At 46.6% G+C, this 143,790-nt stretch overlaps 6 protein-coding genes and 5 pseudogenes across 8 annotated transcripts; 2 read left to right on the top strand and 9 right to left on the bottom strand.

Moving 5' to 3' along the window:
* Positions 1-39,297: 39,297 nt before the first annotated feature.
* Positions 39,298-43,846, bottom strand: LOC125515320 (rab GTPase-activating protein 22-like). Of its 2 annotated transcripts, XM_048680772.1 has the most exons (11): positions 43,436-43,846; positions 42,980-43,075; positions 42,336-42,439; positions 41,670-41,866; positions 41,429-41,551; positions 41,179-41,267; positions 40,558-40,663; positions 40,317-40,414; positions 39,853-40,092; positions 39,661-39,744; positions 39,298-39,581 (listed from the first exon to the last, which is right to left on the bottom strand). In XM_048680772.1, the coding sequence occupies exons 1-11, from the start codon at positions 43,547-43,549 to the stop codon at positions 39,567-39,569; spliced, it is 1,266 nt and encodes a 421-aa protein (XP_048536729.1). In that variant the 5' UTR covers positions 43,550-43,846; the 3' UTR covers positions 39,298-39,566. The 2 variants fall into 2 exon arrangements, with proteins under 2 accessions (XP_048536729.1, XP_048536730.1); XM_048680773.1 differs by lacking the exons at positions 42,980-43,075; positions 43,436-43,846 and having other exon boundaries at positions 41,670-41,861.
* An 857-nt stretch (positions 43,847-44,703) lies between these two features.
* On the bottom strand, positions 44,704-49,369 carry LOC125515319 (diphthine--ammonia ligase). The gene is made up of 12 exons (XM_048680770.1): positions 49,174-49,369; positions 49,025-49,096; positions 48,843-48,922; positions 48,519-48,744; positions 48,381-48,413; positions 48,191-48,273; positions 47,438-47,510; positions 46,909-47,242; positions 46,420-46,751; positions 45,937-46,256; positions 45,457-45,820; positions 44,704-45,371 (listed from the first exon to the last, which is right to left on the bottom strand). The coding sequence occupies exons 1-12, from the start codon at positions 49,249-49,251 to the stop codon at positions 45,159-45,161; spliced, it is 2,208 nt and encodes a 735-aa protein (XP_048536727.1). The 5' UTR covers positions 49,252-49,369; the 3' UTR covers positions 44,704-45,158.
* Positions 49,370-49,908: 539 nt separating this feature from the next.
* LOC125515318 (casein kinase 1-like protein 10) lies at positions 49,909-54,071 on the bottom strand. 2 transcript variants are annotated; one of them, XM_048680769.1, is made up of 14 exons: positions 53,553-54,068; positions 53,407-53,447; positions 53,126-53,195; positions 52,865-53,013; positions 52,676-52,771; positions 52,067-52,137; positions 51,888-51,949; positions 51,745-51,808; positions 51,542-51,626; positions 51,332-51,458; positions 51,181-51,254; positions 51,039-51,099; positions 50,849-50,949; positions 49,909-50,733 (listed from the first exon to the last, which is right to left on the bottom strand). In XM_048680769.1, the coding sequence occupies exons 1-14, from the start codon at positions 53,626-53,628 to the stop codon at positions 50,389-50,391; spliced, it is 1,422 nt and encodes a 473-aa protein (XP_048536726.1). In that variant the 5' UTR covers positions 53,629-54,068; the 3' UTR covers positions 49,909-50,388. The 2 variants fall into 2 exon arrangements, with proteins under 2 accessions (XP_048536726.1, XP_048536725.1); XM_048680768.1 differs by having other exon boundaries at positions 52,676-53,013; positions 53,553-54,071.
* Positions 54,072-60,888: 6,817 nt separating this feature from the next.
* Positions 60,889-64,789, bottom strand: LOC125515317 (ABC transporter I family member 19-like). Its single transcript, XM_048680767.1, has 6 exons — positions 64,521-64,789; positions 63,362-63,522; positions 62,914-62,965; positions 62,437-62,573; positions 61,497-61,583; positions 60,889-61,418 (listed from the first exon to the last, which is right to left on the bottom strand). The coding sequence occupies exons 1-6, from the start codon at positions 64,669-64,671 to the stop codon at positions 61,131-61,133; spliced, it is 876 nt and encodes a 291-aa protein (XP_048536724.1). The 5' UTR covers positions 64,672-64,789; the 3' UTR covers positions 60,889-61,130.
* A 160-nt stretch (positions 64,790-64,949) lies between these two features.
* On the top strand, positions 64,950-68,248 carry LOC125515315 (gem-associated protein 2-like). The gene is made up of 4 exons (XM_048680766.1): positions 64,950-65,251; positions 65,382-65,583; positions 66,780-66,957; positions 67,610-68,248. Exons 1-4 carry the CDS (start codon positions 65,029-65,031, stop codon positions 68,000-68,002), a joined length of 996 nt encoding a protein of 331 aa, XP_048536723.1. The 5' UTR covers positions 64,950-65,028; the 3' UTR covers positions 68,003-68,248.
* Positions 68,249-76,758: 8,510 nt separating this feature from the next.
* LOC125512943 lies at positions 76,759-79,381 on the top strand (annotated as a pseudogene).
* Positions 79,382-99,930: 20,549 nt separating this feature from the next.
* Positions 99,931-102,662, bottom strand: LOC125512941 (annotated as a pseudogene).
* Positions 102,663-117,935: 15,273 nt separating this feature from the next.
* LOC125512940 lies at positions 117,936-120,659 on the bottom strand (annotated as a pseudogene).
* A 7,763-nt stretch (positions 120,660-128,422) lies between these two features.
* On the bottom strand, positions 128,423-129,472 carry LOC125512939 (annotated as a pseudogene).
* Positions 129,473-136,033: 6,561 nt separating this feature from the next.
* Positions 136,034-137,535, bottom strand: LOC125517005 (wall-associated receptor kinase 3-like). Its single transcript, XM_048682243.1, has 2 exons — positions 137,447-137,535; positions 136,034-137,183 (listed from the first exon to the last, which is right to left on the bottom strand). Exons 1-2 carry the CDS (start codon positions 137,533-137,535, stop codon positions 136,034-136,036), a joined length of 1,239 nt encoding a protein of 412 aa, XP_048538200.1.
* On the bottom strand, positions 137,094-140,220 carry LOC125512938 (annotated as a pseudogene).
* Positions 140,221-143,790: the final 3,570 nt, after the last annotated feature.

Raw genomic sequence — 143,790 nt, 5'->3', positions numbered from 1 at the left:
AAAGACATTCCTGAAGTATTTGCAATGCTGAAATCAGCAGAGGTAGAAGTCAAAAAGGAACATCAAGTGTTGATGGTGAATAAAACCACTAAATAAAACCACTAAGTTGAAGAAAGGCAAGGGTAAGAAGAACTTCAAGAAGGATGGCAAGGGAGTTGCCGCGCCCGGTAAGCAAGCTGCCGGGAAGAAGCCAAAGAATGGACCCAAGCCCGAGACTGAGTGTTTTTATTGCAAGGGAAGTGGTCACTGGAAGCGGAACTGCCCCAAATACTTAGCGGACAAGAAGGCCGGCATCACGAAAGGTATATGTGATATACATGTAATTGATGTGTACCTTACCAGTACTCGTAGTAGCTCCTGGGTATTTGATACCGGTGCGGTTGCTCACATTTGTAACTCAAAGCAGGAGCTGTGGAATAAACGGAGACTGGCGAAGGACGAGGTGACGATGCGCGTCAGGAATGGTTCCAAGGTCGATGTGATCGTCGCCGGCACGCTACCTCTACATTTACCTACGGGGTTAGTTTTAAACCTCAATAATTGTTATTTAGTGCCAGCTTTGAGCATGAACATTGTATCAGGATCTCGGTTAATACGAGATGGCTACTCATTTAAATCCGAGAATAATGGTTGTTCTATTTATATGAGAGATATGTTTTATGGTCATGCTCCGATGGTGAATGGTTTATTCTTAATGAATCTCGAGCGTAATGCTACACATATTCATAGTGTGAATACCAAAAGATGTAAGGTTGATAATGATAGTCCCACATACTTGTGGCACTGCCGCCTTGGTCACATAGGTGTCAAACGCATGAAGAAGCTCCATGCAAATGGACTTTTAGAGTCTCTTGATTATGAATCATTTGACACGTGCGAACCATGCCTCATGGGTAAGATGACCAAGACTCCGTTCTCAGGAACAATGGAGCGAGCAACCAACTTATTGGAAATCATACATACTGATGTGTGCGGTCCAATGAGTGTTGAGGCTCGCGGTGGCTATCGTTATGTTCTCACCCTCACTGATGACTTGAGTAGATATGGGTATGTCTACTTAATGAAACACAAGTCTGAGACCTTTGAAAAGTTCAAGGAATTTCAGAGTGAGGTTGAGAATCAACGTGACAGGAAAATCAAGTTCTTGCGATCATATCGTGGGGGAGAATACTTGAGTCACGAATTTGGCACACACTTAAGAAAATGTGGAATAGTTTCACAACTCACGCCGCCTGGAACACCTCAGCGTAATGGTGTGTCCGAACGTCGTAATCGCACTCTATTAGATATGGTGTGATCTATGATGTCTCTTACCGATTTACCGCTATCATTTTGGGGCTATGCTTTAGAGACTGCCGCATTCACTTTAAATAGGGCTCCGTCGAAATCCGTTGAGACGACTCCGTATGAATTATGGTTTGGGAAGAAACCTAAGCTGTCGTTTCTAAAAGTTTGGGGATGCGATGCTTATGTCAAGAAACTTCAACCTGAAAAGCTCGAACCCAAGTCGGAAAAATGCGTCTTCATAGGATACCCTAAGGAAACCATTGGGTATACCTTCTACCTCAGATCCGAAGGCAAGATCTTCGTTGCCAAGAATGGATCCTTTCTAGAGAAGGAGTTTCTCTCGAAAGAAGTAAGTGGGTGGAAAGTAGAGCTTGATGAAGTACTGCCTCTTGAAGCAGAGAGTAGCGCAGCTCAGGAAAATGTTCCTGTGGTGCCTGCACCGCTTAGAGAGGAAGTTAATGATGATGATCAAGATACTTTGGATCAAGCTCCTACTAAACTTCGTAGGTCCACAAGGACACGTTCCGCACCAGAGTGGTACGGCAACCCTGTCTTGGAAATCATGTTGTTAGACAACGGTGAACCTTCGAACTATGAAGAAGCGATGGCAGGCCCAGATTCTGACAAATGGCTAGAAGCCATGAAATCCGAGATAGAATCCATGTATGAAAACAAAGTATGGACTTTGACTGACTTGCCCGAAGATCGGCGAGCCATAGAAAATAAATGGATCTTTAAGAAGAAGACAGACGCGGATGGTAATGTGACCATCTATAAGGCTCGACTTGTCGCTAAGGGTTATCGACAAGTTCAAGGGGTTGACTACGATGAGACTTTCTCACCCGTAGCGAAGCTGAAGTCCGTCCGAATCATGTTAGCAATTGCCGCATTCTATGATTATGAGATATGGCAAATGGACGTTAAAACGGCATTCCTTAACGGCTTTCTTAAGGAAGAATTGTATATGATGCAGCCGGAAGGTTTTGTCGATCCTAAGAATGCTAACAAGGTGTGCAAGCTCCAACGCTCAATCTATGGGCTGGTGCAAGCATCTCGGAGTTGGAACATTCGCTTTGATGAGATGATCAAAGCGTTTGGGTTTATGCAGACTTATGGAGAAGCCTGCGTTTATAAGAAAGTGAGTGGGAGCTCTGTAGCATTTCTCATATTATATGTGGATGACATACTGTTGATGGGAAATGATATAGAATTCTTGGAAAGCATAAAGGCCTATTTAAACAAGTGTTTTTCAATGAAGGACCTTGGAGAAGCTTCTTATATATTAGGCATCAAGATCTATAGAGATAGATCGAGACGCCTCATCGGTCTTTCACAAAGTACGTACCTTGACAAGATATTGAAGAAGTTCAATATGGATCAGTCCAAGAAGGGGTTCTTGCCTATATTGCAAGGTGTGTGATTGAGCACGGCTCAATGCCCGACCACGGCAAAAGATATAGAAGAGATGAGTGTCATCCCCTATGCCTCAGCCATAGGGTCTATTATGTATGCCATGCTGTGTACCAGACCTGATGTAAACCTTGCCGTAAGTTTGGTAGGTAGGTACCAAAGTAATCCCGGCAAGGAACACTGGACAGCGGTCAAAAACATCCTGAAGTACCTGAAAAGGACCAAGGATATGTTTCTCGTTTATGGAGGTGGCAAAGAGCTCGTCGTAAAGGGTTACGTTGACGCTAGCTTCGACACAGATCTAGATGACTCTAATTCACAAACCGGATACGTGTATATTTTGAATGGTGGGGCAGTAAGCTGGTGCAGTTGCAAGCAAAGCGTCGTGGTGGGATCTACATGTGAAGCAGAATACATGGCAGCCTCGGAGGCAGCACAAGAAGCAATCTGGGTGAAGGAGTTCATCACCGACCTAGGAGTCATACCCAATGCGTCGGGGCCGAGGACTCTCTTCTATGACAACACTGGAGCTATTGCCCTTGCCAAGGAGCCCAGGTTTCACAGGAAGACCAGGCATATCAAGCGTCGATTCAACTCCATTCGTGAAAGTGTTCAAACTGGAGACATAGAAATTTGTAAAGTACATACGGACCTGAATGTAGCAGATCCGTTGACTAAACCTCTCCCTAGAGCAAAACATGATCAACACCAGAATTCCATGGGTGTTCGATTCATCACAATGTAACTAGATGATTGACTCTAGTGCAAGTGGGAGACTGTTGGAAATATGCCCTAGAGGCAATAATAAAATGATTATTATATTTCCTTGTTCATGATAATTGTCTATTATTCATGCTATAATTGTATTATCCGGAAATCGTAATACATGTGTGAATACATAGACCACAATGTGTCCCTAGTGAGCCTCTAGTTGACTAGCTCATTGATCAACAGATAGTCATGGTTTCCTGGCTATGGACATGGGGATGTCATTGATAACGGGATCACATCATTAGGAGAATGATGTGATGGACAAGACCCAATCCTAAGCTTAGCTCAAAGATCGTGTAGTTCGTTTGATGTAGCTTTTCTGAATGTCAAGTATCATTTCCTTAGACCATGAGATTGTGCAACTCCCGGATACCGTAGGAGTGCCTTGGGTGTGCCAAACATCACAACGTAACTGGGTGACTATAAACGTACATTACAGGTATCTCCGAAAGTGTCTGTTGGGTTGGCACGAATCAAGACTGGGATTTGTCACTCCGTATGACGGAGAGGTATCTCTGGGCCCACTCGGTAATGCATCATCATAATGAGCTCAATGTGACCAAGGGGTTGGTCACGGGATCATGCATTACGGTACGAGTAAAGTGACTTGCCGGTAATGAGATTGAACAAGGTATTGGGATACCGATGATCGAGTCTCGGGCAAGTAACGTACCGATTGACAAAGGGAATTGAATACGGGATTGATTAAGTCCTCGACATCGTGGTTCATCCGATGAGATCATCGAGGAGCATGTGGGAGCCAACATGGGTATCCAGATCCCGCTGTTGGTTATTGACCGGAGAGGCGTCTCGGTCATGTCTGCGTGTCTCCCGAACCCGTAGGGTCTACACACTTAAGGTTCGGTGACGCTAGGGTTGTAGAGATATTAGTATGCAGTAACCTGAAAGTTGTTCGGAGTCCCGGATGAGATCCCGGACGTCACGAGGAGTTCCGGAATGGTCCGAAGGTAAAGATTTATATATAGGAAGTCCAGTTTCGGCCAGCAGGAAGGTTTCGGGGGTTACCGGTATTGTACCGGGACCACCGGAAGGGTCCCGGGGGTCCACCGGATGGGGCCACCTATCCCGGAGGGCCCCATGGGCTGAAGTGGCATGGGAACCAGCCCCTGATGGGCTGGTGCGCCCCACCCAAGGGCCCAAGGCGCCTAGGGTTAGAAACCCTAGGGGGCCGTTGCCCCCCGAGGGGGCATGCGCCCCCCTGGTTGGAAACCCTAAGGGGGGCGTTGCCCTCAGGGCCCCCCCCCTTTAGATGGGATCTCCAAGGGGGCATGCCCCCCCCCTAGCCCCTATATATAGTGGAAGGGAGGGAGGGCAGCCGCACCTTGCTCTTGGCGCCTCCCTCTCCCTCCGTAACACCTCTCCTCCCCGCTTGTGCTTGGCGAAGCCCTGCCGGGATCCTGCTGCATCCACCACCACGTTGTCATGCTGCTGGATGTTCATCAACCTCTCCTTTCCCCTTGCTGGATCAAGAAGGAGGAGACGTCTTCCCAACCGTACGTGTGTTGAACGCGGAGGTGTTGTCCGTTCGGCACTTGGTCATCGGTGATTTGGATCACGGCGAGTACGACTCCATCATCCCCGTTCACTTGAACGCTTCCGCTCGCGATCTACAAGGGTATGTAGATGCACTCCTCTCTCCCTCGTTGCTAGATGACTCCATAGATTGATCTTGGTGATGCGTAGAAAATTTTAAAATTCTGCTACGTTCCCCAACACTAGTGAACCTCACAAATCTGAATTTAGAGATTTTCTTGCTAGTATAACTGTGGGGGAATCTAGAGATATAGCACAAGCTACCATAGGGAGCATTCATTTTCTTGCTATACATTATTTTGCTCTCTTCATAGGTAGATGCATTAATGGTAAAGATGAAGCACGTCACATGTGTGTTCCTGACCTCAGTATTCTTAGGAGTGTTGTGTTAGGAGATAAATCTTATAATTTGGGAGCCATTGTTGCACGTAGGTTGCATCTTAATAGATTTAATGGAGATTTCCTTGGTGGAATTTATGCAACTCGCATAGCTAATTTTCTTGGTATAACCATATGTGAGGATGATATTGAGTTGCCTCCTCTTATTTGGATTATGAGGCTATGGTTCGTCATCAGTTTGTTGAGAGGAACGATCAGTTCCTCCAGTACCGACTAATCTTTGACAGACGACGCACCTATCACGTTGCTCTCCCTGCTTGTAATTTCTTTGATTTTCAGGAAAAGGGGAGATGTTTTATAACCAGAGAGGAGGCGGAAGAGTATAAGAGGAGGGCTGAGATAGCTCGCCTCCAAGCTGCAACCCACGATGCAATGACTGCAGCATCTCAGTACGATCCCAACTACAACTTTGGATATCCGCCAGGCCATCCGTGGCATTAGACCAACTTAGGCCCAAAGCCTAAGCTTGGGGGAGTACGTATTTCTCACCGACAATACATTCATGTTCACACACTCATTGCTAGTTGTCCGTGCTCATACTTTTTCATTGTATCATCCATACTAGTTTATTTCCTTTTTATGCTTTCTTCTTGTGTGTTTGATAATCCTTAAGAAAAACCAAAAAAATTAGTTGTAGCTTTTAGCTAGCTTTAATTCCTATGCCTGTAGTAGTAATTAAAAAGAAAACCCAAAAAGATTTCATGTTCTTCTTTTTGCTTGTTGGGAGCTTTCCCGTGTAAATAGTTTTATTTCTTTTCTTTTCTTTGGGGGTCGATAGGAGAATACCATGATTAAATTGTTAAAGTGGCTCTTATATGCATTATTGTTGATCTGACAAAAGAGCCCATATTGCCTTGTCTTCTCCTATTTATTGAATGCTCGCAGATTCCAACTTAGTCCAATGCACGCGCACTATTATTATTCACATCATTCGGTCGTGCAAGTGAAAGGCAATTATAACAATATATGATGGACTGATTGAGATGGGAGAAGCTGGTATGAACTCAACCTCTCTTATTTTTGTAAATATGATTAGTTCATCGTTCCTGATTCAGCCTATTATGAATAAACATGTTTGCAATGACAATTAGAGATTATAGTTGCTTATGCCATGCTTAATTAGCTAGGAGCTTATAATGGTTTACCTTGCGTGCCAACATGCTATTAAAATGGTTGTGATGTGGTATGATAGGGTGGTATCCTCCTCTGAATGATTTAAGTGACTTTACTTGGCACATGTTCACGCATGTAGTTGAAACAAAATCAACATAGCCTTCACGATATTTATGTTCATGGTGGATTATATCCTACTCATGCTTGCATTCGGTGTTTATTAATTTTAATGCATGTTCATGACTATTGTTGCTCTCTAGCTGATAGCTTCCCAGTCTTTTTCTAGCCTTCACCTGTACTAAGCGAGAATACTGCTTGTGCATCCAATCCCATAAACCCCAAAGTTATTCCATATGAGTCCACCATACCTACCTATATACGGTATCTACCTGCCATTCCAAGTAAATTTGTATGTGCCAAACTCTAAACCTTCAAATAAACATTATGTTTTGTATGCTCGAATAGCTCATGTATCAACTAGGGATGTCCGTATCTTCGATGTTAGGCGGGTTATTCTCAAGAGGAGTGGACTCCGCTGCTCACTCACGAGAAAATGGCTGGTCACCGGATGCCCAGTCCCATGCTTCATGCAAATCAAATCAAAATAATTGCAAACAAAACTCCCCCTGGGACTCTTGTTAGTTGGAGGCACTCGTTGTTTCGAGCAAGCCATGGATTGATGCGTGTTGGTGGAGGGGGAGTATAAAATTTACCATTCTGTTTGGGAACCGCCTATAATGTGTGTAGCATGGAAGATATCACCATCTCTTGGTTGTTATGTTGACAATGAAAGTATACCTCTCAAAATATTATGCACCTCTATTTCAAAACCGAGCTCTGGCACCTCTACAAATCCCTGCTTCCCTCTGCAAAGGGCCTATCTATTTACTTTTATGTTGAGTCATCACCCTCTTATTAAAAAGCACTAGTTGGAGAGCACCACTGTCATTTGCATTCATTACTGTTAGTTTACATTGAGTATGACTTGAATGGATCTCTTTTACCATGAATTACAATGTCTAGTCAGTCCTTTGATCTTTAAAGGTGCTCTGCATTTATGTTTTGCGGTCTCAGAAAGGGCTAGCGAGATACCATCTTGTTATATCATATTATGATTGTTTTGAGAAAGTGTTGTCATCCGAGATTTATTATTATTGCTCGCTAGTTGATTATGCCATTGATATGAGTAAACATGAGACCTAAGAGTTATTGTGAATATGGTTAGTTCATAATATTTGCTGAAAACTTGAATGCTGGCTTTACATATTTACAACAACAAGAGCAAACAGAGTTTGTAAAAGTTTTTCTTTATCACTTTTAGTTTATCAACTGAATTGCTTGAGGACAAGCAAAGGTTTAAGCTTGGGGGAGTTGATACGTCTCCGCCATATCTACTTTTCCAAACACTTTTGCCCTTGTTTTGGACTCTAACTTGCATGATTTGGATGGAACTAACCCGGACTGACGTTGTTTTTAGCAGAATTGCCATGGTTTTATTTATGTGCAGAAACAAAAGTTCTCAGAATGACCTGAAACTTCACGGAGATTATTTTTGGAAATAATAAAAAATACTGGCAAAAGATCAAGACCAGGGGGCCCACACCATAGCCACGAGGGTGGGGCGCCCGCCCGCCCCCTGGGCGCGCCCTCCTACCTCGTGGTCCCCCTGGAGCTCCTCCGACCTCAACTCCAACTCTATATATTCATGTTCAGAGAGAAAAAAAATCAAGGAGAAAGATTCATCGTGTTTTACGATATGGAGCCGCCGCCAAGCCCTAAACTCTCTCGGGAGAGCTGATCTGGAGTCCGTTCGGGGCTTCAGAGAGGAGAATCTGTCGCCATCATCATCATCAACCATCCTCCATCACCAATTTCATGATGCTCACCTCCGTGCGTGAGTAATTCCATCATAGGCTTGCTGGACGGTGATGAGTTGGATGAGATTTATCATGTAATCGAGTTAGTTTTGTTAGGGTTTGATCCCTAGTATCCACTATGTTCTGAGATTGATGTTGCTATGACTTTGCTATGCTTAATGCTTGTCACTAGGGACCGAGTGCCATGATTTCAGATCTGAACCTATTATGTTTTCATCAATATATTTGAGTTCTTGATCCTATCTTGCAAGTGTATAGTCACCTACTATGTGTTATGATCCAGCACGGGACCACTTCCGGTGATGACCGTAGTTTGAGGAGTTCATGTATTCACTATGTGTTAATGCTTTGGTCCGGTACTCTATTAAAAGGAGGCCTTAATATCCCTTAGTTTCCGCTAGGACCCCGCTGCCACGGGAGGGTAGGACAAAAGATGCCATGCAAGTTCTTTTCCACAAGCACGTATGACTATATTCGGAATACATGCCTACTACATTGATGAATTGGAGCTAGTTCTGTGTCACCCTAGGTTATGACTGTTACATGATGAACCACATTCGGCATAATTCTCCATCACTGATGCATTGCCTACGAGCTTTCCATATATTGTTCTTCGCTTATTTAATTTTCTGTTGCTATTGTTATCATCACTACAAAATACCAAAAACATTACTTTTGCTACCGTTACTTTTGCTATCGTTACCACTGCTATCATATTACTTTGCTACTAAACACTTCGCTGCAGATATTAAGTTTCCAGGTGTGGTTTAATTGACAACTCAGCTGCTAATACTTGAGAATATTCTTTGGCTCCCCTTGTGTCGAATCAATAAATTTGGGTTGAGTACTCTACCCTCGAAAACTATTGCGATCCCCTATACTTGTGGGTTATCAGTTACCTGGCTCATGTGCTTATGCCCTACGTTCCCGTTAGTTCGGCTAGGGCATAAAGGGAGCACCTCTGTGATTGTTACTGCTGGGTCATCCGGATGTGTAGCTCAGACTGGGTGAAACCGAAAGCTAGCATTCTTAAGGGAATATTCGGTCGGTGAATTAAAGGTGTTTTTTTGCATTCTCCCCATTTGCGAACCCCTAGAAGATATATACATACTGCGATTTTTCAATCACAGTTCGTACATGCGCTCTAACTCATGCACACCCAGGGAAAGGAACCCTTAACGGAACTATTCTATCTGGAAGATGTTTCTTACATAATGTAATATAACATAACTAGCCGGATACAACTTGTCTATTCAAGCAACTATGACCCCTACGCCTGGTTTCCACGCATACCCCGGTCTATTCGGCTGCACGAGTATTCGGAAACACTCCGTGCCTTCGGGTCCAGAGGGCAAAGCGAAAAGGTCTGCCATGACAATCGTTTTACAATTCAGCTAGACGGAAAAATACACAGTCATTTTAACTCAAAAATTTCCTCCTCTATACCCTCCAGCAGGCTATCTAACTTACAATCCTGCTGGGAATATTTGGCAGCTACTGCTACTTGGTCATACACCAAATTAACGGGAACTTCCTTCCCGTCTGACCCTAGAGGTCTGACCTGAGCCATATTATTCAGGTCAAGATTGGTGTACCGTGTCTTCACCATGGCCCAGGCTTCTCGAGCCCCTTCCCGGCAGGCCGATATTTTCCACAATCGAAAGCGCTGTCGCGCCCCCTTGAATAGCTCTAGGAGCTCCTCCATCTTTCCTGGAGGGGAGACAGCTAGCCACAAAGCTTTGGCAACGCTTCGCATCGCCTGCCGAGCTTGCTCATGAATACGCGACAACTCTTGTAGCAGATCGCCTGAGAATTCGGACATCTCATCTTCGGGATGGCCGGTCAGCATACCTACAGATATAACTCTGTCAGTTCCTGATATCTCCAAACTATTATAAAGTAAAGTCGGCCACATACTGAACATGCCGCCGCGCAGCCTTTTATTCTCCTTCACAGAGTCAGCCAGTTGGGCCCCTACATCTTTCAGATCCTCGCCCAATCGGGTATTTGGATCCTGGTGCTTGTTCTTCTCCAGTATGACTTTTGTGAGCAAACGCTCGCCTGCGGCTAGCAGCTTCTTGGCTTCTCATTCTCCGTCTTGGGCAGCTTTCAGTTGTTCTTCTAGTTGACCTAGTGATCCTGATAAGAGGTGAGCAATCGTGTTTAACATTATTGGTATACCATTCTGTTTTCTCGATGGAGGGGAACATTACCAGGAGACACCTTCTTGGATTTCTCTAGTTCGGCACGGGCAGCAGATAGCTGCGTCTGGCACTTTTCTAGCTCTTGGGCTAACAGTTCGTTCTTCTCCGTAAGAACCTGGTTATACAACGATACTTAAATCAGTTGTACCAACTGCTTTAAGTCTCGGGGGCTACTGGCATATGGTTATCATAGTCAGACAAAGTAAACTTACCCGCACATCTTTTAAATGTTGCCTTGTGGCTCTGTTAAGCCCATCTCGAGCAGCTCGGATGTATGCATCAGCCGAGCTGAAGGCGTTAAATGCTTCTTCTGAAAAGCTGGGGTCTTGTAAAAGGGCCCTGCGGTGTCGATGATTCATGGCGCTCTCCACTTTCGAGTTAGTGATGGATACATCCTCCGAATCCTCGGCTGAGGGACAGTCTGGCGTTACCCCCACATCAACCCCCGTCTTTACGGCAGGATCTGGATCCTGGCTGTGGGAAGTATGACCAGCCGGACCCCCGGATATAGTCCGGCACACTTTTTTCCTGATACAGGATAAACATAAAGGTCACAATTGGATGTGACTACCAAGGTGCATATTTGCAAATCCATACCTCTTTGATGAAGGCTCGGGCGTATCTTTGTTTGCCTTCCTCTTTGAAGGATTGCACGGCATGGGGCCACTCTCTTCGAAGATGCCCCTAGGGTAGCATGACGCGCCGAGCACCTCCCCTTTTGAGCACAGGACAGTGCGGTGGGTGAGGCAGTATGAGAAAACTTTTTCGGATGAAATATCTCTGGACTACTTACGTGTGAAGCGGGGAGAAGACCAGGATAATCGGCGATGATGGCCACTTCTGTGCCATCATAGCTCGTTTGGTAAAACACCCTATTCGTGAGCACCACGAATATATTCGGATCCTCTTCGAATCCAGGGTCGAGGTCCCGATTGTGGCCCTCGGGCTGCGGGGCAGGGCTGTAAAGCCCCTCGGAAATCTTTCGCCAGTGCTTTTGTAAATGGATGGGTTAGTGTTCGTTGAACATAGCTCAGGGAGTAGAATGAGTAGAGCAGAGGAGTTGGGAACTTACCCAGCTAGGAGGACTATACATGGAATATCCTTCCCTGTGCTTGATGCGCAGGAACTCCTCTTCCTCCCCTTTGAACAGTTCGGCCAATATTTTGGCCAGGGCGGCAGGGGTGTCTGGACCCTTCCTGCCGCAGCGGGAGGCGTCATCTTCCCCATTATAGTGCCACATGGGAAGTCCTCTGTATTGGAGTGGCTGGACCCCCCGCACTATGGAGGTCGCCATTACTTCAACCATCGTGTATCCGGACTAGGCAAGCGTCCTTATCTTGCTCAAGAGTTGGCGAACCTCTGCACTATCTTCCTCCTCGAGGCTCCGAGGGCGCCACCTGTGATGTTTCTTCAAGGGGACACTTGTGAACTCAGGAAGATCCCTCCGGGCTGGGTCTGGGAGTACGATGTCCTCGATGTAGAACCACTCGGAAGTCCACTCTTCAGATACCTTCTTCGGCGCGCCGGATAGGTATCCGGTCTCGGCAATGCACCATATTTCGGCTTCGTCCACTTCAAATATCGATCCCTCATGGTTACACGGGACAAGGCAGAATAACTTTCTCCACAGTTCAAAATGGGCCTCACAACCCAGGAATAGTTCGCATAAAGCGACATAACCCGCAATGTGCAGGATGGAGGCTGGAGTAAAGTTATGCAGCTGGAGGCCATAATATTCCAGAAGTCCTCGAAGGAATGGATTAATTGGAAATACTATGCCCCTTAGCAGATAGGGGACGAAACACACTCGTTCCCCCGGATATGGATTGGGGAAATCCTCTGCTTGGGTTTTGCCATCAAGAGAGGCCAACCCTACTCGAACAGGGACCAGATCCGCAGGGGGGAGAAACCCCTGCATTTGCAGCTTCACCAGCTGACCATGGGATACGGAGCACCTCTCCCACTCGCCTCTCTCTGGGCCGCAGGGACGGGAGGAGGAGCTGGGAACGCTAGACATGTTCTTTCCTGGCAACCTTTGGGGATTTTCTCTGCGAGATAGTTGAATGGATCTAGGATCCAGTCTCATTAAATAGACGTTGTCCCTCGCACGGCCGGGGCGTTATGTGCAAAAACGCCCTGACCTCTCGCATCCGCTCGACACGTGGAAGATGAAGTTGTTGATACACAGAAGCCGAAGGGTACAGACATTGAATGGAAGGCCAAATACACTACTTGGAGGTCATTGGTGGAGGAACCCGCCTTGCAATGCCGAAGACAATCTATGCACCGAACACCTCGCCATTGAAGACTGGTTCGGGGCCTACTGAGGGAGTCCTGGACTAAGGGGTCCTCGGGCGTCCGACTTGTTAACTATGGGCCGGACTGATGGGCTGTGATGATACGAAGACCCAAGACTGCACTCGTGTCCGGATGGGACTTGATACGTCTCCAACGTATCTATAATTTTTGATTGCTCCATGCTATATTATCTACTGTTTTGGACATTATTGGGCTTTATTATCCACTTTTATATTATTTTTGGGACTAACCTATTAACCAGAGGCCCAGCCCAGAATTGCTGTTTTTTGCCTGTTTTAGGGTTTTGAAGAAAAGGAATACCAAACGGAGTCCAAACGGAATGAAACCTTCGGGAACGTGATTTTCTCAACAAACAAGACCCGGGAGACTTGGACCCTACGTCAAGACACAAAAGAGGAGGCCACGAGGTAGGGGGCGCGCCTACCCCCCCCCCTCCCCAGGCACGCCCTCCACCCTCGTGGGCCCCTTGTTGCTCCATCGACGTACTCCTTCCTCCTATATATACCTACATACCCCCAAATGATCAGATACGGAGCCAAAAACCTAATTTCACCGTCGCAACTTTCTGTATCCACGAGATCCCATCTTGGGGCCTGTTCCGGAGCTCCGCCGGAGGGGGAATCGATCACGGAGGGCTTCTACATCAACACCATAGCCTCTCCGATGAAGTGTGAGTAGTTTACCTCAGACCTACGGGTCCATAGTTATTAGCTAGATGGCTTCTTCTCTCTTTTTGGATCTCAATACAATGTTCTCCCCCTCTCTTGTGGAGAACTATTCGATGTAATCTTCTTTTTGCGGTGTGTTTGTTGAGACCGATGAATTGTGGGTTTATGATCAAGTCTATCTATGAATAATATTTGAATATTCTCTGAATTCTTTTATGTATGATTGGTTATCTTTGCAAGTCTCTTCGAATTATCAGTTTGGTTTGGCCTACTAGATTTATCTTTCTTGCAATGGGAGAAGTGCTTAGCTTTGGGTTCAATCTTGCGGTGTCCTTTCCCAGTGACAGTAGGGGCAGCAAGGCACGTATTGTATTGTTTCCATCGAGGATAACAAGATGGGGTTTTCATCATATTGCATGAGTCTATCTCTCTACATCATGTCATCTTGCTTAAGGCGTTACTCTGTTTTTAACTTAATACTCTAGATGCATGCTGGATAGCGGTCGATGAGTGGAGTAATAGTAGTAGATGCAGGCAGGAGTCGGTCTACTTGTCTAGGACGTGATGCCTATATACATGATAATACCTAGATATTCTCATAACTATGCTCAATTCTGTTAATTGCTCAACAGTAATTTGTTCACCCATCGTAGAACAATTATGCTCTCGAGAGAAGCCACTAGTGAAACATATGGCCCCCGGGTCTATCTTTATCATATTGATCTCCTACTACTTAGTTATTTCCTTTGCTTTTTACTTTGCCTTTATTTTACTTTGCATCTTTATCACAAAAATACCAAAAATATTATCTTATCATATCTATCAGATCTCACTCTCGTAAGTGGCCGTGTAGGGATTGACAACCCCTATTCGCGTTGGTTGCGAGGATTTATTTGTTTTGTGCAGGTACGAGGGACTCGCGCGTAGCCTCCTACTGGATTGATACCTTGGTTCTCAAAAACTGAGGGAAATACTTACGCTACTTTGCTGCATCATCCCTTCCTCTTCGGGGAAAACCAACGCAGTGCTCAAGAGGTAGCAAGAAGGATTTCTGGCGCCGTTGCCGGGGAGGTCTACGCAAAAGTCAACATACCAAATACCCATCACATACCCTTATCTCCCGCATTACATTATTTGCCATTTGCCTCTCGTTTTCCTCTCCCCCACTTCACCATTGCCGTTTTATTCGCCCTCTCTCTCTATCCTCCCTCTCTTTCTCTATTTGCCTTTTTTTGCCCGCTTGCTTTTTGTTTGCTTGTGTGTTAGTTGCTTGCTTGTCACGATGGCTCAAGATAATACTAAATTGTGTGACTTCACCAATACCAACAACAATGATTTTACTAGCACTCCGATTGCTCCTCTTACCGATGCTGAATCTTGTGAAATTAATACTGCTTTACTGAATCTTGTCATGAAAGATCCGTTTTCCGGCCTTCCTAGTGAAGATGCCGCTACCCATCTGAATAGCTTCGTTGATTTGTGTGATGTGCAAAAGAAGAAAGATGTGGATAATGATATTTGTTAAATTGAAGCTATTTCCTTTTTCTCTTAGAGATCGTGCTAAAGCTTGGTTTTCGTCTTTGCCTTAAAATAGTATTGATTCATGGAATAAGTGCAAATATGCTTTTATCTCTAAGTATTTTCCTCCTGCTAAGATCATCTCTCTTAGAAACGATATTATGAATTTTAAGCAACTTGATCATGAACATGTTGCACAAGCTTCGGAGAGAATGAAACTAATGATACGTAATTGCCCTACTCATGGTTTGAATTTATGGATGATTATACAAAAAAATTATGTCGGATTGAATTTTGCTTCTAGAAATCTTTTAGATTCGGCCGCGGGAGGCACTTTTATGGAAATCACTTTAGGAGAAGCTACTAAACTCCTAGATAATATTATGGTTAATTATTCTCAATGGCATACTGAAAGATCTACTAATAAAAAGGTGCATGCGATAGAAGAAATTAATGTTTTGAGTGGAAAGATGGATGAACTTATGAAATTATTTGCTAATAAGAGTGTTTCTTTTGATCCTAATGATATTCCCTTGTCTACTTTGATTGAGAATAATAATGAATCTATGGATGTTAATTTTGTTGGTAGGAACAATTTTGGTAACAACGCGTATAGAGGAAATTTCAACCCTAGGCCTTATCCTAGTAATCCCTCTAATAATTATGGTAATTCCTAAAACAATTATTATGGAAATTATAATAAAATGCCCTCTGATTTTGAATCTAATATTAAAGAATTTATTACTTTGCAAAAGAATTTCAATGCTTTGATTGAAGAAAAATTGCTTAAGATTGATGATTTGGCTAGGAACGTTGATAGAATTACTCTTGATGTTGATTCTTTGAAACTTAGATCTATTCCACCTAATCATGATATCAATGAGTCTCTCAAAGCCATGAGAATTTCCATTGATGAGTGCAAAGAAAGACCCACTAGGATGCGTGCTAAGAAAGATGCCTTTATAAGAGCGTGTTCTTCAAGTTCCTATGAAAATAAAGATGAAGATCTAAAAGTTATTGATGTGTCCCCTATTAAATCTTTGTTTTGCAATATGAATCTTGATAATGATGGGACTGAATATGATCCACCTTTACCTAGAAGGCGTTCCAAGAATTCGGAATTTTTTGATCTTGATGCTAAAATTGATAAAAGTGGGATCGAAGAAATTAAAACCCTAGATGTTGCTAAACCCATTATTATGGATTTCAAGGAATTTAAATATGAAAATTTCTCTTTGATTGATTGTATTTCCTTGTTACAATCCGTGCTAAATTCTCCTCATGCTTACAGTCAAAATAAAGCGTTTACTAAACATATCGTTGATGCCTTGATGCAACCTTATGAAGAAAAACTTAAATTGGAAGTTTCTATCCCTAGGAAGCTTTATGATGAGTAGGAACCAACTATTAAAATTAAAATTAAAGATCATGAATACTATGCTTTATGTGATTTGGGTGCTAGTGTTTCCACGATTCCAAAGACTTTGTGTGATTTGTTAGGTTTCCGTGATTTTGATGATTGCTCTTTAAACTTGCACCTTGCGGATTCCACTATTAAGAAACCTATGGGAAGAATTAATGATGTTCTTATTGTTGCAAATAGGAATTATGTACCCGTAGATTTTATTGTTCTTGACATAGATTGCAATCCTTCATGTCCTATTATTCTGGTAGACCTTTCCTTAGAACGATTGGTGCAATTATAGATATGAAGGAAGGAAATATTAGATTCCAATTTCCATTAAGGAAAGGAATGTAACACTTTCCTATAAATTAAATTAAATTAAATTATGAATCTATTATGAGATCCACTTATGGATTGCCTACCAAAGATGGCAATACCTAGATCTATCCTTGCTTGTTATGCCTAGCTAGGGGAGTTAAACAATAGCGCTTGTTGGGAGGCAACCCAATTTTATTTCTATTCCTTTATTTTTGCTCATGTTTAGTAATAAATAATTTATCTAGCCTCTGTTTTGGTTGTGTTTTTGTTTTTAATTAGTGTTTGTGCCAAGTAGAACCGTTGGGAAGACTTGGGGAAAGTCTTGTTACACTTGCTGTAAAAACAGAAAGTATAGCGCTCACGAGAACTGCTGTAGTTTTTATTTGGAAAGTGATATTTAGTTAATTATTTTTGAAGATGATTAATAGATAAATTCCTCACGTCCAGAAATTTATTTTAGAATTTTTAGGGTTCCAGATCTTGCTCTAGCTACATATTACTACAGACTGTTCTGTTTTTGACAGATTCTGTTTTTCGTGTGTTGTTTGCTTATTTTGATGAATCTATGGCTAGTAAAATAGTTTATAAACCATAGAGAAGTTGGAATACAGTAGGTATAACACCAATATAAATAAATAATGAGTTCATTACAGTACCTTGAAGTGGTCTTTTGTTTTCTTTCGCTAACGGAGCTCACGAGATTTTCTACTTTAAGTTTTGTGTTGTGAAGTTTTCAAGTTTTGGGTAAAGATTTGATGGATTATGGAACAAGGAGTGGCAAGAGCCTAAGCTTGGGGATGCCCATGGCACCCCCAAGATAATCTAAGGACACCTAAAATCCAAAGATTGGGGATGCCCCAGAAGGCATCCCCTCTTTCGTCTACTTCTATCGGTAACTTTACTTGGAGCTATATTTTTATTCGCCACATGATATGTGTTTGGCTTGGAGCGTCTTGTATGATTTGAGTCTTTATTTGTTAGTTTACCACAATAATCCTTTCTGTACACACCTTTTGAGAGAGCCATACATGATTTGGAATTTGTTAGAATACTCTATGTGCTTTGCTTATATCTTTTGAGTTATATAGTTTTGCTCTAGTGCTTCACTTATATCTTTTAGAGCACGGTGGTGGATTTGTTTTATAGAAACTATTGATCTCTCATGATTCATTTAGATTATTTTGAGAGTCTTAAATAGCATGGTAATTTGCTTAAAATCCTAATATGCATGGTATACAAGATTAATAATAAAACTTTCTTATGAGTGTGTTGAATACTATGAGAAGTTTGATGCTTGATAATTGTTTTGAGATATAAAGATGGTGATATTAAAGTTGTGCTAGTAGAGTAATTGTGAATTTGAAGAATACTTGTGTTAAAGTTTGTGATTCCCGTAGCATGCACGTATGGTGAACCGTTATGTGATGAAGTCAGAGCATGATTTATTTTTTGATTGTCTTCCTTATGAGTGGCGGTCGGGGATGAGCGATGGTCTTTTCCTACCAATCTATCCCCCTAGGAGCATGCGCGTAATACTTTGCTTTGATAACTTGTAGATTTTTGCAATAAGTATATGAGTTCTTTATGACTAATGTTGAGTCCATGGATTATACGCACTCTCACCCTTCCACCTTTGCTAGCCTCTCTAATACCGCGCACCTTTCGCCGGTATTATACACCCACCATATACCTTCCTCAAAACAGCCACCATACCTACCTATTATGGCATTTCCATAGCCATTCCGAGATATATTGCCATGCAACTTTCCACTGTTCCGTTTATTATGACACACTCCATCATTGTCATATTGCTTAGCATGATCATGTAGTTGACATAGTATTTGTGGCAAAGCCACCATTCATAATTCTTTCATACATGTCACTCATGAGTCATTGCATATCTCGGTACACCGCCGGAGGCATTCATATAGAGTCATATTTTGTTCTAAGTATCGAGTTGTAATTGTTGAGTTGTAAGAAAAATGAAAGTGTGATGATCATAATTATTAGAGCATTGTCCCAATGAGGAAAGGATGATGGAGACTATGATTCCCCCACAAGTCGGGATGAGACTCCGGACGAAAAATAAAAAAAGAAAGAAAAGAGGCCATAAAAAATAGGAAAGGCCCAAAAAAATATGAGAGAAAAAGAGAGAAGGGACAATGTTACTATCCTTTTACCACACTTGTGCTTCAAAGTAGCACCATGATCTTCATAGTAGAGAGTCTCTCATGTTATCACTTTCATATACTAGTGGGAATTTTTCATTATAGAACTTGGCTTGTATATTCCGATGGGCTTCCTCAAATCGCCCTAGGTCTTCATGAGCAAGCAAGTTGGATGCACACCCACTTAGTTTCTTTTTGAGCTTTCATATACTTATAGCTCTAGTGCATCCGTTGCATGGCAATCCCTACTCACTCACATTGATATCTATTGATGGGCATCTCCATAGCTCGTTGATACGCCTAGTTGATGTGAGACTATCTTCCCCTTTTTGTCTTCTCCACAACCACCGTTCTATTCCACCTATAGTGCTATGTCCATGGCTCACGCTCATGTATTGCATGAAAATTGAAAAAGTTTTGAGAATGTCAAAAGTATGAAACAATTGCTTGGCTTGTCATCGGGGTTGTGCATGATTTAAATATTTTATGTGGTGAAGATGGAGCATAGCCAGACTATATGATTTTGTAGGGATAACTTTCTTTGGCCATGTTATTTTGAGAAGACATAATTGCTTTATTAGTATGCTTGAAGTATTATTATTTTTATGTCAATATTAAACTTTTGTCTTGAATCTTTTGGATCTGAATATTCATACCACAATTAAGAAGAATTACATTAAAATTATGCCAAGTAGCACTCCGCATCAAAAATTTTGTTTTTATCATTTACCTACTCGAGGACGAGCAGGAATTAAGCTTGGGGATGCTTGATACGTCTCCAACGTATCTATAATAGGGGACGAAACACACTCGTTCCCCCGGATGGATTGGGGAAATCCTCTGCCTAGGTTTTGCCGTCAAGAGAGGCCAACCCTACTCGAACAGGGACCAGATCCGCAGGGGGGAGAAACCCCTATGTTTGCAGCTTCACCAGCTAACCATGGGATACGGAGCACCTCTCCCACTCGCCTCTCTCTGGGCCGCAGGGACGGGAGGAGGAGCTGGGAACGCTAGACATGTTCTTTCCTGGCAACCTTTGGGGATTTTCTCTGCGAGATAGTTGAATGGATCTAGGATCCAATCTCGCTAAATAGACGTTGTCCCTCGCGCGGCCGGGGCGTTATGTGCAAAAACGCCCTGACCTCTCGCATCCGCTCGACACGTGGAAGCTGAAGTTGTTGATACACAGAAGCCGAAGGGTACAGACATTGAATGGAAGGCCAAATACACTACTTGGAGGTCATTGGTGGAGGAACCCGCCTTGCAATGCCGAAGACAATCTATGCACCGAACACCTCGCCATTGAAGACTGGTTCGGGGGCTACTGAGGGAGTCCTGGACTAAAGGGTCCTCAGGCGTCCGACTTGTTAACTATGGGCCGGACTGATGGGCTGTGGAGATACGAAGACCCAAGACTACACCCGTGTTCGGATGGGACTTGATACGTCTCCAACGTATCTATAATTTTTGATTGCTCCATGCTATATTATCTACTGTTTTGGACATTATTGGGCTTTATTGTCCACTTTTATATTATTTTTGGGACTAACCTATTAACCGGAGGCCCAGCCCAGAATTGTTGGATTTTTTTGCCTGTTTTAGGGTTTCGAAGAAAAGGAATACCAAACGGAATGAAACCTTCGGGAACGTGATTTTCTCAACAAACAAGACCCGGGAGACTTGGACCCTACGTCAAGACACAAAAGAGGAGGCCACGGGGTAGGGGGGCGTGCCTACCCCCCCCCCAGGTGCGCCCTCCACCCTCATGGGCCCCCTGTTGCTCCACCGATGTACTCCTTCCTCCTATTTATACCTACGTACCCCCAAATGATCAGATACGGAGCCAAAAACCTAATTCCACCGCCGCAACTTTCTGTATCCACGAGATCCCATCTTGGGGCCTGTTCCAGAGCTCCGCCGGAGGGGGCATCGATCACGGAGGGCTTCTACATCAACACCATAGCCTCTCCGATGAAGTGTGAATAGCTTACCTCAGACCTACGGGTCCATAGTTATTAGCTAGATGGCTTCTTCTCTCTTTTTGGATCTCAATACAATGTTCTCCCCCTCTCTTATGGAGAACTGTTCGATGTAATCTTCTTTTTGCGGTGTGTTTGTTGAGACCGATGAATTGTGGGTTTATGATCAAGTCTATCTATGAATAATATTTGAATCTTCTCTGAATTCTTTTGTGTATGATTGGTTATATTTGCAAGTCTCTTCGAATTATCAGTTTGGTTTGGCCTACTAGATTGATCTTTCTTGCAATGGGAGAAGTGCTTAGCTTTGGATTCAATCTTGTGGTGTCCTTTCCCAGTGACAGTAGGGGCAGCAAGGCACGTATTGTATTGTTGCCATCGAGGATAACAAGATGGGGTTTTCATCATATTGCATGAGTCTATCCCTCTACATCATGTCATCTTGCTTAAGGCGTTACTATGTTTTTAACTTAATACTCTAGATGCATGCTGGATAGCGGTCGATGAGTGGAGTAATAGTAGTAGATGCAGGTAGGAGTTGGTCTACTTGTCTAGGACGTGATGCCTATATACATGATCATACCTAGATATTCTCATAACTATGCTCAATTCTGTTAATTGCTCAACAGTAATTTGTTCACCCATCGTAGAATAATTATGCTCTCGAGAGAAGCCACTAGTGAAACATATGGCCCCCGGGTCTATCTTTATCATATTGATCTCCTACTACTTAGTTATTTCCTTTGCTTTTTACTTTGCCTTTATTTTACTTTGCATCTTTATCACAAAAATACCAAAAATATTATCTTATCATATCTATCAGATCTCACTCTCGTAAGTGGCCGTGTAGGGATTGACAACCCCTATTCGCGTTGGTTGCGAGGATTTATTTGTTTTGTGCAGGTACGAGGGACTCGCGCGTAGCCTCCTACTGGATTGATACCTTGGTTCTCAAAAACTGAGGGAAATACTTACGCTACTTTGCTGCATCATCCCTTCCTCTTCGGGGAAAACCAACGCAGTGCTCAAGAGGTAGCAGGACTCTCCTTGGCGTGGAAGGCAATCTTGGCGACCAAATATGTTGATTCCTTTCTTTGTAACTGACCTTGTGTAACCCTAGATCCTCCCGGTGTCTATATAAACCCACTACTAGGGAAAACCCTAGTAGTAGCGCGGGTTTTGGGGCTATTAGCAGCGCGGGCAGCCGCGCTACCAATAAGGCGCTACAGCTAACGGTTAGTAGTAGCGTGGTCTGTACGCGCGCTACTACTCTGGACTGTATCAGCAGCGCGTTTTCGGAATGCGCTACTATTAATTAGCTATAGCGATTTCCTTGCCCCGCGCTACTGCTATATCTTTCATCATTTCCCCCCGGCTTCCTACACCGTTTCAGCTTCAATAAACAGCAATTTCCAGATACTAGGTACTACTAGATATCAATTTCATAAAGCATTATAGGTACTAAAACCACGACGAGTAATTTGGAACCGAGGGAGTACTAGATAATAATTTCATATATACTCAACATGCATCCTGAAGCAGTACAAGGTGATATCGACGACGATCATCATATGTAGTTCTAGATAATATCGACGACGATCATCATATGTAGTTCTACATGATATCGACGACGATCATCATATGTAGTTCTAGATGATATAGCCACACACACATGTAGTTCTAGATGATATCGACGACGATCATCATCCTCAAGTCTGGGCGGTGGGTGTTCCTGATAGTAATTAGGATGGCTTGTCCAACATGAAGATTCTTGCCAACGAGGAATCTCTTCCACCCAACCGAGTTTAAGTGTGTGCGACCGTCTGTGTCCATGCGGTAAGGCGTAGTCCAGCTGAGCCTTCTTCATCAGGCTCGATACCACAACTCACAGATAGGTTCTTTGGCAATTTCTGAATAAGAAAAACATATCAATTAATAAATAGCCTCGCACATACTCTTGCAAATATATTTCTATTAAGTCTAGATTTCTACACTATCAAAAGACACAGTACTACGCATTTGTACTAACTAATCATGAATTCTACTAATAAGTATATATGGATTATCTACACTATTAATAGTTCATTGGATTCTACACTAATAAGAGCATGTGATCAGACTCTACACTAAAGCATATCATCGACTAGATTCCACAAAGCATATCATTGGACTCTACACTAAGCATATCATCGGATTCACTAAGCATATCATCGAATAATTTGCATTTGTAAGTATAACAATAAAGCATATATATATCATCAAATTACTACAGGCAGTACGTATAACATACCATTTCATGCCGATCGACCATGGTACTTGTCTGGCGGGTCACGAATGGCACCCCGACAAAGTCATCACATGGCGGAATTATGTCCCATAGGTTGCACACCTCCTCCTCGCTCAGCCTTATTCTTTGAGCTATGATGGCTTCATGAAGTGGGTTCTCATCATCTTCATCGAGTGGGTCCTCATTATCTTCATCATCTTCGTCATCTTCATCATCTTTGTCATCTTCCACCAGGTTGAGATAAATGACAACCAGCTTGGGTCTTTCTGCTCTGAAGGAGAAGCTGATCAACTCACCACCAGTAAGACGCATGTGGGCAAGGAAACGGGCCCATCCATCTCCTCCAATCTGCGACATATTGCATCCTTTCTCGACCTCCATAGTGTATGCCCCCCCAGGAGCCTTAAATGTCACAGTGTCTCCTGTCAGCTTGTTGAATTTCAACCTCACATTGCATAGGACGATCTGTGTAAAAAAAGCAAAATGACACAATGCAGTAATGCCAACACTAAAAATAAAATAGTTGTTACATTTCATCTAATTTCTACCACCGCATGACGAAAACTCGGCTGGAAGTAGATGCCGAACAGCTTGCTAGTTGCAAGGCTGCTGGTGCACCTTGACTTGCACAGTCGACATAGTGGTGGTGGTGGTGGCGCCATTTTCCTAAAGCAATATGAGCAAAGGATTAACGATTCACTTCACAGGAAAGAAAAACAGTAGCATGTGATATTTTTGGTTCTTCTGCGAGAAGCAATTTTATGGACAAAGCATTTCGGTGGCACCTATTGCCGAAAAACTTTTCACAAATATCTACCAAATAAGGGTACCAACTACCAAGACATTTCATCTCATCTGGCCCCTATTGCCTAAGATAATTGATTAAAAACAAGTGGCAAATTTAACTAAATTGGCACCTACATTTTGCCAAAAAATAACTTATTACAAAAAACAAAAGCATCTACCTATCCATGTACAGAAAAATAACAATAAAATGGTGCATACTAAATCAACTAAATCAACTAGCCTACTAAATCCACTAGCATACTAAATCAACTAAATCAAAATGTTCTAAATCAACTAGCCTACTAAATCAACTAAATCAACTAGCCTACTAAATCAACTAAATCAAGATGTTCTAAATCAAGTAAATCAACTACATACTAAATCAACTAAATTAAAATGTTCTAAATCAACTAAATCAACTAGCCTACTAAATCAAAATGTAGCAGGGAGGAGGGGTTGTGGATGGAGGAGGGAGGAGGGAGAAGGAGGGGCGACTCGAGGAGGGAGAAGAGAGTAGGACGGAGGAGGAAGACGGAGCAAGGAGGGGCCAGCCGGCAGCGAGTGGAGGGAGGACGGAGAAGGTAGGCGGAGCGAGGAGGGGCTGGCCAGCGGCAGCTAGAGGGAGGACGGAGGAGGAGGCTGGTACCGAGTCCAGCGAGGAGGAGGAGGTGGCGACGGCGCAGATTGAAGGAGGGGCGACGGGGGAGGACTGGCGTGGGGGTTGAGGGGGAGATCGAGTGAGTGTGAGTGTGAGTGGATCGGATAGGTTGGAGAGTGGGGGAGATGGAATGGCTTAGCAGTAGCGCGCTATAGCAAAAGGCGCTACTGCTAAACGACCTAGCAGTAGCGCCTTTCACAAAGAGCGCGCTACTGCTATGTGTCAGCATGTAAAAATAGACATCAAAAATACATTGATCATCAATGATCTTTTTGTGTACAATCTGATTTGTCAATATGAGTCCTCACCAGTTTAGGAACTGCTGAAGACTCATATTGCGGCCACAAATTTTACACATAGAGTTCAATGAAGACCAAGTGGTTGTGAAAGTTTGAGAAGTAACATATTTAAGGTGGTACAAACTCTCTTCACGAAGCGAGGTGGGACTAAATTTTTTAGTAAACTTAGCAGTAGCGGTTATTGTGTAAATGCGCTACTACTATGGTCCCTAGCAGTAGCGCTCTTCATACAAGTGCGCTGCTGGTAGAACTAGCCTCGCGGCGGCGTCGTGGCAATTATAGCAGTAGCGCGTCTTAGAGTGGGCGCGCTACTGATACATTCATTTCAGCAGCGAGGTTTGAGCGCGAGCGCTACTGCTAGTTAGCAGCAGAGCCTTATTTTAAAGCGCGCTGCTGGTAAGATTCTGTGTATAGGCTTTTCCCTAGTAGTGACCGGAGGACTTAGTCCAGAGGGGGAGATATATTCATTACCATAGCCATACAAGCTAGACCTCTAGGGTTTAGCCATCACGATCTCGAGGTAGATCAACTCTTGTAATACTCATATTCATCAATATCAATCAAGCAGGACGTAGGGTATTACCTCCATAGAGAGGGCCCGAACCTGGGTAAACATCGTGTCCCCTGTCTCCTGCTACCATCGACCTTAGACGCACAGTTCGGGACCCCCTACCCGAGATCCGCCAGTTTTGACACCGACAACAGGTGCGCGGGAGCATATCCAACCTATGGCCCAGCGTGAAAACGCCTGATGACCCGTCATGAGCCAAGGTGATTTTAAACACCTTATATGTAATCCGACAATCAATACTTGGCTACAGAAGACAGATTCATTGAACCAGTTTTCAAGATCGATGACCAAAGACAAAGAGCAACTCGGATGAACCGAGGAGCATCCAGACTTGAAGACCGGTTCAGGGGCTACTGATGGTGTTCCAACCAGGGGTCCTTCACCACATCGTCTCCCACCTGGTGGGCCGGGCCTAGGACCCTCATGTCTGTTTGAGAGTGGGCCACTTTTGGGGCCTATGACGTATAAACAGAAGGCTCCCGAAGACTTTTCATGTACTCCAAGATGTTGGATTCGTTGATGACTCGATTTCCTCCTCCGTAACCCATTAGGATGTTTTAACCCTAACCCCCCCCCACCATCATGTATCTATATAAGCCGAGGGGTATGGCTTGTAGAAAACAACAAAATAATCTCAACGTAGATCATATGTACTTTGTACTCCAAACCAAAGCAATACATGCAAGTAGGACGTAGGGTGTTATCTCCTCAAAGAGCCCAAAATTGGGTAAACATCGGGTCGTTGTTACCATCTACTACTTGTGAGCTGTGTTGGGATTTCCCAGAAGAGGAGGGGAGATGCAGTACAGTAGAGATAAGTATTTCCATCAGTGATAACCAAGCAGGTTATCGAACCAATAGGAGAACCACGCAAATTCCCGTCTTCAACACCTGCACACATAAAAGCAAATACTTGCACCCAATGCGGGCAAGAGGATTGTCAATCCCCTTGAACTCGTTACTTGCTAGGATCAAATCTTGTATAGGTAGATGGATAAATTGAAAAGTAAAATAAAAGTAAATAAATTGCAGCAAAGTATTTTTAGTTTTTGTAATATGATTAAAGTAGACCCGGGGGCAAACGGATGTCAAAACTGTATTCCTTAATGGATATCTTAAAGAAGAGTTGTATATGATGCAACGAGAAGGTTTTGTCGATCCAAAAGGTGCTAACAAAGTGTGCAAGCTCCAGCGATCCATTTATGGACTGGTGCAAGCCTCTCAGAGTTGGAATATACACTTTGATAGTGTGATCAAAGCATATGGTTTTATACAGACTTTTGGAGAAGCCTGTATTTACAAGAAAGTGAGTGGAAGCTCTGTAGCATTTCTGATATTATATGTGGATGATATATTGTTGATTGGAAATGATACTGAATTTCTGAATAGCGTAAAGGGATACTTGAATAAGAATTTTTCAATGAAAGACCTCGGTGAAGCTACTTATATATTGGGCATCAAGATCTATAGAGATAGATCAAGATGCTTAATTGGACTTTCACAAAGCACATACCTTGGTAAAGTTTTGAAGAAGTTCAAAATGGATCAAGCAAAGAAAGGGTTCTTGCCTTTGTTACAAGGTGTGAAGTTGAGCCAGACTCAATGCCCGACCACTGCAGAAGATAGAGAGAAAATGAAAGTCATTCCCTATGCTTGAGCCATAGGTTCTATCATGTATGCAATGTTGTGTACCAGACCTGATGTGTGCCTTGCTATCAGTTTAGCGGGGAGGTACCAAAGTAATCCAGGAGTGGATCACTGGACAGCGGTCAAGAATATCCTAAAATACCTGAAAATGACTAAGGATATGTTTCTCATTTATGGAGGTGACAAAGAGCTCGTCATAAACGGTTACGTCGATGCAAGCTTTGACACTGATCCGGATGACTCTAAGTCACAAACCGGATACGTGTTTTTATTGAATGGTGGAGCTGTCAATTGGTGCAGTTCCAAGCAGAGCGTCATGGCGGGATCTACGTGTGAAGCGGAGTACATAGCTGCTTCGGAAGCAGCAAATGAAGGAGTCTGGATGAAGGAGTTCATATCCGATCTAGGTGTCATACCTAGTGCATCGGGTCTAATGAAAATCTCTTGTGACAATACTGGTGCAATTGCCTTGGCAAAGGAATCCAGATTTCACAAGAGAACCAAGCACATCAAGAGACACTTCAATTCCATCCGCGATCAAGTCAAGGAGGGAGACATAGAAATTTGCAAGATGCATACGGATCTGAATGTTGCAGACCCGTTGACTAAGTCTCTCTCACGAGCAAAACATGATCAGCACCAAGACTCCATGGGTGTTAGAATCATTACAATGTAATCTAGATTATGGACTCTAGTGCAAGTGGGAGACTGAAGGAAATATGCCCTAGAGGCAATAATAAAGTTGTTATTTACATTTTCCTTATATCATGATAAATGTTTATTATTCATGCTAGAATTGTATTAACCGGAAACTTAGTACATGTGTGAATACATAGACAAACAGAGTGTCACTAGTATGCCTCTACTTGAATAGCTCGTTAATCAAAGATGGTTAGTTTACTAGCCATAGACATGAGTTTTCATTTTATGAACGGGATCACATCATTAGAGAATGATGTGATTGACTTGACCCATCCATTAGCTTAGCACTATGATCGTTTAGTTTATTGCTATTGCTTTCTCCATGACTTATACATGTTCCTATGACTATGAGATTATGCAACTCCCGAATACCGGAGGAACACTTAGTGTGCTATCAAACGTCACAACATAACTGGGTGACTATAAAGATGCTCTACAGGTGTCTCCGATGGTGTTTATTGAGTTGGCATAGATCGAGATTAGGATTTGTCACTCCGATTGTCGGAGAGGTATCTCTGGGCCCTCTCGGTAATGCACATCACTATAAGCCTTGCAAGCAATGTGACTAATGAGTTAGTTGCGGGATGTTGCATTACGAAACGAGTAAAGGGACTTGCCGGTAATGAGATTGAACTAGGTATTGAGATACCGACGATCAAATCTCGGGCAAGTAACATACCGATGACAAAGGGAACAACGTATGTTGTTATGCGGTTTGACCGATAAAGATCCTCGTAGAATATGGAGGAACCAATATGAGCATCCAGGTTCCACTATTGGTTATTTACCGGAAGTGAGTCTCGGTCATGTCTACATAGTTCTCGAACCCGTAGGGTCCGCACGCTTAACGTTCGATGACGATCGGTATTATGAGTTTATGTGTTTTGATGTACCGAAGGTAGTTCGGAGTCCCGAATGTGACCACGGACATGACGAGGAGTCTCGAAATGGTCGAGACATAAAGATCGATATATTGGAAGGCTATGTTTGGACATCGGAATGGTTCCGGGTGAGTTCGGGCATTTACCGGGGTATCGAGGGGTTACCGGAACCCCCCCCCCCCCGGAGTCAATGGGCCTTATTGGGCCTTAGTGGGAGAGAGGAGGAGGCGGCCAGGTGGAGGGAGCCCCCCCCCCCAAGCCCAATACGAATTGGGTGCCCCCCCCCTTTCCTTCCCTCTCTCTCCCTCTTCCTTCTTCTCCTACTCCTACTAGGAAGGGGGAAACCTACTCCTATTGGGAGTAGGACTCCCCCCTTGGGCGCGCCCTATGAGGGCCGGCCCTCCCCTCCTCCACTCCATTATATACGGGGGAGGGGGCAGCCCATAGACACACAAGTTGATTGTTTAGCGTGTGCGGTGCCCCCCCCCCTTCCACAGAATTCCACCTCGGTCATATTGTTGTAGTGCTTAGGCGAAGCTCTGCGTCGTAACTTCATCATCACTGTCATCACGCCATCGTGCTGATGAAACTCTCCCTCGGCCTCAACTGGATCAAGAGTACGAGGGACGTCACCGAGCTGGACGTGTGCAGATGCGGAGGTGTCGTGCATTCGGTACTTGATCGGTTGGATCGTGAAGACGTTCGACTACATCAACCGCGTTTCATAACGCTTCCGCTTTCGGTCTACGAGGGTACGTAGACATACTCTACCCCTCTCGTTGCTATGCATCTCCTAGATGGATCTTGCGTGTGCGTAGGAATTTTTTTGAAATTACTGCGTTCCCCAACATACAGATGTGAAGGTTTCGGTGTGATCGAGTTTGACATTTAGGGTTTTGACATATTAGAATGTGGAAAAGTGACTGAGGGTCTTGGAGCAATATCTTCAAGCACTTTGAGCAATTGAGTCGTGATCAAAACCTTATCCCATTTTAATAGTATTGCCTTTGTTACGGACTCAATGTGATCTTGGATAACTCAAACAAAAATGAAGAGTCTTCAAGTTTTTGCCAATGTGCTTCCTTAGCATTTTGAGAGGTCCACATCCACATATCTTTCCCATGCCAACATTGAACTTTCCTGGAATCTATCTTTGAGTAGGCATTAGTTCAGTGACATATATTAATTACAAAAACCACCTAGGGATTAGTTGGACTTTCACTCTTGTTCATCTTTCGATGCTTCATGCTCTGAGCTCAGAACGATTCTGCCGGAATTTCAAGACAACCGAGTGCTATTTGCATACATGGTCTGACCATCCCCATCTTACACCTCACAACCCGTTTGTACTCATGTGGACATGACGCACTCCGGAATACTACGCGCTATATATGGTTGCAACACTGGGAACACTGAATACGGTGGAGTACAGGAGAAGGGGGATGCCAACATGTGTTATGCACTAGGCACACACATTGTTTTTTTATTGCGACAAGGAACGACGACACGTGTACACATGTTTTACGCGTAGCAAATCGTGTGTGAAAGCTCAAATATCACACGCGACCTTTTTTTCTAATCGTGTGAACTATATCGGACATGATACAAGTTGATGCAATGTATACAATGTTGCTAATTATAACCTGCGTGCTCGGAATAGCACACGGTGCTAGTATTCCAAATGTGTGCGATGAATTAGGTAATCGTAGACATTTGGATTTGGAGTACAGTGTGTTATCATCCGGACACGCTCATTTCCAGCGAATCGTGTGTGATGGATTCAACATCACACACATTATTATTGAATTTTGTGCATAATATCGCACTTAGCTTACTTTTTTGGGTTACGCGTGATGGACCGTTGATCAGACGTTTAATTTTTTGGACACAAGGTTTGATTTGTACTATGTTTGATGATGTCGTCACACATGCTTGTTGTTTTGTGCTATTGGGGGCTTAAATAGCCTCGTTGTGTAGTAATGCATGTTGAACATTATGCAAATATGTGCTGAACATTTGTAAAATGCACACTAAACATTTTTAAACACAAGTTAAACCTTTTTTTCAAAAAATTCATGAACATTTTTTTAACATGAAAATATTTGTCAAGTGTTAGAAATTAGAGCATTTTAAAAAAATGGCATGAATATGTATTTTGTGTTATGTCCATCTATCTGAAATTGCGAGAACAAGTTTATTTCATTTCATAATTTTTCTAGAAATTTCATGAATATATGTTTAAATTAACAAATCTTTTTTAAATGACATTAATAAAAAAATTGAAGTGTACAAATATTTTTTTACAAAATTATGTGAATATTTTTTACATTTTCATGAAAAAAATTGTTAAAATATGTGAATAATTTTACAAAAGATGAACATTTTCATGGTGTGATTTCTTAAAATTGTGTAAAGAATTTTTTACATTGCATGAATTGTTTTGTAATGTGTGCTGATTTTTTTTAAATCATAGTAAATTAATTCTTAAACACAAATATTTCGAAAATAAACAAAAGTGAAAAAGAAAAAGAAAAAAGAACGAACCGTCGTACATATTGACGACTGAAAATGAAATAAAAATGTACGTATGGATATTTTTATAGATATACAAAACATGCACATATGCTCATAAACTATATGCATATAATCGCCTCTATGAATGCACGCACATACATTCTATCCTGGTGAACACTTTCAAAAGACCGAGCCTACTGGCGCCTTACTATTGACGGAAACGTTACCCCCACTGAGTGATAGCCTGTTTTTAAGAGATATCAAAGCGTTAAACCTTGGGTTTGATTCCTGATGGGCTGGAAGTATATCACTGTCTTCTTAACCATCCAAACACTTCTCATATAAACAACGACCTTATGAAGCGAATAACACTAGACACACATGCTTGTGTAAATTAATCGTAGATGTGAGGTTGTCAGAATCGCGATTTGAATCGGATCGGAGCTTAGATGGTAGGATCGCAAATTGTAAAATCTTCACTATCATGATTGTACAAACGTAGATTCTGAGATCCAGAATCATAGAATCAAAGGGATAAGTTTGGATCGTAAAGTCGTAGACTCGTATAACAAAATCACGATTCTGACAACAATATATGAGACGGTGCCGCACACATACATTTGTCGGGCCGGCCCATATGTCGTGCGTTGTAGGCGAGCGCGAAATGCACCTGGCGATAAGCGAGTTATAGACACGCCCACATATAGGTGAACTGTCATATATTTCCATCTCAGATAAGTAAGGATAATAATAACACACGCTAAGCACACGTTACTGATGGCCCATTTCCACATCTACACACACACACATTACACCACCATAAATCATCTTCTAAAAGCAGTTGGTTCCAAACACCGGCCCGAAACAAACAACGCAGCATTATAAAGAAAAGAAAAAACAAGCAAAAAAGGCCCATATCTCTCTCGAGGCCTCGCGGCATGCCCTGTGCTCTTTCTTCCAGAGGCCCAACGAAAACCAAGTTCAAATTGAAAAAAGAAAAAAAAAAACTTCTCCCCGTATGTACCAGCGAGCAGCGCGCGGCGCGGCGAGGCGAGGCGGCGCGCTTCACCCTTCCTCCGCCTCCACGGCGGACGACTCCGACGCGGCTCCCCCTGATCCCGGCTTGGACCGGCTCCCCGACCCCGAGCCGCCCCCGGACGTCTTGGGCTTCCTCCGTCGTGGCTTCGCCGCCGCCGCCTCCCCTTCTCCGCCCTCCGCCGAGGCCTCCGCCTTCGCCGTCTGCCGCCCTTCCCGCTTCCCCTCACCGCTCTGCGACCCCTTCCCTCTCGTCCGCCGAGGCTTCGCCTCCGGCTGCTCCGCCTTGCCCGCCCCTCCTCCTCCTCCTCCTCCTCCTCCTCCCCCGGGTTGCTCCGCCCCCGCGCCCTTGTGGCTATGAAGTGGGTGGTGGGTGGGGAGCACAATTCTCCATCGTCAGCCCCTAGTTCAAGACGGATATAGTTCGGCTGAGAGTCCTCTACCAAGGACAGGCTTTTTAATGAGTTTAGCACATCGCCCAAAGGCGAGTGCTGGAATATGTCTGCAGCGCTGAATTTGAAGATCGATAGACGATCAAGCTCGGCGTACGCGGGCTCGCGCGGTTCGGAACCTACGACCGGAGACGAGTCCGACGTTTCGGTGGCATAGGCATCGTGTGAGACCAAGTCCATGTGCGGTTCCAACACCGGGGAATCTGCGGCCTCCGAGGTGGGGTTCATCCTCCCATCTTTGGATGGCGTGGCTTGCTCCGGCTCTAGGGCCAGAGCGGTTACAGGAGCGATCTCCTGGATGCGGCCCAATGACAGATTTTGGTCATGATCATCGGGGTGACCGGGAGCGGTCGCCGCGGTATCGAATCCGGCGAAGATCAAGTCTCCACGGACGTCCGCGACGTAGTTCAAGCTCCCGAATCTGACCTGATGGCCAGGGGCGTAGCTTTCGATCTGCTCCAGATGGCCAGGCGAGTTGGCCCGTAGTGTGAAGCCGCCGAATACGAAGATCTGCCCAGGGAGGAAAGTTTCTCCGCAGACAGCGTCATTATTGATGATTGAAGGGGCCATCAAACCTTTCAGCGACAGCACAGAGGAACTCTCAATGAAAGCACCAATGTCGGTGTCCAAACCGGTGGATCTCGGGTAGGGGGTCCCGAACTGTGCGTCTAAGGTTGATGGTAAGGGACATGATGTTTACCCAGGTTCGGGCTCTCTCTATGGAGGTAATATCCTACTTCCTGCTTGATTGATATTGATGAATATGAGTATTACAAGAGTTGATCTACCACGAGATCGTAATGGCTAAACCCTAGAAGTCTAGCATGTATGACTAAGGTATTGAGTATCTCCTATCCGGACTAAGTCCTCCGGTTTATATAGACACCGGAAGGATCTAGGGTTACACAAGGTCGGTTACAAAGAAGGGAATTTACATATTCCGTCGCCAAGCTTGCCTTCCATGCCAAGGAGAGTCCCATCCGGACACGGGTGTAGTCTTCGGTCTTCGTATCTTCACAGCCCATCAGGCCGGCCCACAGATAACAGCCCGGACGCCCGAGGACCCCTTAGTCCAGGACTCCCTCATCCACATCCACATATCTTTGCCATGCCAACGTTGAACTTTCATGGAATCTATCTTTGAGTAGGCATTAGTTCAATTACATATATTAATTACAAAAACCACCTAGGGTTTAGTTGGACTTCCACTCTTGTTCATCTTTCGATGCTTCATGTTCTGAGCTCAGAACGATTCTGCCGGAATTTCAAGACAACCGAGTGCTATTTGCATACATGGTCTGACCATCCCCATCTTACACCTCACAACCCGTTTGTACTCATGTGGACATGACGCACTCCGGAATACTACGCGCTATATATGGTTGCAACACTGGGAACACTGAATACGGTGGAGTACAGGAGAAGGGGGATGCCAACATGTGTTATGCACTAGGCACACACATTGTTTTTTTATTGCGACAAGGAACGACGACACGTGTACACATGTTTTACGCGTAGCAAATCGTGTGTGAAAGCTCAAATATCACACGCGACCTTTTTTCTAATCGTGTGAACTATATCGGACATGATACAAGTTGATGCAATGTATACAATGTTGCTAATTATAACCTGCCTGCTCGGAATAGCACACTGTGCTAGTATTCCAAATGTGTGCGATGAATTAGGTAATCGTAGACATTTGGATTTGGAGTACAGTGTGTTATCATCCGGACACGCTCATTTCCAGCGAATCATGTGTGATGGATTCAACATCACACACATTATTATTGAATTTTGTGCATAATATCGCACTTAGTTTACTTTTTTGGGTTATGCGTGATGGACCGTTGATCACACGTTTATTTTTTTGGACACAAGGTTTGATTTGTACTATGTTTGATAATGTCATCACACATGCTTGTCGTCCTGTGCTATTGGGGGCTTAAATAGCCTCGTTGTGTAGTAATGCATGTTGAACATTTATGCGAATATGTGCTGCACATTTGTAAAATGCACACTAAACATTTTTAAACACATGTTAAACCTTTTTTTCCAAAAAAGTCATGAACATTTTTTTAAACATGAAAATATTTGTCAAGTGTTAGAAATTAGAGCATTTTAAAAAAATGGCATGAATATGTATTTTATGTTATGTCCATTTTTCTAAAATTGCAAGAACAAGTTTATTTTATTTCATAATTTTTCTATAAATTTCATGAATATATGTTTAAATTCAGAAATATTTTTTAAATGACATTAATAAAAAAATGAAGTGTACGAATATTTTTTACAAAATTATGTGAATAATTTTTTACATTTTCATGAAAAATTTGTTAAAATATGTGAATAATTTTACACAAGATGAACATTTTCATGGTGTGATTTCTTAAAATTGTGTAAAGAATTTTTTACATTGCATGAATTGTTTTGTAATGTGTTGTGTGATTTTTTTTAAATCATAGTAAATTAATTCTTAAACACAAATATTTCGAAAATTTCGAAAATAAACAAAAGTGAAAACGAAAAAGAAAAAAGAATGAACCGACGTACATATTGACGACTGAAAATGAAATAAAAACATACGTTTGCATAATTTTTGTAGATATACAGAGCAGGCACATATGCTCATAAACTATATGCATATAATCGCCTCTATGAATGCACGCACATACATTCTATCATGATGAGCACTTCCAAAAAACTGAGCCTACTAGCGCCTTACTATTGACAGAAACGTTACCCCCACTGAGTGATAGCCTGCCTTTATGAGATATCAAAGCGTCAAGCCTAGGGTTTGATTCCTGATGGGCTGGAAGTATATCACTGCCTTCTTAACCATCCAAACACTTCTCATATAAACAACGACCTTATGAAGCGAACAACACTAGACACACATGCTTGTGTAAATTAAGCGTAGATGTGAGGTTGTCAGAATTGCGATTTGAATCGGATCGGAACTTAGATGGTAGGATCGCAAATTGTAGAATCTTCACTATCATGATCGTACAAACGTAGATTCTGAGAACCAGAATCATAGAATCAGAGGGATAAATTTGGATCGTAAAGTCGTAGACTCGTATAACAGAATCGCGATTCTGACAACAATGTGTGAGACGCTGCCGCACACGTACATTTGCCGGGCCGGCCCATTTGTCGTGTGTTGTACGTGAGCGCGAAATGCACCTCGCAGTAAGGGAGTTATAGACACGCTAAGCACACGTTAAGCTCTGATCCTACCATCTAAGCTCCGATCCAATTAGTAATATATCTCCATCTCAGATTAGTAATAAAGGATAATAACACACGCTAAGCACACGTTACAGATGGCCCATTTCCACATCTACACACACACATTACACCACCATAAATCATCTTCTAAAAGCAGTCGGTTCCAAACACCGGCCCGAAACAAACAACGCAGCGTTATAAAGAAAAGAAAAAACAAGCAAAAAAGGCCCATATCTCTCTCGAGGCCTCGCGGCATGCCCTGTGCTCTTTCTTCCAGAGGCCCAACGAAAACCAAGTTCAAATTGAAAAAAGAAAAAAAAAAACTTCTCCCCGTATGTACCAGCGAGCAGCGCGCGGCGCGGCGAGGCGAGGCGGCGCGCTTCACCCTTCCTCCGCCTCCACGGCGGACGACTCCGACGCGGCTCCCCCTGATCCCGGCTTGGACCGGCTCCCCGACCCCGAGCCGCCCCCGGACGTCTTGGGCTTCCTCCGTCGTGGCTTCGCCGCCGCCGCCTCCCCTTCTCCGCCCTCCGCCGAGGCCTCCGCCTTCGCCGTCCGCCGCCCTTCCCGCTTCCCCTCGCCGCTCCCCGACCCCTTCCCTCTCGTCCGCCGAGGCTTCGCCTCCGGCTGCTCCGCCTTGCCCACCCCTCCTCCTCCTCCTCCTCCTCCTCCGGGCTGCTCCGCCCCCGCCACCGCGCCCTCTGGCCCGCCGCTCCCCGACGCTCCCTGCTGCGACTTGAACTCGTTCATCTGCAACCAAATCGGCCGGCCGGAACCGTGCGTCACGATGGAGAATTGGAGATTCACGTTGGAAATGGAAATGGCGCCCGCGCGCGCGCTTACCCAGGCGGGGTTGGCGACGGAGTTGTTGTCCCAGCCGATGTGCGCGACGTGCTTCACGTCCGTCGGGGCGCCGATCTGGATCTCCGGCTCCTTGGGGTCTGCAACTACCCGCACGCACACAACAACAGACTTTACAACACCATCCTACTGCATTTTGTTTCACAATTTTTTTTAACTTGGCAGCTTTTCATCTTCTGGTTGAATTCTATGCATGTTCATGATGCTTGATGTGAATATTGTTTTGGTGGTTAATTCATTGTGGCTGGTTAGAATTTAGGGGATTTGACTGTAGAATTGTGGCTGGTTTAGTGGGTGCTTGGCGCGTACCGAATATTTGCGAGATGTATCGGAGGCCCTTGAGAAGGCCCTTCATCTTAACTGGTTCCACAGGCGGCTGACCGCCCGCGGCACCCTGTGAGGAATCCACCACTTAAGTCTTTTGCGCCTTCCACCTCTTGATCTAAGCCTTCATAAGAAATATAATTATTAAGGCGTTAACAGATGAAAGTTTATTGTGCAAATCAAAAGGAAGAATCAACGATCCCACATTTACTTTGTTTGTAGATGAATAAACCCAATGTCATCATCCAGAGGTTTGTTTGTGCAAACAATGAAATGTGATGCGATCCTTTAAACTAGAGACTGAACTTTCAGCTCCCGGGTGCAGGGGCACCCTCAAGAACATCAAAAGTTTGATCATATTTGCTCCCCCAAAATTTCAGATTTTTTCGATTTTTTTTCATATTGTTTTGAAGTTACTGTTCATGAGGGTGCCCCTGCACCAGGGAGCTGTCACACCTTTTCCTTTAAACTACCAAACAAAAATGAATAAATGACTTCTGAAAACAGCCCATCTGAAAGTTTTCTTCAGAATATATTGTTTGTAGATGAATAGACCCAATGTCATCATCCAGAGGTTTGTAGGTGCAAACAATGAAATGTGATGCGATCCTTTAAACTACCAAACAAAAATGAATAGAAATAACTTCTGAAAACAGCCCATCTGAAAGTTTTCTTCAGAATATAGTGTTGTTAATTGGCGCTGCCATGCATCAGGGGCTCATGGATTTGCTATCAGTTTTGGGTGAGATTATCTCTACATTCCATATAGGATCGAACCCGATAATGTGTAGAGCACAAAAGATGAATTACCAGAATGAACAGATTGAAACAATTTGTCCATTCTTTTGATATTGTGTTTCAATCTGTCTGCCACGCACAAGTAGATTCAGACAAAATAACCACCATCCAATGAAATCAAGCCCACATACCTTAGGAACCAATATTAATGGAGCAACCAAGGCCAATCAACAGAATTTCAGCTTCTTGGTGACATCTCCACCGTGGTCACGACAATTGTCTTGCTCTCCTATTCTAGCATGATCTGGCGCAAATTGGCGAAAAATTTCAATCCTCTCCCAAGCTCCAAGAGAAGCAAGAAGACTAGATTCTCTTCCTAGTTGGGGGAAATGGAAGGGCTGCAAGTTTGTTGCCTTAATCTATTAATAGCCCACTATTTTTGGGTCTAGGTTTCCCTTGGTTGCTGTTCGTTTCAACACGTACCAGATTGAGAGGCCCTGGTTCTGTTTAACTAGTCTGGAGCGCAAATGGTGGGAACGGCCAGCTCAGAAAAAATAGGAGACATTTAGGTAGGAAGTCTGGCAGGCTCTTAGTTTACAGCCTCTTGTTTTGATTTTAACCATCTGTAATTGTATCACACATCCTTACCTCTGTTTAAGCGAAGGTAATTAATAAAATCTGTGCTGGAAGTTTGACCTAATTCAGCAAAGTAATGTCAGACATATATTATTTGAAATAGGCACACGCTTCAGCCTTTCCACATATATAGAAAAACGCAAATAGAAACAACTATACATATATTTGCCGTGAACGTTTTATATATACTTGTATGTAATACGTACAATGTTCACAGGATTTTTCATTTCCCTGTGTTTTTCTTCTTTGAGATCATAACTTCATGTGTTCTCCGTCAAAAAGAAATCAGGTGTTGGCCTGAATCAGATTTCTATTTTAGTCAAATAGTTGGCCATTTGACTAATTAATTTCTGCTTTAGCCTGATTATTTGCAAAGGACAGGCCTGGCGCAATGGTGAGTGGTGAAGTACTCCCCACTTGTGCCAAGAAGTCCTGGGTTCGACGTGGCCTCTCTGCGTTGCAATGTGCAAGGGTAAGGCTTGCCTCGTAGTATAATCTTTCCCCAGTGGGGGCTTCTAGCACCGGGTCTGTCTTTTGTGCTAATTATGTGCCATTTTATTTGTTGATTCCTACTCCTCTCCAACCACTGGATGCTAAAGAACCAAAACAAATTTAACTCCAGGAATATAGTTCTGAAAGGAAAATCTTTACATATCTCGATGTATGCAACAACAGTTGAGACTTGAAGTGTTTGAAGTATATTTATGAGGACTAGCAAACTTTGCTAACAAATAATCCTACTGGTATTTAACTCTACAAGAAATGCAACCTTTATTCCTGAACAATCCCACTGGTATTCATTTCCCTTTTGTGCAAGTACCAAATTACATAGTGGGTCAAAAAATTACAGAACATACACATCAAAAATGGAAAATTTTCTGCCATACAACTGTTTCTCCAGTAAAAAAAAAGGACCAATCGAATCTTGTTGCTAAGGATGCTTTCCTGTACATGTCGCTATGATGCTTTTACCTGCAGTTCAGGAAAGTACAGATTATTTTATTTGCATCTCCTTACCGTATAATGGTATAGGTATCGACAGGAAACTCACTGTGGTTAGGTACTTCTCCTGAATCGTCAATGCCCCTCTACATGCCTTTCTTGCATCCAGGCTTCCAGTGATTTCATTCAAAATCTGTTCTCAGGGGACAGGAACATAAAAAACATAACTTTCGGTTCTGATCAACATTGTGTGTGTGTGCGCGTGTGTGCGTGGGGGGAGAGAGAGAGGGAGAGAGAGGACCTTGACGACATCATCGAGACCTTTTGCCTCCCCCAGTAACCGCTTGTTTCTAGCCTCTATGACGCTAGCTACAACAAAGACCGATAGAGGGATCTGATCGTCTTGCTTGGCTGCCTGCAATTTTTTCCTTTCAAACTTTCCACACTGTTTTAGGGTATTTTCATCTTTTGCATTTGGTGGTCCAGTGTTACTCTCCAACATTGAAAAAAACCCTGGATTGTACTCCATAGACCACATGAGCTGCAACATTTTGAAGATCAATAAAATATAGTTTCAATTGTGGCCAGAACGCCTTCCATTAAGAAACCAATACCCCATGTAGTACAAATTGGAATTAGATTAAAAACTAAATGTCAATGATCATTATGTTTGATGACACTCCAGATTGAGTTGTCAAGAAAATTAATCTAGTGCACAGGCAACTAGCACACTACAGGTTAGTTAGCATTATCAAGAAATCTTACCTCCCAAAGGTACATCGTGTCTATAAAAGAGAACTCTCTACGAAAAATAACCATCAGCATCCGAAAGGCAAATAAGTATTCACCTCCATCAAGATTTTCTGCATACATTTTTTTATTAGGAAATACAAAAATTGGAGCTCGTTGTTAAATAATTGATGAAGCAAAGGCATTCGTTTCTTGAACAGTCTAATAAAGAAAATAAAATAAAATAAAGAACATTTAGCTCCAAAAAAAACTCTACCTAAATGCTCATGTAGCTTTGGGTCAACAGCTTTCATTATGGTTGACAAGGTGGTCAGCTGAGATCGAACTCCAATTGAGGTAGAAGTACTCTTGAAATTTTCACGCTGCATATTTTGAAGGTAAAATATTAAAGCTTTAAGCATATGCAGAAACATGAATGAAGTCAGATACCACATGCAGGCATGCAGCAGAAGAGCCTATTACTTCAGAGAAGTACAAAAGCGCAGGCCAGAACTTCAGAGTTTTTTTGCGTCTTCTTTCGATACCAGCATCAAGTAGTTACATTTATCCGCGTTGTCCCTTTAAGGTTTGGGAAATCAACAGATGCTTGTGCAAAGCAAAACTGGCTAGCTAAAATTCAGAGTTCAGACTGAGTAGGTCTCAAATTATACAAGCATATATTATCTTACAATAATTGTATGCATTGTCTTTTAACTTTAAATTGTATGCATTGTCTCTTATAGCCTTTTAGTTTTATAATGTTATCTGTAGAAACATAATCTAAAATCTCGCGCTGCCACTATGATGCAAGTTAGCAGAAAGCAATGCAGTTCCTAAACAATTGAAAATGTAAACGATCCAAATGTTTCATTGGTGATAGAAGGATAGGGGTGCTTACCACTCTGCGCATCAGCCGTTCAAAGCACCAAAAAGCATCTGCTTCATGTTCCAAAATTATTGATATTGGTGAACAAAGATCACTCATTCCTGCTCATGCATAAAGGATTTAACAAGCATACACAACATAGCATTTAGGAAACTGTCATTGTTAAGAATTTCCCTTTTTACTAATACTTGATCCACATTTGTTTAAGAAATAATTGATCTGCACCCACACAAAGAAGATATGCGTTGCTTAAACAACTCACCCTGACAGTAACCAATGTCAGTGTCCACCCATGCGTACACTGTAAGAATGTCCCACAGCCGTGCCAAATTCTCCTGGCTCTCGTAATACACTAATGTCCGGTCAGTTCGGTTAACATCAAGACCTGCAATTGATCAGTGGAAGAATCAGAAAACTTAAAAACTTGAAGACAACATACGGAAACTGCTATTTTTTTTTTACATGTGACGGATGCTGAAAACAGAGGCAGTACTGCTGCTTACCAATTTGGTGCAGAAGAAGTTTCCATTGAATGACTTCTTTTGTGAGCGGACCATTATTGGTTTGCTGTTCTCCAGTTGAGTTAGGATCCTCGATAGGCTGGCCATCTTCTGTTATGACAGGCATAGTGATTACCCTTCCACTACCAACAGTCGTGTCCATTTCTCGGCACTTTGTTTTCAGTTTCTCATATTCTAACCTATGAAAATATTCAAATCAGTATAATCCTCATCCCATTCATATGTCGCCTTTATAACTTTCTGAAAAGCATGGTGAACATCCTGAAGCAAAAAAATAGCATTGCTATGTGCAGCATAACATGTGACAGAACTACATTAGTCCAGTTTTTCAGCAAATTGAAATGAAACCTCTAGATACAATGGCTTGAATGTGTATCCCCTTTTTGTGGACTGCTTCAGCTCTTCTAGAGAACCCAATATCTCTAAACTATTTATTTGAGCAATTTAAACTCTCAATTACTCATAAGTATGAATGTATGATACTATGTGTTTGAAGTAGCCATTATTGCAAAAATAAGGATCAAGAAAAGGAAGGTGGCTGGTGAGAATCTTTGCAAGATGATAAAAACTATGTATTGCTTCTAATGACATTAAAATGGAATGAAATGAACAGACAAAAGTAAGATGCAGATGAGATTAAAAAAAAACCTTCTCTGTTGTCGCAATTGATTCCTCTGTTCGGTAGTGCTTTTAGGGTCGTAACAACCGAGCAAATACTCCCAAACTTCTCCTTTGATGTTTGGGTGGACGCCCTGTTGGCATAACCAAAATAAAGACAAGGTCCTGGTTCAGTTAAACTGAGGAGTCACAATATGTGCTTAGATGCGGTATATATGCCCCAAGGGATACTAACAACTGACAAGAAAATGCATGGTTGTTAAGAAGAAAAATTGCAAGGCTGAAAGGGTAGAAAAACAGTACAGTGTGAAAGGTCTGTGCTAACAAACATGATTCAGAGTCCTCCCACTGAATCTTGTATCAGTTGAAGAAACAAAACAAACTGATGGAGCCAAAATAACAAAACATGCCCTGTGCAAATTCCTATAAGTTCATTTCTCGCGAATAAGTATTGACTGTATGTAGCAGTGTGCAGACCCTTTTTCAAAGAGCAATACAAGCTGTCAACTAGTCCTGAATGCGAGTTTGACTGCGGGTGTTGTTACACATGAACATGATACATAACATTTACCCTGTCCTGCCCGGGGTGTGACATCGATACAATATGCGACTGAGCTCATCGCGCTGCTTGTGATGAATCTGGATAAAGAAAGATGTATATATATGTAGCTCACCCCACGCTGCACTCTCATGATCATTCCAGCGGCGTCGAGGCAGCCCTCCTCGTTGAACAGCAGCTTCCATCTCCTCGGACTCAGCGTGCGGCGAGGCTGCCAGAGGACAAAAAACAACAACAACAGCACAATCAGTCAATAAACCAATGCGCTCGACGATCAATACAATATACAATACAATACAGTCATTGATCTCTGCATGCAATCAGCTTCTGAGCAAAGGAGAAAAAAAAAAGAGGCTAGCTCTGCATCAAAAGCGGCAGCCTATGAGACTCTGAATTTGCACATGGATACAGGGGATCCATATATAAGCGGCAGAGAGCCTCATGCTTGTGTTCTGCTCTGATTCTACCTATCTGAACATAGGCATCCAGACGGGGATGATAATTCGTAATGCAGAGAAGAGATGATATATGCAGAGGAAAAAGGCAGAGGGGGGATCGCGTGCGTGCTTGCCATGGGCTTGAAGCGGGACTTGGGGGCGTCGGTGCAGTCGGGGCGGGTGGGGTAGATGGTCTCCGGATCGATGAGCATGTCCGGGTCGTTGTAGCAGCACGCCAAGAACATCATCTTGCCTGATCTCCCTTAACAATCGACCAGATCGGAGACAGACAGACAGACAGACAGACAGATCGACCGGGACGCCGGCGACCGGCGGGCGGGGCCGAGGATCGATCGATCGCCTGCGGCTGGCCGGGGCGGGGCGGGACGGCGGATGAAGATCGCCGGGCGGATAAGGATCGAGATGCTCCTCGATCGGTCGATCTGTGTGACGAGAGGGAGAGAGGTCAGAGGTGGTGTAACGGCTAAATTTGGCCGGGTCGGGAGTGGGGAGAGAGAGAGGAAGGAGGAGCGAGCGAGAGCGAGGGGAGACAAGAAGCACGGCACACAGCTGCTGGGTGCCTTTTTTCTTTTTCTTTATTAATATTATTATCATTATTACAACGTCAAGCACAGCTGCTTTTTAATTATTATTTTTAATTAATCAAGCTGATTTTTAATTATTATTTTTAATTAATCAAGGCGTGTCGACAAGTTTCCAGCTGGAATTGGTCAAGTCCAGTCTATAGAAATTCTTGTACTCCCTCTGTTCACTTTTATAAGGCCTTAAAGACATTTCAGACAATGTGCAAAATAGCCTATTTTTCAGTTGTCTGAAATGACTTATAAAAATGAACGGAGGGAGTAGTATTTATTTCTTCTTTGAGGGGAAATTGATTACTAACACAATTTATTCTTGCTATATACTTCCTTCATCCGTTCCTAAATATTTGTCTTTCTAGAGATTTCAACAAGTGACTAGTACATACGAAGTGAAATGAGTGAATCTACACTCTAAAATATGTCTATACACATCCGTATGTGATAGTCCATTTGAAATCTCTAAAAAGACAAATACAGAGTATTTAGGAACAGAGGGAGTATTTATATTATTCTTATACTCAATAACTGTTCTTGCGCATTCGTCGCATTCTGTATCGGCTGGTTGATGATTTGTTTTTTGCGGCTAGGATCGTTGTTGACCATCTTCATAAACTATAGGCTTCGATCGCTATCTGAAGATTTCCTTTCCGTTGGCTGGGCCTAATTATATAATTTTTTGGGCAGAGGATACATTACTTGTTACTTGTTATATTTATTATGATGATATCAAAAGGTTTGCCTTCTCCCTTTCAAAATAAAATAAAATAAGAGGTTTGCCTTGGAATGGTAGGCGCTCCAGATTTTGCAACAATTTTCCTTTTAAAAATATATCTTGGGAATATAATAAGCCGTGCGTGCTTGGTTGACACGACGAACACCCATGCCACTAACTGAGCCAGCCAACCAATGTCGTTACAAAGCTACAGCCACAGGCCAACCAGATACGATGTACTTTGTGGTAGTATAGTAGGGAGTACCATATTGATATAATCATCATCAATAATAAAAACCCAAAAATCACTTCACGGAGAGAAAGCTGCCGCCAACAGCAAGGCACCTGATTATCTGCTGTCCAGCTTGCTGCAGCGCCGGCTCCCTTGGCAGAGAATCCCATCCTACTACTGCTTGCCTCCAATGTTTCAACGGAAGATGCAACCACCTGGCACCAAGCTGCATGTGCAGACAGTGCACTACAGGCCAGGTTCTTGACTTAAGCTTTGGAAGCGAACAAGTTCAGGCCAAGGTTCTTCTTGGCTTAAGCCTTGGAAGCTAGTAGCTCGCACGTAATAACATCATCCATCGACGCGGAGCGGCCGGACCCCGAGACCGGGATGAGGTTGAAGACGGGCGCCCCGGCGGTTCTCAATGAACCATCGGCTCCTCCGAGCTCGGTGAAGGCCTCAGAGAATGCACGGGACATCGCGTCCGCTGCCGCCGCGTGCTTCACCAAATAGTAGAACCTCAGCATCTGCAGGTATAAATGAATTCAGTAATGCTGATTAGGAGGCGGGACCGGTGCGGTCATGAAAAGGAACGACAGGACAGGGACTTACCGTTACGTCGTCCCAGGTGAAGCCAGTGTCTGTCAGGGTCTTTGCGAGCTGGAAAGCACAAAACCTAGCTATGGCTTTCAAATGCTCCTTTGAGGGGTGTAGTTGTTCGGTGCTGGAACAGATCTTTGATGCGATGTCATTCGTGACTGAAACCAAAGCAGAGCAAATCTTCCCAGCAACCGCGTTGATCAGGCAGCATGAGTCATGCAAGCCAGAGTATTGTGCGCTCCACTCACTCGGGACTTTGCTTGATGATGGCTTTGACCCTCCGGCCTCCAGCTCTTTGGTAATATCTCCATCATCGTCATCGCCGTCGTAGTCATCAGTGGGGACATACAACGTTGGTTTTATCTCCACACATGCTCTGAAAGAATGGAACAAATATTTCTTATAAAGTTCAGCATGGCATCACCAAATATGTTTATCCAGATGACACGGGTTTTCTTGCTGATAAAAAAGATAGAAGAAAAATATGCTTACCCTTTTGGAAGATCCGGTGCTAGTACATATAGAATAGTAGGATATGATCCACTTCTTGCGGAATCCAGATGAGCAATATATGAATTCTGCAGCTTTTGTTCAACTGCTTCCTTCTCAGTGGATGTCAGGTGGGCAGAGCAGTACACCAGAAAGTGTATTGCTGAAGAGAAGATAGAGCTCTTGAAGGCATTAGCCACAGCTTCACTATTTCGCAGTGCTAGTTCCAGTTGAGCTGTTGCGCCACCAGGACAGAGCTTCATTGTAGGGGGGTCAAGCCCGAGCTGACCGGCCATATAGAGAATCTCTCCATAAAGTGTTGCCTGAAAGACATTAGAAAGAAATTTCATGTCCCAGAGTCATCATATGCGAACACTCAGTGCTAACTGAATATACCGGCAACTAGTCTGCGCTCTGCAGGCAGCAACTAGTCTGCAGACAGCTTTTAGTATGAATTCATGGCATTATCATGGAGTGTTCTTTTACCTGGCTATAAGGTCCAATGCAACTAGGAGCCCAGCATGAGATGCTTTGTACGTGCAGAACTCTTTTGACCAGATCATTTGCAACTAGAACCTCCACATATGCATGGCCCAAACCAGCCTGAACAAGTGGTAATTCAATTGTACTGCGCGAAGGAACACCAAGGTGACATTTCTTTTCTGTGATGAAGCTGACATAAACTTCATTGGCCAATCCAAATTCCTTCATGCTTGAAATGTAGAGGTGAACATATACAACATTTGCCCAACCTAACCCTCCGTCCTTGAGCCAATTCTCGATTCTGCTCAAAACTTTGACTAGATCTGCCTTCATGCCTATTGACGTAATGGAATTGTAAGTGAGTGTCCAACAAAGCAAGATGAAATAGAACATAAGGTACCCCACAAAAAAAGAGAACATAAGGTACTCCTACCAGGCAGAGAATTATGAATAGTTCAATAACATGGAAATAAGTAGCACAGGGGTATCCACCTTGGGAAGCACTAGAGGGTTCTTCTATCCAACAACCAATGGAAAACAAAGTCTTCCCTGTCTTTGAAATGCATACATTTGTATCTGGGTAAGCATCAGAGGTTGGTGTTGGATTCAAGGTCTGTTTGTTTTCCGCATCAGTGTGTGCAATAGCTAAATTTACTTCATACAAGCAACTAGAATTCTCTTCAGCAATGGCGCCATCCCCAATGCTGCTAGATGAACCTGGCTTGGGCTCAACATGAAATGCCAGCGGATGAAGAATTCCAACTGAAGCAATGGAATCAGCAGAGTGGAGTATCACTTCAAAATCATCAAGGACAATCCTTGCATTCTGCAAACGTAGGCATATTATAGTACAGAAAACTCAACAGTTATTGGTTGCTGGTAGAAAAAACATTACTATGCTCAACAGCCATCTGATGACATGTTAGAATAGACAGTGCCAACACGGCATGGAACATGGTGATGGTTACAGTCTACCTAACATTCTAAAACAAGTGGCATTTAGTCAGCTCTTCAAACTTACACGAAATAGAGGGCAGTCAAGAGTTAGTGTTTCGTACTCTCCACCTTCACCACAGACATTGATTCCAAAACTCCTAATAGGATAAACAAAGAAGATAAATTACAAGATGAAAATATATGCAAGCAAAAGACCAGCATTTACACAGAGATCAATGAGAATAAGACACGCAGAGAGGGACAAACTGTGGCACATTTTTTTCATTACAGAAGACTCCCATTTCTATTCCTGAGAAACAAAACAGATTTTGCTTCCAGGAACCAACAGGACATTAGTAGCCAGCTCACCAACAATCAGTAAATGCACACCAAATATAAGACCTAATGGTAGAAGTACTGTTCACAGTCAATCCATCATACAACCAAGAGCAACACAAACTGAGTTTTACTCACTTCGTTCACAAATATAAGATGTTCTATCTTTTTTGTGAACCAGATGTCTATAGACACGTTTTAGTGTGTTTGTTCACTCATTTCAGTCTGTATGTAGTCCATATTCAAATAGCCAAAACATCTTATATTTGTAACGGAGGGAGTACTAGCCAGCTACTTTTCGAGAACAATAAGACGCAAAAACTAGCATTCCTCTCCAAACACTGCAATTGCCGTGTATATATAGAAACCAGACCCACTAATTAATATCCCTACACATGAAGTTAATGCCTTCACTCATTCAAACGCAAACCTTTCATAAGGGACAAGAGGCCACTATTTCCAAAGAGCAAAAGGTCTAGACAGAAGGGAGTTAGAAACATACTCATTCATTTGGAGCAGATGGCCCTTAAGTTCAGCCAGTTCTTTACCCAAGTGGGCAGAAGGTTTCAGCCCCATTGCAGCAACCTATAAATCCCAACGGACCAACCACTTATATTCCAAAGAGATAAAGTGCAATGACGCAAGTAAATTAGAGAAAATCTACAAAACATAAACATGAGTACACTGTATACCTTGACAGTTATAGCCACAATGCCCCTTCTTATCTGCAGGGATTAAGACCAAAACAAAAGCTGACAACATTAGCGTGCAGTTTCTGCCAAGCCAGACAATCTGCCAAAGATAAAAGACAAACTGAAGTTCAATTTTACCATTTCTTCAAGAAGCAGAGTCTGATCCTGCCTCCACATGTAGGCGAGCGAGACCAGGCCCAGCCTCGAGCAGACGCTCTCGACCCGGAGCCTCTGGTAATCGGAGGCGATGGCGCCCGAAGACACGGCGCCAATGGACGGAATTCGCCGCTTCACCTCGCTCAGCAGGGCAAACATGTCCTCCACCTCGTCTCCCGCGGTAACGCTGTATTTAAGAGCATGATCCCTGCACACAACAATAGCCGGAATTCATCGGTGAAAAGAGCAGGCACAGCCTATAACATTCGGAGGGGAACAAAAGCTGAGGACAGACAGATATATTGCCTTGTGGATCCGCTGATGCGGCGGCGGAACAGGGGCAGCCCCATGCATTTGGCGTAGCAGACCACGATCTGGTGCCCGACCTAGATCCCCAAACGCCACAGCCACACAGCAATCAGCAAATAAATTACACGGCGCATAGCGGAAGAAAAATGTGGCGTGGGAGCGGGGAGGGCGGGCCGTACGGTCTGGTACATGTAGCTGTCGAGCTCGTCGACGGCGTCGTCGAGCGGGATGAGGTTGGCCAGGGCGACGACCTGCGGGCAGATTAGCGGCGAGGTTTAGCAAGGACGGAAACGCCGACGAGATTACTGGACGGGGGGTCGGGGTCTGCCTTGTGGCCGTAGTCGAGGCACCGCATCATGGAGAAGCAGCTGTCCTTGCCGCCGCTCACCAGCGCCACCACCTCCATCTCCGGCTCCGGCTCCGGCCGCCTCCCCGCTCGCTCCCTAGGCGGCTAGGCTAGGGTTAGTCAGAGAGTCGTCACTCCGTCAATCCTCCTCGAGCGCTGGAGGTCGGGCGTGATTTTTACTTCGTTTTGGGGGTAAAGTGAAAACGACGGGGATGGCTGACACGCCGGTCCCACCTGCCAGTGACTGGCGTGGAAACAGGAACCGTGTTACTTTACTTCCGTGGACTTTCTTGCGAACAAGGAATCAACTTTTAAAATGTAATTTTCATGTCAAAGTTTTTAGAACGTTCTCCCTCCGTTCCCCCTCCGTTCCAAATTACTTATCGCAGGTATGAATATATCTAAATGTATTTTAGTTCTAGATACATTCATTTTTTGCGACGAGTAATTTGAAACGGAGGGAGTATTTAGCTGTATAAATATTTTTGAACGATGCAAGTGTTTTTATTTAATGGTAAAAAATCATTATTCTTCTGTTCTAACGGCCAAAAAAATCATTTCTGTTTTACTGGTAACAGCGGCAGGAATTGAGCATTTTTTATGAAATTTACATAATTTCTCTTCCAAAAATGGCCATTTCTTGTACAATCACAGTTTTTTAAAAATCTTATACAATCACAATCCATATACGTCACGATGCTGCAATGCAAGAATATCTATAATCAAGGAGACTGGAATTTTCATACTGGAAGTTACTTTCATCAACTTTCTGTTGCTGAACAAGCAGATCCAGAGGTAGCAACAAACGGGAAGAGAAAATACAACAAAGTCTCAGAAAAAAGTTTGCCAAGTCCCAGCGGGAAGGTAATAAAGAAACATAAATATGTTGAATCTTGACCACCTCTAAATTAATCACCACGAAGCTAGGACTTGGCCCTAACGCGCACACGCCGACGACGAAGACGACAACAACAACCAACAGCAGCAGCAGCAGCAGCAAATTATTGCTATCTATCAAACAATGATGGTGGTGGTGATACTACCAACAGGCTGGAGCACCATGGAATTATGGGATGCTCCAGGCGGACTGTTGACGAATAGGGTGGTGGTATCCTGTCATTTACAGAGTCGCAAACAGCGTCGTTTCCTTGTTCCATCGTTCGTTCTCGGGTTCGGGTTCCCTTGCCCCCCTTCCTGTTATTTCCTCTTGCCGGTGCCGAGGGACAGGAGCTCGAGGCTGCGGTGGAGGGGCTCGTCGCGCGACCCTCTTGCGACCGCTGCCCGTGAGAGGGATGTGGCCCTCGACTCGCTCACTCCAGGATTGACTCTCTGGGTGCTGGACGGGCGGCTGCCGCCGTTATTGCTGCTGGAGAACAACCTGCTCGTTCGGCTGTACTGCTGCTCGCTCGGTTCCATGGATGAGCCTGGCCTGCTGCTTGATGCAACTGCTCTCCTGGACGCACTGCCTGTACGAGAGGATGTACGGGGTCTCTCCGTGGTCCTCTCCACAGTCCTTTCGCCGGACCGGTCTGTGCTATGCATCTGCAGAAATGAGACATTCATGGTTGTCAAGTTCATGGCACACATAGAAGGTCCACTACATGCGGCGAAGCAAAGTTTATATCTCTTCTATTCTGGAACAGGGAGTTGGACTTACAATCTCCTTTAATGACATCGATACAGTTTCCCGTGGTCGGGTTGCGTGGTTGTCACTCTGATTCAGAGAAGCACTGGGATTCCTCCGAGCAGATGCTTCGCCTGTGACACAAGATGCTTCTAGGCTGTCATGATTGCATGGTTTGTATCATAGTTTCATTACAACAATTTTCATGAGCACAAGAACAAACCTGGGGCCTTCTCTATCTTCTCGATAGAAGGTCCAGCAGCTCCACTGACTCTTTCACTTGGCTGAACCAAGAATTGTGAACAAAGTTAACAATCTTCATGACAGGACAGTGTACCCAATTATTACAACCAAAGACTACATACCCTCATCCTTGGATTCGAGCCTATCTGGGGATATTTCAAAATGGTCCAGTCAAACACATAATCGAATTGGTATCCTGCAGAAATAATGCAGTTAGAAATGGGTACAGGCAGAAATTCATGAGAACAAGGTAAAGTTAGTCCAAATACACACCTTCCCGGATGAAGAGATCACGGAATAGTCTCTTTAGGTAAGAATAATCTGGCTTGTCTTCAAACCGCAATGATCGACAGTAGTGGAAGTAAGAAATGAATTCTGAAGGGTAAGACTTGCAGAGTACCTGGCACAAATCATAATATGCAAGTGTCAGTTTACTGAGGTTACTAAAAAAAGGGATGCATTAAGTTCCCAAACATGAATTACCTCCACTGGAGTAAGCATCTTCTTCTCACTAATTTTGTCATATTTCTGCTTCTTAGTGCCCGCTTTCAGCCCCTGCCATGGCAGACTGTTGAATGTAGAAAGATGGATGAAGTTAGCATTATTTAGAGAAACGTAAAGACATCATTGGTGCAAAACGTTGGAAGAAAACAACATGTATGGAATGATAGATATGACACACTAACCTGCCTCTGAGGAAGTACATAAGTACATAACCAAGTGATTCTAAATCATCTCTCCTGCTTTGCTCTGCATCAGAAGGGACTTATGTTAGACAAAACTTAAATTAGCTACTCATTTCATCATTCAGAAAGCACAGCAAACTCACCAACGCCAAGGTGAGTATTGACACTAGCATAGCGTGCAGTTCCAGTGAGATTCTTGTTCTCCCTGCACATTGAAGTGAACATGGCATCATAATCAATACAAGGAAAGTACATTTAGTTGTTGACAATGCCCCTGTAACATCATTTATATTTTGCAGCAGTACAAGTAGTTTAAGCTAACCTGTAGGGGATGTGCTTATGAGTCTGAAGGTCTCTGAATTTCTTTGCAAGTCCATAATCTATTATATATACCTGGCATGAATGTCAACAATATACAAAATTAGTTGGATTCAGAGATAAAACATGAGCTTTATCAAAAAACCTTGCTAGCTTATGGCCTTAGTTAGTTGCATAACCGATTGCCTATACCAATGGACATTCTCTGTAACTAACAATCTGACAGCCTGTATCAATGGACCATCTATGTCATCCACTCTTGGTCATTAACCATGTCCTTGTTACCTCAGAAGCAGCAACATCATTACAAGCATGTTAACACAACCAATGATAGCAATTAACTACTTCATCAGATATTGGACTACTGGGGCAGTAATTTAGCATTCAAACCATGTTTCTCTACTACAGCATCATTGTTGGACCTTCTTCAAGAATGCAAACCGCAAACCCAACACTCCACAATTAATAACATCAACACACTACACAATAAGCTATGTGGTTAACTGGCAGAATGCATAAACAATATTTTGCTTTTAAACAAGATGGTAGTCTGGAGTATCTGGAGTACAAGAGTCTAATTAAATTAGCAGAGTGCGGATATATAAGTGCAAACCTGATTGGCTTTCCTTCCGAGGCCCATAAGGAAATTATCAGGTTTTATGTCACGATGAAGAAATCCCTTTTGATGCATGTACTCAACTCGATTAATCTGGAATGTTTGGCGAAAGGGAATGCGGTTAACACCAGAAATCTGTATAAAACTGAAAACTGGGATATAACAATGAACCGGAGGTGTTCTCACCATCTGATCAGCGAGCATGAGCACGGTCTTGAGCGAGAACTTTCTACTGCAGTAGTTGAAGAGGTCCTCGAGGCTGGGTCCGAGAAGATCAATCACCATCACATTATACTCTCCCTCCACACCAAACCACTTGAGGTGCGGAATGCCAGCTTTTAAGTTAAGCGAGAACAAATAAACATCTCAGCTCAATTTCGCCACCACCAACCAATCCAACTACATTGATAGACATGATCAAAGAAAGGTCAATGACCATAGACTTACTTCCTCCTTGGAGAAGCATGTAGAGCTTGGACTCGTAATGGAGCTGCGGGTGCTTGGTCTTGACATTTTCCTGAAGAAGGACCACAAAGCAGCGTCTCAGCAACCCCAGCGGCTAAAATATTTTCCACTAGCTAAACTGAATAGGTACAGCAACACAAGCATTTCACTAGAGCGTGCATCTTATGATCATCTTTTAGCACAAGCAGCAAACAATATGACTCTTCTCAACCTGAATCAACTTAACCAAAACTCTTAGGACATAGTAGGACGGAACCCAGTACCAGTTTGACGGCGACCTCCTCTCCGGTCTGCACATTCACAGCTGCAAGCAAGACGAGCGGCAAAGTCAGCACCTTGCTTCACATCCCAGAAGCAGAAGCAAGGAGGATAAAAGAAGAGGAATATTGGAGAGGGGCGGCGAGCTGACCGAGGAAGAGCTCCCCGAAGGATCCGCTCCCGATCTTCTTGCCGAGCTTGAACTTGCCGCCGACGATGTGATCCATCTCCGGTTACCGCTGCCTGCCTCCCGACGAATCAACGACCTTCTCTCCCCCCTCTCGTAACCCCGCGAGATCCAAACCCGCCGCGGCGGCGCCCGGGAGCGAATCGAGCCGGGATTTCGTCCGACAGCCCAGATCCAGACACGCCGCCGAGAAATCCGGGCGCCGACCGAGCAGATATGTACAGAACGGGAAGCAAGAATCGAATAAACGAAACAAATCGAAGCGAGCGGGGCGGCGGGTTGGGTATGCGCGCGGGGGGCGAGGAGATCCGGGCGCAAAAAGGGCTTCTCCGGACGAGGCAGCAAGCAGCCTAGGTTCCTCCGGCCGGCGGTGGAAGGAGGGGCGGGGCGGCGGACGGAGGGTAGGGGGGTGGGGGTGGGGGAGAGAGCAAGGCGAAGGCGAAGACGGCGACCAGCGAGGGAGGGTGTGGGGGAAAGGTGGAGGCGTGGGATGGGGGATGGATGGGTGGATGATTAGTAAATAGAGGGGCGGACCGGTTACACGCACAAAACTCACCGACTGATTGCGATTACTGGTAAGTAGTAGTACGTACTACTAACCAACGGCCAGCCAGCCAGACACAGCCCGTTTCTGGTTTCCTTCCGTTGCTAGCCACTGACTGCAGAAAAAATCATTCTTTTTGGGAGCAAATAAAATCCTTTTATTTCTAGGTAATATACTGTTTTTGTTTGAATTGAATTGAATGGGTTTAGTTATCTCTAGGTATTAGGCCGGTGATTTTGTCCGGATAAGTCAAAGTGTTTTGCTTGATGCTAGTACTCCCTACGTTTTTATTTAGTTCGCATATTAGCTTCGGTCAAAGTCAAGCTTTACAAACTTTGACCAAGTTCATATACAAAAATATTAAGATATACAATAACAAATCAACAACATTAGAGTTATTATTAAATATACTTTCACATCGTATAGATTTATTATGATAAATGTCTATATTGTTTTTTATAAACTTGGTCAAATTTTACTAAGTTTAACTTCAATCAACTCTAATATGCAGAATAAATAAAATCGGAGGGAGTACCTGCTGTGAAAGCGGTCAGTCGGGCGGAATCCTTTTTCGTTCCGGTGCCCACCACCAGCAGCACGACGACCACCACGGCAGCAGCACTCATGTCACTCCGACACGGCCTTTTTACCGGCTCCCGACCGGCCTTTTCGTTTCGCCCCAGCATGAAGAAATCAACGCCTTTCCACCACGTGACCCGAACGGTTGTTGTTGTTGTTAGCATCACAAACACAAACACGCGGTTTCGCGTCTAAAAGCGTGGTCAGCGTGCCTTGTTAGCACAAGAAGCATTAAGCTGCTTTTGCGCGATGCGTGTCCCCCTCTTCTTGCCGGAAAAAAAAGGTTATCCAGATAATTGGTTCAAATGCATACTTCATCCGTTTAAAATTACTTGTCGCAGAAATGGATATATCTAGACGTATTCTAGTTCTAGATACATTCATTTTCGAGACAAATAATTCCGAACGGAGAAAGTAGTTAGCATATATCTTTTTGTTTAATAAGGTTAGTTATCATATACTAGTAGTATGTACAAATCTAAGACAAGAATTTTGGGAGGGAGGAAGTATATTGTTAGCAGGCTAAAATGGTGTGGATGGTGATAATTAAAGGGGCGGATCATTTGATTTGGCTAATAAAGATAGGGCATTAATTAAAGAAAAATTAAGCGGCACGTAGCTAGGGCGCAGCTGCTGCTGCGGCGGTGGGGCAGGAGTATCTTTCTTTCTTTCCTTCCTACCGGATAGAACGGCGTCTCGTGGTGGGCCCGCCAGGTTAGGTACCGCCCGACACGTTCTGCGCTCACCGCGCCACCCTACATCCAACGGAAAAATCCCACGGCCAGATGCACTGTACGGAGGGGCGCACGGCCAGCCGGCGACGACGTGATGATCCGGGGAGCTTCCGGGAACGGACGGACGGCCCGGCCTGGGATGGGAGGGGCGGTGGCCGGCCGTTGACGTCGCGTGGCGTGGCCGGGTCCGGCCGCGGCGCATCGCACGGCGACGCAACGCGGCGGTAACTTCGTCGTGCACGCCGATCGATTAATCAAGTCTTCTTCTCCTTGACGAGATCCAGGGATCAATTCGCCCATGTTTTGCTCGTGAGAGGTCTGGACCTCGTTCCCACCACGCATGTTCTCCTCGTGCTGGGTTTTTTTCTCTCTTTTCCTTTTTTTGGAGCAAATCGTGGCGAGTTTATTACTGCATATTTGCATGGATTGCGACGGGATCGATTCATCGACGCGAGAGAGCATTGTGGTGTACGCTACTCGCTCGTCGTAGTACGATCGGCCGGCGTGTACGTTGTTCTCTTGCCTTCCTCGATGATCTGGATGTACATTGGGTTTGGACTTGACATTTTGTGATGTGATATGCTAAAGAACCGCGTACTCATCTTGCTGAGCTTGTTTTTGGCTTTTTAATTAGGCGTCTACGATTTGCACTCGCGTTGCGTACAGGCTGAATATATTCTCCCCCCTAGCAAATTGTGCGGTGCGGATGCGAGAGAAAATGTCCTATCTTTCTCCCAAAGAATTAGGGCTCAAGCTAGACAGCGAAGCATTATGAAAAAGTCTTCTGAAAAAACAAAAAATCATTATGATAACTGAAAATCATCCACATTCTTCCTCTCGCGCATGTCGTCGGCACGCCGGAAAATGGCACCATCGAAATATGGCGGTAATATTCCACGAAAGACACCAAACTCCGTCAACAATCGCCAGCGGAGTGGATCTGGAAGGGTCCGTGACATAGAGGAGAAGGCGGTGATAGGTTCAACGGTGAGCCCTTTAGCCCTTGTCTCTGTCAACCCATGGACTAGAGGAACACAGTCACCCTTGACCTGAGAACCAAAGCTCACTTCAACAATGTTGCTACAACCTCGGCGGCCTTTCTTTTGAAACATCAAGGGGGGGGGGGGGGGGGGGGGGGGAGGGGGTTGGAGCACACACGTTCGTTGTAGTCACCACTGTTACCAAAGCCACAGTGTCCACCGACAAAACCCTAACAACTAAGGGCATCTATAGCAGGTCCGCCTTACCGCCGGCCGCCATAGGGGATATGGAAGCTGCGGTGGTTGTGCGCGAATACATATTTGTCGTAACGTGGCCTTCATTTTCTGTTCCTTCATGTGCGTCCCACTTGTGATTCGGACATCAGTTCAATTTCATTCCTCGGCATGGAAGGTTTTTGGTACCAAATTTCATCACTGGTTTACCCTAGGATTTACAAAATGGATTCAAAGAAACAACCAGGAGATGAACAACCTTAAAGAGACTCACGTTGATTCCTTGAACTACGGGCTCTTCTTTCTCTTGGAAGTAACCTCGTAGGCGGGGGAAGGCTTCAGCTGCGCCGACTTTCTATGGCCATGCATTCGGTGAATGCAGGTGTGTCTCGGATGCGGGGCAAGGCCACATCCTTGAAGACCGGTGTGAGCACGGCTTCCATTTCCGTGGGGGCGACCATCGAGATGCGGTGGAAGTACTTGAGAGCGGCTGACGGCTGATTCAGCCTCCAAGAATTCCCACGCGCTCTTCCATTAATTCTCTCTTGGTGTGGTCCTCTTCGGTCTTGACAACAACAGGTTTGCATGGAGGGTGCGGCCGCACCGACATGATAGATTGGGGTGATTGTGCAGGCGACGGGGATGGGGAATAGATGACAGAAGGCGGTCCGGCGATGGGGATGAGGGGAGAGGGTGTGTGGTGACACCTACGAAAGGGTGTGTGTGTTGAGACGGGGAGGGGATTTGACGCATGTAGGTGGGAAACAAATGCGGAACGCGACGATGGCCATTAATTGATGCTCTTCACGGCGGACAAACGACTATGACATAGACGTCGGACGGACGCATGGCCAGCCTGCGCCGCCCGCGTCTGGCCGGTGACGACGCCGATCTCAGAGCTTCCAGGGAACGGATGGACGGACGGCCCGGCCTGGGACTGGGAGGGCGGTGGCCGGCTGTTGACGTCGCGTGGCGTGGCCGAGCACCGTGCGCGCGGCGACGGAACGCGGCGGTAACTTTGTCGTGCACGCCGATTGATTAATTATTAACCCTAGTCTTCTTGCCTCCTTCTTGGTCTTCTTGACGAGACCCCGGGCTCAATTCGCCCATGTTTTGCTCGTGAGGGTTTGGCAACTTGGCATCCACGGCCGGATCCTCGTTCCCGTCACGCATGTTCTCGTGTTGGGTTTTGACGGAGATGCCGTGGCGATTTTGTTACTGCTACTTGCATGGACTGCGACGGGATCGACGACGCGGGAGAGCGTTGTAGTGCACGCTAGCGACGCAAAGAGGAGCATACGTTTTTGTTCTCTTGGCTTCCTCGACGGCCTGAATGTACATCCGGTTTGGGCTTACATTTTGTGATGTGTCAAAAGAACCGCGTATCGGTCTTGCCGAGTATTTTTGGCAGCCTACGTCGCTTTTTAGGCGTGCACGGTTTGCACTTGCGTTGCGTACACAGGCTGAATATATTCTCCCCCGAGCAATTTGTGTGGTGCGGATGCGAGAGAACAAGAGAGGAGAAAAAGTAAAATGTCATATCTTTCTTCGGAAGGGTTGGTGCTCAAATTAGATAATGCTCATTATAAGTACGTCGTGGGAGAAAATAAAAATACAGTATCATCCTTGAAAAATCATCCGCCTTCTTCCTCTCGGACACACATGTTATCACGCATCAGAAACAGGAAAGTAACATCGATGCAAGTAGCCGATAAATCATCAAACTCTGTCGAGAAGCACCGACGACGTGGATCCTCAGGCGATGATGGGTTTAACGGTGCACCCTTTGGCCCTTGTTGTCTCTGTCACCTCGTGGAGTAGAGGAAGATGGCCACCCTTGCCCTGAGGACCGAAGCTCGCTTCATTCCAACGTAGTCGCGCCGCAACCTCGGCAACCTTGTCTGGAGGCTAAAAACGTGCACCGAGATCCACGATCCAGGTATGCACACACGAGCTTTCCAGATCTGCCGTTGTTGAGGGGGGAAGGAAGCCGTCCCATCAAAGGGGAGGATTTGGAGCACGCTTGTTCGTCGTAGCCACCACTGTTGTCGAAGCCATACCGTCCGCTGACCGAAGCCCTGACGACTAACACCGAAACATACATCAAGCAACAAAGATTGATGTGAGGTCGTGAAGAGGAGGAAGACCTCCATGGAGCCGCATAGAACTGCAATTGATTGATGCAACAGAGCATTGTAGTGTACAATAAGCGAGTAACGACCAATCACACATTAATAGGTAAAGTAATAAAGTAAAGTAAAGAGAGAAACATTGTTCTTTTGGCTTCCTCGATCGGTACATCGAGTTTGGACTTGACGCTGTGTGACATGTCATGTCAACTTATTTTTGGAAGTCTACAGCATTTGTACTTGCGTAGCATAGAAGCACTATAAATAAAGAGAAAAGTACTGAATATGTTCTCAACTCCATCAATATGTGTCCCCGCAAAAGAAAAAGGTCTAGCAATTCGTGGGGTGGAGATGTGAGGGAGAATCCCAGAAAAGAGAAAAGAAAATGTTCCATCAATAATGAATATCATAAAGGAAAAACGTCCTCCATGGCTCATGCGATTGCTATGTTTTCATAATAGTGCATATGAGATCATCGGGAAGGTTCTCCATGCATGTTTGCACTACTACTAACTAGCTCAGAATATTGTAAAAATGTTGATTGATTAGTACTCCCTCCGTTTCAAAATATAAGGTGTGCTAGTTTTTCAAGAAGACTTCTTCCGGTCCAAAATATGTCAGACTATCGGTAAGGTTTGAAAATATATCTTGATTGATTAGTACTCCTTCCGTTCCGAAATATATGAGATTACCGGGAAGGTTCCCCATGCATGTTTCTACTACTACTAACTACTAGGTAAGAACATTACTAAGTTTGACCAAGTTTATAACGAATATGTCAACAACTATGATACTAAATAAATGAAATATGAAAATATATTTCATGAAGAATGTAATGATGATTTTGTATTGTAGACATTCATATATTTCTCAATAAACTTTTTTTTCTGCAGATAATAATTCTTAATAAACTTGGTCAAAGTTAGAGAGGCTTGACTTAAAAAAAAAACTAGTACAACTTATATTTTGGACCGGAGGGAGTAATAAATTAACCATAAAACAGTCTTATATTTAGTTGCTGAGGTACCATAGATACACCCACCATGGAATGCGAGGTGGTATCATTATCATTGTTAGATACAAATACAAAAGGGTCGAAAGCAAGCAAAAAACCATCGAGTGCCCGTACTGTAAAGGTACTCCCTCCGTCCACGTTGTTGCAAGCTAGTTTGATGTGGGACGGAGGGGGGTACTTATAAAGCTCGATTGAGAGTTACACCGTCTGCATTGCATTGCATTGCGCTGTGGATGCAACCAATGAGACTGAAAATGTTATCTTAAGGTAAGAAGATGTGTGTGACAGAAACGATTTTCCTAGCGCTGGCCGGTGCGCAAGTTGGAACCATCCGCGAGCCGTTGGTTCCGAGAGAACACAAAAGATAATCCCGTCGCCGATTAGTAAACCCCGTCAGTTAACCGGCGAACCCCCGTGATTAGTGAGGTCAATGTCAGCCAGGAACCCAGGACGGCGATATAATCATGGCGACAGACGGAGACCGTCCCTGCACACTGACTGGCTCCCCATGTGGAGCACGTCACGGTCGGATTAAGTTAGAGGGATTAGACTAAGGAGGACGAGGCTGGGTTAGTTAGAAAGGATCAAGGGTGGTGTGCAAATGTGGCAAGCGGACAGCGACCGGGGAACGCACGGAGCCGCACCAACCGGATGAGATGAGACGCGTCTCCGCAACTGGCGCCTGGAACTCCACGCGTTGAAGCGGAGCACATGTCGTACAACAGGCAATCAAGGAGTATCAGAGCCAGCCATTAGCACGTTTGCTCAGAGTAACATCGGAGTAATTGCTTTGATCACGCAGGATTTTCATGTTCGTAGACGGAGGTAAGTAAAAGCTTTGCTCCATCGCGTTGACTAGGAAGAGCGGTTGCCCGGTTAATTAACTGAAAACCGGACGAAAATCGTCGTGGTGACACCGCATGGCATGATGATGATATGAATGCGCTGTAAGTAGATTTAACAATGTTGATACAGTTAAGTGGCTGGATGAGGTTGAGGAGACAGGTGCACTCTGCTTTCTGGTGATAAATGGGGCAGCAAATTTGTCAGCATACACGGAGACTTCCTCACAGAAAGACAGGGACTGACTGAATGAATGAATTCATGTAGCACTGTATAATCTGTATTTAGATGAGAGTCTTCAGAACGCGGTACAGTACAAAATGAGTGTAATGGCCTCATGGGGATAGGATAATTAAGCTCGACTTGTTTGTTTTTTAGACAGATACATTGCCGTATACAGGGATGGATGAGGAACAGAAAGAAGAAAGATACAGACTCCAGAGTTGTATGACACCGGAATGGGTGTAGAGGTTTTACACGATCATCATCGGTAGTAGGCCATGTGGCGCGACGCTCGGAAAGGGGAGGCGTCGAACGGGGAGGAGCGCCTGGGCTGGCTCTCGACGCGCGCGGGCTCTTTCTTTGGGAGCTTGGTCTCGGACTTCAGCCATGACTCCACGACCGTCAGAAGGTTCTTGGCCGTCTTCAGCTCTTCGATGTCCGAGTATTTCGCCGACTTTTTCAGCTCGCCCTCTTGGATGTACGCGATGTCGGTGGCCCATGTCTCCAGCCCGTCAAATATGTGGGTGGCGTAGACAATCGTGGCTTCTCTCTGAGAAGAAACTTCCGTGTTATGCAATCAGAAAAGTGTGGGCTGGGAAAAAAGCTAGAATGAACTGAAAACCGTTACCTGCTCGCACTCTTCCTTGAAGAAGTCGAGGAGATCCATCCTGGTCACGACATCGAGATCCACGGTGATCTCATCGAGTAAGAGTACCTGTATTGGCATCAGAGATGTTTTAATAAAACAAACTTCGGAATATTGTGTTTTCAAGTGAGACCCATTGTAAAGTAGAGTAGTAGACTACAAGAATCTCATTTCAAAGGAATGGACCAGGTTTTGGTAAAACATCTTCGGAATATTGTGTTTTCAAGTGAGACCCATTGTAAAGTAGAGTAGTAGACTACAAGAATCTCATTTCAAAGGAATGGACCAGGTTTTGGTGACCCTCTGAATAAACTGGCTATATAAACCTTTCTTTGTCAATCTGCGAATTAGCTAAAAGACAGACGTTTCCCATCTGCACATTGACTCGTCACCTAGCTATATATGTGCATGGATCACAACTGACTGAAGTCACTCAACAACAAACTCGTTCTAACTCAATCACACTTGGTGACTGAATATACACTATCAATCAAGAGTCCTTCCAATGAAGTTTCTATTATTCTTCACAACTGATGGGCAATGAAGTGAGTGAAGTTGTTTCTTGGCTCGCTGAGGAGCGAAGACATAAATAGTGGCAGTTCCAGGGTTAATTGTGAGGGTAATATGACAGATACAAGGGTAGTTTAGTGGTCAAATGATCACTGATCATGTGGCTGTGGTTTTCTTTGCACTAGATTACACCCAAACAACCCTTTTGCCTTTGGCAGTTTGGCTATTGCATAGTAAACTCACTTTTCTGTCCTAGCAAAAGAATACACCGAGAAAGGCTCAGAGCCTCAGGATAATCAAAGAAACAAGTATCTGATCAAGAAGCACCCAACTTGGTACAAGAACACAGTATGAGACGCAGTCAAGAGTATATATCAGAATAATCGACACAAAACTAGGAATAGAGCATCACCTTGTATGGATGAAGAAGGCCCATGCAAATTTGTACCCTGCGACGCTGTCCGTCTGAAACTTTATGCATGCGCCATTGCAGATCAATATCTAGTAGATCAATCAGCTTCTCTCGCCTAACAGGATCAACTCCATCAACTGCTCATGTTTCAGGGTGGAGGAAGAAAGGTGTATTTACATGTACTGTCAATAACATCAATTACCTATTTGCAGTAATAATAATAGTAACATGGATTTCAGTGGATTTTAACTGAGATGATTAAACGAAACTCGATAAAGCTAAACCACAAATGTGGAAGTAAAATGATTTAAATAAACATATCATGACAGCAGGAAATTAACTACAAGAAATGCTTGAAGCATCAATGGATACAAGTTAATTCAAGGAATAAACAGTATGTGCACACATTATTGCTTCCATGTTCCATCCATATAAAACAAATAATGGGATATGATGAGCATGCTGCATGTAGAATACCTCCAAATATCATGTGCTCAGCAGAGAAATCGCCCTGTAGTGGAACATCACCCTGAGAAAATTACTTGCATGTAAGATACAAAGCCATTGCTCTGACAAATAAAGCACGCATAAAAAGTGCTGTCGACAAACTGGTCATACATCAATTATTAATTAATGAAGTAGGGAAAGAGGAATTCTAACAACTTTTTTATGGAAAAAGGTTCGCTGCAGCTACAATATTCAGTCAAGCACCTAGAATATCTATAGATACTGAAACAACATGGACAAAGGCCACTATATTAGTTCAGCCGGCATTAAGTAATTAAAAATAGCTCCCATGAGATTTTCTGGAGAAAGCCATTTGAGAAGTAAGAAAATGCTCAGTTAGGCAAACATCAATAATGAAGATAGCAAGCAAGAGCTAAATTTCTAGTTCTTATAACAAGTAAAAAAAGAGGGAACTTACAACTGAACTGACATTCCGACTCCACGAACCACCCAAGTAGGAAAGGTCACCACTGCACACGAACTGTGTGTCATGAAAAGCAGAACCATTAAGAACACGGACAACATCCTTTCCTCCAACCATATGTTTTCCTGCAAGAATCTTCAAGAGAGTGGTCTTGCCTGCAGTTTGAAATAAACAGGTACATAAATTTGTGTAGAAGACATTACTCATCCAAGATAAGAACAAAACATACATCAGCAAGTCAGCAACAATGCATTGTACACGTGTTTGCAGATTAATTCAGAATGGACAAAGAATTTCCTTCTGTTATGGCAGCACCCCTTTTGGAATTTGGCATAGCGATCTACTGGTGCCACACGGTTATCATGAAAAATTCCAGAGACGGTAATCTCCAATAAAAAAATGTGTCACACATGACATTTACAGTACAAGCTGCCTAAAACCCATGCTAAAGCTGAACGAAGGGCATCCCTTGGACAAGAAATCCCACAGCTCTACCACCTTCAATCTGTATGAGAAAGAAAGACAGGAGATGCCCAAACCTTGACGGACGCGATGCTCAATATCACGACAAAAGAACCGCAAACGAAAATTCAATAGGCCATACCATACAAAAAGTATCGGCCAGCATTTCATCCATTCCAGTGCAGTGCCCTTTTCGATCACCCCCCCTAGTATATAATTAGCTAAACTGTGCTCACAGTTGTGTTCATACTATTGAGCCAGTTCCATCTCAAGCACAAATGCACGACACAACCGCAGCCCCGCCTGAAGAATCCCAACATTTTAACTACAGCACCATTCCCCTCAAAACAGAGGCCATTTAAACGGACAGAGCACACGAAAACCCTCACCAGGCCACCACACAGCAATCCTGACTTCTTGAGGCAACAACCAAATTACAGACCAATCACTACATTCTAGCCCAGTCCTAGCAAACGCAGAAAGAACAACATCTAGCACGTTAACGGAGCCTCACGCAGTCACATCAATCAATCCCCTGAAGTCTGAACATTCGTGCCTAAATCATCCGGCAGCTAGGCAAGCCACAAGGTGCCCAGCAGAAGGACCCCTCCGAACCATACAATCACCGGACAGGAGCAGCATCAAAGTAGATTTCGCGGCTCGTGGTGAGCGGTGGGGGTGAGGTGCTTACCGGATCCGTTGGCGCCGACGAGGAGGCAGCGCGAGCCGGGGGCGACGCGGAGGTTGAAGCGCGCGAAGAGCGGCGCCTCCCCGTCGTAGCCGAACTGCAGGGTGCTCACCTCGATGCCGCTCCTCCTCCACCCTTCCTCTCCTCCGGCCATCTCCCCTCCCCTCGCCTCGCCGCCGGTCGGTGATCTCTCCCCTTCCTCTCCGCTCCGTCCAGGCTTCAGAGTTCAGAGGAGTTGGTGCGAACGTCTGCGGCTCTGTGCCGGCCGCGTCACCCCTTCGCTATTTTATACAGCCCACGAGTCGAATCCACCGGGCCTCCTCCGAGCCAGGCCCAGATCTGAGCCCAGGAAGAAGAGAGAGGGGCCGAGGCTCGCCCGCTCCAGGGCCAACCAATTAGGCCCACGAATGACACCGCTTTAGTTTCTCTCCAAGTACGAGCCGTGAGGTTTGGGGTGGGGAAAAAAAACTCGAACCCTTCCGGTGCTCCATTGCCGCCGCCATTGGAGACGATGAGGTACACGAGGCACGAGCTGGAGGCGCTCAGCGGCGCGCCGTCGCGGGAGGCGCAGGCGCTGCGGTGGGCCGAGGCGTACGCGGCCCTCGCCGCAGCGGGCTTCTCCGGGGACTACGACGGGCTCCTCGCCTCTGAAGAGCCGCTGTCCAGGAGGGGGAAGAAGATCTCCGGGGGCGGCGGCAGGAAGAGGCCCGAGGCGCCGGCGCATCAGTTCTCCGGTATTGAATCCCCTCTTGATTTCGCGCTTGCGAACCTAGCCGCGGGGCTCGGACCCGTTTTTTAGGTTTACAGAGTATACTGCTGTACTTGTTTAGGTAGTGATTGTTCCTTTTGCTTGTGATTTTGTAGAGGTGGATGCCTGGAGGAACGGGGGTTCGGGGGTTCATCAGGCGACCGGGGAGCCCTTTGATCGCGGTGAGGATGTGGAGTATGAAGATGACAGTGATGATGAGTATGATGGCATTCTGAAGCCTGCCTTTGCGGTTGATGGGGAGCCTGATTTCGAGTCCGGCGAGCCGCTCGATGGTTTCGAGTATCTCCGGCGTGTCAGGTATGCTTTTTTCGTTGTCCTGGTTGATTGGTTGGATCTAGCTAGGAGGTCCTTGGAAGGGCGTGTGCACATTTCATGCTGTCATTATGTGGTGAATGTTTACCTTGAGTGAGTAGCTGACAGCTGTTAGGAGCATATAATTGCCTGATTGTCACCCTGGATTACTGGTAAATGTAGGTGCCGGTGCCAGCTTCCTTAATGTGTTTTCATGTTTTTGTCTCGTTATTTTGGTGCTCACTGAATGGCTTTCTTTAATTTCTATTTTCAGAGAAACACCATTATCATCACTCTGTTAGGAATCCTGTTAGATGAAATTTACTTGCTGTGTTCTAGATCTCATGAAGGTGGAAGTAGAAATCTATGTAACCCAAGTTTAAAAAAATATCTACAATCCTGATTGGCTTTTGCCTGAAACTAGTGAACATTACAGTTGTAATATGTTCTTTTTTTCTGACTTCTTTGTTTATTTGCCACCAATATTATTTCTTGTTGCTATCGACGGAATGTTACGAGCTCATCTTGCTGAAGCTTGAGCGGGAACAACTAAGGCTTAGCAAAGTAGAAGGATGGATTATGCATTATATCTCTGGATTTTTTTCCTCTTCATTGAGTTCATAGACACATTAACCAACGTTAAATATATCTGATATGCAGGTTCTTCGACCTCCACTTAGATGTTAGTGTGTATTAATGCCATGGTTTTGCATATGTTCTATGGGTTGATATAGTACTATGCAACACAAACCTGAGAGGTTTGAAATACAAACTTTATATTAGTTACTAGAACAATATTTCAGAGCTTAGTTTTGGCACTTGGGCAATAGAATAGCAAATGGGAAATAATCTGCAGTTCCCCTTCTCTTCTTGTTCCCCCAGATCACAAAATTTGGTACATTTTCACTCTCAACTATCTCGCTTATGCTGTGATTCTTATTGAGTTGTCATTTCATCAAATTTGCGTTTGTTCTTGCAACACATCTGGTCTGCTGACCCAGTTCTATAGTGCATAATCATCTATCTGTATAACTCAAAAGCATTCATATGAGCCTAAACGTAATAGAAACTGCATCCTCTGCCGAATAAAGAAATTAGATGCAAGGGTGTCGTTGATTTCATCTTGCAAAATGTTTGTCTGTCATCCTTTTGATGCAAAATTATTATTGTTTTAGTGATTATTCTTCTGATTATGTTTACAGGTGGGAAGCTAACCAGATTCCTAAAGTGAAGGTGGCCAAGATAGATCTGAGAGCAGCTATAAAGGAGCAAACACCTTATATGCCAGAAATTCCTGACATACCGAAGTGTTCACCTGATTTGTGTGCATCAAAGGAATGGGAGGACTCGTTTATTACATATTTTTCAGAGACAAGGCTGGTAAGCTATGTTTCCATTTAAATGCATCACCATGCCTAACCACATAAAAGCTTTGTTCTCCTTTTCATAATTATTGTCTTGAAGGTAACACTATGTCTCTCTTGGGCCTTGGCTGCTATTTGAAGTAAAATTAAAATTTTATCTACCTAGTTATTTCGTTGCATTCACAATTCTGAATATTTGATTAGGTCAAGCCCTAAGATCTTAATGACACATGTGCAGAATATATCAGATATCGATGGGCACCCGATGCTATAACTAGTTAACTACCAGTAAACTTTTAGGGGTCTTTTATCATGGTAGAGAACAATCCTTAACAGCGATGTTTTAGCATGTAGTGTTACTAGTGTCATTTGCAATAACTAATTGATAAACCTGATGGTGGGGTTGAGAGTAAAATCACGGTTGCCTGTAAAAATTCCTAAATTCAGAAACCTGTCATGCCTTGCAAATTAAATATGGAGAAACATGATGTACAACTACCTTGCTGCTTCACCTTTTGCAATGACAAAAAGGTGTTGACTGTCTTTCTGATGACTTGAACTTGAAGTCGGTACAATTAGAGTAACTTGGTGTGATTATCTCTTTTGTTGTTAGCCGCCTTCTGACAGTCACGTCTGCTATGGTGATGTATGAATACTCTTGTCTGCAGGCATTCTTGGAACTTGACAGCTCGGATGAACCATCTGTATCAGGAGCGGTGAAGAACTCCTGTAAACCTGGCATCAGCTTCGAGCCGCAGATTGACCCGACGCTGACGATGATTCGCAAGATGGACGCAGTTTCAAGAGCTGCTACACTGCGCAACTACATTGATATGATCCAGAGCTTTGATACACTCTCAAGGAATGACTGCCTTTGGCTGTTTGCGCTATGCGTCGCTGTCGAGCCGCCCTTGGACGCCGAGACATGCGCGTCGCTGAGGTCAATGCTGCGCAAGTGCTCAACCATCCTCGCCGCCAAGTCAGAGATGGACGATGAAGTCGTGATGCTGAACATACTCGTGGCTATCTCAGGTTTGTACTTCGGGCAGCATGAGAAGTAGGTATAGGGCTTGCATAGTTAGATCAGTTGTAAGCAGCACTTCCTCTTTTGTGGGGCAATCCATCTGGTGAAAACGTCCAACTGGTGCAAATGTTTAAACTTCCAGCCGCCACAAATGCCTTGATTACTTCACAACTGAACGCCCAGTTCCATATTGCGCTCTATGGGCGTTATTGAATGGCTGGATTTTGAAGAGTAAAATGCATGGCAGGTGATTGGAATTATTATGACAGTCCAGTTTAGTCCACTAAAGGCATCTCCAAGGGTACTCCTCAAATTTCAGCCCTCCTATACGTGAAAACTAGAAAGAAATGCATGGGTTAAACATATAATAAATAGTTCAAATTTAAAATTACATAGTTTGTAGTTAAATAGTGTTCGGAGCACGTAGTTTAAACATATAAATATTCAAACAACGTCACAAATCTATTACTAGTTTCCACTAGTAAGCGTGCACGTGAAATTTCATGTGTCTAGATAAAACATCCTTTTATTTTGCGGGGAGTATAGATAGAATATCCAATTGTAAAAGTCAAAAATATTACGAACGAATGTGTATTTGAGGTTTCAGAAAAGCTATAATTAATAAAATTTATACTCCCTGTGTAAACTAATATAAGAGCATTTAGATCACTAAAGTAGTAATCTAAACGCTCTTATATTAGTTTACGGAGGAAGTACTTTGTAATGTACTTAAGCATTTGTGTACATAGTTAAGGAATTTAACTTCAGGACTCCATTCTCATTGTTTTGAGTTGTCGTTGGTCATTCTACAGACTTATGAACGCCAATGAGTTACATATACATATGTTCACACCTTTTCCCCTCTCTCTAAATCCACTGATGAAACAGTGTAACCAAAAACACATTATTCGTTTCTACTATTAAGTAAATGCATCTAAAAGCGTATATATGCCAGCGGGGTAAAATGAACATTATCATAACCTTAATACTATCACAAGTAAACATGAGTGCAAAAATAATATAAGGTTAGCACTGTTCAAATATTAGGCAAGGAAACAAAATTATGATAGTAAAGGCGACTCTTTTGCTTAAGAAATACGATGGAAGCAAACCGCAAGGACATCAGTGGTGGAATGTCCATGAGCGCCCTACCTGAGTATGACTACTTTCTGCGTTTCCATTTATAGATGAGTTCGTTATGTCCTTAAACAGGGAACGATCCCCCGGCACGCATTGGGTACAACATGGATAACTCAAAAAATATGATAGAAAGTTCAGAATTTCAAAACAGCTAATCGGAAGTATAGCACAAATAGTATAACAACAGAAGGGATCCAAGAATCAAAAATTGCAAAGGGTTAAATACAAATGGACAATAGAAAAATAAAGTGTTAATTGAAAGTATAACACTTTCAACAGTTAGTAAAAGCTCAGAATAGAAGTAACCAGCTGAGCTAAACAAAGGGTTAAATACAGTTTTTTTTATAGTTTTGATTAATAAAACCATGTGGCAAAAAACTGAAAAAATTAATAATGAAACAACAATATCCGATCTCACTTCAAAAATGCTTGGAACTATAATTTTTCCTGATTTGTAAGGGCAATTAAAAAAATTACATTTTACACGACAATATTCAAATAACTTAAGCCCATTTTCACACTGAAATCACACATTCAACAGTTAGTAAAGCTTAGAATAGAAGTATCCAGCTGAGCTAAACAAAGGGTTAAATGCAGTTTTTTAATAGTTTTGATTAACAAACCATGTGGCAAAAAACTGAAAAAATAACGAAACGACAATAGCTGATCTCGCTTCAAAATGCTTGGAACTATAATTTTTCCTGATTTGTAAGGGCAATTAAAAAAAGTACATTTTATATGACAATATTCAAATAACTTAGGCCCATTTTTCACACTAAAATCACACATTCAACAGTTAGTAAAGCTTAAAATAGAAGTAACCAGCTGAGCTAAACAAAGGGTTAAATACATTTTTTTAATAGTTTTGATGAACAAAACCATGTGGCCAAAAACTGAAAAAAGAACAAAACGACAATAGCCGATCTCACTTCAAAATGCTTGGAGCTATATTTTTGCCTGATTTGTAAGGGCAATTAAAAAAGTACATTTTATATGACAATATTCAAATAACTTAAGCCCATTTTTCACACTAAAATCACGCACCTAATATTATACATCAATTTTCAGTTACTCTAATCTAGAAGGCTGGTTCCAAACTGATCCTAGAAGCAAATAAAAGAAAAAGTCATCATCGAAACAAACATATGAAATATGATTTAAACTTCATTATGCACTCACTATCTTTCACTCCAAGGATGCTGAGAGTCATACAAAATATGGTTATGGTTTATGTATATCAGCAAGACTACAAAAGACACCTCACTTGAACGAATCACGTTACTGCCATACTGATTTTATCCAGATTCTAAAACCATGTGGAAGTATAAATGGATCTTCAATTGCTATATTTTAAACTGACCAGAATTTCAAAAGGAGGTGAGTATTTCCATATTTAAACTGATAACTGAAGCTAGGAAGCAGGGTAAATTACCGGTGGTCCAAAGGGGAGGAGGACGGGAGCGAGGTGCTTATTGTGGTAATGGGCGACGGCTGCTGGTTCGACTTCGTCAAAGTGTAGGCAATCTGGAGTCGGAAGAGACTAAACATTCAGCATTGGAGAAACTGCAACCTGTGAATATTGCAAGCACTCCCATATGACAACTTGAGTTCATTCAGAATTTCAGTTATACATAAATCACCAGGCACAGTGAGACATAACAGTGATATGTTCAGGGCTGCGTCGAACAAAAATGAAGTGCAGATAAAGGATTCCAAGGCCGTGTGTGACCCCCAAATGTTATTTGCCAGGCCCAGTATGCATTTTTATAATATAAGCTAATCATGGTTATAACCAATGATAGTGATGGGTAATTAGAGTGTCAAACATGTTTAATGCTATGAGACGATCTGAACCATCAGATCAACATGTTTTGATGGTTGAGATGATTTGATTCTCCGTCCTTTCGTGCTTTTGTAGTAGAGAAAAAAAGAATAGTAGATAGATGTAGATGATGTATCCTCAAACAACATTATAGGAACGGGCCGAATACGTTGGGCCAGCAGTGAGAAGCGGCTTGGCAGGTGGGAAAAAAATACCTCTCCTACGCCAATGACACGATGGACTGATATGGTACTTACAAGGATCTGATGACTTTTTGCATGATAATACGTGTCTCACTAATAAAATAAAGATTCAGTTACAAGCCACATAAACATCGACATTATAGGACTGAAAAGACAGGATAATCTTATGCACAAAAAAAACCCAACGCCTGTCCCTCTCCACTAAGGAAAAGGAGATAGATCACCTCTTCACCTGAGCTCGACGCGGCTCCATCGCTGATCAGCGGCTTTACGAACATCCAAAGTAGTTTGCCTGAAGCAAAACCATTGTCGTTGAAAAAAATCAGACCGGGGCAACGTGTCCCCGGACACGCCATCGAACTCCAGAACTGACACCTCCGCATGACTACGACATCGGAGAAGGAAACCAGAACTGTCAGCCTTGAACCACAAACCCAACACAAGATACACCATCTTCCAGCTGTCACTTACGTAGACAACCGTCTGCGTGTACTCCTGAATGACGTCGAAGGATCTGATGACTGACGAGCTTTATCGTTGTGGAGAGGCGTAGGCAGCTCGGTTTTACTTTTGTAATTAATTAATTATTCATATCTTGGAAACATATTTAATTTTCGTACATATGAATATTTTGCTTTCCAAGACATAAATATTATGTGAACACTCTTTTGATAGTTTTGAACATTTGTTTCATTAAAACATATCAGATTGGAACACAAATAATTTTATGTGTGACACGAGATATAAGATATTTTGTGATTCCATGAAATATTTTTGACTTGCATCATGAAAATTTTATTTATAGTAATCATGAAAGGATATCTGGAGCCATATGAACAAAATTTTGAACCAAACAAAATACTTTTAGTTATTTATTAAAATGTTAGTAGTATACCATTTAATAAATTTGATCAGTACATATATTTGAGTCAGCCTACTGGGCTAGCCCAATACTGTTGTTTTTCTTGTGATTTAAATCCGGTTTTCACTGTTTTGCATCGGTTTTCTTCTATTTTTCTATTTTTCTCTTTCTTCTTTTTTCACAGGATTCCTTCTGTCTTCTTTTGTTTTTCTTCTTTTTTTGAACACATGTCTAATTTTTTCATACATAGTGTACATTTTTTAATACATCGGAATATTTATTTATACACATTTATGATAAACATTTTTTTTCAAATATATGATTTCATGTCTACTTTTTTTCATTAAAGTGATGGACTTGCACGGACATGATGAGATTGCCAGCTACTTTGTTTCAGTATAACGAAAGTGTGAATGTATGAGCATCATTATTCAAAAATATGCACTAGAATGTGTATCTGCTAGTTTTGGAGGTCAAGCTACAATAATCAGTGGGATCAAATCAAGCATTTTCCATAAGTAATCACACTGCTAGATAAGTCTCACAAACTGCTACGCAAGTCCGAAAGATAATTAATTATGCGGGTATGGCCTTAGCTAGATAAGCCTCACACACTGCTAGGCAGGTCCGCGAAAGATAATAATTAAACACATAAATTATCACACTGCTAGCTACAATCGTAACTCTAAGAGCAAATAATTACACAGATAACTCGTCACACTGCTATCGATGTACCTGCGCCAGGTCAATATGTCGTGTAACCTAGTCCTTCAGATGGCTCACCAGGCAGTACTTGAGCGGGTGCTCCGGGCCGATGGTGGCGTTGTGGTCCTCGGTGTTGAACAACAGTGGGGTGGCGAATCTAGCACCGGGGGTCTGCGGCCTGAGCTGCTGCTGGGTGTCGAACACGTGGTCCGCGCACGGGGTTTGTGCCCCGCAGTCCTTCTGCTTGGCCTCGGCGCTCCTCGGAGTCTCCAGATCAGGCTGCTGCCCGATGGGGATGACGCGGTCGGCGCGCGGGATCTGCTCCCCGCCGTCCTCCTGCTCAGCCTTGGCACTACTCGGAGTCTCCAGAACGGGCTGCTGCTCGCCGTGGATACTGCGGTCTGCACTCCGCCATCCTCCTGCTCGGCCTCTGCGCTCCTCGAAGTCTCTAGAATGGGTTGCTGGACATATCAATTTTCCAACACAGACTGGGTTACTCAAACTCTTCTGATCCAACACTTCTGATCAATCCAACATAGACTGCAACACAGACTGATCAATTTTCAATTCAGACTTGCCATGGCAGGGAGAAAAGGGGAGAGGAAGCGAGAGCAAGAGAACCAGGGAGAAAGAGAGACACGATGGGGTGACCTGGCTGCTCGCCGACGAGGTCAATTGTGAGATGAAGAAGTGGATTGGACACGAGACCCAAACATGCAAGGATGAATTGCTTGCCAGCTGTCAGTTGAAGAAGATGAATGGACATTTGATTTTACCTGACGTGATGATGCAACGGGTACCTGCTAAGCATTGCAAACCGGTACATTACATCAGGTTTCAAGAAGGATATTTTTTTGGTTTGTTTGTACAACACTGTCTGTGCAAATCGCTAGTTTGTTCAGTTAGTACCAACTATTTTTTATTTGTACTAAACTTTTGTATTTCTACATGACATTTTATGTCACATATATATACATATATGTATATGTGTGTGTGTGTGTGTTTATCATTCACTTATGATTCACTATACTATCTACTAATACTTTTCCTATTATCAGTAGAAGAATTAACCATGTAAGTGTGTTCTGACATATTAAGATACCTTATCATTTTTATATGTTTCTCATGTTCACCATTATAAGTACATTTTTTGTGATAAATTACAACTATAATTTATCACAAAACTATTTTACTTTTCTTATTTAGTTTGATATAGAAGATTGCACTATGTTTTACCATAAATATAAGAAAATCACATTCCTTTACAAATTAATATACAACACTTAATGAACTACAACATGTTTATGTTGATTGTATGCGCAACATTCTTAACTCTTGGGAGTGTTTGTGTTTGAAAACAAAGGAGTAACAAATAGGTTGATAGAGTGCTCTAGAGTACAAAACTGTCAAGTGAGATGCTATTAAATATTTTTTTAGAGTGTGCAAGGTGTCAAAATGTGGTTTGTCCTCGAATGTCCCAAGTGCTTGTTTCTTGGTTCTTTCATAGTCAACTCCGTTGTTCCTCTTCACAAGGATATAAAAAATACCGAATGGCATGTGAATACAAATTTAATGTATTTTATTTGTTCTTGGCATTCTTAATTTATTGATTTCTAACCAAGTTGGCAAGATTGGCTAAACTTTTCTAGAGAAAAATCTAACATGATTAACAATAACAATAAACACTTAATCTGCACCCCCAATCATCCGTGAGTCTTAAAAAACATAGAGTTAGGCCTACGCATGAAGGGCCTCTTTCATCCATGGGTATTAAAAACATAGAATTAGGTAAAGCATGAGAATATGGTAGAATTGTATATGCAAAACTAAGGATTATGAAAACACAAGAATTGGATGTTGGATTTGTAAGAATAGGAAAACACACATGCATCCTAATACACATAGTCAAATTAAGGACAAAACATATGCAAAATAAGAAAAGGTTAACATTATGCTATAGGTGGTCTTTGCTTTGTTCTTTGTGTATAGAGAAAGAAAGGTAATTTGAATTCTTTGTTGTGTTTGAATATGAGCCGTCACGTACGGATCAATGAGTCTGGCATTTGCTCTCCAACTAATTGATTGTAGGACAAGGGTTATCTCCTAAAGAATTTTGCTGGTTTGACATATTATCTGATAAGAAAACAATCTCTTTCACATAAAACAAAACAATAATTGTTGTACTACGTGTTGCAAAGAAATCACCTGGTATATATAAAGGCATCTTCAACACTGACCCCGAAATCGGACACCGCATCCGTCCGCGGACTGGTCTGGATCAGTCCGCGGATGGTGATGCGAGAGCCGGCCATCCAACAGTGTCTGCATACATTTAAAACTGGATATCAACAAACTGGACGAATTACATGCAAACCAGATGATTTTCATCTGAACCGGATCATATTCATTATATTTCGACATATTTCATTAAAAAAGCAACCGAACCTAAACCTAGTCTAAATCTACGGCAACATCCGTCGTCCAAGTCCTTATTGTTCCCCTCCGATGTTGGCCGTGTTCATGTCTGGCAGAGATGAGACCCGTGAAGTGAAGTTGCGATCGTCGGCGAGGAATAGTAGGGCACAGACCAGCCCACTTTGGACTTGAGGTCCCGCCACCTTCCATGCACTACTCCTCCTCGTCGGAGTCTGCGACCTGTCCGTCGCTGATGGGCGTGAGGTCGACGATGGACATGGATGGGGCGGCACACTCGTCGTGCCACCAACGCCAATGAAGCGTCATTGGTGGCGCCGCCTCCGTGCCCGGTTGCCAAGAGACCGCATTGCGAGCGGCCTGAGCGCGCGCGGACTCATAGAGCATGTGCTACTTGGTGACGAAGTTGGGATTCTCCGTCGCCACGGCTTCCTTGCTCACACGCTCGCCGTAGATTTGGCCCTCTGCCAGCCGGTGCTTCTTGAGGAGGGAGTGGTTGTACCGCTCCTCCTCCTGCGCCAACCAGGCGCAGGAGGAGGAGGCGTTGGCTGATGGTGTCTTGGATTGAAGGGTGCACACCACGTTGGCCTGGCATTCATGGGCCGGGCCGAGGACCCGTCCACAATTGAATAATGAACCCCACATGCTGTGGCGCACGTTCAAGGGTTTAGGAGATTATAACTCACTAATACGATCACGAGGTAGATCATCCTGTACTTTGTACGCCATCCACAATCGATATTATACGAGCAAGACATAGGGTTTTACCTCTTCGAGAGGGCCCGAACCTGGATAAAACTGTGTCCCTTTACTTCCAATTAATCATCGTGCCAAGATCACTAGCTCAGGGCCCCCTTCCGAGATCCGTCGGTTTTAGCACTGACGCCGGCTTCTCCTCCACCATGACATCATCGAAGCGCGCCTGAAGGGGACACAGTCACCGTCCTAAGTGTCGACCCATCAGCTATCAGAGATTTAGTTGATGACGGCGAAACGGAGAAGATAACAGAAACGCAAGACTTCAAATCCACTCACAATCCCCCGCTTTGCTTTTGCCATGACTCAGGAATGGTGTTAAAAGTACAATTGAGTTCGGTTAGAGATAAGGAGAAATAAAGATAGAATTGGTTTACATCATACAATACGTGCCTTGTAGTCCAAGTCTCTCCCACAATTGTATTCTATATACACCCTTACGAAGCTCAGATCGGTACATGACAGAAATATTCAGGGTTTCTCTATTTCTCACCTAAGGAACATTGTGGGTTATTACAGTAACTTGCATTGTTCATTGGTCATTTCGTCATTTTTCCCATTGTTTAGCAAACACGCCTAAGAAAAAAGTACGTTGAACTGTGACAATCTGTGTCAAGCTGAACGCTAGTAAGCAGATGAGTTGACACGGTCACATGGCTAATTGGCAATAGGCAATTGAATATTGATCCTCTTGACTACTTTCTGCGAGAACGCCATGCAAGACCAGCCAAGTCAAGCCTGCCTGATGCTCATCGGCTCATCGCATTCACATCCACCATCGGTCCATCTCCATCATCCAGCGAACTCACGTCACCGCATATGTATATGTTCTTGGTGGAGCAGAGCAACCAACAGAGGAGAACATGTCAAGGATGGCGACCACCACCATACTACTGCTGCTCATCGTGCTGCCTCCGCTGGTGGCGGCAGCGGCGGCGGCTCAGCGCGTGGCGCTGCCGGGGTGCCGCGACAGGTGCGGCAACATCACCGTCCCCTACCCCTTCGGCATCGGCGCGGGTTGCTACCGCGACGACGGCCAGCAGGGCTTCCAGCTCGAGTGCGACGACTCCGGCCCCGGCAGCTCCCCGCCACGCCTCGCCGTGTTCGGTTACAACCACCGCCTGGGGGCCCTCTCGCTCGCGGCCGGCGAGGCCCGCGCCTACCTCAACGCGACGAGGGAGTGCTACAACTCCACCGGCGGGCTCCTTGACCGGAAAGGCACGTTCATGTCCCTTGGAACTAGCCCTTACCTCTTCTCGTCCACCAAGAACCGCCTGGTGGCGCTCGGCTGCCCCAACCTCGGCTTCTTCGTCGACGCCGCCGGCTACTACGTCAGCGGCTGCATGTCCGTATGCCGGCCGTCGCGGTACGCCCTGCCGGGCCCCTGCACCGGCGTCGGGTGCTGCCAGAGCGCGATACCGCCCGGGATCAGCTTCTTCGAGCCGCACCAGCGCAACTTCCCGCCGCAGCAGGACGACAACTCCGCCTTCATCAGCAACGCCACGTCGTGCCACTACGTGTTCCTCGTCGAGGCGGACTGGTTCAGCTACAGCGACCGCGTCTTCCTCAACCGCACGGACGACTTCGACGTGCCCGTCGTGCTCGACTGGGCCGTCCGGAACGTCGACAACTGCAGCGCCGCCAGGCGCAACGCCACCGACTTCGCCTGCCGGAGCGCGCGCAGCGAGTGCTTCGACGCCGTCAACGGCCCCGGGTACCGGTGCAACTGCTCCAGCGGCTACGACGGCAACCCGTACCTCGACGGTGGAGTTAATACTGAATTTCAGTTGTGCTCTGTTACAACATTTGTGATTTGTCTGATCAAATCTTGAAATCGCTTTGCAAACTGAAGACATCGACGAGTGCAAACTGAAAGATGAATACCCCTGCTACGGGATCTGCACAAACACGCAGGGGAGCTACACTTGCCAATGCCCTTCCGGGACAAGTGGAGATGCCACCGCAAAAAATGGCTGCCGGCCAAAGGACAAGTTCACCTTAGCTCTGAAGGTCGTTACAGGTAACACATTCCACTTATCTTGTTGGTTCGTCCTACAATTTCTTTTACGGGATCCTATTTACAGATGATGTTCTTCCCGGGAATCTAAACCAATAATCAAGTATCCAATGTGTCATATCCAGGAGTCAGTGTGGGGGTGTTCTTGTCAGTGTTCATGTGCTTCTGGCTCTACTTAGGGCTGCAGAAGAGAAAGCTCATCAAGGTAAAGCAGAGCTTCTTCGAGCACAACGAAGGCGTCATCCTACAGCAGCAGATGCGTGGCACTGCTGGGGGGGGGGGGGCGGTAGCGGGTTCAAAATATTCTCAGAAGAGGAGCTCAAGAAGGCGACAAACAACTTTGCCGCTGACCAGATCCTCGGTCGCGGCGGCCACGGCATTGTCTACAGAGGTGTTCTGGAGGACAAGACCATAGTGGCCATCAAGAAGTCCAAGATGATGGAGGCGACAGAGACCAAGGAGTTCGCGAGGGAGATGCTCATCCTGTCCCAAATCAACCACCGGAACGTCGTCAAGCTGCACGGCTGCTGCCTCGAGGTGGAGGTGCCGATGCTGGTCTACGAGTACGTCTCCAACGGCACTCTCTACCATTACATCCATGGCCGCGAGGGCCACGACACCAACAAGGCACTCGACACCCGCCTACGGATAGCGGCGGAGTCGGCCGAGGCGCTGTCGTACATGCACTCATCATCCTCGCCACCAATCCTCCACGGCGATGTCAAGACAGCCAACATCCTGCTCGACGGTAGCCTCACGGCCAAAGTCTCCGACTTCGGGGCATCGAAGCTAGCACCAAGTGACGAGGTTGAGATTGCGACACTGGTACAAGGCACCTGCAGGTACTTGGACCCGGAGTACCTCATGACATGCCAGCTGACGGACAAGAGTGATGTGTACAGCTTTGGCGTCGTTCTGCTCGAGCTCTTGACAGGGAAGAAGGTGCTCTGCTTCGACGGGCCAGAGGAGGACAGGAGCCTTGTGTCCCGATTCACTACGGCCGTGAAAGCCGGCCAGCACGGCGAGCTCCTTGACGGTCGGGTGAGAGTAGAGATGGGCCCCGAGGCGTTGGAAGAAGTTAGGCACCTCGTGATGCGGTGTGTGAGCATAATCAAGGAGGAGCGTCTGTCGATGAAGGAAGTTGCAGAGAAGTTGGAAGCTCTGAGAAGGTATCAGCGGAACCCATGGGGTCAGGCGGGTGCTGACCCGGAGGAGGGGCAAAGCTTGCTTGGCAGAGACATAGAGCAACAACGTGATGTGAATTATATATTCAAACCGCAAGACGGGCTCAATCTTGAAGAGGGCAGTACATACACTTTTAGCTTGTAGTTTTTTTTTTCTGTGAGGGTTTTTAGTTTGTAGATTGTTCGAATGTTTGCTGGACTCCTTTTAAAGTCGACACAAATGTGTAAAGTCTTTTGTGTCTAACAACAGAAATGTACATTAATTCCATCTGAAAGGAATGCTCATTAACAAAAGAGAACGGAGAATGCTCATTAACAAAAGAGAAATGCAACTAAAAAATAAGAGAGAAATGTACCATGCTAAAAAGGTGTAGGGGACATGCTCCTCAGAAGTACCATACGACAGACTCTTAATGATGAAAACAAATCTTAATTCCGATGTTTGATTTGTAAGTTATGGCTTTTTAAAAATTCTAAAATCTGAATTAAATGCGTCCACTCCTGTTCACGTGGGTACTTTTGCAGTCACTTTTACTCTTTTTTTCCTGTTCAAGTGGCACTTTTCTTAATATGGATTCGGCAGGGCAAACTATTTTCAAATATGCCCGGCTACTTGGGACGTCTAGTGAGTAAATGGCCACTTGCTAGAGGCGTACGGGAAAAAGTTTCTCGTGGAAAAAGAAACGGTCATCTCACCTTTTGTTTTGGTCGAAAATCCCTTACTTAGGGACGATTCTCCCCAGACTCTCCAGTAACCCTTCACTAATTGCCAATGAATTATGGCCGATGCTAGACGTAAGCCAGCTGATAGCTTGTAGCTATAAACCGCCTTGATAACCGTTCGATCGTGCATATCATAGTCGTTCGCTTGGTGTCTTGCGGATCGCAAATCCCCTCCACGTACACCTTCCCCCGTAGGCACCACCACGCAACACCCAAGGTTGCGCTCCAGGCACACCTAGCAGCACGGCGGCGCACCGGTGATGCCCTCCGCGGCCCTGCCTTGTAGCATGCACCCGACGACACCTCGCAGCACCGCCAACGCTGTTTCATTCTAGCCCAGCAACAGCTACATCACAGCACGGGGAGCCACCGAGTGCTGCTCCATGGCATCACCAAGCTTGCCAAAAGCTTCAACGCATCATCGACGACGACCTGGCGAAGCTCTATTGCAACTCCGGTGGCGCTCCATTGCAACTCCGGTGGCACTCCATTGCAGCCCCATCATGGCTTCAACGACTCCAACGGTGCTCTAGTGCAGCCCCAGCAGTGCTCCGTTGCAGACCCATCACGGCTTCAATGTCTCCGATGGTGCTCCATCGCAGCCCCACGACGCTTCGTTGCAGCTCTATCACGGCTTCAACGACTCTGGCGGTGGCTCCATTGCAGCCCAGGGTCGGATCCTTCGGTAGAAGCGCTCGCCATTGAACGGCGGCGAGATATGCGAGCAACGCTGTGCTCACCATGGGGAGCGACGTTGCGTTGCAGCATCTCCAGTCGTCGCGCGAGGGTAGCGTCGTGGTCTCCACCACGAGCAATGTTGTGTTGCAGCATTTTCCACCCGCGAGATCTGCGGTTTGCAGTGTCGCTTGTGCTGCACTGCAGCTCGGCCGCCATGGCCAGATCCACGGGGACGCAGCCCCTGGCTTTGCAGTGCCGGTGGACGAGATGAGAAGAAGCACCGGTGCCGCGGGGATGAGAAGCAACGGTGGCCCCGGCTTTGCAGTGCCGGTGACTAGGATGAGAAAAGCAGCGCCGGTGGCCGTAAGTCTTGCTGCAACGCGGAGGAGCGGCCTTGCGTGACGGTGGAGCAGCACGCAGCAGAGCGAGGCGCGAGGCCATGAGCGACGGGCGGAGCAAGGAAAGTAGAGGAGCTGAGATGCGTAGCGAGGAAGCAGAGGAGCTGGGATGAGAAAAGGATGGGTGGTGGAGCGGCGCTCATTTTTGGATAAGGCTAGGTGGTGGACGCTCGGCCGGGGCACGTGACAAGCGGTGAGGGCGGCTTACGTGCACGCAAAATTAGTTGATGGGAGAGAAGAGATTTCCATGAATTATCGTTGCGCCTCCCTCTTTAACCAACATTGCCATCTCATCTTACAAATTAACTCTACAGGATTAGTCCGTAGTGGTAGCAAAACTCTGTTTTGGTACTCATGTTGTACAACACTTTAGTCGAAGACTTTGAAAAAGTGAAAAGATCTCGAAACATATTTTCATCTCACTTCATAAACAAAGCACAAAATATTGAAACCAGAGTCCACAAGGAATAATGGCACCCACGCTCCTGCGACTCGCCGCTCCGGCGCCCACAGCCACCGCCACCGTCGTCCTCCGCCCGCTACCCTCCGCTTCTCCGTCCGCTGGTGGCTCGGGTGGCTCGCTGCTGCTGCCACCGGGGTTCGATTCGCCCCCGCCGCGCCTGGGTTGGGCTGGATCCGGTCCAGATCTGGGCTTGCCTGCTCGGCCAGCCGCGCCTGCCGCCTCCGTGTCCTTCGTGCCTGAGACGCCGCCTGCGTTCTGGTGCCAGGCCGCTGATGCGGCGCGGGGTGCGGCCTAGCTGGTGGCCTCCCGCCGCGCGGTGGCTGAGGCATTCACTCCGCCCGCGAATCCGGGCTGGGTGCCTTCAAGTCTCTCGCCGACCCGTGCTGAGGTTGGGCGGTGCGCCCCCTCTCCGCCGGGTCACTTGGCCGCGGACTGGCAGGTGGTCAGGCCACCATTTTGGTGGCGCTCCTCACCGGCCACCCCTCCCCTGCGTTCAAGGCGCCCGACGATTCGGTCGCAAGATGCATTCAATCGCCAGCGACCTCCGCCGCGTGCATTCAAGAGAAGGGGTGATTTACTCTGCTTCAACTGCCGGGGCACCGGCCACTTCGCCTGGGAGTGCAGAGACCCGGTGCGCTGCAATTACTGCGACCGGCAGGGCCACTTTGCTCGCGGGTGCTCGTTCCGGCTCCAGCAGCAGCCTCTTCGTCATAATCCCTCTGTCCGCTCCCCTCTGTCGGCCCCTGCGCCCGTCGTCCCCCCGCTTCCAGCTTCTGCGCCCACCAATCTGGCCGTCGTGTTGGAAATATGCCCTAGAGGCAATAATAAAATGGTTATTATTATATTTCTTTGTTCATGATAATTGTCTATTGTTCATGCTATAATTGTGTTATCCGAAAATCGTAATACATGTGTGAATACATAGACCACAACACGTCCCTAGTGAGCCTCTAGTTGACTAGCTCGTTGATCAAAAGATAGTCATGGTTTCCTGACTATGGACATTGGACGTCAATGATAACGGGATCACATCATTAGGAGAATGATGTGATGGACAAGACCCAATCCTAAGCTTAGCTCAAAGATCGTGTAGTTCGTTTGTTGTAGCTTTTCTAAATGTCAAGTATCATTTCCTTAGACCATGAGATTGTGCAACTCCCGGATACCGTAGGAGTGCCTTGGGTGTGCCAAACATCACAACGGAACTGGGTGACTATAAAGGTACATTACAGGTATCTCCGAAAGTGTCTTTTGGGTTGGCACGAATCGAGACTGGGATTTGTCACTCCGTATGACGGAGAGGATCTCCGGGCCCACTCGGTAATGCATCATCATAATGAGCTCAATGTGATCAAGTGGTTGATCACGGGATCATGCATTACGGTACGAGTAAAGTGACTTGTCGGTAACGAGACTGAACAAGGTATTGGGATACCGACGATCGAGTCTCGGGCAAGTAACGTACCGATTGACAAAGGGAATTGTATATGGATTGATTGAATCCTCGACATCGTGGTTCATCCGATGAGATCATCGTAGAGCATGTGGGAGCCAACATGGGTATCCAGATCCCGCTGTTGGTTATTGACCGGAGAGGCTTCTCGGTCATGTCTGCATGTCTCCCGAACCCGTAGGGTCTACACACTTAAGGTTCGGTGACGCTAGGGTTGTAGAGATATTAGCACACGGTAACCCGAAAGTTGTTCGGAGTCCCGGATGAGATCCCGGACGTCACGTGGAGTTCCGGAATGGTCCGGAGGTAAAGATTTATATATAGGAAGTCCAGTTTCGGCCATCGGGAAGGTTTCGGGGTCACCGGTATTATACCGGGACCACCGGAAGGGTCCCGGGGGTCCACCGGGTGGGGCCACCTATCCCGGAGGGGCCCATGGGCTGAGGTGGGAGGGAAACCAGCCCCTAGTGGGCTGGTGCGCCCCCCTTGGGCCTCCCCCTGCGCCTAGGGTTAGAAACCCTAGGGGTGGGGGCGCCACCCTTGCCTTGGGGGGCAAGGCACCCCCTTGGCCGCCGCCCCCCTAGGCACCCTATATATAGTGCGGGGAGGGAGGGCATCCGCACCAAAGCCCCTGGCCTCTCCCTCTCCCTCCCGTGACACTCCTCCGTCTCCCTGCGCTTGGCGAAGCCCTGCCGAGATCACCGTTGCTTCCACCACCACGCCGTCGTGCTGCTGGATCTTCATCAACCTCTCCTTCCCCCTTGCTGGATCAAGAAGGAGGAGACGTCTCCCAACCGTACGTGTGTTGAACGCGGAGGTGCCGTCCGTTCGGTACTAGGTCATCGGTGATTTGAATCACGTTGAGTACGACTCCATCAACCCCGTTCTCTTGAATGCTTCCGCTCGTGATCTACAAGGGTATGTAGATGCACTCCTCTCTCCCTCGTTTCTAGATGACTCCATAGATTGATCTTGGTGATGCGTAGAAAATTTTAAAATTCTGCTACGTTCCCCAACAGTGGCATCATGAGTTAGGTCTATGCGTAGTTACTATGCACGAGTAGAACACAAAGTAGTTGTGGGCGTCGATATTTTCAATTTGCTTGCCGTTACTAGTCTTATCTTGATTCGGCGGCATCGTGGGATGAAGCGGCCCGGACCAACCTTACACGTACACTTACGTGAGACCGGTTCCACTGACTGACATGCACTAGTTGGATAAGGTGGCTGGCGGGTGTCTGTCTCTCCCACTTTAGTCGGATCGGATTCGATGAACAGGGTCCTTATGAAGGGTAAATAGAAATTGGCAATTCACGTTGTGGTTTTGGCGTAGGTAAGAAACGTTCTTGCTAGAAACCTATAGCAGCCACGTAAAAACTTGCAACAACAATTAGAGGACATCTAACTTGTTTTGCAGCAAGTGTTTTGTGATGTGATATGGCCAAAGGTTGTGATGAATGATGAATGATATATGTGATGTATGAGATTGATCATGTTCTTGTAATAGGAATCACGACTTGCATGTCGATGAGTACGACAACCGGCAGGAGCCATAGGAGTTGTCTTTATTTATTTATGACCCGCGTGTCAACATAAACGTCATGTAATTACTTTACTTTATTGCTAAAGAGTTAGCCATAGTAGTAGAAGTAATAGATGACGAGACAACTTCAAGAAGACACGATGATGGAGATCATGGTGTCATGCCGGTGACAACGATGATCATGGAGCCCGAAGATGGAGATCAAAGGAGCAAATGATATTGGCCATATCATGTCACTATTTGATTGCATATGATGTTTATCATGTTTTACATCTTATTTGCTTAGAACGATGGTAGCTTAAATAAGATGATCCCTCGTAATAATTTCAAGAAAGTGTTCCCCCTAAATGTGCACCGTTGCGAAGGTTCGTTGTTTCGAAGCACCACGTGATGATCGGGTGTGATAGATTCTAACGTTCGAATACAACGGGTGTAAGACAGATTTACACACGCAATACACTTAGGTTGACTTGACGAGCCTAGCATGTACAGACATGGCCTCGGAACACGGAAGACCGAAAGGTCGAGCATGAGTCGTATAGAAGATACGATCAACATGAAGATGTTCACCGATGTTGACTAGTCCGTCTCACGTGATGATCGGACACGGCCTAGTTAACTCGGATCATGTTATACTTAGATGACTGGTTCTTCAGCTGTAAGATGGAGGAAAATAGTTCTGTCAATGAGCACATACTCAAAATGTCTGGGTTGCATAACCGCTTGACTCATCTGGGAGTTAATCTCTCAGATGACGCGGTCATTGACAGAATCCTTCAGTCGCTTCCACCGAGCTATAAGAGCTGTGTGATGAACTTCAATATGCAGGGGATGGAAAAGACCATTCCTGAAGTATTTGCAATGCTGAAATCAGCAGAGGTAGAAGTCAAAAAGGAACATCAAGTGTTGATGGTGAATAAAACCACTAAGTTCAAGAAAGGCAAGGGTAGGAAGAACTTCAAGAAGGACGGCAAGGGAGTTGCCGCGCCCGGTAAGCAAGCTGCCGGGAAGAAGCCAAAGAATGGACCCAAGCCCGAGACTGAGTGTTTTTATTGCAAGGGAAGTGGTCACTGGAAGCGGAACTGCCCCAAATACTTAGCGGACAAGAAGGCCGGCAACACGAAAGGTATATGTGATATACATGTAATTGATGTGTACCTTACCAGTACTCGTAGTGGCTCCTGGGTATTTGATACCGGTGCGGTTGCTCACATTTGTAACTCAAAGCAGGAGCTGCGGAATAAACGGAGACTGACGAAGGACGAGGTTACGATGCGCGTCGGGAATGGTTCCAAGGTCGATGTGATCGCCGTCGGCACGCTACCTCTACATTTACCTACAGGATTAGTTTTAAACCTCAATAATTGTTATTTAGTGCCAGCTTTGAGCATGAACATTGTATCAGGATCTCGTTTAATTCGAGATGGCTACTCATTTAAATCCGAGAATAATTTTTGTTCTATTTATATGAGAGATATGTTTTATGGTCATGCTCCGATGGTGAATGGTTTATTCTTAATGAATCTTAAGCGTAATGCTACACATATTCATAGTGTGAATACCAAAAGATGTAAGGTTGATAATGATAGTCCCACATACTTGTGGCACTGCCGCCTTGGTCACATAGGTGTCAAACGCATGAAGAAGCTCCATGCAGATGGACTTTTAGAGTCTCTTGATTACGAATCATTTGACACATGCGAACCATGCCTCATGGGTAAAATGACCAAGACTCCGTTCTCAGGAACAATGGAGCGAGCAACCAACTTATTGGAAATCATACATACTGATGTGTGCGGTCCAATGAGTGTTGAGGCTCACGGTGGCTATCGTTATGTTCTCACCCTCACTGATGACTTGAGTAGATATGGGTATGTCTACTTAATGAAACACAAGTCTGAGACCTTTGAAAAGTTCAAGGAATTTCAGAGTGAGGTTGAGAATCAACGTGACAGAAAAATCAAGTTCTTGCGATCAGATCGTGGGGGAGAATACTTGAGTCACGAATTTGGCACACACTTAAGAAAATGTGGAATAGTTTCACAACTCACGCCGCCTGGAACACCTCAGCGTAATGGTGTGTCCGAACGTCGTAATCGCACTCTATTAGATATGTGCGATCTATGATGTCTCTTACCGATTTACCGCAATCATTTTGGGGCTATGCTTTAGAGACTGTCGCATTCACTTTAAATAGGGCTCCATCGAAATCCGTTGAGACGACACCGTATGAATTATGGTTTGGGAAGAAACCTAAGCTGTCGTTTCTAAAAGTTTGGGGATGCGATGCTTATGTCAAGAAACTTCAACCTGAAAAGCTCGAACCCAAATCAGAAAAATGCGTCTTCATAGGATACCCTAAAGAAACTGTTGGGTATACCTTCTACCTCAGATCCGAAGGCAAGATCTTCGTTGCCAAGAATGGGTCCTTTCTAGAGAAAGAGTTTCTCTCGAAAGAAATAAGTGGGAGGAAGGTAGAACTTGATGAAGTATTACCTCTTGAACCGGCAAGTGGCGCAGCTCAAGAAAATGTTCCTGAGGTGCCTGCACCGACTAGAGAGGAAGTTGATGATGATGATCATGAAACTTCAGATCAAGTTGCTACTGAACTTCGTAGGTCCACAAGGACACGTTCCGCACCAGAGTGGTACGGCAACCCTGTCTTGGAAATCATGTTGTTAGACAACGGTGAACCTTCGAACTATGAAGAAGCGATGGCGCGCCCGGATTCCGACAAATGGCTGGAAGCCATGAAATCCGAGATAGGATCCATGTATGAAAACAAAGTATGGACTTTGACTGACTTGCCCGTTGATCGGCGAGCCATAGAAAATAAATGGATCTTTAAGAAGAAGACAGATGCGGATGGTAATGTGACCATCTATAAAGCTCGGCTTGTCGCTAAGGGTTATCGACAAGTTCAAAGGGTTGACTACGATGAGACTTTCTCACCCGTAGCGAAGCTGAAGTCCGTCCGAATCATGTTAGCAATTGCCGCATTCTATGATTATGAGATATGGCAAATGGACGTCAAAATGGCATTCCTTAATGGTTTCCTTAAGGAAGAATTGTATATGATTCAGCCGGAAGGTTTTGTCGATCCTAAGAATGCTGACAAGGTGTGCAAGCTCCAACGCTCGATTTATGGGCTGGTGCAAGCATCTCGGAGTTGGAACATTCGTTTTGATGAGATGATCAAAGCGTTTGGGTTTATGCAGACTTATGGAGAAGCCTGCATTTACAAGAAAGTGAGTGGGAGCTCTGTAGCATTTCTCATATTGTATGTGGACGACATACTATTGATGGGAAATGATATAGAATTCTTGGAAAGCATAAAGGCCTACTTGAACAAGAGTTTTTCAATGAAGGACCTTGGAGAAGCTGCTTATATATTAGGCATCAAGATCTATAGAGATAGATCGAGACGCCTCATTGGTCTTTCACAGAGTACGTACCTTGACAAGATATTGAAGAAGTTCAAAATGGATCAGTTAAAGAAGGGGTTCTTGCCTATATTGCAAGGTACGAGATTGAGCATGGCTCAATGCCCGACCACGGCAAAAGATAGAGAAAAGATGAGTGTCGTCCCCTATGCCTCGGCCATAGGGTCTATCATGTATGCTATGCTATGTACCAGACCTGATGTAAACCTTGCCGTAAGTTTGGTAGGAAGGTACCAAAGTAATCCTGGCATGGAACACTGGACAGCGGTCAAGAATATCCTGAAGTACCTGAAAAGGACTAAGGAAATGTTTCTCGTTTATGGAGGTGACGAAGAGCTCGTCGTAAAGGGTTACATCGATGCTAGCTTCGACACAGATCTGGATGACTCTAAGTCACAAACCGGATACGTGTATATTTTGAATGGTGGGGCAGTAAGCTGGTGCAGTTGCAAGCAAAGCGTTGTGGCGGGATCTACATGTGAAGCGGAGTACATGGCAGCCTCGGAGGCAGCACAAGAAGCAGTCTGGGTGAAGGAGTTCATTACCGACGTAGGAGTCATACCCAATGCGTCGGGCCCGATGACTCTCTTCTGTGATAACACTGGAGCTATTGCCCTTGCCAAGGAGCCCAGGTTTCACAGGAAGACCAGGCATATCAAGCGTCGCTTCAACTCCATTCGTGAAAGTGTTCAAAATGGAGACATAGAGATTTGTAAAGTACATACGGACCTGAATGTAGCAGATCCGTTGACTAAACCTCTCCCTAGAGCAAAACATGATCAACACCAGAACTGCATGGGTGTGCGATTCATCACAATGTAACTAGAATATTGACTCTAGTGCAAGTGGGAGACTGTTGGAAATATGCCCTAGAGGCAATAATAAAATGGTTATTATTATATTTCTTTGTTCATGATAATTGTCTATTGTTCATGCTATAATTGTGTTATCCGGAAATCGTAATACATGTGTGAATACATAGACCACAACACGTCCCTAGTGAGCCTCTAGTTGACTAGCTCGTTGATCAAAAGATAGTCATGGTTTCCTGACTATGGACATTGGATGTCAATGATAACGGGATCACATCATTAGGAGAATGATGTGATGGACAAGACCCAATCCTAAGCTTAGCTCAAAGATCGTGTAGTTCGTTTGTTGTAGCTTTTCTAAATGTCAAGTATCATTTCCTTAGACCATGAGATTGTGCAACTCCCGGATACCGTAGGAGTGCCTTGGGTGTGCCAAACATCACAACGTAACTGGGTGACTATAAAGGTACATTACAGGTATCTCCGAAAGTGTCTTTTGGGTTGGCACGAATCGAGACTGGGATTTGTCACTCCGTATGACGGAGAGGTATCTCTGGGCCCACTCGGTAATGCATCATCATAATGAGCTCAATGTGATCAAGTGGTTGATCACGGGATCATGCATTACGGTACGAGTAAAGTGACTTGCCGGTAACGAGACTGAACAAGGTATTGGGATACGACGATCGAGTCTCGGGCAAGTAACGTACCGATTGACAAAGGGAATTGTATACGGATTGATTGAATCCTCAACATCGTGGTTCATCCGATGAGATCATCGTGGAGCATGTGGGAGCCAACATGGGTATCCAGATCCCGCTGTTGGTTATTGACCGGAGAGGCTTCTCGGTCATGTCTGCATGTCTCCCGAACCCGTAGGGTCTACACACTTAAGGTTCGGTGACGCTAGGGTTGTAGAGATATTAGCACACGGTAACCCGAAAGTTTTTCAGAGTCCCGGATGAGATCCCGGACGTCACGTGGAGTTCCGGAATGGTCCGGAGGTAAAGATTTATATATAGGAAGTCCATTTTCGGCCATCGGGAAGGTTTCGGGGTCACCGGTATTGTACCGGGACCACCGGAAGGGTCCCGGGTGTCCACCGGGTGGGGCCACCTATCCCGGAGGGCCCCATGGGCTGAAGTGGGAGGGAAACCAGCCCCTAGTGGGCTGGTGCGCCCCCCCTTGGGCCTCCCCCTGCGCCTAGGGTTAGAAACCCTAGGGGTGGGGGCGCCACCCTTGCCTTGGGGGGCAAGGCACCCCCTTGGCCGCCGCCCCCCCTAGGAGATTGGATCTCCTAGGGCCGCCCACCCCCTAGGCACCCTATATATAGTGGGGGGGGGAGGGAGGGCAGCCGCACCAAATCCCCTGGCCTCTCCCTCTCCCTCCTGTGACACTACTCCGTCTCCCTGCGCTTGGCGAAGCCCTGCCGAGATCACCGTTGCTTCCACCACCACGCCGTCGTGCTGCTGGATCTTCATCAACCTCTCCTTCCCCCTTGCTGGATCAATAAGGAGGAGATGTCTCCCAACCGTACGTGTGTTGAACGCGGAGGTGCCGTCCGTTCGGTACTAGGTCATCGGTGATTTGAATCACGTCGAGTATGACTCCATCAACCCCGTTCTCTTGAACGCTTCCGCTCGTGATCTACAAGGGTATGTAGATGCACTCCTCTCTCCCTCGTTGCTAGATGACTCCATAGATTGATCTTGGTGATGCGTAGAAAATTTTAAAATTCTGCTACGTTCCCCAACACGTCGTCCTCCCGCCAGGCCCCCGCCGCTCCCGGCCAACCACGGCGCCATGCCATGCCTGGGGGACGCGGCCTCTCATCCGAGCGAGGGGCACGTGGTGCTCCTCTCCACCCCGGCAATGGAGCTGCGGGCGGCCCTTCTCGCCTCCAACGCGGCCCCGATCTAGCTGGGGGGGGGGGAACCGGCCGCAGGTCAACGCGGAGGAGATTGCGCGCGTCATCGAGGCAGAGACCAACATCGCCAGGGGCTACTTCAACGTCGTCCCGTTCTTCCCGGAGGACTTCCTGGTCACCTTCCGGCACCCCCACCACCGCGACGAGCTCACCACCAGGGGCCGCTTCCCGCACCGCAACCTCGACATCCATGCCACCAAGTGGCGTGCCAACGCCCACTCCAAAGTCGCCAAGATGCACTACCACGTCCATCTCTGCTTGGAGAATGTCCCCCTGCACGCTTGGGGAGAGGAGGAGATCGCCAAGATCCTGGGCGAGAACACCATCCTGCACTACTTCGACATTGCTACTTTGCAGAAGGAGGATGCCTCGATGATGAGCCTGTGGGCCTGGACTACCAATTCATCGGCCATCCCCAAGGTGATGTGGTCCACCATCGTCGACAGGCCTGGCCAGCAGCCTATCGGCAGCGCCACCCCTACTAGGCCGGGGCTGCAGGGGCTGGAGGACAGGGTGCTGATCCACCTTGAGCTGATCGAGGACTTCAGCCCGGACGCCGCCGGCAACATCCCGAGGAACGCCTAGCGCCACCCGCTCGACTGGACCAAGGGCGTCATCGACGGCGAGCGGCAGACGAGGGAGAGCCACAGCTCCCCTGCTGCCCGAGGGCGGGGCCAGTGGCGTGATGATGATCATGAGGACCACGACGACCACCGCGGCAGACAGGGTGACCGCGACCTGTCCTGGGCGGGCAGGATCTTTCGGAGCAGATCCCGGGCGGATGGCAACAGGCGTGAAGACAGAGGGCGGCGCGATAAGCAGCGCCGCCGTGATGATCGCCGTGGAGATCGGCGCGATGAGCGTGACGGGAGGCGCAGGCAAAGCGGGTCGGAGCCGTCGCCGACGCTCCTGTCCGGCTCGGGTGCTGCCAGCAACACCTTGGTGCGGGCGACTGAGGGCATGCCGATCGTGGATGCTGCGGTGCCTTCGCCTGTGCGTGGACGTTCCCGCGTTCGTCACCCCTCGCCACGCTCCGAACGGAACCGCTCCAACGACAACCTGACGCCACAGGCTTCTCCACCGCTATCCCCTACGTCGGTGTTGCCGTCCTCGTCAAGTTCAAGGCGCGCTGATGCCCGCTCTGCTGCGAGGGACGCGGCAGTGGCGGTCAGGGTGGAGGGGGCTAGTACGCTGGTGGCCGGTTTGTGCTCTCCTCTGCGGTTGTCTCTCCTAGCACCATCGTTGCCGCGCGCTGCTGGGTTCTCACCATCGCCAACCCCACCAATCTTCCCTGGCTGGACCCCTCCTAGAACCCCGCTCGCTGGCGGGGTGGCTGCAGTGGCCGCGCCAATGGAGGCCCTTTTCCGGGAGCGGGAACGGGCTCTACTTCCAACCCCTCAGTCCTCCCTGGTCAAGGCACCAACAAGGAGACGCAAAACGCTGGCCGGGGTTGCTATCACGTCCCAGGGTGGGGGATTCTCGCTTCGTCGTACCAGTGCCCGCGTTTAGGCGCGCAAGGTGGGCTTCGCCACCTCCATGGCAAAGGAAGCGCAGGGGCTTGTCTGCCGCACTATTGGCATCATCCGCAACAGCGAAGACATCACCGCCCGGGCTCTCGACCAATTTGAGCGTCAGTTCAAGGAGCAGCTGCCCGACAACGTCATGACTGCTCTCCATGGCCTGTTCAAGATCGATGACACGCATGCTGCTGCGGTGGAGGAGGCCCTCATTGGTCATGGGGGCGCAGCAGCGCTGGACCATGAGGAGGAGGTGCAATCCAGCACCTAGGTTGTGTTCGTTTGTTGTGCTGTCAGGGTCTCTAGTTTATCATGTTAGGACAACCAATTAACTTTCTTAGTTGGAATGTAAGGGGATTAAACTGCCCAAACCGACGGGCCACTGTTCACGAGACTATCGCTGCAACTTCGTGTCATTTGGCTTGCTTACAGGAGACCAAACTTGATGTGTTGGACCAGTTTACGGCTTCCTTCCTGGGAGGGGCCAGGCTCAAAAGCTTTGCCCACCGGCCGGCACTGGTCACTAGGGGCGGCATCCTACTGCTTTGGGATGACGGCGTTGTGGCTGTGTCTGATATTGTGCTCTCGGTGTACTGCCTATCCGCCACAGTCCTCATCCGCGAGTCTGGGGTCTCCTTCAAGATCACGGCAGTCCATGGCCCTACTGCTTCCTCTTGCAAAAACGCCTTCTTCGCGGAGCTCCTGGATCAAAAGCCACCTCCAGGGACCAAATGGCTTGCTCTGGGCGACTTCAACCAAATACAACGCGCGCGCGACAAGAATAAGCGGAACATCAACCACGGCCGCATCAACCGGTTCAGTAACACCCTCCACGCGTGCGATCTCAGCGAGATACACCTGCAAAATCATCGTTTCACTTGGAGCAACGAGCGAGACAACCCCACCCTTTGCAAGCTCGATTCATTTTTCTGCAACGCGGATTGGGATCTTGCCTTTGGCACCCACTGTTGGAAATATGCCCTAGAGGCAATAATAAATTGGTTATTATTATATTTCCTTGTTCATGATAATCGTTTATTATCCATGCTAGAATTGTATTGATAGGAAACTCAGATACATGTGTGGATACATAGACAACACCATGTCCCTAGTAAGCCTCTAGTTGACTAGCTCGTTGATCAATAGATGGTTACGGTTTCCTGACCATGGACATTGGATGTCGTTGATAACGGGATCACATAATTAGGAGAATGATGTGATGGACAAGACCCAATCCTAAGCCTAGCACAAGATCATGTAGTTCGTATGCTAAAGCTTTTCTAATGTCAAGTATCATTTCCTTAGACCATGAGATTGTGCAACTCCCTGATACCGTAGGAGTGCTTTGGGTGTGCCAAACGTCACAACGTAACTAGGTGGCTATAAAGGTACACTACAGGTATCTCCGAAAGTGTCTGTTGGGTTGGCACGAATCGAGACTGGGATTTGTCACTCCGTGTAAACGGAGAGGTATCTCTGGGCCCACTCGGTAGGACATCATCATAATGTGCACAATGTGATCAAGGAGTTGATCACGGGATGATGTGTTACGGAATGAGTAAAGAGACTTGCTGGTAACGAGATTGAACAAGGTATCGGGATACCGACGATCGAATCTCGGGCAAGTATCGTACTGCTAGACAAAGGGAATTGTATACGGGATTGATTAAGTCCTTGACATCGTGGTTCATCCGATGAGATCATCGTGGAGCATGTGGGAGCCAACATGGGTATCCAGATCCCGCTGTTGGTTATTGACCGGAGAGGTGTCTCGGTCATGTCTGCATGTTTCCCGAACCCGTAGGGTCTACACACTTAAGGTTCGACGATGCTAGGGTTATAGGGAAAGTATGTACGCGGTTACCGAATGTTGTTTGGAGTCCCGGATGAGATCCCGGACGTCACGAGGAGTTCCGGAATGGTCCGGAGGTAAAGATTGATATATAGGAAGTATGGTTTTGGCCACCGGAAGTGTTCCGGGCATCACCGGTAGTGTACCGGGACCACCGGAGGGGTCCGGGGGTCCACCAGGTGGGACCACCAGCCCCGAAGGCCTACATGGGCCAATAGTGGGAAGGGACCAGCCCCTATGTGGGCTGGGGCGCCTCCCACCAAGGCCCAAGGTGTCATCAAGAGAAGAGGGGGCAAACCCTAGGCGCAAATGGGCCCTAAGGCCCACCCTAGGTGCGCCCCCTCTCTCTCCCCCTTGGCCGCCTCCCAGATGGGATCTGGGGGCTGCCGCCACCCCTAGGGAGGGAACCCTAGGTGGGGGCGCAGCCCCTCCCCTTCCCCTATATATACTTGAGGTTTGGGGCTGCCCAACACATGTGATTTGCTCTCCCTGTTGGCGCAGCCCTACCCCTCTCCCTCCTTGTCTCTCGTAGTGCTTGGCGAAGCCCTGCTGGAGTCCCGCGCTCCTCCACCACCACGCCGTCGTGCTGCTGCTGGATGGAGTCTTCCCCAACCTCTCCTTCTCCCCTTGCTGGATCAAGGCGTAGGAGACGTCATCGGGCTGTACGTGTGTTGAACACGGAGGTGCCGTCCGTTCGGCACTAGGATCATCGGTGATTTAGATCACGACGAGTACGACTCCATCAACCCCGTTCACTTGAACGCTTCCGCTTAGCGATCTACAAGGGTATGTAGATGCACTCTCCTTCCCTTGTTGCTAGATTACTCCATAGATTGATCTTGGTGATGCGTAAATTTTTTTGAATTTCTGTTACGTTCCCCAACACCCATGTGCTGCATGCTCTTTCCACTTCGCTGTCGGACCACTGCCCTCTCCTTCTCGCGGATGATAGTGGACCAAGGAGACCGCGTTGCTTCAAGTTTGAGAATTTTTGGATGTCCATGCCGGGCTTCCAGGAAGTGGTGGACAAGGCTTGCAGCGAGGTGTGCCCTCATGTGGAGCCGTACCTGCGACTCTTCTACAAGATGAAAAAAGTTAGTGTCAGGCTAGCGGAGTGGAGTCGAAATCTTTTCTCAAAGGCGAAGCTTCACTTGCATGCGGCCCTCTTGGTGATACTCCGCCTTGACGTCGCCCAAGAAGACCGGGAGCTCTCGCCTGGGGAGAAACACTTGAGGGCAAAGCTAAAGAGAAGGGTGGTCAGTCTTGCGGTCCTTGAGCGGGCGAGGAGACAACAATGCTCTAGGATCTCAAACTTAAAGGAGGGAGACGCCAACACCAAGTTTTTCCATCGAAGGGTGAATGCACGCCGGAGAAAGAACCACATCCATAGAATTAAGCATAACGGTGGCTGGGTCACTGGGCATGAGCAGAAGGAGGCCTTGATGCACGAGCATTTCACCAGCGTGATGGGGCGTGGGACTTCCTATCCCGTGGACTTCAACTGGGACGCTCTCGACTTTGGTAATCATGACCTCTCCGACCTCGACAGCCCCATATCTGAGGAGGAAGTGAGAGCTGCCATCAATGAGATGCCCAATGACAAAGCGCCCGGCCCAGACGGTTTCACTGGAATTTTTTTCAAGAAATGTTGGCTCACTATCAAAACTGACATCATGCAAGCCATCCACTCCTTCAACAATTTGCATTCGACAAACCTGCACTGGCTCAACGCTGCGAACATCGTGCTTCTCCCCAAAAAAGATGGGGCGGAGGAGATAGCTGACTACAGACCTATAAGTCTCATCCATGCCATCCCCAAGATCATCGCGAAGGTCCTTGCTCTACGGCTTGGCCCTCACATGCACGTCCTCATCTCCAGCGCGCAGAGTACCTTCATCAAGAGAAGATGCATCCATGACAACTTTATGTATGTGAGGGGCCTTGCCCGCCGCCTCCATAAAAACAGAACTCCAGCACTGCTATTCAAGCTCGACATCCGCAAGGCGTTTGACTCTGTCAAGTGGGAGTACATTATTGACCTCCTGCAGCGGAGGGACTTTCCTCCGCGCTTTAGGGAGTGGATCACGGCCTTGCTCCGTTCATCTTCCTCGCGAATCCTCCTCAACGGGGTCCCAGGACCTATTATCAGGCATGGCCGCGGCTTTCGGCAGGGAGATCCGATCTCTCCCCTGCTCTTTGTCATTGCCATCGACCCTTTGCAGCAAATGATCGACCTCGCGACCCGTCGTGGACTTTTACACAAGCTTCGAGGGCGTCGTGCCATTCTTCGCACTTCCCTATATGCCGACGACGCGACGGTCTTCATGGCTCCTATTAAGGAGGATATCGACAACTTCGCTCAGATCCTAAACTACTTTGGCAAGGTCACGGGCCTCTGCACAAACTTCCAGAAAAGCTCGGTCATCCCAATTCGATGTAGAGACATCAACCTCGACCACATCCTAGCAGCCTTGCCGGCCTCCCGCGCAGCTTTCCCCATCAAGTACTTGGGGCTACCTTTATCGGTTCGGCAGCTGAGGCGAGGCGAGTTCCAATTCCTTGAGGACAAAGTGGCGGCCAGGCTGGTGCCGTGGGACACGGAGAATATTACCGCCATTGGCGCGGGGCGCTTGTCAAGTCCGTGCTAACCTCTCAGGTCATTTACCACATCATCGCCCTTTGGCCTCCATCGGGCACCCTGCTGAACATCACAAAATTGGAGAGGGCATTCCTATGGGCGGGCTCTAATAAGACAACTGGGGCCAAGTGTAAGGTTAACTGGGATCAGTCTGTCAGCCGACTGACCTCGGAGGGCTTGTCCTGGACTTGGCTAAGTTTGCGAGAGCCCTTCGCTTAGATGGTGTGGTTCGAGTGGACTGAACCTTCCAAGACGTGGATTGGAATGGACAACCCTTGTGATGAGCTTGACCGTGATCTATTCTACGCCTCGACGCGCATAACCATTGGCAACGGGGCATGCGCTCCATTTTGGGACTCCCCATGGGTTAATGGCGAGAAACCTTCCATCATAGCACCTCTCATCTTCGAGGCCTCCACGAGGAAGAAATGGAAGGTACAAGAGGCCATGCATGCGGGCGCGTGGCTGTCCAAAATCAAGCTCCCAACAACTGGACAATGGAGCACATCCGGCGGCTTGTCACGCTTTGGGCTCGGGTAAGGGCCATCCCCCTCGTGGTGGACGCCGAGGACACCATCACCTGGAAGCATACTGCCAGCGGAATCTACTCCGCCACATCCACGTACAGTGCGCAACTCCTTGGGTTGGTCAGCTCGCCCATGGGCTTCGCCGTTTGGAAAGCATGGGCTCCCCCTAAGATGAAATTCTTTGCTTGGCTGGCAATCCAAAACCGAGTCTGGACGGCGGATAGATTGGAGAGGAGAGGGTGGCCGAACTGCGGTCTATGCCCACTCTGCAAGCAGACGTTGGAATCGGCGAGCCACATCTTCTTCAAGTGTCGGTACTCCATTAGACTATGGGGCATGGCTGGCTCAAACTAGACTACCTCGACATCTCCTCCTGGATCACGATGCGCTCCATCAAGGACTGGTGGCTCAACATGTCCAACTCCAGCATGCCCAACCGGAAGGCGATGGCTTCTCTTGCTATGCTGACGTGCTGGACCATTTGGTGCGAGAGAAATGCATGGGTGTTTCGTCACAAATCCACGCTTCCGTCTGTATTGTTCTCCAACATTAAGAGCGACGCCAACCTTTGGGTAATTGCGGGTGCTAAGCACTTGGGTCAAATCATGCGGGGAGAGTAGTGGCTTTGTAATATTTTCTTTCGCTTTTCTTGTAAAAGCAACTCTAAACTCCTTCTTAATTAATGGATGAGGCAAAGCTTTTGCCTCCGTTTCGAAAAAAATAAACAAAGCACAAACTGCCAAACCGATAGAAGATGATGAAGAAATTTCTCTTACAAAGAATGTCAAAATAAAAACGAGATATAAGAGAGAAGTGGGAACACACCAAGTCCATGTCAAGGAAGAAAACAGGAGTAGCCACACCTAACACTAGGCAATAGGGAAAAAATCATCTTTGCCCCCCTCAAACATCTATATATTGTGATTTGCCCCCTCAAAAGATCTGGGCTAGCTCTGCCACTGCTAGGCAACTCAGACTACCAACCAGGTACGGAACGAAACCGCACGATGACTACCAAGCAGAAGTATTTTGTGTGAGGAGAGAGAGAGAGAGAGAGAGAGAGAGAGAGAGAGAGAGAGAGCACCCCTGTGGAGTTGTAGCAGTGGCGTGTCGCGTTGAGGGAGGTCTGCGAGTCGATTTTTTTGGTTGGCGTCCACGAGGAGCGGAGGGGAGCGGCCGTCGTCGCACTCGAGCTCGAAGCGCAAGCCGTTGGCGCCGGCTTCAACACGGTAGCAGCCCGCGCCGATGCGGAAGGGGTAGGGGATGGTAATGTTGCCGCACCTGTCGCGGCATCCCGGCAGCGCCACGCGCTGAGCCGCCGCCACAAGCAAATGCAGCACGATCAGGAGAAGCAGTACAGTGCTCGCCATCCTTGAAATGCTCTTCTCTGGCTGGTTGCTCTTGCTCTGCTCCGATGTGCATACGGGGCGAGTTCAGCGAGTGGTGCACTGACGGTGGATGTGTCTAGGAAGAGAGAGCAAGGAGAGAAGACGAGAGTAGATGCTTGAGTGCTTGAGTTGGCTGGTCTTCAAGGATTGGCCCAAGTTGTCAAGTGGGCCCATTAATGCTAAGCCGGCTGACGGGTCGGCCGCGCGTCGCGCCGGTCGCGTGCGCAGCGTCTGATACGCATCCACTGGCTCCTATTGCATCCACGACGCACATGTTGGTGGGCCCCGACGGCCTCTTGTCTCTCATTCTTTTTCTCATGTCTTTCGCTGCAATTGCCATGAACGGCTCGTCCGAGCTCCCGTCCCTTCCCCTCTCTCTATTTTTTCAGACCTTTCCTGATAGGCCTTGCTGGATTGTCTTGAGCCCGGTGTTCTTGTCACAGAGACGCAGAACACGCAGCGGCGCCCCAACCACTATACATGTGTATAATCTACGTATGTGGCACGCCCTTTGGTCACTGCCCGTGCGTGAGTAGTGGGCACGATGTTAGCCCACGATTGGCCCTGGTAGTGGCACACCATCACTCTGTAAACTATATATATATATCCTCAGCCGCAGAGCTAATCAAAGTGTGTTGAATCCTATAGCTTCTTCTCCCTCCGTCACGCTAGGCGGTTGCTGAAGCCGTAGATGGTGAGGCGCGGAGGGGAGAGGCCCGAATCGGATTCGTCGCACTCGAGCTGGAAGCCCCCCGGGTCGCGGTAGCAGCCTACGCCGATGCCGAAGGGGTAGGGGACGCTGATGTTACCGCAGCTGTCGGGGCACCCCGGCGCCATGGGCGACGGCTGCCGCTACCGCGACCACCAGCAAGTGCAGCACGACCAGCAGCAGTACGACGGTCGCCGTTCTCGACATGCTCTTCTCTGGTTGCTCGCTCTGTTGCGAGATACTATATACTAGCATACTGCATACGAGGCAATGGAGTTCGTTGTATGGTGGACTGGTGATGGAGTTCAGGAGAGGTATGCATATCGAACCGGGAGGAAATAGGTAGGTTGGTCTTGGCTAGTCTACCATTTTGGAAAATTTTGCTCATTTCAAACACCGATTACACTCATTTCATAAAACTAATTTAAATGATTGATTTCACTAATTTAAAATAATAATTTCACTCATCTCAAATAAATAGAACTACTCATTTGTAAAACCTAAGTTATGTCCTTTTTCAAAATAAATTTATCACTCATTTCAATTTAAAGCATGTTTCACACATTTCAAAAACCTAATTTCACTCATTTCAAGAAGCTGAGATTTATGAAATATAACGGAAATGGAAATGAATGGAATAAGCAAACTCGTGAAACACATACTGAAATAATCAACTGCACAAATATCATTTTCAAGTTCAGTATATTTCACAAAATATCAGTTGCACGCACTGAAGATGGCAACTTCACAAATAAGTCGTTTCACACACTGAAATATATTGAGTGAAATTAATGGATTGAAACGTGTTTGAAATGTATCCAGTGTCGCCCACGAGTGACAATGGAGCGAGATCCAGTTTTTTCGGGAGGCACATCCGAAATACTTTACACATTTGTATCAGACTTTAAAAAGGAGTCCCACCAAACATGAGAACAATCTACAAACTAAAAGGCCTTGCAGGAAAAAATTCTACAAGCTAAAAGTGTATGTGCTACCCTCTTCGAGATCAAGCACGTCATGCGGTTTGAACTTATAACTCACATCACGTTGTTGCTCTCTACCAAGCAAACTTTGCCCCTCCTCCGGATCACCAGCACCAGCCTGGCCCCATGGGTGCCTCTGGTACCTTCTCAACGCCTCCAACCTCTTGGCAACTTCCTTCATCGACGAAAGCTCCTCGCCGCTCATGCTCACGCATCGCATCATGAGGTGCGTGATTTCTTCCAATGCCTCAGGCCCCATCTCATTTCTCACCTGGCTGTCAAGGAGCTCGTAGTGTCCACCAACCTTCGCTGCTGTCATGAATCCGGACACGAGGCTCCTTCCCTCCTCTGGCCCGTCGAAGCGGATCGGCTTCTTCCCTGTAAGGAGTTCTAGCAAAACGACGCCAAAGCTGTACACGTCGCTCTTGTCCGTCAGCTGGCATGTCATGAGGTACTCCGGGTCCAGATACCCGCAAGTTCCCTGCACCAATGTCGCAATCTCAACCTCGTCGTTTGGTGCCAGCTTGGACGCCCCGAAATCCGTGACTTTGGCAGTGAGGTTGTCGTCAAGCAGGATGTTCGCCGTCTTGACATCACCGTGGAGGATCGGAGGTGAGGCTGACGAGTGCATATACGACAGCGCCTCCGCAGACTCCGCCGCTATCCGAAGGCGGGTATCGAGTGCCTTGTTATTGTCGAGGCCCTCACCACCATGGATGTAGTGGTAGAGGGTGCCGTTGGAGACGTACTCATATACCAGCATTGGCACCTCCACCTCGAGGCAGCAGCCGTGCAGCTTGACGACGTTCCGGTGGTTGATCTGGGAGAGGATGAGCATCTCTCTCGCGAACTCCTTGGTCTCGGTCGCCTCCATCACTTTGGACTTCTTGATGGCCACCACCGCCTTGTCCTCGAGGACGCCCTTGTACACGATGCCATGGCCGCCCCGCCCGAGGATCTGATCGGCAGAGAAGTTGTTGGTCGCCTTCTCGAGCTCTTCTTCAGAGAATATCTTGAACCCGCCACCACCACCTCCGGCAGTGCCGCTGTAGGAATGCATCTGCTGCTGCAGGATGACGCCTCCGTTGTGCTCGAAGAAGCTCTGCTTTGCCTTGATGAGCTTCCGCTTCTGCAGCCCTAGATAGAGCCAGAAGCACATGAACACCAACAAGAACACCCCCACGCTGACTCCTGGATATGCCCACATTGCATACTTTATCATTAGTCTAGATTCCCGGTAAGAACAATATCTGTAAATAGGATGGACGAAAAGAAATTGCATGAGGAACCAAGAAGACAAGTGGAATGTGTTACCTGTAACGACCTTGAGAGCTAAGGTGAACTTGTCCTTTGGCCGGCAGCCATCCTTACTGGTGGCATCTCCACTTGTCCCGGGATGGCACTGGCAAGTGTAGCTTCCCTGCGTGTTATTGCAGACCCCGTAGCACGGGTATTCGCCTTTCAGTTGGCACTCGTTGATGTCTTCAGTTTGCAAAGCAATTTCGACATTTCATCAGGCAAATCGCAAATGTAGCAACAGAGCACAACACTTCATAATTCATTTGGGAATCAGAGTCTGTACCTGTGCATCCACCGTCGAGGACCTCGAGGTAGGGGTTGCCGTCGTAGCCCTGGGAGCAGTTGCACCGGTACCCGAGGCCATTGGTGACATTGAAGCACTCGCTATGAGCGCCTCGGCAGGCGAAGTCCGTCGTGTTTTGCCTAGCGGCGCTGCAGTTGCCGACGTTCCGGATGGCCCAGTCGAGCACGACGGGCACGTCGAAGTCGTCAGTGCGGTTGAGGAAGACTCGGTCGTTGTAGCTGAACCAGTCCTTGTCGACGAGGAACACGTAGCGGCACGGCGTGCTGTTGGAGTAGAAGGTGTAGTCCTTCCCTCCCGGCGGAAAGTTGCGAATGGTAGTCTCGTAGAAAAGGAGGCCGGGGGGTATCTCGCTCTTGCAGCAACCGACGCCGGTGCACGGGCCTGGCATGGCCTCCCGCGAGGGGCGGCACACGGACATGCAGCCGCTGACGTAGTAGCCGGCACCGTCGACGAAGTAGCCGAGGTTGGGGCAGCCGAGCGCGACGAAGCGGTTCTTGGTGGACGAGAAGAGGTAGGGGGTGCCTAAGAGGGACATGTACGCATTGTTGGTGTTCCGCCCGACGATTCCCCCTGTGGACTTGTAGCACCGGCGTGTGGCGTTGAGGTAGGCGCGGGCCTCGCCGTCCTCGAGGGAGAGGTCTGCGAGTTGGTTATTTTGGTTGGCGGTCACGAGGCGCGGAGGGGAGTGGCCGTCGTCGCACTCGAGCTCGAAGGGGCTGTAGGCGCGTGCATCGCGGTAGCAGCCCGCGCCGATGCCGAGGGGTAGGGAACGGTGATGTTGCCGCACCTGTCCCGGCACCCCGGCCGTGCCACGGGCAGCTGCCGCTGTGCCGTCGCCGCCGCCGCCGTCGCCACCAGCAAGTGCAGCACGATCAGCAGCAGCACTACGGTGGTCGCCATTCTCGAGATGCTCGTCTCTCCCTCTCTCTCGTTGGTTGCTCTGCTCCGATACACAGTACTATATATACTAATACAGAAATATACACATTGGCTAGTTCAGTGCATGATGATTGATGGACCGACGATGAATGTAAGGCCAACTCCACGCGCGACCCCATTCTGTCCGGCCCCATTCGCTAGGGGTAAAACAAACAAATGAGCCGGCACAGCGCGCGACGGCCCAAATCCATCTGATCCGTTTTGTGTCCGGGCCGATTCATTTCAAGCGTAAACTTGCGCTGGGTTTGGGTCGCGTCGGACATCAAACAGACGCGCGCCTCGTCCGCGTCGAGGCCGCGTGGCACGCGGCCACCTACCTCCCACCCGCCCACATCAACGCGCACGCGCGGGTGGCCCCGCCTGTCGTCCGCCCAGGCGAGGGGTCGCGGTCCTTTTTAAATGGGAACCCTAGACCGGTCATCATCCACTGCCCCACGCCACCCCGCGGCCTCCTCGAAACCCGACAGCCCAAAGTCCCAAACCCTAGCCAAGAACTCGCCGGCCGGCCGCCCGCAGCCATGGGGCCTATGGAACTACGGCCGCAAAGGCAAGCACGACCGCGAGGCTGGTTCCTCGTCGGGACGCCGCCGCGGCTCGGTGAAGAAGGAGGAGCCCGCGTCGCCATCGCCACCACGTCGGGCCCCCGCGCCGCCCGCGTTCTCCATCGCGCCCACGGCCCGCGAGCGCGACCGGCACTACATCGAGGCGGCCGTCTGCCGCCGTTATTGGGAGACGAGGACGCCGCTCCCTGGAGCGACGTCCACCTCCCCAATAACTGGCACCTGTCGGCCGACCGCGTGCCGATCCCGCCGGTCCCGCTGAGCGGCCGTGCGCCCGCCAGGAGATCGAGCGCCGCCGCTCCTCCGGACGACCTCTACTACGACGAGAGGTACGCCCCCGACTCGCCATTGTGGGACACTTGGTTCCGCGATGAGCACGAACGTGCGGCGGGCGTCGTTCTTCCGCACGGGCACGTCGACGGGGCCGCGGGGCCACGTGAGCCCGAGCGGCTCCCCAGGCGCGCGGGCGTACGCGGGTGCGCGGCCTGACGCACGCCGTCGCCGTCGCCATCTCCATCGCCACCCCACCTCCTCGCATGACAACGGAGGAGGAGGCCCGGCTCATGCACGTGTCATGGAGGACTCCATGAACACGCACGATGAGCGCCAATGGCCGGGCCTCGAGGAGACGATGGCCCTCTCTGCGGTCGGCGACGTCGCCATCCCGAGGTGGAGATGGTGCCAAAGGAGGAGGTGGTGGAGGAGCCGCTGGTAGCCGCGTTCCACCCTGACCTGATGGGCCAGGGGTGGAGCTGGTCGTGTTGGAAATATGCCCTAGAGGCAATAATAAATTAGTTATTATTATATTTCCTTGTTCATGATAATCGTTTATTATCCATGCTAGAATTGTATTGATAGGAAACTCAGATACATGTGTGGATACATAGACAACACCATGTCCCTAGTAAGCCTCTAGTTGACTAGCTCGTTGATCAATAGATGGTTATGGTTTCCTGACCATGCACATTGGATGTCATTGATAATGGGATCACATCATTAGGAGAATGATGTGATGGACAAGACCCAATCCTAATCATAGCACAAGATCGTGTAGTTCGCATGCTAAAGCTTTTCTAATGTCAAGTATCATTTCCTTAGACCATGAGATTGTGCAACTCCTGGATACCGTAGGAGTGCTTTGGGTGTACCAAACGTCACAACGTAACTGGGTGACTATAAAGGTGCACTACGGGTATCTCCGAAAGTGTCTGTTGGGTTGGTACGAATCAAGACTGGGATTTGTCACTCCGTGTGACGGAGAGGTATCTCTGGGCCCACTCGGTAGGACATCATGATAATGTGCACAATGTGATCAAGGAGTTGATCACGGGATGATGTGTTACGGAACGAGTAAAAGAGACTTGCCGGTAACGAGATTGAACAAGGTATCGGGATACCGACGATCGAATCTCGGGCAAGTATCGTACCGCTAGACAAAGGGAATTCTATACGGGATTGATTAAGTCCTTGACATCGTGGTTCATCCGATGAGATCATCGTGGAACATGTGGGAGCCAACATGGGTATCCAGATCCTGCTGTTGGTTATTGACCGGAGAGTCGTCTCGGTCATGTCTACATGTCTCCCGAACCCGTAGGGTCTACACACTTAAGGTTCGGTGACGCTAGGGTTATAGAGATATTAGTATGTGGTAACCCGAAAGTTGTTCGGAGTCCCGGATGAGATCCCGGACGTCACGAGGAGTTCCGGAATGGTCCGGAGGTAAATAATTATATATAGGAAGTGCTATTTCGGCCATCGGGACAAGTTTCGGGGTCACCGGTATTGTACCGGGACCACCGGAAGGGTCCCGGGGGTCCACCGGGTGGGGCCACCTGCCCCGGGGGGCCACATGGGCTGTAGGGGGTGTGCCTTGGCCTATATGGGCCAAGGGCACCAGCCCCAAGAGGCCCAGGCGCCAAGAGAAGAGGAAAAGGAAGAGTCCTAAAGGGGGAAGGCACCTCCGAGGTGCCTTGGGGAGGAGGGACTCCTCCCTGGCCGCACCCTTCCTTGGAGGAAGGGCCAAGGCTGCGCCCCCCCTCTCCCTTGGCCCTATATATAGTGGGGGGAAAGGCCTAGGGGGCTGCCCATAACAGATGATCTGATCTCTGCCTGTTGGTGCAGCCCTCCCTCTCTTTCTCCTCATATCTCGCGGTGCTTGGCAAAGCCCTGCAGGATTGCCACGCTCCTCCACCACCACCACGCCGTTGTGCTGCTGCTGGATGGAGTCTTCCTCAACCTCTCCCTCTCTCCTTGCTGGATCAAGGCATGGGAGACGTCACCGGGCTGTACGTGTGTTGAACGCGGAGGTGCCGTCCGTTCGGCACTAGGATCATCGGTGATTTGGATCACGACGAGTACGACTCCATCAACCCCGTTCTCTTGAACGCTTCCGCTTAGCGATCTACAAGGGTATGTAGATGCACTCTCCTTCCCCTCGTTGCTAGTCTCTTCATAGATAGATCTTGGTGACACGTAGGAAAATTTTGAATTTCTGCTACGTTCCCCAACAGTGGTACCAGAGCTAGGTCTATGCGTAGTTTCTATGCACGAGTAGAACACAAAGTAGTTGTGGGCGTTGATTTTGTTCAATATGCTTACCGTTACTAGTCCAATCTTGATTCGGCGGTATTGTGGGATGAAGCGGCCCGGACCAACCTTACACGTACTCTTACGTGAGACCGGTTCCATGACAAACATGCACTAGTTGCATAAGGTGGCTGGTGGGTGTCTGTCTCTCCCACTTTAGTCGGATCGGATTCGATGAACAGGGTCCTTATGAAGGGTAAATAGCAATTGGCATATCACGTTGTGGTCTTTGCGTAGGTAAGAAACGTTCTTGCTAGAAACCTATAGCAGCCACGTAAAACATGCAAACAACAATTAGAGGACGTCTAACTTGTTTTTGCAGGGTATGCTATGTGATGTGATATGGCCAAAGGATGTGATGAATGATATATGTGATGTATGAGATTGATCATGTTCTTGTAATAGGAATCACGACTTGCATGTCGATGAGTATGACAACCGGCAGGAGCCATAGGAGTTGTCTTAATTTATTTATGACCTGCGTGTCAACATAAACGTCATGTAATTACTTTACTTTATTGCTAACCGTTAGCTGTAGTAGTAGAAGTAATAGATGACGTGACAACTTCAAGAAGACACGATGATGGAGATCATGATGATGGAGATCATGGTGTCATGCCGGTGACGATGATGATCATGGAGCCCTGAAGATGGAGATCAAAAGGAGCAATATGATATTGGCCATATCATGTCACTATTTGATTGCATGTGATGTTTATCATGTTTATACATCTTATTTGCTTAGAACGACGGTAGTAAATAAGATGATCCCTCATTAAAATTTCAAGAAAGTGTTCCCCCTAACTGTGCACCGTTGCGACAGTTCGTTGTTTCAATGCACCACGTGATGATCGGGTGTTTGATCCAAACGTTCACATACAACGGGTGTAAGACAGATTTACACATGCAAACACTTAGGTTGACTTGACGAGCCCGTTGCGAAGGTTCGTTGTTTCGAAGCACCACGTGATGATCGGGTGTGATAGGTGTGAGATTCTAACGTTCGAATACAACGGGTGTTGACGAGCCTAGCATGTACAGACATGGGACACATGTGAAACACTTAGGTTGACTTGACGAGCCTAGCATGTACAGACATGGCCTCGGAACACGGAAGACCGAAAGGTCGAACATGAGTCGTATAGAAGATACGATCAACATGAAGATGTTCACCGATGATGACTAGTCCGTCTCACGTGATGATCGGACACGGCCTAGTTGACTCGGATCATGTAATCACTTAGATGACTAGAGGGATGTCTATCTGAGTGGGAGTTCATAAGATGAACTTAATTATCCTGAACATAGTCAAAAGGTCTTCGCAAATTATGTCGTAGCTCGCGCTTTAGTTCTACTGTTTAGATATGTTCCTAGAGAAAATTTAGTTGAAAGATGATAGTAGCAATTATGCGGACTAGGTCCGTAAACTGAGGATTGTCCTCATTGCTTCATAGAAGGCTTATGTCCTTAATGCACCGCTCAGTGTGCTGAACCTCGATTGTCTGTGGATGTTGCGAACATCTGACATACACATTTTGATAACTACGTGATAGTTCAGTTAAACGGTTTAGAGTTGAGGTACCGAAGACGTTTTGAAACGTCGCGAAACATATGAGATGTTTCGAGGGCTGAAATTGGGATTTCAGGCTCGTGCCCACGTCAAGAGGTATAAGACCTCCGACGATTTTCTTAGCCTGCAAACTAAGGGAGAAAAGCTCAATTGTTGAGCTTGTGCTCAGATTGTCTGAGTACAACAATCATTTGAATCGAGTGGGAGTTGATCTTCCAGATGAGATAGTGATGTTTCCGAAGTCATTACCACCAAGCTGCTAGAGCTTCGTGATGAACTATAATATATCAGGGACATATATGATGATCCTTGAGATATTCGCGATGTTTGACACCACAAAAGTAGAAATCAAGAAGGAGCATCAATTGTTGATGGTTGGTGAAACCACTAGTTTCAAGAAGGGCAAGGGCAAGAAGGGATACTTCATGAAACGGCAAATCAGCTGCTGCTCTAGTGAAGAAACCCAAGGTTGAACCCAAACCCGAGACTAAGTGCTTCTGTAATAAGGGGAACAGCCACTGGAGCAGAATTACCCTAGATACTTGGTAGATGAGAAGGCTGGCAAGGTCGATAGAAGTATATTGGATATACATTGTGTAATGTGTACTTTACTAGTACTCCTAGTAGCACCATGGGTATTAGATACCGGTTCGGTTGCTAAGTGTTAGTAACTCGAAATAAAAGCTGGAATAAACGGAGACTAGCTAAAGGTGAGCTGACGATATGTGTTGGAAGTGTTTCCAATGTTGATATGATCAAGCATCGCACGCTCCCTCTACCATCGAGATTGGTGTTTGCGTTGAGCATAGACATGATTGGATTATGTCTATCGCAATACGGTTATTCATTTAAGGAGAATAATGGTTACTCTGTTTATTTGAATAATACCTTCAATGGTCTTACACCTGAAATGAATGGTTTATTGAATCTCGATCGTAGTGATACACATGTTCATGCCAAAAGAATAGTAATGATAGTACCACCTACTTGTGGCACTGCCACGTAAGTCATATCGGTATAAAACGCATGAAGAAGCTCCATGTTGATGGATCTTTGGCTCACTCATTTTTGAAAAGTTTGAGACATGCGAACCATGTCTATTGGTGTATATGCATGAAGAAACTCCATGCAAATGGACCGTTTGGACTCACTTGATTTTGAATCACTTGACATGCAAATCATACCACATGGGCAAGATGACTGAAAGCCTCGTTTTCAGTAAAATGGAACTAGAAAGCAACTTGTTGGAAGTAATACATTTTGATGTGTGCAGTCCAATGAGTGCTGAGGCGTGTAGTGGATATCGTTATGTTCTTACTTCACAGATGATTTGAGTAGATGTTGAGTATATTTACTTGATGAATCACGAGTCTGAATTATTGAAAGGTTCAAGTAATTTCAGGGTGAAGTTGAAAGATCGTCGTGACAAGAGGATAAAATATTTATGATATGATCATAGAGATGAATATCTGAATTACGAGTTTGGCACAGAATTAAGACATTGTGGAAATTGTTTCACAACTAATACAGCCTGGAACACCATAGTGTGATGGTGTGTCCGAACATCATAACTGCACCCTATTGGATATGATGCATACCATGATGTCTCTTATCGAATTACCAGATAGTTTATGGGTTAGGCATTAGAGACAACCACATTCACTTTAAATAGGGCACCACGTAATTCCGATGAGATGACACCGTATGAACTATGGTTTAGAGAAACCTAAGCTGTCATTTCTTAAAAGTTTGGGCTGCGACGCTTATGTGAAAAAGTTTCAGCTGATAAGCTCGAACCCAAAGCGGATAAATGCATCTTCATAGGACAAAACAGTTGGGTATACCTCCTGTCTCAGATCCGAAAGAAATAGGATTGTTTCTTAGAATCGGGTCCTTTCTCGAGGAAAAGTTTCTCTCGAAAGAATTGAGTGGGAGGATGGTGAGACCGTGAGAGGTTATTAGTCTCTTACTAGTGTGTGGAGGGAAAGGAGTTGTTCTGTGGAAATACACCAATGAAGGGAAGTTAATGAAATGATCATGAATTAAGATAAGTCCATACAAATACGTGATGACCAAGGTGCATATATTCAGAGTGAAATATTGTCTTGGAAGTCATTTGCTAGAAAGAATACGAGATTGGAGAAGGTGGTTGGGCTGATTCCAAATGGTGCGCAATATATGGAGAGGATACATATAGGAAAAAAGTGTGAAGTTGGAGAATACTTGATCGTGTAAGGTGTTAGGTCATATGATTTTTTTAAAAGGGAGTGAATGATGGTGTTCACCATTAAGAAAGCTCGACTTGTGTTAGATGTTTCCCGACAAGTTCAAGGAGTTGACTATGAGACTTTCTCACTTAGCGATGCTAAGAGTCTGTTGGAATTATGTTAGCAGTTACTGCATTATTTATGAAATCTTGCAGATAGGATGTCAAAACATTGTTTCCTCGAGATTTTCTTGAGGAAAGGTTGTATGTGATACAACCGGAAGGTTTTGTCAATCCTGAAAGATGCTAATAAGTATGTAAAGCTCCAGCAATCCTTCTAAGGACTGGAGTAAGCATCTCGGAGTTGGAATGTATGCTTTGATGAGATGATCAAAGATTTTGGGTGTATACAAAGTTTATGAGAAACTTGTATTTCCAAAGAAGTGAGTGGGAGCACTATAGAATTTCTGATGAATATATGTTGTTGACATATTGTTGATCAGAAATGACGTAGAATTTCTGGAAAGCATATAGGGTTATTTGGAAAGTGTTTTTCAATGGAAAGCCTGGATTAAGCTACTTGAACATTGAGCATCAAGATCTATAAGGATAGATCAAAACGCTTAATGGTACTTTCAAATGAGCACATACCTTGACATGATCTTGAAGGTGTTCAAGATGGATCAGTCAAAGAAGGAGTTCTTGCCTGAGTTGTAAGGTATGAAGTTAAGACTTAAAGCTCGACCACGGCAGAAGAAAGAGGAAGGACGAAGGTCGTCCCCTATGCTTTTGTCATAGGCTCTATACGGTGTGCCATGCTGAGTACCGCACCTGATGTGTGCCTTGCCACATATCTGGCAAGAGGGTACAAAGGTAATCTAGGAGTAGATCACCAGATAGCGGTCTAAATTATCCTTAGAGGAATAAGGATATGTTTCTCGGTTATGGAGGTGATAAAGAGTTCGACGTAAAGAGTTACGTCGATGCAAGCTTAACACCTATCCGGATAGCTCTGAGTAGAGATACCGGATACGTATAATGGAGCAACAATTTAGAATAGCTCCAAGTAGAACAGTTATTTGAAATGGCTCCAAATGTAGCGTAGTAGTTGCATCTACAAGATGACATAGAAATTTGCGAAGTACATACGGATCTGAATGTTGCAGACCCGTTGACTGAAACCTCTCTCACAAGCATAACATGATCAAACCCAGAACTCTTTGGGTGTTAGTCACATGGGGATGTGACCTTGAGTGTTAATCACATATCGATGTGAACTGGATTATTGACTCTAGTGCAAGTGGGAGACTGTTGGAAATATGCCCTAGAGGCAATAATAAATTGTTATTATTATATTTCCTTGTTCATGATAATCGTTTATTATCCATGCTAGAATTGTATTGATAGGAAACTCAGATACATGTGTGTATACATAGACAACACCATGTCCCTAGTAAGCCTCTAGTTGACTAGCTCGTTGATCAATAGATGGTTACGGTTTCCTGACCATGGACATTGGATGTCGTTGATAACGGGATCACATCATTAGGAGAATGATGTGATGGACAAGACCCAATCCTAAGCCTAGCACAAGATCATGTAGTTCGTATGCTAAAGCTTTTCTAATGTCAAGTATCATTTCCTTATGGACAAGACACAATCCTAAGCCTAGCACAAGATCATGTAGTTCGTATGCTAAAGCTTTTCTAATGTCAAGTATCATTTCCTTAGACCATGAGATTGTGCAACTCCTGGATACCGTAGGAGTGCTTTGGGTGTGCCAAACGTCACAACGTAACTGGGTGGCTATAAAGGTACACTACAGGTATCTCCGAAAGTGTCTGTTGGGTTGGCACGAATCGAGACTGGGATTTGTCACTCCGTGTAAACAGAGAGGTATCTCTGGGCCCACTTGGTAGGACATCATCATAATGTGCACAATGTGATCAAGGAGTTGATCACGGGATGATGTGTTACGGAACGAGTAAAGAGACTTGCCGGTAACGAGATTGAACAAGGTATCTGGATACCGACGATCGAATCTCGGGCAAGTATCGTACCGCTAGACAAAGGGAATTGTATACGGGATTGATTAAGTCCTTGACATCATGGTTCATCCGATGAGATCATCGTGGAGCATGTGGGAGCCAACATGGGTATCCATATCCCACTGTTGGTTATTGACCGGAGAGGTGTCTCGGTCATGTCTGCATGTTTCCCGAACCCGTAGGGTCTACACACTTAAGGTTCGACGATGCTAGGGTTATAGGGAAAGTATGTACGCGGTTACCGAATGTTGTTTGGAGTCCCGGATGAGATCCCGGACGTCACGAGGAGTTCCGGAATGGTCCGGAGGTAAAGATTGATATATAGGAAGTATGGTTTTGGCCACCGGAAGTGTTCCGGGCATCACCGGTAGTGTACCGGGACCACCGGAGGGGTCCGGGGGTCCACCAGGTGGGACCACCAGCCCCGAAGGCCTACATGGGCCAATAGTGGGAAGGGACCAGCCCCTATGTGGGCTGGGGCGCCTCCCACCAAGGCCCAAGGTGTCATCAAGAGAAGAGGGGGCAAACCCTAGGCGCAAATGGGCCCTAAGGCCCACCCTAGGTGCGCCCCCTCTCTCTCCCCCTTGGCCGCCTCCCAGATGGGATCTGGGGGCTGCCGCCACCCCTAGGGAGGGAACCCTAGGTGGGGGCGCAGCCCCTCCCCTTCCCCTATATATACTTGAGGTTTGGGGCTGCCCAACACATGTGATTTGCTCTCCCTGTTGGCGCAGCCCTACCCCTCTCCCTCCTTGTCTCTCGTAGTGCTTGGCGAAGCCCTGCTGGAGTCCCGCGCTCCTCCACCACCACGCCGTCGTGCTGCTGCTGGATGGAGTCTTCCCCAACCTCTCCTTCTCCCCTTGCTGGATCAAGGCGTAGGAGACGTCACCGGGCTGTACGTGTGTTGAACACGGAGGTGCCGTCCGTTCGGCACTAGGATCATCGGTGATTTAGATCACGACGAGTACGACTCCATCAACCCCGTTCACTTGAACGCTTCCGCTTAGCGATCTACAAGGGTATGTAGATGCACTCTCCTTCCCTTTGTTGCTAGATTACTCCATAGATTGATCTTGGTGATGCGTAAATTTTTTTGAATTTCTGTTACGTTCCCCAACACCCATGTGCTGCATGCTCTTTCCACTTCGCTGTCGGACCACTGCCCTCTCCTTCTCGCGGATGATAGTGGACCAAGGAGACCGCGTTGCTTCAAGTTTGAGAATTTTTGGATGTCCATGCCGGGCTTCCAGGAAGTGGTGGACAAGGCTTGCAGCGAGGTGTGCCCTCATGTGGAGCCGTACCTGCGACTCTTCTACAAGATGAAAAAAGTTAGTGTCAGGCTAGCGGAGTGGAGTCGAAATCTTTTCTCAAAGGCGAAGCTTCACTTGCATGCGGCCCTCTTGGTGATACTCCGCCTTGACGTCGCCCAAGAAGACCGGGAGCTCTCGCCTGGGGAGAAACACTTGAGGGCAAAGCTAAAGAGAAGGGTGGTCAGTCTTGCGGTCCTTGAGCGGGCGAGGAGACAACAATGCTCTAGGATCTCAAACTTAAAGGAGGGAGACGCCAACACCAAGTTTTTCCATCGAAGGGTGAATGCACGCCGGAGAAAGAACCACATCCATAGAATTAAGCATAACGGTGGCTGGGTCACTGGGCATGAGCAGAAGGAGGCCTTGATGCACGAGCATTTCACCAGCGTGATGGGGCGTGGGACTCCCTATCCCGTGGACTTCAACTGGGACGCTCTCGACTTTGGTAATCATGACCTCTCCGACCTCGACATCCCCATATCTGAGGAGGAAGTGAGAGCTGCCATCAATGAGATGCCCAATGACAAAGCGCCCGGCCCAGACGGTTTCACTGGAATTTTTTTCAAGAAATGTTGGCTCACTATCAAAACTGACATCATGCAAGCCATCCACTCCTTCAACAATTTGCATTCGACAAACCTGCACTGGCTCAACGCTGCGAACATCGTGCTTCTCCCCAAAAAAGATGGGGCGGAGGAGATAGCTGACTACAGACCTATAAGTCTCATCCATGCCATCCCCAAGATCATCGCGAAGGTCCTTGCTCTACGGCTTGGCCCTCACATGCACGTCCTCATCTCCAGCGCGCAGAGTACCTTCATCAAGAGAAGATGCATCCATGACAACTTTATGTATGTGAGGGGCCTTGCCCGCCGCCTCCATAAAAACAGAACTCCAGCACTGCTATTCAAGCTCGACATCCGCAAGGCGTTTGACTCTGTCAAGTGGGAGTACATTATTGACCTCCTGCAGCGGAGGGGCTTTCCTCCGCGCTTTAGGGAGTGGATCACGGCCTTGCTCCGTTCATCTTCCTCGCGAATCCTCCTCAACGGGGTCCCAGGACCTATTATCAGGCATGGCCGCGGCTTTCGGCAGGGAGATCCGATCTCTCCCCTGCTCTTTGTCATTGCCATCGACCCTTTGCAGCAAATGATCGACCTCGCGACCCGTCGTGGACTTTTACACAAGCTTCGAGGGCGTCGTGCCATTCTTCGCACTTCCCTATATGCCGACGACGCGACGGTCTTCATGGCTCCTATTAAGGAGGATATCGACAACTTCGCTCAGATCCTAAACTACTTTGGCAAGGTCACGGGCCTCTGCACAAACTTCCAGAAAAGCTCGGTCATCCCAATTCGATGTAGAGACATCAACCTCGACCACATCCTAGCAGCCTTGCCGGCCTCCCGCGCAGCTTTCCCCATCAAGTACTTGGGGCTACCTTTATCGGTTCGGCAGCTGAGGCGAGGCGACTTCCAATTCCTTGAGGACAAAGTGGCGGCCAGGCTGGTGCCGTGGGACGGAGAGAATATTACCGCCATTGGGCGCGAGACGCTTGTCAAGTCTGTGCTAACCTCTCAGGTCATTTACCACATCATCGCCCTTAGGCCTCCATCGGGCACCCTGCTGAACATCACGAAATTGGAGAGGGCATTCCTATGGGCGGGCTCTAATAAGACAACTGGGGCCAAGTGTAAGGTTAACTGGGAATCTGTCTGTCGGCCCACTGGCCTCGGTGGGCTTGGCGTCCTGGACTTGGCTAAGTTTGCGAGAGCCCTTCGACTTAGATGGCTGTGGTTCGAGTGGACTGAACCTTCCAAGACATGGATTGGAATGGACAACCCTTGTGATGAGCTTGACCGTGATCTATTCTACGCCTCGACGCGCATAACCATTGGCAACGGGGCATGCGCTCCATTTTGGGACTCCCCGTGGGTTAATGGCGAGAAACCTTCCGTCATAGCACCTCTCATCTTCGAGGCCTCCACGAGGAAGAAATGGAAGGTACAAGAGGCCATGCATGCGGGCGCGTGGCTGTCCAAAATCAAGCTCCCAACAACTGGACAATGGAGCACATCCGGCGGCTTGTCACGCTTTGGGCTCGGGTAAGGGCCATCCCCCTCGTGGTGGACGCCGAGGACACCATCACCTGGAAGCATACTGCCAGCGGAATCTACTCCGCCACATCCACGTACAGTGCGCAACTCCTTGGGTTGGTCAGCTCGCCCATGGGCTTCGCCGTTTGGAAAGCATGGGCTCCCCCTAAGATGAAATTCTTTGCTTGGCTGGCAATCCAAAACCGAGTCTGGACGGCGGATAGATTGGAGAGGAGAGGGTGGCCGAACTGCGGTCTATGCCCACTCTGCAAGCAGACGTTGGAATCGGCGAGCCACATCTTCTTCAAGTGTCGGTACTCCATTAGACTATGGGGCATGGCTGGCGCAAACTAGACTACCTCGACATCTCCTCCTGGATCACGATGCGCTCCATCAAGGACTGGTGGCTCAACATGTCCAACTCCAGCATGCCCAACCGGAAGGCGATGGCTTCTCTTGCTATGCTGACGTGCTGGACCATTTGGTGCGAGAGAAATGCATGGGTGTTTCGTCACAAATCCACGCTTCCGTCTGTATTGTTCTCCAACATTAAGAGCGACGCCAACCTTTGGGTAATTGCGGGTGCTAAGCACTTGGGCCAAATCATGCGGGGAGAGTAGTGGCTTTGTAATATTTTCTTTCGCTTTTCTTGTAAAAGCAACTCTAAACTCCTTCTTAATTAATGGATGAGGCAAAGCTTTTGCCTCCGTTTCGAAAAAAATAAACAAAGCACAAACTGCCAAACCGATAGAAGATGATGAAGAAATTTCTCTTACAAAGAATGTCAAAATAAAAACGAGATATAAGAGAGAAGTGGGAACACACCAAGTCCATGTCAAGGAAGAAAACAGGAGTAGCCACACCTAACACTAGGCAATAGGGAAAAAATCATCTTTGCCCCCCTCAAACATCTATATATTGTGATTTGCCCCCTCAAAAGATCTGGGCTAGCTCTGCCACTGCTAGGCAACTCAGACTACCAACCAGGTACGGAACGAAACCGCACGATGACTACCAAGCAGAAGTATTTTGTGTGAGGAGAGAGAGAGAGAGAGAGAGAGAGAGAGAGAGAGAGAGAGAGAGCACCCCTGTGGAGTTGTAGCAGTGGCGTGTCGCGTTGAGGAAGGTCTGCGAGTCGATTTTTTTGGTTGGCGTCCACGAGGAGCGGAGGGGAGCGGCCGTCGTCGCACTCGAGCTCGAAGCGCAAGCCGTTGGCGCCGGCTTCAACACGGTAGCAGCCCGCGCCGATGCCGAAGGGGTAGGGGATGGTAATGTTGCCGCACCTGTCGCGGCATCCCGGCAGCGCCACGCGCTGAGCCGCCGCCACAAGCAAATGCAGCACGATCAGGAGAAGCAGTACAGTGCTCGCCATCCTTGAAATGCTCTTCTCTGGCTGGTTGCTCTTGCTCTGCTCCGATGTGCATACGGGGCGAGTTCAGCGAGTGGTGCACTGACGGTGGATGTGTCTAGGAAGAGAGAGCAAGGAGAGAAGACGAGAGTAGATGCTTGAGTGCTTGAGTTGGCTGGTCTTCAAGGATTGGCCCAAGTTGTCAAGTGGGCCCATTAATGCTAAACCGGCTGACGGGTCGGCCGCGCGTCGCGCCGGTCGCGTGCGCAGCGTCTGATACGCATCCACTGGCTCCTATTGCATCCACGACGCACATGTTGGTGGGCCCCGACGGCCTCTTGTCTCTCATTCTTTTTCTCATGTCTTTCGCTGCAATTGCCATGAACGGCTCGTCCGAGCTCCCGTCCCTTCCCCTCTCTCTATTTTTTCAGACCTTTCCTGATAGGCCTTGCTGGATTGTCTTGAGCCCGGTGTTCTTGTCACAGAGACGCAGAACACGCAGCGGCGCCCCAACCACTATACATGTGTATAATCTACGTATGTGGCACGCCCTTTGGTCACTGCCCGTGCGTGAGTAGTGGGCACGATGTTAGCCCACGATTGGCCCTGGTAGTGGCACACCATCACTCTGTAAACTATATATATATATCCTCAGCCGCAGAGCTAATCAAAGTGTGTTGAATCCTATAGCTTCTTCTCCCTCCGTCACGCTAGGCGGTTGCTGAAGCCGTAGATGGTGAGGCGCGGAGGGGAGAGGCCCGAATCGGATTCGTCGCACTCGAGCTGGAAGCCCCCCGGGTCGCGGTAGCAGCCTACGCCGATGCCGAAGGGGTAGGGGACGCTGATGTTACCGCAGCTGTCGGGGCACCCCGGCGCCATGGGCGACGGCTGCCGCTACCGCGACCACCAGCAAGTGCAGCACGACCAGCAGCAGTACGACGGTCGCCGTTCTCGACATGCTCTTCTCTGGTTGCTCGCTCTGTTGCGAGATACTATATACTAGCATACTGCATACGAGGCAATGGAGTTCGTTGTATGGTGGACTGGTGATGGAGTTCAGGAGAGGTATGCATATCGAACCGGGAGGAAATAGGTAGGTTGGTCTTGGCTAGTCTACCATTTTGGAAAATTTTGCTCATTTCAAACACCGATTACACTCATTTCATAAAACTAATTTAAATGATTGATTTCACTAATTTAAAATAATAATTTCACTCATCTCAAATAAATAGAACTACTCATTTGTAAAACCTAAGTTATGTCCTTTTTCAAAATAAATTTATCACTCATTTCAATTTAAAGCATGTTTCACACATTTCAAAAACCTAATTTCACTCATTTCAAGAAGCTGAGATTTATGAAATATAACGGAAATGGAAATGAATGGAATAAGCAAACTCGTGAAACACATACTGAAATAATCAACTGCACAAATATCATTTTCAAGTTCAGTATATTTCACAAAATATCAGTTGCACGCACTGAAGATGGCAACTTCACAAATAAGTCGTTTCACACACTGAAATATATTGAGTGAAATTAATGGATTGAAACGTGTTTGAAATGTATCCAGTGTCGCCCACGAGTGACAATGGAGCGAGATCCAGTTTTTTCGGGAGGCACATCCGAAATACTTTACACATTTGTATCAGACTTTAAAAAGGAGTCCCACCAAACATGAGAACAATCTACAAACTAAAAGGCCTTGCAGGAAAAAATTCTACAAGCTAAAAGTGTATGTGCTACCCTCTTCGAGATCAAGCACGTCATGCGGTTTGAACTTATAACTCACATCACGTTGTTGCTCTCTACCAAGCAAACTTTGCCCCTCCTCCGGATCACCAGCACCAGCCTGGCCCCATGGGTGCCTCTGGTACCTTCTCAACGCCTCCAACCTCTTGGCAACTTCCTTCATCGACGAAAGCTCCTCGCCGCTCATGCTCACGCATCGCATCATGAGGTGCGTGATTTCTTCCAATGCCTCAGGCCCCATCTCATTTCTCACCTGGCTGTCAAGGAGCTCGTAGTGTCCACCAACCTTCGCTGCTGTCATGAATCCGGACACGAGGCTCCTTCCCTCCTCTGGCCCGTCGAAGCGGATCGGCTTCTTCCCTGTAAGGAGTTCTAGCAAAACGACGCCAAAGCTGTACACGTCGCTCTTGTCCGTCAGCTGGCATGTCATGAGGTACTCCGGGTCCAGATACCCGCAAGTTCCCTGCACCAATGTCGCAATCTCAACCTCGTCGTTTGGTGCCAGCTTGGACGCCCCGAAATCCGTGACTTTGGCAGTGAGGTTGTCGTCAAGCAGGATGTTCGCCGTCTTGACATCACCGTGGAGGATCGGAGGTGAGGCTGACGAGTGCATATACGACAGCGCCTCCGCAGACTCCGCCGCTATCCGAAGGCGGGTATCGAGTGCCTTGTTATTGTCGAGGCCCTCACCGCCATGGATGTAGTGGTAGAGGGTGCCGTTGGAGACGTACTCATATACCAGCATTGGCACCTCCACCTCGAGGCAGCAGCCGTGCAGCTTGACGACGTTCCGGTGGTTGATCTGGGAGAGGATGAGCATCTCTCTCGCGAACTCCTTGGTCTCGGTCGCCTCCATCACTTTGGACTTCTTGATGGCCACCACCGCCTTGTCCTCGAGGACGCCCTTGTACACGATGCCGTGCCCGCCCCGCCCGAGGATCTGATCGGCAGAGAAGTTGTTGGTCGCCTTCTCGAGCTCTTCTTCAGAGAATATCTTGAACCCGCCACCGCCACCTCCGGCAGTGCCGCTGTAGGAATGCATCTGCTGCTGCAGGATGACGCCTCCGTTGTGCTCGAAGAAGCTCTGCTTTGCCTTGATGAGCTTCCGCTTCTGCAGCCCTAGATAGAGCCAGAAGCACATGAACACCGACAAGAACACCCCCACGCTGACTCCTGGATATGCCCACATTGCATACTTTATCATTAGTCTAGATTCCCGGTAAGAACAATATCTGTAAATAGGATGGACGAAAAGAAATTGCATGAGGAACCAAGAAGACAAGTGGAATGTGTTACCTGTAACGACCTTGAGAGCTAAGGTGAACTTGTCCTTTGGCCGGCAGCCATCCTTACTGGTGGCATCTCCGCTTGTCCCGGGATGGCACTGGCAAGTGTAGCTTCCCTGCGTGTTATTGCAGACCCCGTAGCACGGGTATTCGCCTTTCAGTTGGCACTCGTTGATGTCTTCAGTTTGCAAAGCAATTTCGACATTTCATCAGGCAAATCGCAAATGTAGCAACAGAGCACAACACTTCATAATTCATTTGGGAATCAGAGTCTGTACCTGTGCATCCACCGTCGAGGACCTCGAGGTAGGGGTTGCCGTCGTAGCCCTGGGAGCAGTTGCACCGGTACCCGAGGCCATTGGTGACATTGAAGCACTCGCTATGAGCGCCTCGGCAGGCGAAGTCCGTCGTGTTTTGCCTAGCGGCGCTGCAGTTGCCGACGTTCCGGATGGCCCAGTCGAGCACGACGGGCACGTCGAAGTCGTCAGTGCGGTTGAGGAAGACTCGGTCGTTGTAGCTGAACCACTCCTTGTCGACGAGGAACACGTAGCGGCACGGCGTGCTGTTGGAGTAGAAGGTGTAGTCCTTCCCTCCCGGCGGAAAGTTGCGAATGGTAGTCTCGTAGAAATGGAGGCCGGGGGGTATCTCGCTCTTGCAGCAACCGACGCCGGTGCACGGGCCTGGCATGGCCTCCCGCGAGGGGCGGCACACGGACATGCAGCCGCTGACGTAGTAGCCGGCACCGTCGACGAAGTAGCCGAGGTTGGGGCAGCCGAGCGCGACGAAGCGGTTCTTGGTGGACGAGAAGAGGTAGGGGGTGCCTAAGAGGGTCATGTACGCATTGTTGGTGTTCCGCCCGACGATTCCCCCTGTGGACTTGTAGCACCGGCGTGTGGCGTTGAGGTAGGCGCGGGCCTCGCCGTCCTCGAGGGAGAGGTCTGCGAGTTGGTTATTTTGGTTGGCGGTCACGAGGCGCGGAGGGGAGTGGCCGTCGTCGCACTCGAGCTCGAAGGGGCTGTAGGCGCGTGCATCGCGGTAGCAGCCCGCGCCGATGCCGAGGGGTAGGGAACGGTGATGTTGCCGCACCTGTCCCGGCACCCCGGCCGTGCCACGGGCAGCTGCCGCTGTGCCGTCGCCGCCGCCGCCGTCGCCACCAGCAAGTGCAGCACGATCAGCAGCAGCACTACGGTGGTCGCCATTCTCGAGATGCTCGTCTCTCCCTCTCTCTCGTTGGTTGCTCTGCTCCGATACACAGTACTATATATACTAATACAGAAATATACACATTGGCTAGTTCAGTGCATGATGATTGATGGACCGACGATGAATGTAAGGCCAACTCCACGCGCGACCCCATTCTGTCCGGCCCCATTCGCTAGGGGTAAAACAAACAAATGAGCCGGCACAGCGCGCGACGGCCCAAATCCATCTGATCCGTTTTGTGTCCGGGCCGATTCATTTCAAGCGTAAACTTGCGCTGGGTTTGGGTCGCGTCGGACATCAAACAGACGCGCGCCTCGTCCGCGTCGAGGCCGCGTGGCACGCGGCCACCTACCTCCCACCCGCCCACATCAACGCGCACGCGCGGGTGGCCCCGCCTGTCGTCCGCCCAGGCGAGGGGTCGCGGTCCTTTTTAAATGGGAACCGTGGACCGGTCATCATCCACACTGCCCCACACCACTCCGCGGCCTCCTCGAACCTCGACAGCCCCAGTCCCAAACCCTAGCCAAGAACTCGCCGGCCGGCCACCCGCAGCCATGGGGCTATGGAACTACGGCCGCAAAGGCAAGCACGACCGTGAGGCTGGCTCCTCGTCGGGACGCCGCCGCGGCTCCGTAAAGAAGGAGGAGCCCGCATCGCCAACGCCACCGCATCGGGCCCCCGCGCTGCCCGCGTTCTCCATCGCGCCCACGGCCACCGGCGAGCGCGACCGGCATTACATCGAGGCGGCTGTCTGCCGCGTTATTGGCAGACGAGGAAGCCGCTACCCTGGAGCGACGTCCATCTCCCCAATAACTGGCACCTGTCGGTCGACCGCGTGCCGATCCCGCCGGTCCCGCTGAGCGGCCGTGCGCGCCGCCAGGAGATCCAGCGCCGCCATCGCCTCCTCCTGGACGACCTCTACTACGACGAGAGGTACGCCCCGACTCGCCATTGTGGGACACTTGGTTCCGCGATGAGCACGACATACGGCGGGCGTCCTTCTTCGCCGGCACGTCGACGGGGCCGCGGAGGTGACGTAAGCCCCGAGCGGCTCCCCAGGCGCGCGGGCGTACGCGGGTGCGCGGCCTGACGCCTACGCCGTCGCCGTCGCCATCTCCATCGCCACGCCCACCTCCTCGCATGACAGCGGAGGAGGAGGCCCGGCTCATGGCGCGTGTCATGGCGGACTCCATGAACACGCACGATGAGCGCCAATGGCCGGGCCTCGAGGAGACGATGGCCCTCTCTGCGGTCGGCGACGTCGCCATCCCGAGGTGGAGATGGTGCCAAAGGAGGAGGTGGTGGAGGAGCCGCTGGTAGCCGCGTTCCACCCTGACCTGATGGGCCAGGGGTGGAGCTGGTCGTGTTGGAAATATGCCCTAGAGGCAATAATAAATAAGTTATTATTATATTTCCTTGTTCATGATAATCGTTTATTATCCATGCTAGAATTGTATTGATAGGAAACTCAGAACATGTGTGGATACATAGACAACACCATGTCCCTAGTAAGCCTCTAGTTGACTAGCTCGTTGATCAATAGATGGTTACGGTTTCCTGACCATGGACATTGGATGTCATTGATAACGGGATCACATCATTAGGAGAATGATTGTGATGGACAAGACCCAATCCTAAGCATAGCCACAAGATCGTGTAGTCGTATGCTAAGCTTTCTAATTGTCAAGTATCATTTCCTTAGACCATGAGATTGTGCAACTCCCGGATACCGTAGGAATGCTTTGGGTGTACCAAACGTCACAACGTAACTGGGTGGCTATAAAGGTACATTACAGGTATCTCCGAAAGTGTCTGTTGGGTTGGCACGAATCGAGACTGGGATTTGTCACTCCGTGTAAACGGAGAGGTATCTCTGGGCCCACTCGGTAGGACATCATCATAATGTGCACAATGTGATCAAGGAGTTGATCACGGGATGATGTGTTACGGAATGAGTAAAGAGACTTGCCGGTAACGAGATTGAACAAGGTATAGGGATACCGACGATCGAATCTCGGGCAAGTACAATACCGCTAGACAAAGGGAATTGTATACGGGATTGATTAAGTCCTTGACATCGTGGTTCATCCGATGAGATCATCGTGGAACATGTGGGAGCCAACATGGGTATCCAGATCCCGCTGTTGGTTATTGGCCGGAGAGGTGTCTCGGTCATGTCTGCATGGTTCCCGAACCCGTAGGGTCTACACACTTAAGGTTCGATGACGCTAGGGTTATAAAGGAAGTTTGTATGTGGTTACCGAATGTTGTTCGGAGTCAGGGATGAGATCTCGGACGTCACGAGGAGTTCCGGAATGGTCCGGAGGTAAAGATTTATATATGGGAAGTCATGTTTTGGTCACCGGAAGAGTTTCGGGGTTTATCGGTAACGTACCGGGACCACCGGGAGGGTCCCGGGGGTCCACCAAGTGGGGCCACATGCCCCGGAGGCTTGCATGGGCCAAGGGTGGTGAGGGACCAGCCCCTAAGTGGGCTGGTGCGCCTCCCACAAGGCCCAAGGCGCAGCAAAGGAGGAGAGAGGGGAAACCCTAGGCTTAGATGGGCCTAAGGCCCACCCTAGGGGGCGCCCCCTCTCCCCCCCTCTTGGCCGCCTCCCCTTTCCCATCTAGGGCTGCCGCCCCCCCTAGGGGTGGGAACCCTAGAGGGGGCGCACCCTCCTCCCTCTCCCCTATATATAGTGAGGCCTGGGGCTGCCCATAACAGATGATCTGATCTCTGCCTGTTGGTGCAGCCCTCCCTCTCTTTCTCCTCATATCTCGCGGTGCTTGGCAAAGCCCTGCAGGATTGCCACGCTCCTCCACCACCACCACGCCGTTGTGCTGCTGCTGGATGGAGTCTTCCTCAACCTCTCCCTCTCTCCTTGCTGGATCAAGGCATGGGAGACGTCACCGGGCTGTACGTGTGTTGAACGCGGAGGTGCCGTCCGTTCGGCACTAGGATCATCGGTGATTTGGATCACGACGAGTACGACTCCATCAACCCCGTTCTCTTGAACGCTTCCGCTTAGCGATCTACAAGGGTATGTAGATGCACTCTCCTTTCCCTCGTTGCTAGTCTCTCCATAGATAGATCTTGGTGACACGTAGGAAAATTTTGAATTTCTGCTACGTTCCCCAACAGGTCGTGCACCGCTGAGCAGATGGCGGCCGCCGTGGGGGCGTGAACTGGTGCCCCACGCCGCCGCGGTCGCCGGAGCGGGACACCTCGCCTCGGGAGGAGGTGGTGCAGGCACCGGCCACCTTCCAGCCCGCCGCCCCTGTGCACCACGCCGTCGGCCCACCTGTGGACGCCGTCGGACTACGTCGACCTCGTCAGCGACGTCGACGACACCGGCGGCCAGTGAAGATGGCGACGGCCACGGCATCGACGGGCACGGCAAGAGCGCGCAGGAGGCATTTTTTTATTTTGTTTTTATGTTAATTATGAACCTGGGCCGTTTAAATGGACTGAGAAATTGGGCCGTTTTGTGGCCATGACCCCTATATATGTTTTATGTTTTTTAACTATTTAGTCATTTCATTTAAGTTTTTATATTTTTTTAATCACGTCCACCCCGGACATGTTTTGGGGTGCGGTCGTGCGTTGGGCACACCCACGATCCATCGGACAAACGCGGATATGGGCAAACCCATTGCCGCTCCAAAGGAATAAAATCCAGCTAAACTGGACGTTCGTTTGAGATCGCGCGGTGGAGTTGACCTAAGGCGACGACCAGTGACAAGTCTTGACTAGGATCATGCCAAGAAGGGAGGAAGGAGATAGATGCATTTACCGAACTGGGAGAGGAGACCACGCAGGCTTGACTTGGCTGGTCTTCCATGGCGTGCCCGCATTGTTTATTGGCCCAAGTTGTCAAGTGGACCAAAATATTCCACCCCAAGTTGTCTCACTCTCTGCCTCGTCTCAACTGCTCCCCTGATGTGTCCCTAACCACCTACCATCCTGACCTCTTCCTCCTACTTTCCCTCGCGAGCATCTCAGCCTTCTGCACTCTCCTTCCCCACGTGTCTTTCCTACGGAGCACCATGAACACCTTACGGCGGAGCTCGAGTTCGTGACACAGGGCTCTAAAAGATGTTGGAATAACGAGGAATGGATCCAGTGTCACCGGATCTGGCTCACACAGCTTGAGCAGTTTTTTTTTTTTGAGGAAACAGCTTGAGCAGTTGGGTTCGTTGCCAGACACCCCGATCGGGACTGGGTTAACGTCAAATTTTGGCGGTGACAGGTCAGTCAATTTGCGCCTTTTCATGTTGCGTAGATTTTTCAACATGTTGGACTCATGTCTGTTTCAGTTGACTAGAACAAAGTGCGTTGCAACGGGATATAAATATTCTAATACGTTAACTTATGATTTATTTGTCATTAATAATGTGATTGTGTAAATAAATGTTCATCAAATTCTGACTGTGAATTATCTTATATTTTGATTAGAAGATTGGTAAACTAAAGTGAAATTGGTTCAGAAGGTAAGTAAATTAATGTGATTGATTATCATATATGATAAAGGTTGGACGAAGGGGTGACAAAAAGAAAGGTGACATTAAAACCTTACGTTCTTTTTAAGTATAGTAGAGAAGTAGAGATTTGCACCCTGAATATATTACTTATGACTGCAACTATTTACAAAGCGAATTAGGAGTGCAGGTAAGTACGTGCAGACATCTATGCTTGTCACAAGAAGGCAGAGCCCTTAGGGCATCTCCAACGCTAATCCTCAAAACGATAAACTACTAGAAAGAAAAAAAATGCCGTTTTGACACTCAAGGGCCTTTCCAATTCAATGCTATCACTAACAACATGAATATTGGGGAAGCAAGTATGTCGGGGCACATTTCACTTTGGCAAATAATCGTACGACACCAACTTATGAGAAACTCGATAGGGTTTTCATGGATATCGTTTGGGAGCTAAAATTTCCCTTGATAACGTGCAGGACCCTTGAGCGTATCGAGGCCCTGTCGGATCACGCGTCCATTTTGCTTGATTCTAACTCTACGAGTCCATCAGCTTGCCGCCCTTTCAAGTCTGAATTGAGATGGCTGTAACGAGAAGGCCTTGCAGACAAAATCAAGAATGTATGGGACAAGCCCAACGTTGGTCGAACACCTATTCAGAGATGAAACTTTAAAATAAGGACCATGAGACAATACCTATCTAGATGGAGGAAACACACCAATGGTATATACGAAAAAGAAAAGCAACAACTCTCCTCATTTATAGATGACCTCGATAAAATCGCATCTTGTCTCAACAAGAGATTGAATTTTAAAAAATCAACCCAATAAGAAGATTGCACGTCTTTTGCAGGAAGAGGAAATCAAATATTACCAAAGGTCCAAAGCTAGTTTCATCTTGAAGGAAGATGGTAATACACGATCCTTCCAATTGTTCGCCAATGATCGGCACAGAAAGAAGTGCATTTTTAGTCTCCAACAAGATGATGGGTGGAGCGAAGGTCAGGCATAGCTCAAAGGTTATATCATCAAGTACCAAAAATCTCTGTTTCGGGCGCCGGATGAAGGGAATTTCACCCTTCACGAAACCCGACCAGATGATATCTCACAAGTCACGACAGAAGAGAACGATGTCCCCACAACACGTTTCTCTGAAGAGGAGGTGAAAGCAGTGGTGTTTCAAATGGAACATAACAAAGATCCAGGCCCTCATGGCTTCCCCGTTGAATTCTATCAGAATTTCTGGGATGTCATCAAGGCTGACCTTTTGGGGTTGTTCAATTGTCTTCATGCCTGCCATCTTGACCTATCCAGGCTCAATTTTGGTTAGATCGTTTTGTTGCCAAAAATTAAGGAAGCTGAGTGGATCCAAAAATATAGACCCATATGTCTCCTTAATGTCAGATTTAACATTTTCACTAAAGTGTCTACTAATAGGCTCAACACCATGGCTGACCATATCGTCCGGCCATTTTATACGACTTTCATTCAAGAAAGAAATATACTTGACGAAGTAGTAATCCGACATGAGGCTGTTCACGAGATGCATGCAAAAAACATGAGTGAAGTATTTTTTTAAGATTGACTTTGAAAAGACCTATGACAAGGTTGAATGGTCGTTCCTTCAACAGGCTGTGAGAATGAAAGGATTCTCTGATAAATTGTGCCAATGGATCCAAAGTTTTGTTACTAAAGGTAGTGCGGCTATAAAAGTCAATGATGACGTTGAAAATTTCTTTCAAGAAAAAGGATTACATTAGGGTGGCCCCATGTCTACAATGTTAATTAACATGGTTGCTGACATGTTGTCTATTCTAATTGACCGCGCCGAGTAGGATGGGCAGATTGTAGGAGTAGTGCCCCACCTTGTGGATAGTAGCCTCTCTATTCTGCCATATGTCGATGGTACGATTCTTTTCATGGAACATTACCCAGGCAACGCTCAAAACTTGAAACTCTTGCTTTCAGTATTTGAGCAAATGTCGGGCCTCAAAATTAACTTTCATACAAGTGATTTATTCTACTTTGGACAAGCCTGCAAGGCGGCGGCTGATTACGCTAACTTGTTTGGCCATTTCCCGATTAAATACTTGAAACTTTGATTCATTATAGGCATCTCACTAGCGTGGAGTGGAAACATGTAGATGAGTGCTTAGAAAAATGGTTGAGCAGTCAGAAAGACAAGTTGCTCTTTGTTGGAGGTCGACTGGTCTCGATCAATTTTGTCCTCACAAATATGATTCTTTATATGTTTTTTCCAACTCCTAAAAGAGGTCTTACAAAGACTGCATTATTTCAGATCCAGATTCTTTTGGCAAGGAGATAATGAAAAGAAAAATATAGATTAGCCAAATGGAGTGTGTTTTATAGGCCGAAAGACCAAGGCGGCCTTAGCATTCATGATATGTAGGTCAAGAATCATGCCTTGCTTAGTAAATGGGTATTCAGGCTATTTACCAAGGATGGAGTATGGTAAAAACTACTACGCAATAAGTATTTAGGCTAAAAAAGTGGTATCTTAGGCATAACGAAAACCTGATGACTTGCACTTTGGGGCTTAACTAATGGTGCCAAGAAACATATTTTCCGCTTTGAATCATTTGCGATAAAAAATGAGTCGGGGATTTATTTTTAGGAGGAAAAGTGGCTAGGAAATGCCAGCCTTTGAGAACAATATGCAACTTTGGATCGTATTTTTGTCCACAATAAGAATGATATTGTTACGCAGGTGCTCAGTTCATCCACGCTAGATATTTCTTTCAGGTGGGATTTGATTGTACCCTATCTTATGCCATGGAGAAAATCTTCTGTCCCATTATCGCAGCCCAGAACTCTGTTAGAGTGCCACTCTAGTCCAAAATCACCATATTAGCGGTTATTATGGCGACCGAGTCAATACGATAGCTTTGCTAGAGATGCTCTTACCTCTGAACTAGTTGACTGCGTGGTGTTTGGTTCAGTTCCAAAAGCGAAGACGGTCTCTTGTACAAGCATATGTGGTCGTACCGCTCCTCGTACCAGCTGGTGGCGATGCCCTTCAGGACAGAGAGGACGGCATGAGGTACGACCGAAGATGGTCATACTGAAGTATGCGTATTAAGATGCTATCCTTGGCTCCATAAGTGTCTGAACTCATTTTGGCGTGGGGTCGCGTCCATGTAAGTTGTAACTATTATTTTGTGACTGCTTGTTTCATACCTTTGGCATTTTTGTTGTTGTAGGCTTTATTAATTTAAAGTCGGCCACTGATCGCTCCTTCATTCCAAAATAAGAAACTATAAGTCTTTGCAAAAAATCTATAAGCTAAAAGTATATGTAATACTGTCTTCAAGATTATGCATGTCATGCGATCTAAACTTGCAATACACATCACAATGTTGCCCCGTGCCAAGCAAACTTTTCCCCTCCTCTGGGTCAACACCAGCCTGATCCAATGGGTGCAATTGGTACATTCTCAGAGCCTTCAACTTCTCTACAACTTTCTTCATCGATGTACGCTCCTCCGTGATCATGCTCACACACTGCATCACGAGGTGTGTTACTTCTTCGAACGCCTCGAGGGCCATCTCCTTTCTCACCTGGTCATCAAGGAGCTCGTCGTGCTGGCCGGTTTTCACGGCCATCACGAATCAAGACACAGGACTCCAGTCCTCATCTGGCCCGTCAAAGCAGAGCACCTTCTTCCCTTTGAAGAGCTCGAGCACAACGACATCAAAGCTATACACGTCACCCTTATCCATCAGCTGGCATGTCATAAGGTACTCCGGGTCCAGGTACCCGCATGTGCCTTGCACCAATGTTGCAATCTTAGCCTCATCACTTAGTGCTAGCTTGGATGCCCGAAGTCAGAGACTATGGCAGTAAGGATGTCTTCGAGCGGGAAGTTCTCCGTCTTGACATCATCGTGGAGGATTGGGGGTGAGGTTGACGAGTGCATATAAGACAGTGCCTCAGCAGACTTTTCTGCTATCTTAAGGCGGGTGTCGAGGCCCTCGCCACCATGGATGTAGTGGTAGAGTGTGTAGTTGCAGACGTACTAGTAGACCAGAATGGGCATCCACCTCAAGGCAGCAGCATTGCAGCTTAACGATGTTCCGGTGGTTGATCTGGGACAGGATAAGCATCTCCCTCACAAACTCCTTGGTCTCGGTCGCCTCCATCATCTTGGACTTCTTGATAGGCACTATGGATTTGTCCTCCAGAACACCTCCATAGACAATGTCGTGGCCACCACGGCCAAGGATCTGATAGGCGGATATGTTGTTTGTCGCCTTCTTGAGCTCCTCTTTCGAGAATATCTTGAAACCGCCATTGCCTCCCCTAGCAATGCCACTGTAGGAATGCATCTGTGAGTTGGCACGCCTCTTCTAGTTGGCACTCGTTGATGTCATTAGTTTATAATTTTAACATTTGATCATACACATCACATATATCTACTAAAAGAACATGACAGTTCTGTACTTCATTATTAAACTATTAATTTTTTACGACGTTGTGTGACTTGTCTCGGGAATCATGTGTACTTATGCATCCATCGTCGAGGTACATGTTGCCTTTGTAGCCCTAGGAGCAGCTGCACCGGTACTTGGGGCCATTGGTGACGCTGAAGTACTTGCTGCGTGCACTCCGGTAGGCGAAGTCTGTGGCATTGCGCCTGGCGATGCTGCAGTTTCCGACGCTCCACATGACCCAGTTGAGCATGACCGACACATTGAAGTCGTCCGTGCGGTTGAGGAACATGTGGCCGCTGTAGCTGAACCAATCAAGCTCGATGAGGAACACGTAGTGGCACGACGTGGTGTTGATGATGAAGGCGAGATCGGAACCGCCATTCTGCCCTAGCGGGAAGTTTCGTTGGTATGGCTCGAAGCAGTTCAGAACGAAGGGTATCCCAGCATAGCCACATGAAACACAAGGTCGTCGAGGAGCCGACGTGGGATCATGTTGGACAACCTTGTGAGCACGGGCCGACCTAGAGCCTACGAGCATCATCGGTGGAGTTAGTGTGAAGCAAGCAACAGAGACAGTGGGTGCGAACTGGGGTGACGTCAAGAAACGGGGTGGACGCCGCCGGAACCAGGCAACGACGACGAACGGGTGGAGATATGACGCGACATGGGGAGGAGGCAAAACACGGGAGCGGAGGCACAAAAGGATGGGGTGAGGGAGGTGGAGGCGATGTGACTGATATGAGAGAATATTGATGGCACAATTTTATTTAGATAGAAACGAATCGATAGTCAGTTCGGACGTAATATGTAATTTGCTAGAGGGGCAATATCGTCATGTGAAAAATGACGAACCAAGAATATCACCTCTCTTTATAGTTGGTAAAATTTTCTTTTTTGAACACATGTCTAATTTTTTCGTACACAGTGTACAATTTTCATATACATCAGAACATCTCTTTGTACACGTTTATGATATTATTTTTCAAACATATGATTTCATGTCTACTTTTTTCACACAAACTGTACATTTTAGTATACATCTAAAACATGCTTTATATCATTTAACATTTTCCAAATACATATCAACACATGGTAAAAAAACATGATTAACATTTTCTCAAATACATGTTTTGAACATTTTGTTGAATATGTGTTAAATATTTTTCAAATACACGTTGAAATATTTTAATGAATGAGATGATTTTTTTCAACTCTGCGACCACTTTCTACAATATGTAAATATTATTTTTGACATGTCACAAACATATTTTTGAAACATGTGAACAAATTTAAATATAACATATGGTATGAAACATTTTTTGAATTGCAAGAACATTTTTATAATGCACAACATGTTGCAGAATGTCATGTATATACTTTTTAAACGTGTGAACATTTTTAAAAAAGTAACATACATTTTAGAGTTGTGTAAACATTTTTCAAAAGTTGAGCAGACTTTTTTATGATGCATGAACATTTTTTTAGCAACGAACACTTTTAAAAATTAACTAAATTATTTCTTTAATAATAAAAGTATTTAGTATTTCAATAATAATAACGTGTGTGACGTCAAACGTGATGAAACCACTAGGCCGATAAACCGGCCCACTACGGGCACCCTGCCCCGCCATATATAGAGGGAGCGCCTATACAGCGCGGGGAATTCCCTATTTGCCGCTAACTGCGGCAACTAGTCGCCGCTTCGCACAGGGCGCAGCTTACCTGGGCCGGCCCATTCGAGTGGTTTCGCTTCGCGAGATTAAAACCGCAAAAAATGGTCGGTACAGGGATCGAACCAACGACCTCTTGTATACGTACATGCCGCGGTAGCCACCGCGCCTAGCTCCTGGATGCGTAAGGAAAACAGTGCCAAACCTAAAGAAACTAAAAGCGAAACTTAAAACCAGTTTCCGGTAATTCCAAAAAGCTTTTGTTCCTTCTACTGGTTCTTTCTAGTTTTTCTTCACAGTCTTATTGTGTTCTTCATTTTTCACGTTTTCTTTCTTTTTTTATTTTTAAAATTTTCATTTTTCTTTGTAACCTTTTCAAAAAGTTCAAATATGGTTCAGAATTTTCAGAAATGTTCTTTTTATCAAACTTTGTTCATATTTCCGAAATAGTGTTCACATTTTCAAAATTTTGTTCACAATTTCGAAAAATGTTCCTGATTTTTTTGATTGTTTTCTTTCTTTTTCCTTTTCTTTTTCTTCTCTTTTTTCAAAAGAAATTCAAAATATTCAAATTTTGTCCATATTTTGATAAAATTTTCAGTTTTTGGAAAAATGTTCTCCAAATCCAAAATTTGTTCCCATTACACAAAAAAGTTTAAAACTTTCGAAATGCAGAAAATATACTGAATTTCATAAAATGTTCACGCTTCCAAATTTGTTCGGATTTTTTCAAAATTGTTCTCTACTTCAAAATTTGTTCTCAAGATTCAAAAAAATGTTTGTGCTTTAAAAAATTGTTCATGCTTCCAAATTTGTTCTCTATTTCATAATTCCAAATTTGTTCTCTGTTTCAAAATTTGTCCTCGAGATTCAAAAAATGTTCGTGCTTTAAAAATTGTTTGCGCTTCCAAATTTGTTCAGGTGTTTTCAAAATTTGTTCTCAAGATTCAAAAAATGTTCATGCTTTAAAAATTGTTTGCGCTTCCAAATTTGTTCTCCATTTCTAAATTTGTTTTGAAGATTCAAAACATGTTTGTGCTTTAAAAAATTGTTCGTTCTTCCAAATTTGTTCTCAGTTTCAAAATTTGTTCTCAAGATTTAGAACACTGTGTACAAAAAATATACACTTTTTGTATAAAATATGTTCCTGTGTACAAAATATGTTCAGAAATGAAAAACATGGTCGCACTATTTCAAAATATACACTTTCAGAAAAAATCTACAATTTGTTTTAAGATGTTCACTGCAGTGTGTAATTCTGGTTCGATAAAGTAGACAAGTCCGGTTGTACGGTTGTGCTAAGTTATTATAAGTGCGCATTGGATTGCTACAAGCAATACATGTTAGGTCGACTGGCTGGGAGCATGCACTTGGAATCTGTAGGTTGCAGGTTTGAGTGGCGCCTGCCTTCCCCTTTTTTGCTTCCTTTTCTTTCCACCGGTACAGCGCGATGGGCCGGCCCAGTCAGGCTGTGCCCCTGTGCATCGCGACGACATTTTGATGCAGAACGCGTCCAATAGGAGCTCCCACAGCGCGGTACGCGCCCGCAGCCACGGGAGCGAGTACCGGAAAACCCTATTGGACGCTCGCTGCGTTGAGTTGTCGAGGCTTTGCACAGAGAAGCGAGCAACTAGCGATCAAGATGGGCCGGCCCAGTTAGGAGATAGCACAGGCGCTACAGCGTCCCGGTTTTGGGAACCTTCTAGAAGGTTCTTGAACCGGGTTTTCACTGGTTTTTTCTGTTTGCTTTTGATTTATTGTTTTTTTCTTATTTTCTGTTTTTCTTTCTTCATTTTTCTGTTTCTTTATTTCATCTTTCAATTCCTTTTCTTCTATTTTTATTTTCTTTTTGTTCATTTTTTAAATTATGTTTGGGAGTTTCAAAAAATAATCCAATTTCAAAATTTGTTAACCAACTTCAAAAAATGTTCATGTTTTCAAATTTTGATGCGAGTTTCCATAAATGTTTCCATTTAAAGAATTGTTCGCAAATTGTAAAAAATGTTCATGCTTCAATTTTTGTCCGGGAGTTTCAAAAAAATGTACGCAAGTTTTATAAACTGTTCATGTTTTCAAGTTTTGTTCAGGAGTTTCAAAAAATGTTTGCAGTTTTAAAAAATGTTCGAGTATCCAAAATTTGTTTTCGCATTTGAAAAATGTCCAGGTTTTGGGAGATTTTACAAAAATGTTTCGATTTCCAAAAATTGTTTGCTTTTTTCGAATTGTTGAGTTCTTACAAATTTTGTTCTCAATTTCTAAAAGTGTTCCCTGTTTCATACAACCTTCACATTTTTTTTCTCAAAAATAGCGTTTCTAAAAAATGTTCGCACTTCCAAATTTGTTCGGAATTTTTCAAAATTGTTCTCCATTTCAAAATATGTTCTCAAGAAACAAAAAATGTTCTTGCTTTACAAAATTGTTAGCGCTTCCAAATTTGTTCAAGATTTTTCAAAATTGTTATTCGTTTCAAAATTTGTTCTCAAGATTAAAAAAATGTTCGTGCTTCAAAAAATAATCCACGCTTCCAAATTTGTTCTCAAGATTCAAAAATCGTTCATTCTTCATAAAACTGTTCACAAATTCCAAAAACGTTCAATTTCCGAAAAATGTTTGGGAAATTCAAACTTTTTGGTTTTCATAAAATTCGTTCACATGTTCAAAAAATGTTCATGTTTCAAAATTTGTTCACAAATTCAAAAAATTGTTCACGTGTTTAATTTTTTTTACTAATTATTTTTTTCCTGTTTCCAAAATTTGTTCACAAATTCCAAAAAATACTGCAGATTTGGAAATTTGTTCACAATTTTAAAAATAATTATGATTTGGAAATCCATTTCCCAAATTCAAAAAATGCTCAATTCTTGTAAAAATAGTTTAATTTTGAAAAAATTCAGTTTTCCAATTTTGTTAGTGTTTTCAAAATATGTTTTGCGTTTATGAAAAGTAGTTCATAATATATATATATATATATATATATATATATATATATATATATTCACGTATTCAATTTTTTGTTCCTGTTTTGTTTTAAAAAAAATTGAGTCCCCTAATAATGTTTATGTTTCAAGAAGATTTTATTTTTTATAAAATTATTGCTCAAATTTTAAAACAACTTTTAATGTGCCGCGGATTATAGTTCATATACTCCTGGCTGCCATTGTACATACTAAACCTCAGTTACTACAGTGGTTACGTACTCGCTTCTCTGGCGGGAGAACTTGAGTAGGATCCCTTTGCCGTAAGTTTTATTTTTTGGTATTTGGCGGACTGGTTTTTTATTTTTCGCCGCTGTTGTCCATTTCTTTAAGTGTGGTGCTGCCACTGCTTCTGAGCAACTCTTCTGACGAGGTGGCTAGCCCGTAGCGCGTATATGCAGCAGGTCGCGCGTTCGAGTCCTGTCGGTAGCACGATCATTTTTTGCAAATTTTACATTTCGCGCGAGACAGCGGATGGGCCGGCCCAGTCGCGCGCCTCCTGTGCGTCGCGTGAGCTGTTCGCCGCAAAATGCGGCGTATAGGAGCTCTCGCGAGTACCCTCCCGGCTCCCGCGCGCCCTCATGGGCCGGCCGATGTGCGGGGCGGGGAGACCTTTGTTTTTTAGCATTTTTTCTGTTTTCAGCTTTATTTTGTTTTTAAAAATAATTAGTATTTCAGAAAAAGTTACAAATTGTCCAATTATTCGTGAATTCAAAAATTCTTCACAATTTGATTTTTTTTCGGGAAATGATAAATTCAAGGATTCAAGGAATGTTCACAATTTCAAAAATGTTTATAATTTCAAAAAATGTTCACAATTTCAAAACTGTTCACGATTTCAGAAAAATGTTCATGATTAAAAAAAAACGCTCACGGTTTCAAAAAAAGAGAAACAGAACATTAAAGAAAAGAGAAAAAGAAAAATGTTCACAATTTCAAAAAAATGTTCACAATTTCAAAAAATGTTCATGATTTCCAAAACAATGTTCACAATTTCAAAAAATATTCACGATTTCAGAAAAAGGTTCACGATTTGGAAAAAAAGAGAAACAGAACATTAAGGAAAAGAGAAAATGAAAAATGTTCACGATTTCAAAATAAATATTCATGATTTCAAAAAAAGAGAAACAAAACATTAAAGAAAAGAGAAAAATAAAAATGTTCACAATTTCGAAAAAATGTTCACGATTTCAGAAAAAGAGAAACATAACATTAAAGAAAAGAGAAAATGAAAAAAACTAATCAGAAAAGGTAAAAAAAGGAAATACAAAATTAAAAACCAGTTCTGGGAAGGTTCTAGAACCTTCCCAAAACCGGTGGGGAGGAATCCTATATGGGCCGGCCCAAAAAGCTGCGGACGCTGGGGGGGGGGGGGGGGGGGCGGGGGGGGGGGGGGGGGGGGGGGGGCACTCGCTAGCGGGCAACCTACGTGCCGTATAGGAACCCCGCCATATCAATGCCATGCATGCACTCGCTTTTGTCCAGACCAAAGGATTGGGCTTGGGCTGCGCACATTGACATATGGCCTCGCGCGATTTTGGGCATGTTATGTTACTTCCGAGGAGCACATCCGCTACAACTGTTTTTCTGTTTGGAACATTTCTATCTGTTATTTCAGTTGCATTTCTCTTTTGTTAATCAACATGCTCTTCTGTTCTCGCAAAAAAAAAATATTTTCTAATTGAATTAATTTGCATTTCTGTTGTTTCATCCATAAGATTTTACACATTTGTGTCCAACTTCAATTATTTTCAAATGAATTAATTTACATTGGAACAATCTACAAATTGAAAGCTCTAGCATTTTTTTTGCTACAAGCTAAAAATATATGTACTACCCTCTTCAAGATCAAGAACATCTTGCGGTCTGAATGTATCATGTTGTTGCTCTTCGCCAAGCAAGCTTTGCCCCTCCTCCGGATCGGCACCAGCCTGGCCCCATGGGTGTCTGTGGTACCTCCTCAGAGCCTCCAGTTCCTCAGCAACTTGCTTCATTGATGGACGCTCCTCCCTGATCATGCCTACACAATGCATCACAAGGTGCGTTACTTCTTCCAACGCCTCTGGGCCCATCTCTGTTCTCACCTGGTCATCAAGGAGCTTGTCGTGCTGGTCGGCTTTCACAACCGTCGTGAATCGGGACACGAGGCTCCTGTCCTCCTCTGGCCCATCAAAGCACAACACCTTCTTCCTTGTCAAGAGTTCGAGCAGAACAACACCAAAGCTATAGACGTCACTCTTGTCTGTCAGCTGGCATGTCATGAGGTACTCCGGGTCCAGATACCCGCAGGTTCCTTGCACCAGTGTTGCAATCTCAGCCTCATCACTTGGTTGTAGCTTCGACGCCCCGAAGTCAGAGACTTTGGCGGTGAGGGTGCCGTCGAGTAGGATGCTAGCAGTCTTGACATCGCCATGGAGGATTGGGGGCGAGGCCGATGAGTGCATATATGACAGGGCCTCGGCAGACTCTGCTGCTATCCGAAGGCGGGTGTCGAGTGCCTTGTTGGTGTCGAGGCCCTCACCGCCATGGATGTAGTGGTAGAGAGTTCCGTTGGAGACGTACTCATAGACAAGCATCGGCACCTCCACCTCGAGGAAGCAACCATGCAGCTTGACGACGTTCCGATGGTTGATCTGGGAGAGGATGAGCATCTCCCTCGCAAACTCCTTGGTCTCAGTCGCCTCCATCATCTTGGACTTTTTGATGGCCACTATGGTTTTGTCCTCCAGAACACCTCTATAGACGATGCCGTGGCCACCGCGACCAAGGATTTGATCGGCAGCGAAGTTGTTTGTCGCCTTCTTGAGCTCCTCTTCCGAGAATATCTTGAAACCGCCGCCGCCTCCCCCGGCAACGCCACTGTAGGAACGCATCTGCTGCTGTAGGATGATGCCACCGTTGTGCTCGAAGAAGCTCTGCTTTGCCTTGATGAGTTTTCTCTTCTGCAGCCCCAAGTAGAGCCTAATTTAAAGCATGTTTCACACATTTCAAAAACCTAATTTCACTCATTTCAAGAAGCTGAGATTTATGAAATATAACGGAAATGGAAATGAATGGAATAAGCAAACTCGTGAAACACATATTGAAATAATCAACTGCACAAATATCATTTTCAAGTTCAGTATATTTCACAAAATATCAGTTGCACGCACTGAAGATGGCAACTTCACAAATAAGCCGTTTCACACACTGAAATATATTGAGTGAAATTAATGGATTGAAACGTGTTTGAAATGTATCCAGTGTCGCCCACGAGTGACACTGGAGCGAGATCCAGTTTTTTCGGGAGGCACATCCAAAATACTTTACACATTTGTATCAGACTTTAAAAAGGAGTCCCACCAAACATGAGAACAATCTACAAACTAAAAGGCCTTGCAGGAAAAAATTCTACAAGCTAAAAGTGTATGTGCTACCCTCTTCGAGATCAAGCACGTCATGCGGTTTGAACTTATAACTCACATCACGTTGTTGCTCTCTACCAAGCAAACTTTGCCCCTCCTCCGGATCACCAGCACCAGCCTGGCCCCATGGGTGCCTCTGGTACCTTCTCAACGCCTCCAACCTCTCGGCAACTTCCTTCATCGACGGCCGCTCCTCGCCGCTCATGCTCACGCATCGCATCATGAGGTGCGTGATTTCTTCCAATGCCTCAGGCCCCATCTCATTTCTCACCTGGCTGTCAAGGAGCTCGTAGTGTCCACCAACCTTCGCCGCTGTCATGAATCCGGACACGAGGCTCCTTCCCTCCTATGGCCCGTCGAAGCGGATCGGCTTCTTCCCTGTAAGGAGTTCCAGCAGAACGACGCCAAAGCTGTACACGTCGCTCTTGTCCGTCAGCTGGCATGTCATGAGGTACTCCGGGTCCAGGTACCCGCAAGTTCCCTGCACCAATGTCGCAATCTCAACCTCGTCGTTTGGTGCCAGCTTCGACGCCCCAAAATCCGTGACTTTGGCAGTGAGGTTTTCGTCAAGCAGGATGTTCGCCGTCTTGACATCACTGTGGAGGATCGGGGGCGAAGGCTGAGGAGTGCATATACGACAGCGCCTCCGCAGACTCCGCCGCTATCCGAAGGCGGGTATCGAGTGCCTTGTTATTGTCGAGGCCCTCACCACCATGGATGTAGTGGCAGAGAGTGCCATTGGAAACGTACTCATACACCAGCATTGGCACCTCCACCTCGAGGCAGCAGCCGTGCAGCTTGACGACGTTCCGGTGGTTGATCTGCGAGAGGATGAGCATCTCTCTCGCAAACTCCTTGGTCTCGGTCGCCTCCATCACTTTGGACTTCTTGATGGCCACCACCGTCTTGTCCTCGAGGACGCCCTTGTACACGATGCCATGGCCGCCCCGCCCGAGGATCTGATCGGCAACGAAGTTGTTGGTCGCCTTCTCGAGCTCTTCCTCGGAGAATATCTTGAACCCGCCACCACCACCTCCGGCGGTGCCGCTGTAGGACCGCATCTGCTGCTGCAGGATGACGCCTCCGTTGTGCTCAAAGAAGCTCTGCTTTGCCTTGATGAGCTTTCGCTTCTGCAGCCCCAGGTAGAGCCAGAAGCACATGAACACCAACAAGAACACCCCGATGCTGACTCCTAAACATGGTACGGTGCATACTGCATCATTAGTTTAGACATCCAAGAAGCAGCATCATCCATAAAAAAAGATCTTCAGTTTACAAAGCTAAGGTGAACTAGATATGTGTAATATGTTGCATCCATCAATCGTTGTCTTTAGTTTGCAAAAGTAAGATGAACTTGTCCTTAGAAATTACCTGTAACGACTTTCAGAGCTAAGGTGAACTTGTCCACTGGCTGGCAGCCATCCTTCCTAGTGGCATCTCCACTAGTACCCGGAGGGCATTGGCATGTGTAGTTCCCTAATGTGTTTGTGCAGACCCCGTAGCACAGGTATTCGTCTTTCAGTTGGCACTCGTCGATGTCTTCAGTTTGCAAAGCAATTTCAACATTTGATGAGGCAAATCACAAATATATTAGCAGAACACGACAGTTCAGTACTTCGGTAGTACTATTATTATTTGCTAATGTTGTGTGACATGTGTAATGAATTGGAATGTTTACCTATGCATCTGTCGTCGAGGTACGGGTTGCCTTGGTAGCCCTGGGAGCAGTTGCACCGGTACCCGATGCCATTGGTGACATTGAAGCACTCGCTATGAGCGCCTCGGCAGGCAAAGTCCGTCGTGTTTTGGCTAGCGGCGCTGCAGTTGTCGACGTTCCAGATGGCCCAGTCGAGCACGAGCAGGACGATGAATTCATCGGTGCGGTTGAGGAAGACGCTGTCTGTGTAGCTGAACCAGTCCGCCTCGACGAGGAACACGTAGCGGCACGCCGTGGAGCTGTTGGTAAAGGAGTTTGTGTCATCCTGCCCCCGGGGCGTCCCTGCCGTTCGCTGGAAGCTGAGCAGGACAAGCCGGAAGAAGTTGATGCCAGCGGGTATCGCGCTCTGGCAGCACCTGAGGCCGGTGCACGAGCCCGGCATGGTGTTCCCCGACGGCTGGCACAAGGACGTACAGCCGCTGACGTAGGAACCATGGCCGTCGACGAAGAAGCCAAGGGTGGGGCAGCCGAGCGCGACCAGGCGGTTCTTGGTGGACGACAAGAGGTAGGGGGCGCCTTGGAGGGACATGTGGTTCGTGTTCCGATAGGCGAGGCTGCCATTGGAGTAGTAGCACTCCCTCCTCGCTTTGAGGTAGGCGCGAGCCTCGCCGGCCGCGAGCGAGAGGTCCCCCAGGCGGTGGTTGTAATGGACGACGGTGAGCCGAGGAGGAGAGCGGCCGGAGTCGTCGTCGCACTCGAGCTGGAAGCCGTCTTGGCTGTCGCGGTAGCAGCCGGCGCCGATGCCGAAGGGGTAGGGGACAGTGATGTTGCCGCACCTGTCGCGGCACCCTGGCCGCGCCACGGGCAGCTGCCGCTGAGCCGCCGACGCCACCAGCAAATGCAGCACGATCAGGAGAAGCAGTACAGTGCTCGCCATCCTTGAAATGCTCTTCTCTGGCTGGTTGCTCTTGCTCTGCTCCGATGTGCATACGGGGTGAGCTCTGAAATTCCGGCGAAGATGAACACACGCATACAAATGCGAGAACTGGTTTGAGCCGCTGTAAACTTGCGGTTTGATTGCTTGAGCTCTCGCTCTTTATGTGAAAGCAGAAAGGTCGTCGCTAGCCCACCCCCACGGACGCGGTCGTGCCATCCCACGATCCAGGGCAAGACATGGCTACGGCGGCCGCACACACATCGTGGGCTCGCATCGGCTAATCCGGTTCTTAAAAAGAAAACCTACTGAACCTGAAAGCAAACTAGAGACAGCTAGATTAACCAACAATCTCTCCCTAATCTAGATGTTCCTGGTGGCGACGAGCCCGATCTTCTCGCGCATAGCCCGATTTGGTCAGAATGTCAGCCACTTGGTCGTGGGTGTTCATGTACTCCACTGCGATCTTGCCATTCTCGACACACTCCCTGATGTAGTGGTAGCGCGTCACGATATGCTTGCTTCGCCCATGAAATACAAGATTCTTGCAGAGCTGGATCGCAGACTGATTGTCCATGTAGATCTTGAACTGAGCTACTGGCTTCCCAAGCAGGTCAGCAAGCACCTGGCTCAGCCATACTCCCGTGCATGCTGCAGTTGTACTAGCAATGTACTCTGCCTCACAGGAAGACAGGGCCACAGTTTTCTGTTTCTGAGACTGCCAACTCACCCGACCGGAGTCGAGGAAGAAAACGAGCCCGGTTGTGCTCTTTCGATCATCAACGTCTCCAGCCAGATCCGCGTCGCTGTACCCGACGAGATCACACCTCCCCCTTCTTGTGTAGCGACCCCCATGGTGAATGGTGCCCGCTATGTAGCGCAGGAGATGTTTGACAGCACTCATGTGCTCTGTCGTCGGCTCCTCGAGGAAACGGCTGACATAGCCTACCGCAAAAGCAATGTCTGGCCATGTATGTACCAGGTAGCGGATACTCCCCACTATGCTGCGGTAGAGGTGGGCGTCGGTTGGCGGTGACGAACTCGTCTTGCTCAGACGAAGACGAGGCTCCATGGGTACATGAACTGGGTTATAGTCCGACATCCCGGCGCGCTCCAATAGCTTGGTGGCGTACGCGGCCTGGCACACCGTGATCTCCTTGTTGCTCTGGTGCACTTCAAGACCGAGATAGTATGTGAGAAGTCCGAGATCACTCATCTGGAACTGGTTTGTCATCTCCGTCTTGAACTTTGCAATGGCGCTGGGGCTGGCTCCCGTGATGATGAGGTCGTCGACGTAGACGCCCAGCAGTAGGCGATCTTCAGCAGAGCCATGGTGGTACACTGCGTGCTCTGACACGGTCCATGCAAACCCAAGCGACAACAAGGTGCTGTCTAGCTTGGCATTCCACGCACGCGGAGCCTGATGTAGCCCGTAGAGAGCCTTTCGGAGACGAAGTACCTTGTGTTCACTTCCGGCGAGAGGAAAACCTGGAGGCTGACTGACATACACCTCTTCGTTCAGATCCCCATTCAAAAACGCCGTCTTGACATCGAGATGATGCACCTCCCAGTGCTCGTGTGCGGCGATCGACAGCAGCAACTTGACGGAGTCCAGCCGCGCAACGGGTGCAAACAACTCCTCGAAGTCGATGCCGGCTTTCTGTGCAAAACCCTTCGCCACCAGCCTGGCCTTGTGTTTGATGATAGCGCCGTTAGAGTTCTTCTTGAGCTTAAACACCCACTTGAGTCCAATGGGGCGCCGGCCTGCAGGCAGATCGGTGAGATACCACGTCTCATTTTCCGGAAAAAAATTGGGTGGAGACGGGCTGCAAACCTCCTCCCGTGCGTACCCGCTCTAATCTAACGCCACCTGTCCCTGCTCTCCATCTAACGCTAGCCTCTCATCCGCCCCTGCGCGTATGTTTCTCGGCTCGAGTACCTCGCATCGGCTCCAGGAAACAACCACGCGGCTCGTATCAATCACTTCCGCAATAATCGGAATTTCCATGGCTGAGCGATCGGAGCCCTCTTCTCCAACACCACGCGATCGGACTGGTGGGCGTGGGATCCCTGAGTCGGGGATGGCCGCACCACGCCAGAACGCCTCGCCGCCCTCTCTCTCCCATGGCTACATCGGCCCGGAACGAGAGCCATGGCCGCCGTGGGTCGTGCACCCGCTGCGTGAAGTGTTGCCTCCATCGAGAAGCACGGGAGTCACCACGCCGGAGTCCGGCACTATCGCCGCCTTGGATCATGTAAACCATGCGGATGAGGACGGCCGTTGCTCCACCTCGTACAGCCCGCTGTCGACAGTGGCATCGGAGGCAGCAACATGCGACATAGACTTGCCGCCACCGCACGTAACAGAAGATCAGGAGTATGACACAACTAACATGACTGGAGAAAGAGACCAGGAGGACGATGTGATCGACAGTGGTCGTGGAGCTGACGGAGAGGAGATACAACAGGTATGGTTGTTGCCTGGTTCTTTGAGATTGTCCCTTACAACAATCTCAGCTTGCATGTGTATAGTACATTACAGTACATTGTCATGCCAAAAGCTAGATCAGGAAGTCAAGATAAGATGTTTCTCTGTAATGAACAATTTGAGGATGACATATTAATAATTTTGTAAACAATGATTTGCTCATATTTGGCTTGATAGTACAATAGCTTATTCAAAACAAAGTATTCCATCCATGACGCACCTAATGTAAAATTAATGTGTTGTGAAGAAGAACATAATATATATTTTACATTGTGGTAATGTAATTTTAATTCTCAACACTTTTTATTGTAGGTGGTTGATAAAGTTGGGCAAGCTTTGATTGTTCCCGAAGTGGGAAAGTCATTCGATTCAGAGCAGAAAGCATACGACATGTACAACACGTATGCCAGCAAGATTGGGTTTAGTATCAGAAAGAGCCAGACAAAGCGCCGCCAAGATCGAACTATATACCAGAAATATATAGTTTGCAGTAATCAAGGAGAACGAGAAACCGAATCATCAAAGGCCACTACAAGAACAGGTTGTCAGGCTCGTGTTCAATTTAGTGTCAGTAGAGAGGGGATTTGGACAGTGCAAAAGGTTGTAACAGATCACAATCATTATCTTGCTAGTCCCAATAAGTCACACAAGTTGAGGTCCCAACGACGTGTTGTAGAAGCCGACAGAGCGCTAATTGGCCAGATACGTGAAGCTGGGATGAAGCCATCTCAGGTGTATGATTTCATGGTAGCATTCTATGGAGGAGTCGACAAAGTGCCATTCTCAAAAATGGATTGCAATAATGAGATTGGTAAGGAAAGGAAGAAGTATTTAGAATCAAATGATGCAAAAACATTGTTAGAATACTTGAGGAATAAGCAGAGGGAGGATCCAACATTTTTTTATTCGATTCAAGTAGATGAGAAGGATGGTCAGATAGCTAATTTTTTTTGGGCAGATGGTCAGTCCATTATGGATTACGCATGCTTTGGTGATGCTGTATCATTTGACACCACGTTTGATACCAATAAGTTCGAATTGCCTTTCGCTCCAATCCTTGGTGCTAATCATCACAAGCAGACGGT

Source organism: Triticum urartu, chromosome 6, assembly GCF_003073215.2.
Source record: "Triticum urartu cultivar G1812 chromosome 6, Tu2.1, whole genome shotgun sequence".
Taxonomy (NCBI): domain Eukaryota; kingdom Viridiplantae; phylum Streptophyta; class Magnoliopsida; order Poales; family Poaceae; genus Triticum; species Triticum urartu.
This window is presented reverse-complemented; position numbering and strand designations above follow the sequence as displayed.

Coding starts and splice junctions, on each gene's coding strand:
- LOC125515320 (XM_048680772.1), bottom strand. CDS start 43,549: ATGATGTTCTTGGCGTGCTGCTACAACGACCCGGACATGCTCATCGAT. Junction 43,076..43,435: donor AGTCCCGCTTCAAGCCCATG/GCAAGCACGCAC, acceptor GTCCTCTGGCAG/CCTCGCCGCACGCTGAGTCC. Junction 40,093..40,316: donor ACACGATGTACCTTTGGGAG/GTAAGATTTCTT, acceptor AAAATGTTGCAG/CTCATGTGGTCTATGGAGTA.
- LOC125515318 (XM_048680768.1), bottom strand. CDS start 53,628: ATGGATCACATCGTCGGCGGCAAGTTCAAGCTCGGCAAGAAGATCGGG. Junction 51,627..51,744: donor ATGTACTTCCTCAGAGGCAG/GTTAGTGTGTCA, acceptor TACATTCAACAG/TCTGCCATGGCAGGGGCTGA. Junction 51,255..51,331: donor TGATCTCTTCATCCGGGAAG/GTGTGTATTTGG, acceptor TTATTTCTGCAG/GATACCAATTCGATTATGTG.
- LOC125517005 (XM_048682243.1), bottom strand. CDS start 137,535: ATGTGTAAAGTATTTTGGATGTGCCTCCCGAAAAAACTGGATCTCGCT. Junction 137,184..137,446: donor ACTGGATACATTTCAAACAC/GTTTCAATCCAT, acceptor GCTTTAAATTAG/GCTCTACTTGGGGCTGCAGA.
- LOC125515319 (XM_048680770.1), bottom strand. CDS start 49,251: ATGGAGGTGGTGGCGCTGGTGAGCGGCGGCAAGGACAGCTGCTTCTCC. Junction 48,274..48,380: donor TTGTGGCTATAACTGTCAAG/GTATACAGTGTA, acceptor TGGGATTTATAG/GTTGCTGCAATGGGGCTGAA. Junction 47,511..48,190: donor CATCTGCTCCAAATGAATGA/GTATGTTTCTAA, acceptor TTATCCTATTAG/GAGTTTTGGAATCAATGTCT.
- LOC125515317 (XM_048680767.1), bottom strand. CDS start 64,671: ATGGCCGGAGGAGAGGAAGGGTGGAGGAGGAGCGGCATCGAGGTGAGC. Junction 63,523..64,520: donor CGTCGGCGCCAACGGATCCG/GTAAGCACCTCA, acceptor TTCAAACTGCAG/GCAAGACCACTCTCTTGAAG. Junction 62,574..62,913: donor TGAGCACATGATATTTGGAG/GTATTCTACATG, acceptor AAACATGAGCAG/TTGATGGAGTTGATCCTGTT.
- LOC125515315 (XM_048680766.1), top strand. CDS start 65,029: ATGAGGTACACGAGGCACGAGCTGGAGGCGCTCAGCGGCGCGCCGTCG. Junction 65,252..65,381: donor GCCGGCGCATCAGTTCTCCG/GTATTGAATCCC, acceptor GTGATTTTGTAG/AGGTGGATGCCTGGAGGAAC. Junction 65,584..66,779: donor GAGTATCTCCGGCGTGTCAG/GTATGCTTTTTT, acceptor TTATGTTTACAG/GTGGGAAGCTAACCAGATTC.